The 137,500-nt window shown below is 42.5% G+C and overlaps 7 protein-coding genes and 1 pseudogene across 12 annotated transcripts in view; 6 read left to right on the top strand and 2 right to left on the bottom strand.

Annotated features, from left to right (window-relative positions):
* Nucleotides 1–22,913: 22,913 nt before the first annotated feature.
* On the bottom strand, nucleotides 22,914–23,855 carry LOC130404027 (forkhead box protein B1-like). Its single transcript, XM_056608620.1, has one exon. It carries the CDS (start codon nucleotides 23,853–23,855, stop codon nucleotides 22,914–22,916), a length of 942 nt encoding a protein of 313 aa, XP_056464595.1.
* Nucleotides 23,856–56,426: 32,571 nt separating this feature from the next.
* On the top strand, nucleotides 56,427–58,894 carry LOC130403184 (tripartite motif-containing protein 16-like). Its single transcript, XM_056607392.1, has 3 exons — nucleotides 56,427–56,693; nucleotides 57,070–58,140; nucleotides 58,270–58,894. Exons 2-3 carry the CDS (start codon nucleotides 57,072–57,074, stop codon nucleotides 58,821–58,823), a joined length of 1,623 nt encoding a protein of 540 aa, XP_056463367.1. The 5' UTR covers nucleotides 56,427–56,693; nucleotides 57,070–57,071; the 3' UTR covers nucleotides 58,824–58,894.
* Nucleotides 58,895–60,366: 1,472 nt separating this feature from the next.
* Nucleotides 60,367–64,180, top strand: LOC130403185 (E3 ubiquitin-protein ligase TRIM47-like; annotated as a pseudogene).
* Nucleotides 64,181–69,681: 5,501 nt separating this feature from the next.
* gtf2a2 (general transcription factor IIA, 2) lies at nucleotides 69,682–72,909 on the top strand. Of its 3 annotated transcripts, none has more exons than XM_056607395.1 (5): nucleotides 69,683–69,901; nucleotides 70,412–70,516; nucleotides 70,790–70,916; nucleotides 71,443–71,492; nucleotides 72,609–72,909. In XM_056607395.1, the coding sequence occupies exons 1-4, from the start codon at nucleotides 69,830–69,832 to the stop codon at nucleotides 71,460–71,462; spliced, it is 324 nt and encodes a 107-aa protein (XP_056463370.1). In that variant the 5' UTR covers nucleotides 69,683–69,829; the 3' UTR covers nucleotides 71,463–71,492; nucleotides 72,609–72,909. The 3 variants fall into 3 exon arrangements, with proteins under 3 accessions (XP_056463368.1, XP_056463370.1, XP_056463369.1); XM_056607394.1 differs by having other exon boundaries at nucleotides 69,684–69,901; nucleotides 71,443–71,505; XM_056607393.1 differs by lacking the exon at nucleotides 71,443–71,492 and having other exon boundaries at nucleotides 69,682–69,901.
* Nucleotides 72,910–73,079: 170 nt separating this feature from the next.
* Nucleotides 73,080–102,269, top strand: LOC130403183 (transient receptor potential cation channel subfamily M member 1-like). Of its 4 annotated transcripts, none has more exons than XM_056607391.1 (27): nucleotides 73,080–74,705; nucleotides 80,132–80,208; nucleotides 80,473–80,671; nucleotides 81,080–81,293; nucleotides 82,199–82,323; nucleotides 82,829–83,000; nucleotides 83,871–84,045; nucleotides 84,529–84,652; nucleotides 87,037–87,109; nucleotides 87,383–87,483; nucleotides 87,584–87,760; nucleotides 88,146–88,280; nucleotides 91,684–91,734; nucleotides 91,868–92,008; nucleotides 92,115–92,144; nucleotides 92,297–92,586; nucleotides 93,075–93,303; nucleotides 94,266–94,397; nucleotides 95,057–95,194; nucleotides 95,424–95,552; nucleotides 95,792–96,043; nucleotides 96,621–96,795; nucleotides 97,517–97,537; nucleotides 97,763–97,907; nucleotides 98,290–98,495; nucleotides 98,643–98,775; nucleotides 99,438–102,269. In XM_056607391.1, exons 1-27 carry the CDS (start codon nucleotides 74,616–74,618, stop codon nucleotides 100,639–100,641), a joined length of 4,938 nt encoding a protein of 1,645 aa, XP_056463366.1. In that variant the 5' UTR covers nucleotides 73,080–74,615; the 3' UTR covers nucleotides 100,642–102,269. The 4 variants fall into 4 exon arrangements, with proteins under 4 accessions (XP_056463366.1, XP_056463364.1, XP_056463365.1 ...); XM_056607389.1 differs by having other exon boundaries at nucleotides 96,621–96,813; XM_056607390.1 differs by having other exon boundaries at nucleotides 87,383–87,495.
* A 14,089-nt stretch (nucleotides 102,270–116,358) lies between these two features.
* On the top strand, nucleotides 116,359–122,784 carry hsd11b2 (hydroxysteroid (11-beta) dehydrogenase 2). The gene is made up of 5 exons (XM_056608305.1): nucleotides 116,359–116,697; nucleotides 119,634–119,846; nucleotides 120,606–120,791; nucleotides 121,078–121,215; nucleotides 121,645–122,784. The coding sequence occupies exons 1-5, from the start codon at nucleotides 116,421–116,423 to the stop codon at nucleotides 122,046–122,048; spliced, it is 1,218 nt and encodes a 405-aa protein (XP_056464280.1). The 5' UTR covers nucleotides 116,359–116,420; the 3' UTR covers nucleotides 122,049–122,784.
* A 244-nt stretch (nucleotides 122,785–123,028) lies between these two features.
* On the top strand, nucleotides 123,029–130,728 carry zdhhc1 (zinc finger DHHC-type containing 1). The gene is made up of 10 exons (XM_056607077.1): nucleotides 123,029–123,800; nucleotides 124,605–124,780; nucleotides 125,632–125,733; nucleotides 126,047–126,171; nucleotides 127,193–127,348; nucleotides 127,732–127,844; nucleotides 128,595–128,677; nucleotides 129,295–129,367; nucleotides 129,972–130,032; nucleotides 130,319–130,728. The coding sequence occupies exons 1-10, from the start codon at nucleotides 123,585–123,587 to the stop codon at nucleotides 130,726–130,728; spliced, it is 1,515 nt and encodes a 504-aa protein (XP_056463052.1). The 5' UTR covers nucleotides 123,029–123,584.
* A 5,298-nt stretch (nucleotides 130,729–136,026) lies between these two features.
* LOC130404043 (NT-3 growth factor receptor-like) overlaps nucleotides 136,027–137,500 on the bottom strand; it is a 15,467-nt gene continuing 13,993 nt past the window's right edge. The window contains exon 16 of the mRNA XM_056608632.1: nucleotides 136,027–137,291. Coding sequence (XP_056464607.1) covers nucleotides 137,106–137,291 — 186 coding nt within the window. The 3' untranslated portion in view covers nucleotides 136,027–137,105. The remainder of the gene's footprint in view (nucleotides 137,292–137,500) is intronic.

The following is a 137,500-nucleotide window of genomic DNA, read 5'->3' as shown; positions in this document are numbered from 1 at the left end:
GCAATCATACAAAAATGGTCTGGCATTTACGCCATAAATACTTTCACAGTTATAATACAACATGTTTTAATAGGTTGTTAAGCAGTTCACTGATAGTCGGGGGGGGGGTGCACAGGTTATTATCAAATATTATATTTACAAAAGAACAAAAACATTTTTGTTTGCTGACGTACAAAGAAGTACCAGGCATTACAAAACATGATAACCAACAACTTTAGTGTGTGAGTGTGAGTGTGAGTGTGAGTGTGAGTGTGAGTGTGAGTGTGAGTGTGTGTGTGTGTGTGTGTGTGTGTATGTGTGCGTCTGCGTGCATGTGTGTGTGCACACTAGGGACTTTTGACAATGAAGATGAATAGGATTTAAAGAGCCGGTGTGCTCTCTGTTTGTCCTTCCAGTGTATGGCTCCCGTGGGGCCGTGTTAAGAAACATTATGACAACTAAAACAATAGATCCACCTCATCCCCACCGGGACCCCAAACAAACACAGACAACTTTCCTGTCACCCCCCGCCCAGATCCACCCCTCCCAACCACGCCCCAAACCCATTCACCTCCTCACCATCCCGTCCTTGACCCCCACCTCTCAAACTCATCACTGAGGTGTTTTGAAATCACAACAAGATCTTCCAGACGTCACGTGTCCAGACAGTGTACTGTATGTGCACACGCACAATGATGCTGGCTTTTGAAAACAACACAGGCTTGTGCTTTTTTCTGTAAACATCATCACTGCTCGGCAGTTGCGCCCCATTAAAAGGTAAAGTGCTGTTTGAGCGTTGCTTAACAGAGAGTGGATGCAACTCCTCAAGTTTTCCCTCAATAAACAACAAGCCCAATGAAACAAACTGCTTGAGTAGGGGCTTAGTGTTATTTATGTCTCCCCACCGTGGGTATTTAATGTAGCATGTTATGGTACTTGGGCTTTTATCACTTGACTTAATTGTCTTTTTGTCCTTTGTTTTCTTTGCGAAGCAGCCAGCTGACATTAAACAGGGCTGCTGATGAGGGCGGCCCTCACAACACTACAAACACCATCGAGCTAACCGCTAGTCTGGCACAAATGTCTTTATTGTCTACTCGATGTTGGCTTTGGTCTGATGTGATCAGAACATATTTACAGTATTTACATTTTGTGTTTGTATTTGTATGTTTTTTGAAAGTTTGATAGTTGGATAACTTGAAGATCAATGTAAATATGTTTTGATTGCAATTACCAGACCACACTATAGTTAGTTCATTCAGATACATTAAACACAACACACCATATGTAGTAGATTCAATGTTTTCCTTAGAAAATTGTGTGTGTGTGTGTGTGTGCGTGTATTCATGTGTGTGTGCTTTTTTTTGTGTGTTTTTCAATGTGTGCGCATGTGTGTGTGTGTGTGTGTGTGCATAATGAGGTGTGTGTGTGTATACAGGGTTGTCTATGTGTGTGTGTGTGTGTGTGTGTGTGTGTGTGTGTGTGTGTGTGTGTGTGTGTGTGTGTGTGTGTGTGTGTGTGTGTGTGTGCGTGTGCATAAATGGGCCTAAGCATGTGTCTCAACAGGGGGTGTAATTAGTGACGGAGGATTGTGACAGTTGGAGGCGCAAGAGACGAGAAAGTTGTTGTCTTTGTTTTTATCCCCCCCCCCCCCACAGCAGCCCCCCCCTCTCCATATAAGCCTCCGCACCAGATTTGCTAAGACTGTGTACTCTATTAATCAGCCACAGGAAGATAAATATGGCATGTTGAATAAATGAGATGGTACTTAGCCCGAGGTGACGACAGGCCATTGAAGTGGGTAGGTCCTACGGGGAGAGTGGGCACAAGGCCACCTGTCACCCCCCCTGGGCGAGTTGGTCTCTTCACAGTGGGCCAGCATACTCCTCCTCCAGGACCCGCTAACCCCCGCTCAACAGACACAGAGACGGGCGGCTTAGAAAATAATTACATCGGAGAAAGAATAACGATGGCAGAAAACGAGGCCACTGTTTTTGCTTCATTGTCTTTGTCCAAATTAAATTTGTTGCCAACAAGCGCCAGCATAATTCTATTGAATAATTGCGTACATTTCTTAGAATCCGATATTTGCATCATTTAGGTATGCCTATTTTCTATTTTCTATTTTCTATCTATTATCATTGCTATTATCCTTATTATTGTTATTATTATTATTGTTGTAATTATTATTATTATCTAAGTCATATTTCATTAGACACACAGTACTATGGATATTTGCAAAAAAAATTACAGAAAAAGTACAGATTTAAAACCATTATTTAAATGAAATGCTTGTCAAGTGACATGACCGGCAGTGAACACCAAATCATTTTTTTGCAGATTTAATATGTTGTACTCAATCTGTAATCATGTTTTATTTTATTGCATTTTTAACCTGTGTGTGGCATCAGTTTAATCCCACCCGGAATCGTTTTTTCCTCCTGTCTCCCTGCGCTCCCTGTTGTAACTCTAAACGGAGAACAAAGAGAGAGAGAGAGAGAGAGAGGGCGCATGAGGGGAGAGGAGGAGAGAGGGATGGGAGGGGGAGGTCCGGAGGAATACGTGGGAGGGGGTGTGGGGGGGGGGGGGGCGTGTCTCAGAGAGAGACTTGCCATCTCTGTCTCTGTGTCTCTGCGGTATTGTCACACGAAACCTAATTATGATTAATCACACACCTGCAAAGACTCCTCTGGCAGTGTTTAACGCAGACAGCGCATGCTAAACACTATCACTGTGGCATCTGACAGCAGGGAGGGTGGGGGGGGCAAAAAAAAAAGTCGAATCAATAACTGCTTTGAAAGTATAGCATTTTGAGGTAAATTGTGTTTACACTATCTCTAATTAGAGACAGTAATTAGAGATAGTATAACAGAGAGAGTATCTAGTGATATGATAATAGAGACAATAGCTAGTGATAGTATAATAGAGACAGTATCTAGATATAGTTTAATAGAGACAGTATGTACTGATAGTATAATAAAGACAGTATGATATTAGAATAGAGACAGTATGATGGTAGAATAGAGACTCTATCTATTGATAGTAAAATAGAGACAGAATGATAGTAGAATAGTAGTGATAATATAATAGATGCAGCATGTACTGATAGTCTAATAGAGAAAAGACAGTATCTAGTGATACAATAAAAGAGACAGTATCTTGTGATCATATAATAGAGACCGTATGTACTGATAGTAGAATAGAGACAGTATGTACTGATAATATAAGAGACAGTATCTAGTGATAATATAATAGAGACAGTATGTACTGATAGTATAACAGAGATGTTGGAACGGTGTATACGTTTGTAAACATGTAGAGAAGACAAGGACCGCTCGTCCAGGATGCCCGTGGTTACCGTAGTTACCGCGGAGGGTGGATCTGAGGCAAAACGCCGTCGCCTGGTTTACCGTTGGTCTGTCACGGATGGAGTAAGGGCCTAAGCAGACCTATCCAATCTTAATCTTTTCTGCATGCTAAGCAGAGCATTGCACCCACCCCTCTGTCTGCCCCCTCCTCCCCCCCATCCCTCCCCCCCTCCTCCCAGCTAGATTGTTATAAATGCTGTTTATGGTCTTGCTATGACAACTGTGAAGGGCATTGCAAAGAATTTATCACAGGATTATTCTCTCAATGTGTGAATACGTTATGGGATTGTAAATGACCCTGGGTAATAAAAGGGGATCGCCCGGCAAGAGAATAAGGCATTATTAATACGACAGCGCCCGGGTGCCTCTCAGACAGGAGCCCCCCTCTCTTGGAGTCATCGTGCACGCATGTTTGTTTAGTCTTTCCATCCCAGTGGCCTCCATGGACGGCCGCTGGTGCTCGTGTCCTGAGGAGAGCCGCTGTCTTGTCGACACTTGACTTCCCCCAGCAGTAAAAAAAACATTTATCATCAGGATGATAATAGCTATTTTTCCCCTGAACATGATGTGTTAAACACGAATACCTTCTGGTTGTACTAAAGGGTTTGTGTACTGTAGAGGCAAAATCCCAATGACAAATGTACTCCGAGTCGTTCGTCTTTTCAATGCAAGGCAGCCTACTAGTTTCACTGTATTTGTACAGTTCTCTTCAAAGGAGTTCTTCTAGATGCTGACTACGAACCGGGAGCAGACGTGCTCTGTGATAGGGTGAAAATAGGTCAGCAAAGCCCTGAAATGGGTCTTGCCAAGTTTGTAGCATTTGTAAAGAAGCTGCGGTGCCAGGAGAACAAAGCCTATGTTTGACTTGGTGTCTCCAGCATATGGCAAGAGAAAGGCCTAGCCCACTGGCCTGGGGGGGGCACTTCATAACTTCTCTCTTTACCAGCTCCAAGACCACCGCGTCTGTGAGCAGTGAACTTTAGATCTAATTTAGCTAGATTTTTGAATATGCTGATATTTTTCTGTGTTTCCCATCTTACTGACTGTATTTGTATTTTTATCCTTAGCAGAGAGAGAGAGAGAGAGAGAGAGAGAGAGAGAGAGAGAGAGAGAGAGAGAGAGAGAGAGCATGAGAGAGCATATAAATAAATACGACGTGATGAGGAAAGGTTGCTATCCATCCCTAAACCCATTATGTGCGTCTGTACTGGCCACGTGATTCTGTTGATGTAAAAACCATGTGTATTGACAGAGAGAACACAACATTATCAATGTTAAATGCCAAACATGTTCATTATGAATGGCTCAAGCCACCAACTCTTTTGAAAGTGTACGCTGAAAGCTAGAACTTAAAGCACGACCTCTGGAGATTTTCCTCACTCAATCCAGTCCAATGCTACAAATGCTCAAAGCTCATCATCAATATTTCATGGCGTGAGGAGAACAGACAGCAGGCCTTCCGGCGCACAGACACAACTACGAGACGCTGCCTCGCTTTTCTGGAAAACCATAAACAAATCATAATGAAAAGATATAGAAGACATAATGATTAGGACACATCTATATCCCCCTCCTCCCTCCTCCCGCCCTCCTTCTGCTTGATAAATAATAATTCAATAAATCGTTGCTGTAAATCAAAATGGGCTGCGTTGAGCAGAAGTGGCGCTTGCCATGGCTTGATAAGTTCTGATGCACCAGCGCACTGCCACTTATTTCTTTTGGAGGAAACGACGTATCCTGGAAGTGAATGGAGGACGCTTTCAATTGTCTTTACGTGTATGTGACAAGCGTGGGTCCATCTTACTTTCACTGTTCAGGCGTGCAGGGAGACAGAGCCCCCCCCCCCCCCCTTTTCTCTCACGCGCCTGGTTTACAGCCACACTAAAACATTTTAGTGCCTCTGAAATTGGGGCTGTTATTGAAATACCGGTCCCATATATGTCAGCGAAGACGTAGCGTTATCTTTTCCAATGCTGAGATATATTTTATCATAATCAGCGGAGGCCGAGCGGGCTTGTACACATCATTGGCTTTTCCTGCTCAGTTAGATTGTGAAGGTCAGAGTTCCTCAGCCTGTTTAACTTAGAAGAATTATTACATGCCACGAGCTGACCCCATTTATTCAGTCTGTCTGTCGCCCTGTCAGTGATGGCACGACAGAATATGTCGTTTTCTCTTGCTTTCACACTTCACAGGACAAGACGTTGTATGAAGAGGAGATGGACATTTCAGTCTTAATGGAATACAGAAGTAATAGAGCCGCAATAACAAAAGGATGAGCAAAATGCAGCTTTGCAAAATTTCTTGGAGGACGCTGTTATGCTAACATATGCTGTCAACGTTATGTTTTACAGTCAATTAAGGCTTAGTGCAGTTTGCTGATCCAAAGTTCATTGCTTTTATATAAAATAAATATAGCTGTCTTCCACTCTATACATATTCACTATTTTTGTATTAACAAAACGGAGGGCAGACGGGGATATATTTCTAGACTTAATATATGTGTCTCAACCCTATATTCAGGAGAAGTGAGTATAGGTTGATCCTATCTGCTTCTACTTGCAACCTAGTTAAGTCTAATGTGCTGCAATCTCTCTGGAATATTTCAAAGCTTGATTAGTTCAAATTAGCAAAGCAAAAAAGCTGACTCTGTCAGCACAGTTTAACAACTAAACAAATTATCTTTTGTCACTAGAATCCACATTTGCTGAATAATGATTTATTTTGCGCTAACCACTCTGAAATACAATGTAAAGAAGTTTGTTTTTTAATGTTTGTGCCCATTAGCTAAGAACTAATGAATCTCCTTTGCCAGCCCAATTAGACGAGTTATATCACATTAAAAGTAGCTAACAACAAATTAAAGTAAGCGCTTGGGTGAGAAGTGGCCTTACTGTAACTGTAACAGAAACCGGCTCCAAATCATGACGAGGGCCGCCCAATGTATGGGATGTGTTGTGTTGAGGCTCCCAGTGGACATTACGTCTACCGGTCTAGAAAAGCTTGCCGTCCAGCCTCGCCACTAGAGGGAGAGAGGTTCCACAATCCACGACCCTCCAAGCCTTTTCAAAGTGATTAGACACATGTAACAGGGCCTTCAACTCCCACTGTTGGATTAATAACACAAATAATTGTAATTTGGTTATTGTTGATATTGTTATTAACAATATTATAAATCGAAAGAAGCTGTAGTTAAATAACAATTGAACAAGATGTAATACCTGAGGTATAGGCATACCGTTACATTCCAATTATATTCTGCCAAGTGAAAAATAAGAAATATGTTTCTGATGTCAAGAATTGGTCATTTAATTTATTCCTGAATTGATTATATTAGTATAGATTTCATTTTATTTGTATGACTTTAACATGAATTACATTAAATGAATTAAGTTCACACTTCTTTGCAAAGTGAAAATTCAACATGGACGAAAAAACTAAAAAAACAACATTCAAATCCCACCATTGTGGGGGCAGGACAGTAGACTGCATTTGTATCACCAATGCTGTTACTTTCAATTATTACAATATTACATTTCTTGAACTATTACCAATAAAACGGCTATCACTATTTCTATAAGTATAAGTATGTCAATTAAAATTACTGTAAAATGATTGTACTAGTGTTACTAGTACTGTTACATTACCAGCCTCATTTTACAATTACTACTTACTACTATTACTTTTACTATTGCTATTACTATTAATGTCCCATTACTCTATCTGTACTATTGCTTTTACTATTTCTATCCCCATTATGTTACTATTGCTATTAATTGACCCTTGACATGGGTCTCCATGGGTACTGTAACACAAAACTTTACATGGGTATCCATGGGAGTGGTAACACACACCTTTACACAGGTCTCCATGGGAATGGTAACACACACCTTTACACAGGTCTCCATGGGAATGGTAACACACACCTTTACACAGACAGGTCTCCATGGGAATGGTAACACACACCTTAACACGGGTCTCCATGGGACTGGTAACACACACCTTTACACAGGTCGCCATGGGAATGGCAACACACACCTTTACACGGGTCGCCATGGGAATGGCAACACACAACTTCACATGGGTCGCCATGGTAACAGTTACACAGGCCTTTCCACCTGTTATGAGTCGAGTCAACACAAAAGGGGACATTTCCATTGTCGGGCAACACTTGATGACTCTCCATCCACCGTTTAAATTGTTTTGAAGTCTTTAAGGAGGGCCGTCTGACAGAGCTGGCTACCCAAGAAAAGATTTGTGACCACAAACGTGGTTCCCCCCCCTTTCCCCAACTCCTCCCTCCCTCCTTCCCCCCCCCCCCCCCCCCCCCGCTCCTCCAACTGCTTTCAAAACACACACACAAAAGCCAAGAAGAATTGTCCAGGATATGGGGAGGCACAGACCCCCCTCCGACCTCTCACAGCCTACCCCCCCACACACACACACACACACCTCTCCACCCATGTGTGTGTGTGGTCCCTTCCTTTAGGAGGGCAGTGCTGTGGCAGGGCACGGTGGGGGGAGACGTCAGCCAAACGATCTGCGCTCCAAGGCAGGACATTGAGTATAAAACCACACAGGGCACAGACCAAGAGACGCATTCACTCAGACACTCGTATTCAAGCGCAGGGCATCCATCAACTCAAACCGCCCTGCGTGGCTGAATGAGGCCTGGCAGCCTGGTGTTTATTTTGTCAAAACAAAGCTGTGCTCCCACTCGTGCAATAAATGACTTCACGGACAATCATCACTAACTCTCCCTCTCTCTCTCTCTTTCTTCAGTTTCCGTTTTTTGTATCTTTCTTTTATTGGGTGGATTTTGTGTTGAACATATGCTTTTTACTAGAGTTTGACACTGCATTTGGGATTTATTTTACTTTCTAACGTTTTTTTTCCGAGTGCCTCATTTTACAAATGATCTAATGCAAATGTAATGATCTCCTTTCTACTAATATCTTTGGCCAGACGTCCCCTCTCAGAGTAGGAATGCTTTTGTGTAGCCCCCGTGTTGAAGTGGTCCTTGCTTCACTTACCCTCTGAATGGAACCCTATCATTAAATAACACAAGTTGTGTTTAAACAATGTTGACAATTAAAAGGGTCTCACAAGTACAATATATTCTGAATTAATAGCACGCATAAAACAATGCGCTTCCTTTTCTCAATCCAACTCAACCCTTACCCTTTCACTCTTCAGGAACTGAAATAACAAGAGGGATCCCCCCAACCCACCCCCACCCCCCCTTCTCTCTTTCAGGGTGAGGAAAAGGGAGATTGAATCAGATCTAATCTTCTCCTTGTACATTTCAATGTCCGTTGGCTCGCCGGAGGGGAGATGATCCTTGTTGCTTAATAATGGTTCCAGGTGCAGAGACAGTGGCCATGTCTAACTGGTTCACGGTGGGCTCGTAAACCAATGAAAGGGGCCCACCCTTTGAAAGCCCATTGCCTATACCAGGCCGGTGACTTGTGGTCACTGGGCCAAACAGTTTTCCAGCCCACCACGTAAATCCAGACCTATACGCCTTCCCGTCGCAGCAGTCTCTCAGAGCAAGGTGTGGGAAGCGCACTGGAGCGCGTCGAGGCCCCCGGGACAATCATTTAGTGCATACAATCTAAGCCTTGCAGTGGGTGTGTGTGTGTGTGTGTGTGTGTGTGTGTGTGTGTGTGTGTGTGTGTGTGTGTGTGTGTGTGTGTGTGTGTGTGTGTATGTGCGTGTGTGTGTGTGTGTGTCTGCGTGTGATGGTAAGGTTTATCTTCTGCACCTGTCGTAAGTGTATGATGTGCAGGCCTGTGCATGTATCGATCAAGCGATGTGTGTGTGTGTGTGTGTGTGTGTGTGTGTTCTTGTGTGTGTGTGTGTGTGTGTGTGTGTGTGTGTGTGTGTGTGTGTGTGTGTGTGTGTGTGTGTGTGTGTGTGTGTGTGTGTGTGTGTGTGTGTGTGTGTGTGTGTGTGTGTGTGTTTGTGTGTGTGTGTGTGTCAACGTTCTCTCCTCAACCCCGTGAGAATCTTTCCGTTGGCGGCAAAGCTCTATGTCCCCCCTCTAGCCACTTTGTAGTCTCACAGATCTCATCAGACAAGCTCAAATCTGGGCTAACGGGATGTTTCATTTTCGTTAGGTTCCATTCCAGTTTCCGGCCCAGTTGAAAGTAGTGTTGTGTAGTTTCCCTCCAGAAGTTTGGCTTTAATTGTCAAACTCGTGGATCCGAGGTGAGCGACGGTGAAACAGAGGAACAAGCCGTAACACTGCACTCCTGAGGGCTGATTGAGACTTAATGGACAGTCCCCCCCCCCCCCCCCCCCCATCCCCCCCCCCCCACCAGTTCAGTGCTGTGGCCTCTCACCTATGGACGAACTCTGACCTCGTGACCTCCCCGACATTCTCCCAGGGGGTTAATAAGGCTGTCTAAGAAACCAGCATCAAAGAAGGTGTGAAGAGTCATTATTTCTCAAAGTCAACAAAAATGTGATTTCATCAGCATGTTGATTGCCTCTGTCCCCCGGCGTGACTGAATGATGGGACGCCGCGGCGTCGGTCTGGCTCAAAGCGATCCACGTCACCTCCAGCAAACATTTTCTCTCGCTCTTTACTTTTATCACCTTACCTATCACCTCAGCTTCTTATTTCAAACTCGGTTCGCTGTTCTACTCAAACAAAACTGCCCGCAGCCGTAGAGCAGCTGAAGCCGGATCAATCAACGCCAGCTCACGTCACTCCCATCCCAAAAAAAAGGCCTCTAGATTTCTTGTCGTTTTACTGGTGAGGCAGCCATTGCTCCAACAGGATGTGCTCTCACACCCTGGAGGGCTGATCTATGGAAGAATGGCGTGAATGTGACACGATGTGGCGTTCTATACGGACTGGTTAGGTTATTGTTTCATTTATTTGTTCAAACTATTAAGACAGAGGTCTTCTCTCGCCCCTGTCAGCTAAATGGATCACAAGCCCTGGCAAGCTCTCTGTCTGTCTGTGTCCCAGTAGCCGACCCAGCTCTGCAAAGAAGTGACACAATCTGTTGCCATGCGGTTTGAATAAATCATCTCATTCAGCTGGAGGTGAAGCTGTTTGATTTCACGTGTGACCCAAATAACATTCAACACACACAAACACTCTGTCATGAGTTTGTGCGTGTGTGTGTGTCTGTGTATCTATGTGTGTGTGTGTGTGTGTGTGTGTGTGTGTGTGTGTGTGTGTGTGTGTGTGTGTGTGTGTGTGTGTGTCTGTGTGTGTGTGTGTGTGTGTGTGTGTGTGTGTGTGTGTGTGTGTATATGCATGTGTATCTGTGTGTGTATATGCATGTGTATGTGTGTGTGTATATGCATGTGTATGTGTGTGTGTATGCATGTCTATGTGTGTGTGTGTGTGTGTGTGTGTGTGTGTGTGTGTGTGTGTGTGTGCGTGTGCGTGCATGTGCGCACGTGTGTTTGTGCAGGCCAGCAAATGCTCAGTGTATTTGTGTCAAGGAATCACGGAGAAGCAAAACAAAGAAACTAGCTGTTCATCTTGCAGACCCCCGACCACACAATCACCATCCATCATTGGCGTGTCACTGTGACTTTGTAATCTGCCGGCCCAGCCCCTCGAGCCAGTGTGAAGTTGACTTTGACGTGTAGACCTTGCCTTCTTTTGTTTGTTATTTGGATGCTTATTTGCACTTGTTGGAGGGGCTGGCTGCTAGCACAGCGGTAGCTTCCTCCCCGGCTTGTATGACAATTAGCTATGGGGAGCAGGGGTGGAGCAGCGCAGGAGCTCTGCTGTGTTTGGGAATTGAGGAAAGGAAGAAGAAGGGGGGTGGGGGGCAGGGGGGGATAGGGGGTGGGGGGTTTGAGGGGGGGGGGGGGGCACTTTTATTGCCAATGAATTAGTGTCGTTTTCTTTTCACACGCCCACTGCCCTCCTCATTCTGCCTCTCCTCTTCCACACTAAATAGTTTAGAAGCAGTCCGCCCCTCCCTTCAGTAGTGCACCTGTACGGCTGGGGGAGGGCTAGAGGACCAGCAGCTAAGTCATAAACTCAATCACAAGACTTGATGTGGACTGTGTGGTGGTACGTGTTCCTAGGTGGTACATAGGACAACGCATACAAATACAATTTGTAATCAATTATAATGGTTGGATCATTAATACATGGATAGAATAGAATTTAGGAGACTAAATAATTTTTTGGATTCATATCTGAAGTGACTTTCACTTTAGGATGTTTCAAAGTAAAGAATGTCCCGAAAATGTTTGAGACATCCAAAGCTGTTTAGCAGCTGTTGTTGACTTAGCATTATCACTATTCTTCCTAAGTGCGAAGCTGAAATATTGAAGGGGCTTTCACTGCTCTCCTATCTGCATGTCTTGAAACTGCAAAGGTTAACTTTGACATGTTGTTGATAGCCAAAGTGGTGCGATGCAACTTGCCTAACAACACTGCCAAGTGCCTCTTGTCCAACATGACAGTAATCAGTTGTCTATGTTAAACCAATGTCTATGTTAAACCAATCAATGTCTCCTAATGCATATTGTTGTTTTGTGCTCATATTGTGCTGTCATACTCCTGCAATGGGCGTGTTGAATTATTTGGTGCGACCGGTTTGCTTTTCATTCTTTCATTCTACCTTTCGACAGGTAACCTTACATGTTTATCCAAACCTCCCCGTGCCTCCATCCCCCCCACCCCACAGCCTCAAGTTGGATGGGTCTGTGTCTCCTTTCATGGATTATTGATGACTGTAAGGTTTATTTCCTTACATGTGGTTTCATCAGGCCCCCCAGTAGTCATTCATCAATGTAAATAACCCTGGTGTTGTGTGCTTGTAATGGTACGGCCTGTGCATTGGGTGTCATCATCTCTGAATGGCTGGTAGTGGGAGCACAGGGCCCAGTGATTGCTCATTAGCTGGCACCTCCAAACGACTGGCTGCATGTATGGTGAATGGGAGCCTTAATTAGCGGGTGTTTTGCATCGAAATCCAGGACACCTCAGTGTCAGGCCTCTCCCCGAAGTCTCTAATTAACAAACACTAACTGAATGGCTGAGAACATGATTAATTGCAGCCAAACAAAGGCGGGTTACCTGCGTTGAAGATGGCTGACGCCGGCAACTGCTCATTTTTTGCACACTGTCTCCCGAGAAGCCCCTTTGAGATGGTCTGTTCCCTTAAATGTTGTGTTCTTCCTTAATTGCGTGCGTCCGTGCTCGCTGGAGTGGAACTATAGTATGACATCACAACCTATTTGTTGCACCCTTTCGTCAAATAACTGTCCTCCAGGAACGGGAATTGCTGCTTTACCAACATAGTCTGTGAATACACTTTAGGACATAAAATAAACTTACTGTATATGGCAAGGATCAGCGTAATCTTCACAAGAGAACTATGTGGTGGTATAGGGTTTCAGGAGTTGCAAAGATATGGGCATTATTAAGGTAATATTTGAAATGATCCTATTATCCTCCTATTCAAGACAAATATTATTTCATTCTCGGATGCATTGGTTTTCTTGCTTAATAGCTTTTCTTTGACACTAAATATCACAATACAACATTAACCTTAATTGAATCACAAATACTGAGGGATTTTATAGGGGAAAATATTGTTTGCAAAATAGATGAACAGATGTTTCCTGCCATGCACTAAGCCGTGCAGTGACCGACGAGATAGAGCCAATGAGGAAACACTATCTATTCTCTTACAGAGGCAGGCGCAATCAACTCGAAACATAGATTCTCACAGCCATTTCTAACAAATTACACTCAGATAATAGTCGTTAAATGCAGCACCTTTAACCTACAGAAAACATTTTACATGTGGTTTATTGATGGAGGTTTCCTCAATCGACTTTCAAAATCAAAATCAAACAATGAACGAAGGCGTGATGAGATTTTAGAATCTTCATAGATTGGCTTAGATCAATCATAGTAATTATAAAACCAATAGAAGGCATTTAAAACCACGTAAATGTGATTTATTTTCAATACCACGTATTAAAGTTCCACGATAGGGAAAATGGGACATTTGTCAATATATTATTAGTACTTAATGATTCTCCTACAAATACCACATAGCTATTTTTCAACACTACCAAACACAAGAACTTATAATTGACTATTGCTTTATGACTAATTCAATTATCACTCAATAGATTAGATGATATAATAACCACCTATGACCACCATAATGTTTTGTATAGTAGTAGCTGTTTCCTCTGGTGCCCCACTGACCCAACAGATGGGAAGGTGTTTTTCCTCGTAAGACTTCCTTAACATGCCTGGGGTAAATGTCCTAGCCCAGCTGGAATGCTGCAAGGCGTATTCCTTAGTCCCCACTTGTTCTGAGCGCTAATCTACGACATCTCATCCATCTGTAGATGATTTTGGGACCTCTGGTTCTGTTAGCGCCTTTGAAGTGCAGTAGCAAGTGTTAGTTTATGGTTGTGTAGCAAAGATAAGATTCCAAGGCAGGTAATAAATACAGCTGTCACACAATAGCTGGAGGGTAAAACAAAGAGGAGTAGTAGTAGACAAAAATCAATTGAACGGTCTTACACATTCTGTTAACAACTGTTACTAATCCCATTGAGAGTAACTAGCTCAGTTAATGCCAAGTAACATATTCTCATCTTGTTTTTGTCTTTTTGAAACAATAAAGTTGTATTATTTGAGCAGGCCGACCAATTACACAAACAATGCATGCATTCAGAAGCTAGACTCCTGAGGACTTCAAAAAAGTCCCACCAGACAAGAGAAAACATGAATGCAGACAGATGATCCCCACATGTTTCAATAGTAATTAAACTAGGGTTCACACCCATAGGTTGACTGGGGTCAGAAGTTGAACTGGAAAAGTTGGATAATGTTCTACTTTACTTGTGTTGCAACTGTCATCTCTGGAGCCAAAGAAATTATAGATAGTTCAAGTTCTGCTTGGCTTTCAGCCGGCACTACTGCTGTGATGGAGACACAGTTACATTTGCTCCCTCAGTTGTTTGGGAGTTTAATGCTACAAGTGCTAAAGGGGCCCCTATTTTATTAATAATAATAATAATAATAATAGCTTGGATTTATATAGCGCCCTTCGTGGTCCCCAAGGTCGCTTAACAAAAAGGGAGGGGGAAATTCTACCCCCAGGGGTGGATGTGATTATCCATCAGTCTACCAGCCAAACCAGTGGACTGTACCAACTGGTAGGCTTATCTATCAATGATACATCTAGGTGGACACTCCCCCTTGATGACACAATGTCACAGGGCAGGTCTGGTATTTGAAATGGCTAACCACAGACACACCTGGCGTTAAAATAGGGCTCCTTTAATCAAAGTTAATCTGATTGTTTTCATAAGGTATAATCGGGATGTGTGCTTGTAGACTTCAAATAAACGTTCTCAATGGCATGTCAATGCAAAAAACTAAACATCCTCAAACTGTTTGTTATTCAAGAGTTATATTAAAATACAATCTATTATACAATTCTCACAATTAATATGGTGGAGTAATACAGTATGTTGGAGTATTATGTTTCAAACCATGATTAGGTTTATATACATAATAGTAATAATATATAGCAATAATATATACATAATATGATACATAATATATATAATATATGTAATAATAAATATTTTTACTATTAATATCAAGTACATTCATGACAGTTTCACTTTCTCAGTCCACTTTCTCAGTCCAAGTATACATGTTTTCCATGTGATCCAGAAAAGAGAATGATTATTCCTAACTAAGAAAAGAGCCATCAGATGGATAGGGTTAGGGTTGTGCTCTGTGTAATGTGTTAGACCAGGCCTATTCAACTAGCGGCCCGTGGGCCAAATGCGGCCCCTCTTAGTTTTTTTCTGGCCCGCAAGAGGTTGCATGCAAAAAATAAATAAAATAAAGGAGAAACATAGTTGCATGCAAATCAGGTTTCTGTGTGTAGCCGGTGATACTAGCCAGTATCAGTACCCCACAATCGGGAACTGGCATCACTTATTCTGACAAAGTTTGGCTCAACTGATATGTGTGAGTCTAGCTTTTCTCATATGAATGCCATCAGAACAAGGGCACGTTGCTCCATGACCTATGAGAAGCTGCATGAGTGTCTCAGGATGAGCCAAACTAGGCAAACAAGGCAGTGCAATCTTTCTCACTGACTCACTGGCTCAAAATGTCTCATATGTACAGTAGTTCTGTTTTGTGATGATTCAAACAACATTGTTGAATTCTAAACACGTGTCCAAAATATGTGAGAACAAAATCTTTTATAATGATACGATTAAAAGTGAAGAAGGAAGGAATGCGTCTGACAAGTTTATTCCATGTAGTAGCACTATATATATTAAGTTAACCCTACTTTAATTACGATTTATTTGTCGCAATTCATTCACGTAGTTTTACTCGGTGTGGCCCATGAACCCCCAGTGGTTTTCCTTTTCGGCCCACTTGTTAAGGAGGTTGAATAGCCCTGTGTTAGACCATGCTACAGCAGTATCACTTTGTGGGAGTGCTTACTATTGATAATGCCATGCTCTTCACAAAGCCCAGCCACTCAATTAGTTGGCCTTTGGTGAACGGATATGTGGCATTATCCATTAAAAAGATCCATAGACTAATGTGTGAATCCCACCAACACATAATGAGTTTGTCACAATTGTCTTTCTCTACCCTCTCCTCTCTCTGTGGGAGCTGGCACAAATCCTGGCCTCCTCCTCCTCCTCCTCCTCCTCCTCCTCCTCCTCCTCCTCCTCCTCCTCCTTCCCCTCCTCCTCCTCCACCACCTCCTCCTCCTCCTCCTCCTCTTCCACCTCCTCCTCCTCCTCTTCCACCTCCTCCTCCTCCTCTTCCTCCTCCTCCTCCTCCTCCTCTTCCACCTCTTCCTCCTCCTCCTCTTCCACCTCCTCCTCCTCCTCCTTTTCCACCTCCTCCTCTTCCACCTCCTCCTCCTCCTCCTCCTCCTCCTCCTCCTCCTCCTCATCCTCCTCTTCCACCTCATCCTCTTCCACCTCCTCCTCCTCCCCTCCTCCTCCTCCTCTTCCATCTCCTCCTCCTCCTCTTCCACCTACTCCTCCTCCTCCTCCTCCTCCTCTTCCACCTCTTCCTCCTCCTCCTCTTCCACCTCCTCCTCCTCCTCCTCTTCCACCTCCTCCTCTTCCACCTCCTCCTTCTCCTCCTCCTCCTCCTCCTCCTCCTCCTCCTCCTCCTCCTCCTCCTCCTCCTCCTCCTCCTCCTCTTCCACCTCCTCCTCCTCCTCCTCTTGCTGCACCTCTTAAGGCCACAGGGTGCTTCTTACCCAGAGAGCCTGGAGTTTATTGATGAAATCGTCAATGGATGACTGCTAGCCAGTGAACTTGTTACAACAACTGCTACATTCACACCAATTCTACCCTTATTTATAGGACTTCACACATTATCTTGAGGGAGTTTACCAACAAACTGGAAAGGGAATAAACTGTAAGCATAGCTTTCCAGGATTCTGTTACACTTTCAACAGAAGGAATCCAATCCATGTTTTTAAACGAAAAGCAAGCAAGACGTTTTTATTTGTAATCCAAATAATGTAATTAGTTTCATTGATTGTAGCAACACTGCAGGAAAACATTGGACAGAAACTTTCATTTTTATAGGAGCAGTCCCTGTAACTTGGCAACACACTGAAAGAAGTATACGCATTGATGGCGCACAATTGTCTTGGCAATGGGAAAGTGTTAACTGGCTAATCCCTTATGCTGGCCAGACACCGCCTGCTGGTAATTCACAGCTCTCAACAAACTCAGCAGTGTTTACATAGGAGACTTCCATGCCACCATAGAAAGGAAAGCCACTTCAGTGGCATTGATTTAAAATAAATGAATCTTCTGTTTCTATGTGTTCCCATTGGACAAAATCCCACAGCTCAATAATGACGTCAACAGATTTTCATACATGAACACAAACTAATTCAACATCTTATCCATGACATCAGATTAAATAAACTCATAGAAACGGCGAACTGCCAAAGTTGACCACATCCTTTTTAAGAAGGCCACATACAGAAGGGTAATATAGGTTGGAAACCCTGAATGAATAGATTACATTCCAGAACAATCGGTATACAGTATGTTCTCTGTGACAAAGTCGTCGACATAATTCGTGTCTACCTTTCCTGGGCAGTATGTATTTTCTCGAAGGCAGCCAAAATCATGCACATTTACCTGCGTTTCTATTATTTGTCTGGAGACAACCCAACATGGGCAGCTTGGCTCCGACCAAAACTCAAACAGTGAATTTCTTAATTAATTTAATTATATTTACGCTGCTTTGGATTTCATTTTGTGACGGCAGAACTTTTACATTCTATGTGACTGGCTGAAGATAATCCAAACGGCTGTAAAGTAAGCATGACTGATGATGCTGCTCAACAAACTCTGCCGATGGAAGACTTTCCAGGCCTAACATGTGCAACGAATAGGATCTGGCTGAGCGAGGCTACTTTAACAATGGATCCACCCAAAACTAAACATGATGCTGAACATGGGACCAAGCATGACACTAAGCTTTCCTCCTTCAGTACTATATTGAAAGTACCTACTCACTCCCCCAGGCCACATGGGTTTCACACCGCTAGCAACATGCACTTGGGGTTGACATTGGGATTTCATGAATACATGGCTGTTGGACTCTCCAGGCCTGTCTGTAGAAAGCAACCATCCAACTTTCTCATCCTTCCATCCACACCCTCAGAGGCAACAGGATGGAACAATAAATGTCGCAGAAGGAGGTCCTGAATTTCGGAGTAAGGACAAGCAGCTTATAGCTAGGAGCTACAGTTGTGGCTAGCAGTTGTGCATTCTACATGAAATGTTCACGGAAAAAAAGGGAAATGTGAACGCTTCAAGGGCAAAATGCACAAAGATAAGAGAAAATAGTTTTTTAAAGGCTTTCTCCATCTATATTGCCAACATAGCAATTTAGATTCATAAAATGGTTCTAATTCTTTTGAGCAATTCAGTATTTTGATGAACTGCACAACTGCCCTTTTGAGCCAACTTTAAGATAGCAAGCCTTAGCTATGAGCTGATAAACACTGATAATCCAATCAATCAAGCGATAAATTCGACACGGGCGAATATTGTCTAAGACGTGGAAGGAAAAATTGAAGGAATGCGAGAACTTCCTTTTCCTAACAATCGTAGCGATCTATTTCCTACAAATAGGCTATTCAGTCATTTGAATGGGTTACTGCATGCTGTAGCCAGAGGTCACAACAGGTTTATCAAGCCTCCATCAGGTTCAGGAGTAGACCCCTCAAACCCCTCAAATGCCCTCCAGCACATCACTAATGACCAGATATCCCGACACCCTATGCAGCGGTTTCCAGCAATCGGGCTGATCGAGAAAGTCTGTGGAATTTGGGAAGTTCCAATAACGACCTAACATCACATAATGTCTGATAGTGAAAGGCAGTATTGAGTAAAGGAAAAAAAACTGATTTGTACTGCACCAACATTTTAACCAGTTTAATCTTCCCGGTGTCGGCAAGGTCAGAATGAAGGTCCATCTCAGAAAATCTCCTCTTGAGAGACAAAACAACATTCATGAAATATAGCAGTGAAGACCTGTTCCCTTTTCAGAGTGAATTACGGCCTTTGTTTGCATAGGAGAAAGCCTTTCCACATCCAAAGTAAATATATTATGTGGCAAAACAAAACACCCTCAATAAACACTGCAAGTAATTGGTTGATGTAGGGAATTGACACGTTGGCTTCTGCGACTGCATGATAAAAGATTTAAATGATAGCTGTAAATAATGTCCAATACTCCATCATCTACCCATGGTGAGCCACGGTAAGGTGTAAATCAAGAGGTAATTCATTAGGAGCCGTAACACAGTGCTGCCACAAAGTTGAGGAACATATTTGATATACAACGGGGGGAACTTTTGACAGTGGCGTTATAAAGGTGCAGTATATTTATTGAAATAGCAATAGCAATAATTATGTCCGGTAATAATGCAAGCCTTCTAGGAAATGAAGGCACTTTGGGCATGCCCAGGATGGGAAGCCACCAATATCGAGGTGCATGTATTATCAACCAGGGATGCCTTGCTCGCTATAGGAAGAGTACGAGAAAACACCACCTTGTGTATATCAGACTCTGATGTTCTCTGATTTGGGCTTAATACGTGTAGAAGATTGTCGGGGCTGACTTCCATTGCTAGTGACAACAAAAATTAAGGATCATTGACTATGCCTGGAAAAAGGTTTTTGCACAGATATTCAGTGCTCCATTACAAATGGTGCAACACATGAAGTTGTGTAGTGGTCTTGTGCAGTGCATTTATCTGCACAACTCAGGGTAACAAGACAAGTGTTGGCATGTCAAACTTCACGTGCACACAGTCAACCACACACACACACACACGCATGCACGCACACGCACGCACGCACACACACACACACACACACACACACACACACACACACACACACACACACACACACACACACACACACACACACACACACACAGAAACACTTGTGCAACAGAAATACCTACACAATTATGAACGCATTTCAGATTATGGATGACACACAGGTTATGTGGCCCTTTGCCTTAAACCTGTCGGGTCGGAAAACCAATTTAGTCAACACTATTATAGATTAATCAATGCTTATATTTGCATTATCTATCTATCTCTCTATATATGTATTATCTACCCATCTATGCATCTCTCTGTTTGTTAATCTATGTACTGCCTATCTCTATCTGTACCAATCCATCTAGAAAGAAAGAAAGGAATGTGTCAGGCCTTTAAGTTCTCCTTCCGTAGACTAAAGTTATAAATATGAGTGTTGAGCCTTCTTGTTTTTTTGCATTTTTCTAATGATTTTGAGCCACATATGACAAACGCCCAACTCTAAAAAGATGATAAATAACCTCTGTGTTGCTCTCCTACTTAAGGTTAACTCCACTTCATTATTCAGGCCAATACCCTCGTGCATTAAGCGACGCATAAATTACCCATACTAATTACCTAGGATGGCCCTCTTTAACGAATCCTTTTAATTAAAGCACAACGTCGTGCGTTTCCACGGGATTGACTATATTTCAAGACCTGCCGCATTTCACCTTCATTTTGGAGTCAATGGATCATTTAAGTAGCCCAAGCAACAAGGACGCCCGTTTTAATCCACTTGAGTACACGACGCCGTTTACAATGCAAATAGGTATGTGCGTGGTGAGGGAGTGGATGAAACACGGTGTGAGGAAATTCCATGTTCCAAATCAGGAAAATAAATGGAAAAAATAAAAAAGAATTAATGGCCCAGCTATTTGGGACGGACATGTTCACTTGGGATGAACTAATTTAGCTTAATTTTCTGCTTTTGTGTAAACACAAATGTTGCCTATTTATAGGATAACGTTAGCCTATAGTTTCTTCTTAATAATAAGGTATTCAATATCTTGGAGTTGACCTTCGGTATTTAAAATAAACACATCATGTCATTATGTCATATTAAATGTGGCCTGTTGAGTTCAACTTGTAAACAGCTTTGTGAAGGCCACCTACTATCCTGTAATAGCCTACATTTAATAAACACAAATAACTAACTCAATCCTTAACCCATAGCCGACACCCAAACATATGACACTTGCAATAAACGACGGAGCACCGCATTCCGGTCCAATAAAGCGCCCGTCTCCCCTAACTTGTGTGTGTTGCTCTAAACGCTATTTAACCATGGAGCTAGGCGGGGGGGGGGGGGGGACCACGACATTAAAATTCCAAAGAGGTTTCAGATTTCGTTTCCATGTCCCCCAGTCAGCAATGTGTTTGTGGAAATCAGTCTCTTTGTCTCTTTGGAAAAGAGAGGACTATAACTACACCGGTGGCCCGGTCCAAACGCACCATTCTTTAGCCATCTTTATTCAAGTGAATGTGTGTGAATGAAGTGGCTGGGCCCGTTTATTTGGTCTGCTCAATAGCAGCCTGAGATGGAATCCTAATATGTTTGTTTATACTAAAGCACGACGTTTCACACGAATAAAACAAGCACACAATATTGTGAGTGAGGGAGAATATACACATAGGCCTTAGTCGAGTTAGTGGAGCGGGAGTTCAAACACCACTTTGAGTGTCATTGAGTCTCTGCTCAAAGTGTTGCAGCTCTTCCATTCAATTTGATCGATACATTTAATTAACTACAGGCCTGTAATTGCACATTAAACACAATGTACTCATCCGTTAATATATATTTTTCTAAACAATTGTTGTCTGATAAAATAATTGCTTTCTTAAACTTTCCATGCAACCTTTTCATCGTTGCTAAAAAAAACACGAAAAAAAAGCATTCGCTGTTTTACTTTTTGGAACATTCAGGTCTGTTTTAATACACTTTAATACACTACCAATCGAATCGCCTGTTGATTTGATAAATACAAATGCATTAGGCCTATACAAATATAAATAATGTCGCTGAATGTAATGTGAACTTATTTAAATAATGATATAATAATGATAAGTATTTTAGGAACGCTGCCTTACTCCCGGGTTTGCCTCGGCCTTACTTTAGTCAAGCACCGTTCACGAATATATATGACAATGTGATGAATCAGTAAGGGATAAAAGCAATGGTAAAATATTTGGATGACAGACAATTTATTGCAGTCACAGTGTACAGTTAAAAAGCACGCATGCTTGCAGCAAAATACATCACATGATTTGGAAATAGTAGCATGCTGGTTCCTAGAGGCCTAGACATGGTAGAAATATACAGCGTTTTAATGTTGGTCTCCTCGGTCTTTAAATAAAACGCTCCACAGAGCCACACCTGTCACTCCTCAAGGACATCTATCTAAAAAGTGCATTTGATACATTTCGATATTATCCTTACAATAATTAAAATATGTGTCTTTTTTTGTATGCAGAGTCTCTAATATAAATACATTTTCAAGTTTCCTTTTCATGAGACGTCCCTTTTTGCGATTGTTCATTCTGATCGATAAAACCGAATCAAATAATTCAACCTCTTGATTATTTGGTATGCCAAAAGCAAATGCATTTTGATAAGACCGATTGCGGATCTTTTTATGAATACTGTAAAGTTGTATTTTGTTTTTACACACTATGCCCTCCTAATTTAATCTACTAGTGGATGTATTCACAGACATGATCCCGTGCTGAATTGCGCTTGTCAAACACTTAACATAAATGGCATTTTACGCAGGAGTCACTTTTATATGAGGCCTTACAGTCCGCCAGAAATTACACAAGATGCAACCGAAATGGGCGATTGGAGTCAGCAGATTACAGGGTACAAAATAATGTGATATTTAGACTTGTGTTGATAATGGGGCCGGTTGACCCTTCATTCAGTCTGTAATGTCACCTATCCGCATTGGGGCTACGGTGACAGAGATTGACACCTGTCAACAGTCGATACACTCAGGTAAACACAGGTAAACATTTTTGTAACACTCAGCACAAACACACTTTGCCTTAAATGTGAAACTATGGGCTCTCGGTATAGGCCTATTCAAAAACTGTGTAAATACCATTCTGCTTTGGAGTTGATGTCTTTTACCGCGACTTTCTACAAAGTTTCAGTTCGTCAGTGAACGGCCACCGCGGACTGCAGCCCCGCGGGGGGGCTCGTGAGGGTCTCGCCCGGCGCCGCGGGGCTCTGGCTGGTCGCTGTCTGGGGGGACGTGGGGCTCAGCGACTGGGGCGAATGGGCGAGAAACGCGGGGATGTGAGTCGGCATCGCGGAGAGGCCCGGCAGGGAGGCCGGCATGGGTTTAATCGGCACCGGGATTGCGGGTAAAGTTTGGCCTACGTGGCAAAGAGACTTGAGTGGCATTCCGTATGGCGAGTAATCACCGGCCATTGTAATCGGCGCTATGGTGTCCATCACGCTGGAGCTGTACATGTGGGGCCAGGCGGTGGTCAGCTGGTTGTGGAGCGGGTAGCCGGCCGACATGGACTGCATGGTCGAGAAGGCCAGCCCCCCTGGCATCTTGTACTCTCTGGCGATGATGTTCTCGATGGCGAACGGGTGCTTGAAGGTGGACGGCTGGGACACGCCGATGTTGTACCCGGACATCGGCGGGAGGTGCGTCCCCGAGGCGGCCAGTGCGCTCAGGCGGAGTTTGGCCTGCTGCTGCAGGTAGTGCGCCGCGTCCGACGGCTTGCTGGGCGCCAGGTGGTCCGCCGCCAGCATCAGCTTGAAGCGCTTGCGTCGCCTCAGGAAACTCCCGTTCTCGAACATATCTCCGCAGCTCGGATGAAGCGCCCAGAAACTCCCCTTGCCCGGCTGGTCCGGTCGCCGGGGTATCTTGATGAAGCAGTCGTTGAAGGAAAGGTTGTGTCTCAGGGAGTTCTGCCACCGCTGCGTGTTCTCCCTGTAGTAGGGGAAACGGTCCATGATGAACTTGTAGATTTCGCTGAGAGGGAGCATCTTCTCGGGACATCCCTGGATGGCCATGGCGGTGAGGGAGATGTAGGAGTAAGGGGGCTTCTGATCACTGTAGGTGTTTCTTCCAGGTCGCGGCATTATTCTTTTGATCTATATTATTTTATTTATTTTTAAATATTATTATTACGGGGTCCGAAAAACAGATGAATGTTGCTGCTCAGTGCCCCTAAAAAAACGATTGTTCTTTTAATAGCCAGAGTTGTTGCCTGTGGTCCAATTCCTTGGAAGCGCGTCTTATGCCTGAAAACGCCTCTTTTGGAAAGCGTCGTCTTTTGGCGCAGAGGCCATCGCCATAACGGGAGGGAAGAGTTGGGAAAAGTTGAACGCCTATAACTCACTTGTTTCCTTCTTGCTTGGACGCAGAGCTGTGACTGCCGCTGATCGTTAAGTATACTGGAGAAATACGCCCCCCTCCTCCTCTTCCTCCTCCTCCGTGCTGGACGATCCCGAGGTGGTGTTCCAGACGGGATGAACTCAGTAGTTGCTCCCGTGTCTGGTCGCCGAGCGCAGTGACAGGAGCAGAAAGAGACCCCTGTAGAGGCGGTTCATTAACGTGCCACTTCTTTCCAATCACACGACAATCGCCGAGAGCAGGAGGAGGAGGAGATCGAGGAGGAGGAGGAGGAGGAGGAGGAGGAGGAGGAGGGGGAGGAGGAGGAGGATGAGGAGGAGGGGGCGGAGGAAGGGTGCTGTGGGTACTCGCAGGGGGAAAAGGGGCATAATACGGTTTCATTTACACCTATTTACATGGACTCCTCGAACCAATAGAAGGCATTTCCATTTGAAGAAGAAGCGGTTAAAGAGCGCACGGCGGACATCCAGCGCGGAGGATACGCTGGAAGTGTGAAGGTATTCCGTGGACCTCTGCACGGGGTGCCCATCACCATGTTTGGGATACATAGAGCCGCTGAGTGATATGATGTTCTTCGGGTGAATCCTCGCAGAGCCTCATATTTGTTTGTGTATTGTGGTCAATTTTTGTTGCACCCCGAGGCGCAATTAGCGGTGAGTGACGTCTTTATGTTTTCAATATCAGATTTACATTTTGGACCACAGCTCCACAGCTATGCACTTGCATTTGGCGACTCAGAGAGTATTCATTTATATAGTAGGCTATTCTATTTTGTTTCTACCATTAGTGAGTATGCTTTGCTTATGTTTTGGTGTGTGTGACTGCATGCTTTCTATAGCGTGCGAACTTTAGGAATAGAATCGCCCTTATTTCGGTTGGTTCACGTTTGAAAAAGAGGGAAGGTTACATTTTGAATGGTAAATGCGACTGGCGACAATGCCATGGAAACTGCATAAAATACCAATAAGTCAATTATGTGCGTGTGAAGCCCTAACATACTCTGGCTTAATCCTATCAATGGCCATCATTCAGCATGTGAGCCTTCGCACACACACACACACACACACGCACACGCACACGCACACGCACACACACACACACACACACACACACACACACACACAAACACTCTCTCTCTCTCTCTCTCTCTCTCTCTCTCTCTCTCTCTCTCTCTCTCTCTCTCTCTCTCTCTCTCTCTCTCTCTCTCTCTCTCTCTCTCTCTCTCTCTCTCTCTCTCTCTCTCTCTCTCTCTTTCTGTCGTTATATATGCTAATATGTCCTATGTGCGTTTCCAGAGGAAGGAGAGATCAGGGTCTAGAGGGTAATCTCTCCCAAAGTTGTGAGGGGCAATTTACACACTTCATTAAGTAAACCAATAGACTATAAGAACATTAAGTATATTATTAACAACCATGTTGTTCATGTTATAATTAATATGAATACTGTTACAATTATTAGGGCTACAAAAAATAGCCCTAATAATTAGCTCCAATGCTCCAATGATAGGCAAAGTCACCTTTTATGTTATATTACATATAGGCCTACTTACAAATTACATTTATATATACATATATTACATGATTATTATAATTGCATATTACCAGGAACTCAGTTTCCTATAAGAACAGCTGAGCTAACCAATACGCCAATATTTTGTAAGGGCTTACAAACCAGGCTCCACTTCTGTTGTCTAATTCTGTCTTTCTCGAGTTTCAGTAACAGCTGATTTGATATAAATCCTACAACAGAAACAATACGCCCTGCTTATATTCACCAGATGAAGTCGCGGCTCCCGGCGACCCGCTCGGGTCGCACTAAATTGACTGTGGGATTGCATGTGATTAATGGTAGTATCATGTGACCACTGTTTGGTCATCTGTAAAGTGGACAAAAGGCCTTCCATATTGCACTTGTGACCAGCTCTGCCTCTGAAATAGCTTTTTTCCTTGCAGCGGACTGAACAGGGGACTTTCTGTGCGTGTCTCTAAAGAGCGCAAAACAAAAGAGCACTCGGCCAGGTCTTCAGTAGAGTATCGAGGCGTGCTCATTCCCAGGGCGACGCGGACAAAGACTCAGGTCAGCGGATGAAGAGAGGAAGCAAGGAGCCACTTTCACACGTCTGACCTCGACTCAGCTCCGCCCGACAAAGAAAAACAAATGTTGCGTTGCCTTTCAAATTATTTGCAGGCCTATTCTGAACGCAATACACGATGGCCGAGGAGCCTATCGCTGGTCAATAGATGATGAGTTAGTGAAATGCAAATAGTTGCAGCTTTATGCGTTAACACGGCCCACTACAAAAGAGGAGTCTATGCTTAGAATGTGGAGCTTGTTGAATGTAGCTCCCGTGTTAAGTATGAGTAAGCCTACTGTATGAGTGAGGCTTGTAAACGGGACGTATGTGAGGAAAAACATGTTCTGAAGGGTGAATGCCAATGATTATTTAGGCCCTGACGTGATTCCTATTTCTTTTCTGGCTGATTTCTTCCAAACCTGTGAATTAGCAAAACACGATGCCGAGGGCGCACACATTTTACAGCATCCAGATATTTATAACTGAAACCAAACAAAAAAATAATAATTATAGGATTACTTACAAACAAATATAAATTGCCACATTGTTCTGCTAATCTGCTCATACTAATAATACTAATAATAGCCTACAACATTAATGATACAATAATGATCATACAAAATAGTACACAGTAGCCTAAAGACAATTAAGAAAAAATATCACTAGAATTGTAAGAATAATAAGAATGACCACTATTATTTTATTACAATTACAAACATTATTGTTATAAATACATCGATAAAATATAACATTATTATTATTATTATTATTAATAATAATAATAATAATAATGATTATCATTCTGTCGTTTTAAATTATTATTATTATTAAATCACTTTTAACTTGAAATAAATTATTTATCTGACGTTTAGTGGACTCTTCAGAGAAGTACAATTAGGTATAGTGGCGTGCGACCGCTTATTAATATTCAGCATGTCAATCAATTAGCAGGACGGGAAAAGGAGGGGCTTCTCATTATGCCACTCAAAGCCCCTTTAGTGTTAAGTAGTATGTTAGGGGGGCCGTCTTGCAGCAAGATCTAACATTATCCACTTCATTCATTTCCTTATCATCACTCAACGTTTTCTATTAATTAAAAAGAAAGCGTTGAGTCATCGAACAAGATGTCAATCTGCAGAATAAGGCTTAGGCCTAAGACTGAGACGTTTTGAGAAAGACCGCAAAAATGAACAAGAATTAATGAAAAGTCGTATATTTTCCTAAAAAAATCGAAGGTTGTGTAGGCTAATTGCACGTTGACGTAAAACGACTTATATAATATGATATAATATAATAAAATATAATATAATATGATACAATGAATATCGTCAACGGCGGAGTGCACTTGCAGGATTGGGGAATAGGCTACATAGATGGGCAAATTAACATGCATGCAAAATTAATTAGCTGCTCGGCTATGACATCAAAATAACTACCGCGAAAGAAGACCCCACGGGCATTTTGAACATATGTTGGAATAATGGTTAATTGAGTGATTACATAAATTAGATGGTCTTATTCATTTGGCCGCTCTGCGCGTGCGGATATATTTCAATGATTGAATGATGCATGATCACAGGCAGCAGGTATATCGCAAGGCTTCCCCTGGATGTAACACTGTAACATAGCCCATCTAAGCTATCCCTATAGGCGCGTCTTTAGATCCAACTTGACCGCTCTCTCCGCTTTGCAAAATGAGTGATGGATTCCTGCGGGATGACTGGGAATCTCAATGTTCCCACGGGCGATAATGAGAGACCCCCATTTCGAAATGAAACCAGTTCACCCTATAACTGGCTATAGCCTTGGGTAGTAGAGTAGCAGTCTCTGACTCTGTTCTATAAGGCTCAAAGGAAAATGTTTATATTTAATTATTCGAATAAACTTGTACAAAAACGATTAAGTAGGCCTATACTGGTTAAAATGTTAAGTCAGAATCACCGAAAAAACAAATGCAGTTAATCTAAAAAGGCAAATATTAACATATATTTAAAACAAGCTACAACAAGCAAAAACAAAACATATTTAAATAATAATAGAAACATCAGAGGAATAGGTCTACAAATGACTGAAATATAAATAATGTAATTACTAATGTTGTTAACTAATCAGTAACAACACCAAAAAGTGTAGGTATAGGTAAATCGTCTCTTTGTGCGTTGTTTGCCAACAGAACTTATCAGTTTTCATATTTAAAAAAAAAAAGAAATACGAAAATCAAATTAAAAATGATAAATGTTAGTCAAGCCATGCCCGGATAATCAAGTGGAAATGGCTAAGGAAAGCATGAAGAAAAACGTTTGAATCAGACACTTGTCAAACAATAGACAAGCAAAGTGCACCGAGGAGGTGGCGATGCTCCTCCCGCTGTAGGTCACATGTGTTTCCCCCCCACCCTCGGGTGTCTAGCCAGCTGTGTTTGGCTCTAACATCTGGAAGACTGCTGGCCCCAGATTCCCTCACAGCTGGAGAGCATTTGCTGGAAGAGATGGATGGCTCCCAGACTACCATCCAACCACCCTGAGTTAGCCACGAATGCACGCACGCACACAGACACACACGCACGCACGCACGCACGCACGCACGCACGCACGCACGCACGCACGCACACACACACACACACACACACACACACACACACACACACACACACACACACACACACACACACACACACACACACACACACACACACACACACACACACACACACACACACACACACACAGATGAAGGCGGGTCTCCATGGATGTCAGGGGAGACACGATACCTGCCATCTCATCGCTGACAGGAGGAGGAAGTGAAAGCGGTTCTTTCGCTCGATGCTAATAACACGCAACCAGGAAGTGTACTGTCACTGATGGGGAGCGATGCTGTCTGCTCCTCTCCTCTCTTCTCCTCTATTTTCCCCTCTCCTCTCCTCCTCACCCCCTCTCCTCCCCTCTCCTCTCCTCTTCACCCCCTCTCCTCCCCTCCCCTCCCCTCTCCTCTCCTCTTCACCCCCCTCCCCTCCCCTCTCCTCTCCTCCTCACCCCCTCTCCTCCCCTCCCCTCCCCTCTCCTCTCCTCTCCCCTCCCCTCTCCTCTCCTCTTCACCCCCCTCCCCTCCCCTCTCCTCTCCTCCTCACCCCCTCTCCTCCCCTCTCCTCTCCTCTTCACCCCCTCTCCTCCCCTCCCCTCCCCTCCCCTCCTCTTCTCTCTCCCCTCCCCTCCCCTCCCCTCTCCTCTCCCCTCCCCTCCCCTCCCCTCCCCTCCCCTCCCCTCCCCTCCCCTCCCCTCCCCTCCACTCCCCTCCCCTCCTCTTCTCTCTCTCCTCCCCTCTTCTCTCTCTCCTGTCCTCTCTCCTCTCCATTCCCCTCCCATTCTCTCTCCTCTCCTATACACTCATATTCTCTCCTCTTCTCCCCTCTCATTTCTCCTCGTTCTCCTCTCCTCTCCTCCCCTCCCCTCGTTCTCCTCTCCTCTCCTCCCCTCCCCTCGTTCTCCTCTCCTCTCCTCCCCTCCCCTCTTCTCCTATTCTCTCCTCCCCCCACATCCCCTATCCTTTAATATTATCTCCACTCATCTCTCCTCTCCTGCACTCTTCTCCTCTCATCCCCTCCTTTCCCCTCTCCTCTCCTATCCCCTCTCCTATCCTCTCCTATTCTCTTCTCTCCCCTCTCCTCCCCTCTCATCTCTCTTCTCCTCTCCTCTTCCCTCCTCTCCTATTCTCTCCTCCCCTCCATCTCCCTTCTCCTCTCCTTCCTTCCCCCCCTCATCCATTCTCTCCTCTCCTCTCCCCTCTCCTCCTCTGTGATTAATTACCCAATAAAGTTTGTGATGAACTACCAAGGAGTATTTTTTTGGTATAAAATTGGTCCTATGGTATAGCATAACAAATAGTCAGCATCAAAGGTCATATTATATTTAGATGAAAAAGCCTGTCTGACAAAAATAAGTGGCTATTGAATGTACTTTTTTCCCCTTTGCTGTAAAATATGTCAATGGGCTATTGAACAAAGTAAGCAACACCAAAGCAGATTTTTGCCTACATGATCTAATGGGGATAATAATGACATCTGCTTTATACATGCCTTACTATTCATCACAGCCAAGAGCTGAGAATTGCATATTAAAAGGAATTAGTGAGTCCTCTTATTAAAATCTGGAATTAATATCTTATCGTATGTTCTGTCTATTGAGTCTGATTCGATAACCACTGATGTATTACCTTTGTTAATTTTTGAAGGTAGCTAAATGTAAATTTTTTTCCAATTCCCTTGAAGACCACTTTTGATTTGTTGACATATTTGAGGACCCTTGTTCTCTGTTTTTTATCTTTATTATTTTCTTATTCTTCCGAGTTACTAGATAAAGGAAAGAGATATTGGAATTCCCGTCCCTTCCCAGTGTCGCTCTTAAAACACCAGTCCCTCTTCTATTGCTAATATGATCCGTTGAGCTTCTGGCAGGGACCTACGGGTTAAGTATCATTGTGCTCTGGAGTGAAGCTTTGGTTTGAGACTCGGACTCAGTTAGTCCATCAGCATTGGGGAGCACAGAGCGAACAACAGAGGAGTTGTGTGTGTGCGCATATGTGTGCGTGACTCCAGCACTCTGAACTAATGGTCTCCATGAGTGTTATTTAATGTCCCTGTGAGTGAGAGGAGCGATCGAAAGGTCCTGACAGCAGGAAAAGGGGTCACACACACACACACGCACGCACGCACGCACGCACGCACGCACGCACGCACGCACGCACGCACGCACGCACGCACGCACGCACGCACGCACACACACACACACACACACACACACACACACACACACACACACACACACACACACACACACACACACACACACACACACACACACACACACACACACACACACACAGAAATGAACCCACACACACACACACAAACAATGTTTTGGTCACTCAGGGTGGGCTGAGAGCGTGCAGGTCAAGGGTGTGTGCTTAACCTTTGACCTTTAGCCTAAGTGTTTATGTGTCCTGTTTTCAGGCCGAATCGGAGTGCAATGAGCAGTGAGAATATAGACAATGCTCAATTGGCTGCTTTCAAAAAAAGTAAAATGCATGCACTCCCTCCTCAGATAGCATTTCCCTCCTTAAAGAGCCCATGCCATTAAAATCACATTTTTCCTGTTGTTTGTTAAATAACAGGTCTGAATAAGTTTGTGAGCTGTGGTAAGTTTGAAATCTATGCAGTTTGTCTGCTGAATGCAATAGGCAATGAAAGGAAAAAGGCAGAAGAAATGAGCCAATCTGGATAAGGTGACACTGTGACGTAGCGTTGTCAAACTATTATTCATGGCCCTGCCCACTTGGTTGGTTCGTAACCACCCACAAGAATTCTGAAGGAGTCGTGATTGAGCTAGTGCTAAATGCTAATACGTGTATGGTAGTTGCTTAGTTCGTAGTAACAGGCTAGTTACAGAATTTTGAATGCAATGGCAGAACGACATCGAAGTACATGAACTGCGGCGCGAGGCACCACTGCCGCGAAGCACCACTGCCCGGCAGCGGGCAGCCGGGCGGTGGTGCCTTGCGCCGGCAGCAGGCAGCAGGCAGCGCGCGGTTCTGTCTACTACAGATTGATGTGGAAGTGGAAGAACCAGAGACGTCGGAGAACCCGACGAAGTCCTTTGTGATTCATTATATCGTCTGGACGTGCACACAGCTTTTGGCCGTGATAATATGTATTATTTGATATAAATATCTATGTATTATATGATATTATTTAGATATAGAGCTCCAGGACTGTAACGCAAGTGTTGTACACTTCCTTGTTATTTGGATAACCGTTCTGCTGTTGGTGCTATGGCATAACACGTCGGACTCTCGTCTATGGTATTTCTACAACTAGACCCGTAGTGGGGGTTATCTCAGCCATGGTTGAGAATGAATTGGGGGAAAGGAACTTTGGCTTTGACTCCCTGAAGTCATGAACCACGACATGGAGGAGAAAGGGATTGTTGACCGCGGTCGTCTCCCGCCGGAGCCTCGCTGCCGATGGACCACCGCCTCGGCTTCAGGATGCGGTGATTAGCGCTGACCGCTGCCGAGGCGGCGGGAAGCAGGGCTCAAGCGGGATACATTCGCGGCCAACAATCCCTTTCTCCTCCATGTCGTGGTTCATGTAGCCTACTTCAGGGAGTCAAAGCCAAAGTTCCTTTCCCCCAATTCATTCTCAACCATGGCTGAGATAACCCCCACTACGAGTCTCGTTGTAGAAATACCAGAGACGAGAGTCCGACGAGTTATGCCATAACACCAACAGCAGAACGGTTATCCAAATAACAAGGAAGTGTACAACACTTGCGTTACAGACCTGGAGCTCTGCTCTATATCTAAATAATATCATATAATACATAGATATCTATATCAAATAATACATCACGGCCAAAAGCTGTGTGCGCGTCCAGACGATATAATGAATCACAAAGGACTTCGTCGGGTTCTCCGACGTCTCTGGTTCTTCCACTTCCACATCAATCTGAAGTAGACGCGGTCGTTTGAGATTCATAATAACCTATCGTCTGGAGGCTCACACAGCTTTTGGCCGTGATAATATAGATTATATATTATATGATATAGATATCTATGTATAATATGGTTTTCTAAGAGCCATTGCGATACATCCACCGTAAACAGAGCGCATGGTACCGTGGCTACAAGCTGCTCAGGGCCAGGTGATAATATTATATATTATATGATATAGATATCTATGTATAATATGGGTTTCTACGAGCCATTGCGATACATCCACCGTAAACAGAGCGCATGGTACTGTCAGTGGCTACAAGCTGCTCAGGGCCACACCCCCACCCCCCTCCTTGACCTGCCTTGACACGCCCACCGTATACAGAGCGCATGGTAGTGGCTACAAGCTGTTCAGGGCCACACCCCCACCCCCCTCCTTGACGTGCCTTGACACGCCCACCGAAACAGCGCGTTTGGGGGAAGCTCAATGTGCGACTGTTTCGGAGTGACTGTAACTCTGCACCACAGCTGAATTTCGGGGACGTCTTTGAATACTGTGTTTGTGGCCCACTAATACCTATATTAAAGCATCATAAAATAGAATGGCATGGGATCTTTAATGTCTCAAAATGCAGGTGGAAATTATTCAATACAGTGTATACAACCACATATGTAAACAGTAATAGTAAGGAGCCTTTAGATTATCTATCTAAGTGTATTATTCAAAGCCTGTATACATATTCTATATATTACGTCATACAAATAAATAACGTTTTTGTTGGACAATTAAGCAAGGATAGAACAGAGAATGATGTTACGCATGTGTGTGATTGTGTGAGCACGAATGTGGGTTTGTGTGTGTGCTAGACTACAGGTGACTAGGAGTGTGTGTGTGTGTGTGTGTGTGTGTGTGTGTGTGTGTGTGTGTGTGTGTGTGTGTGTGTGTGTGTGTGTGTGTGTGTGTGTGTGTGTGTGTGTGTGTGTGTGTGTGTGTGTGTGTGTGTGTGTGTGTGTGTATGGGTGTGTGTGTGTGTGTGTGTGTGTGTGTGTGTGTGTGTGTGTGTGTGTGTGTGTGTGTGTGTGTGTGTGTGTGTGTGTTTGCTCTGGTGACCGAGAGTGAGTGAGTGTGTGTGTGTGCGTATGTGTGTGTGTGTGTGTGTGTGTGTGTGTGTGTGTGTGTGTGTGTGTGTGTGTGTGTGTGTGTGTGTGTGTGTGTGTGTGTGTGGTTGTTGTGTGTGCGTGTGTGTGTGTGTGTGTGTGTGTGTGTGTGTGTGTGTGTGTGTGTGTGTGTGTGTGTGTCTGTCTGTGTGTTGGTGTGTGTGGGCTTCGGCTGACTGGGAGAGCAGACAGCCCACTGGGAGGTAACCAGCAAGGACCATTCGGTGGCACTAATGCCTTCATCTCTTACTGAGGCTTTCGCGGAACACCGGACAGTGTAATGCAGTTATACATGTGTGGTAAATGGGAGCATCATGCACATGCTGTTCAGCATGGTAAATCCATTAGGACAGGAGTATATCATATCTACCAATGTGTCCAGGATGTGGATAGTTGGAAACACCTGCAGGGTAATTAGGGATGTTGGGCCATCCTGTACTCCCTGGAAAGAGGAACCCCCAGAGATAATAATATCATATTAAACAAAGGAGATTATCATATTTTTCAAATTCGACTTAGAACAGTTAATAACATATAAAAACACAAACATATACATTGCTATATAAATATATGGAACTGGGGTGTAATATATTTTGCTCTCACTTGTACTAGTGAGATATAACTATTCCATACTCAACTTTTGAGTTGAAAAGTATAGACTAAGCCTACCCGTCAAAGTCAGATTGGGTGTGGACAATCAGGTGACCAGCTACTCCTTTATCATTGACCTTTTTTGCACACTTGCTGTTGCACTTTTATGTATTTTCTGTCGTGTTTCAAATAGTCAATTAAAAGTGTTGTTTCCCGTGAAGATTACGTTACATTTTGGCGGGGGGGGGTGGAAGATCTCGCCTAGGGTGCCAGAATGGCCAGAAGCGCCGCTGGCTGGCGCAGATGTGTCACATGTTCTATTTGTCTGATTGGTTGAAGGTCTGTCCGATTGCGTCCAGAGTGATTTTTGGACTGCGCCCGTTGATAATGCCCCATGGAAATCTAAATGAACTGACAGGTTCCAGACTATACACGCATCACAATAGAGCACAACAATTTACAGGTATGTCGCACGTTCACAGCAGTGAAACGTCACTTACCATGGCCACTAGGGAGAGCTGTGAGAAGCAACACAAAGTCAAACAGATGTGGAAACCGAATTGGTTCGGCAATATTCTGGTACAAACGATTGCACCCTCGCTTTTTTATGGCATACAATCAACCATAAAATACATTTTCTTTTGTCGAAAGTGAAAATTGCTGTCTAATTGAACCATGCTTCTGTGCTAGGCTAGAGTTTAACTGCCCCATGGAAATATAAGTTATTGTACGCTTGGTGCGATAAGGTGCACCCTTTCCATTTCTCTTGTTTTTCCCAAATGGCCCCAAATATCAGACCAGCTGAATAAGAAGAGCCACACCAAGCCTCCTTGGATCCTCCTTCATTGTTAATTACAGGGCCAAAATACATCCGTACAATAGATGGTCTCGGAGTCACTCTGTGACTTCCTAGCGCCATTCATTTGGTACAGAATGTAGCTTTGTCAGCTAGTAAATATAGAGCTTCAATCTTAATGAACCATTACACCACAATGGCCATCAGATGGGAGCTTGTTGACTATTCCAAGTGTGACCTAGGTAAGATGTAGTTGTTTGTAACTTCACTTCACATCTGTGTGTGTGTGCGTGTGTGTGTGTGTGCGTGTGCGTGTGTGTTTCTGTGTCTGTGTGTGTGTGTGTGTGCTTTCCAGATTTACATTCCAGGCTCTGATTCTAATGCTTACTGAGTGGATCTCAAGTGTGTTCATGTGCACACTTCAAAATAATGAAATCCCAGTGACATGAGAGTCTTTCATCAGTCCCTGTTGAAACAGGGACTGCGTAACCATGGAGATTGTAGGCAGCGTAACCATGGATATAGTAGCGATAGATTAGCAATAGCATAAATAACAATTCATGTGCTTTGAAGAAAGAAACATGTAGTATTACATATAGAGGGAACATAAAGATATATTACTGGTACTTAATAAAGGGAAAATAGTGCAACCCACAAACAGTATTAAATAGAGGGAACATAATAACACCGACAGTATTAAATAGTGGAACCAAGGTATCACCAACGTATAGTATTGAATAGAGGGAAGACAGTTTAATCCACATACAATGTTTTTAGGCTGAAAACGAAAATCCTGGCAGTGAAGGCGAAATGGTTTGATTGCCGATAGCATATTCATTTGCAAGATCACATCCATAATTATGAGTGGTATGATTCTAATGTGAGAGAACCACACACCTGATCTCCATGCTCACAGATCATCCCACACTTGGATAGGTTTTTTGATGAGAGCAATTAGATCAACTGCTGGTTAATTCTAAGAGGGCCGGCCTGTCATTAGTCTGCTGATGATTTAACATGTGCCTCAATGGGTTTTGAACTCTCTCTTGTACTCTCTCATTAGGGCCACATTTGGTCTGAGAAAGATCAAACCACCAAGCATTACCTCAATGCAGTGTTTTGTTTTACCAATAATTACAAAAAAAGTGAAAAATTAATACGATAGAATTCTAAATGTTTTAAATGTCGGCCACTCTTTCCCACTCACAGCACACTCTAGGAACTAAGGTGAAACGCTAAGGGCTACGCTAAATGTCCCCCTCTGCTGTCAGAGATGGTCTATTATTCACCGCGAGGCGGTAAAGCAGGGCTTCTCATCTCATTTTCTTCATAAATGCGCCAATTGAGTGAAAACTGTGGCCTGCCGTCACATGGGACATGTCTAATGATTCCGTTGCGGACCTGAATGCCATTTACATGCAAGCTAATTTGGCATTGTAACTCAATTTAATTTCTTCTGACTGGGATGTATGAAACATCAATAGCTCCTCAGTGAGACCAATGGGAACGCTCCTTATTCAAAGGCCCACTGATATTGCATTTCTGCAGCTCAATTAGATATAGTGGCAATAAGAATGTTTCACAAGTCTGTAATGAGGAAAGACAGAGCCCCCCCCCCCCCCGGCTCCTCAACCTGGCTGCAGATTCAGTGCTGGCTCAATTAGCAGGGGTTCCACAGCCATTAGCTCGGAAATTAACTTGTAAAGATGGCAGAGGTGATCCCCTCTGACTGGAGCGCAGTGCACATGCTCGTCTCTCGCTCTCTCTCTCACACACACACACACACACACACACACACACACACACACACACACACACACACACACACACACACACACACGCACACGCACACGCACACGCACACACACGTACACACACATGCACGCACGCACGCACACACACACACACACACACACACACACACACACACACACACACACACACACACGCACACGCACACGCACACGCACACGCACACACACGTACACACACATACACACACGCACGCACGCACGCACACACACACACACACACACACACACACACACACACACACACACACACACACACACACACACACAAACACGGAAGCATCCTGTTTCATTCCATTCCGCTGCACTTGTCCAGTTACAGTGAAGGCCTTAAGTCAATTAAAAGATAGACTATGCATAGTTGATGTTGCAAGGTCGTTAGTCGATTCTGTATCCTGTTTAAATCCATGGCAACATGCACAACATTAAGCTGAATTGTTATTTCTTTGTTGTTTATGTTCACTTTTACACAAACATTGTTCAAGTTGCACAAGTTTGTTCATATTTTTAGACCAAACAATTACTTGGTTCTCACAAGATCTGAACCATTCGTAGATAACTAACATTTCATGAAAACCTTACAATAAGATTTTGAGTGTCTGAATAAGGACAATGGAAATAATGTAAGCATACTTATTTTGTTACAAATAGATAAATCTATAATTTAAAGTCATTCTCCTCAAAGAGGAAATAAATGTTCACAACATAGGGGTACACCAGACATAACCAGATAAAAGTTTATAAAAAATATTTTTTTAATAATGTGAATTTTTCATACACATTAAAAGAGAGTTCCGGGCTGACTTGGTATGACTGATTGGACTGCAGAAGCTGGTGCTGAAACGGGTCTATCTGCATCTGAGGGTTCTGAAGAGAGGAGAAGAGTGCTGGTGGTGTGGGGGCTCTGGGTCAGGTCAGATGAGGTGTGCCCTGCGGGCCAGAATGGAGGTGATGAAGTCTGGTCAGTTCAAAATGGTGAGTCCAATTATTTTCCCAGCAGAGTGAATGAATTTTTGAAACACTAATTATATTCATCACTGGCAGCATATTGTAAAAGCAGATGGATCCATAGAGAAGTACCGAAACAGAAATACTGTGATATCCTGAAGTGATATCTGAAAGGTTAGTTAAGTTATACACAAATGTTGCGCAGATACTTTAACTAAATACAAAACTTCAGAGGACATCCTTTTAATTAATTTCAGGTGGACCTCTGTGGTGAACACGTAGCAGGTTATTTAGAAGATACGGAGTCGAGGTTGTGTCTCATGTTGTAAAAATGTCGCTGTGCTAATATCCTAAAAGCTTGTCAGACAGCAGATTGTGAATAAAGTTATGGATCAGGGGAAACTATATCCCCAACCCTTTACACTGGGAAATAGAAATTCACTCGAATCCATAAAACGTTGAGAATTAATTGATTGATCCGTCCACATGTCGTGACCTCGGATTCACATCCTCCTGTGATAAAAGGAATTTACTCTGAGAATGCTAATATTATGGCAACATAGTCGTAGGCCTAAATGCTGCAGTATCCTTGCCAGATGTATCACTCTTGGGTAAAGAAAAAAAGCCCACTGTAATTGGCAACTGGGGAAATGGCAAGAACGACGGTCTTTAAACAAGGACGTGAAATGTGGAGGACTGATGTTGGTTTCTTGGATGTAGTTTTTATATTGTGTTGATTTGCGGTGTGTATATCATGCTTGTTACGCTACTTTTACAGTGTTTATTGAGCCTATGTTGTGTTGATTGATGTTGTGGACCATTTTCCTGCAAACACAATTTCCCCTCAGAGAAAATAAAGTTCACCCGTGAATTGAAAGTGAAGATAGGGAAAACTGCACATCCCATTTAAAAAGGCAGTCAGACACAATGTTTGCTATGGGGTCCCACGGCAACACATATTTTATAAATTTAGGTCAATATCGTGAGGGTTTCTATGGGTCAAGAGCACACCAAATACAGGAAAATGATCTCCACTAAGTCCCAATAAACTGGAAAAATAATATCCTTGAGCGGAACATAGGTAAACAAGCTATTTTACTAGCTCTAATATAATGCTTACTGTTGTGGAAGATTCTTTTAAATCGTCAATAACAAATATATACAAAAAACTGATCAACAAATTGCTGCCCAAAGAAATTCAACAACATTGATACAATGTCTGAACAGATGACAAAATATATCTTCCTTGGTTTTACTTTTTTCTGCTTTGACATTTAGCATTTTTAAGTCCAAAACAATCCAATAAAAACTGAAAATGAAATAATTTACGAGCTACTTATCTGTAATCAATCAAGTGCCCTGGTGTGCTTCTTTGAAACCTGATGACAGGTCAGTGTCAGGAAAAGACATAAGAAACAATTTAGCGTATATTTAGTTTTAATGGGCACTGTGATTTATGAGCTTCTTGAGCAGTGTGTCCCCAATCAAGTTCATCACACAGTAACTGGAGGCCTATTGGGCATCTGGCCTGCATAAGCAGCAGGACAGCCAGTTAAAATAAGCCCTTGGTACAATAGTATGAATATTTAATTAATTATTAGTCGTGTAATTTCTCCTCAGGAATTATTATCCCTCAAACTGGATTGTGAATTTAATTATTAGCCGCCTTTTTGTTTTCATGTCCCGCTCATTACTGTCAGGATTGATGTAACATAAACTTCATTAAAAATTAAAGTGGGATTCTTAATTACAAGGCTATCCTCGCTGAAGCCAGAATTAGCCAACTCAGTGATGTGCAAATGAGAGCATTACTTAAGAAACATGCTGGAAGTAGTTATGCTAATTCAACGGGGTTCACAGTGGTAGACCTTTTCACTTGTGGTTGCATATTCATTAAATGCACTATGCAAATTTAATGTAGCAGCCTTAGTAATGCCTTGTTAATTTATTCAGATTTATCGAGTAAGACTTGTAAAAAGTAGCAATTTAATTAGCCTATCTCAGATGGTGGGTGGCAATCGCTGAGCATTTTCGAAAAAACACGTTGAGCTCTATGAAAGGAAAAACAACGATATGGGAACATGCTTTACAATTCATAGGCTTTAAAGGGGTTATTTGCCACGCTTATGGGGCATTCAAAGAGAAATCCCTTAAACTGTGCACTTTTTTCCCCCTAACAGTCGGCGATCTAAGAGGAGATAACCCCCTCCTCTGAGTTAAGGCCAGGGCAGAAGGAGATGCTGAGTCCACAGTCTAATGGCTGAAATGATGCCCCTCAGGCACTTAATCCGTCATCGCACTGATGGGTAAAACCAAGAGGCTGTTCCTCTTATTTACACGAGCTCCTGGGTCCCGGGCAACATGCCCCAGTGGGCCCATCAGCCAAGGAGGTTACAGTGGTGTCCTCCTCCGATACACAGTGGAGCTGCTGGATTCACATTTTAATTAAATAACCCCAAAAAATTCAGATCTTTATTTTTTTGGTCAGATTGAATATAAAAAGCAGGATATTTATACTGCAACTAAAAACGATGGAAGACGGGAGGTAACCTAATCCCTTTGTCAAGTTATTTTACCAGAAAAGTCAGGAAATAAGGGGATTACCATGGGTTTTTAATTGTAAATGGATTGAGGAAGCGTTGAGTTTGTATTAAAAGACTAATGCAGAAAAAAAAAAATCCACAAAGCAAACATGAGCAGCTCAGACAGCAGTGAGGCTTCGTACTAAAATATGAGCAAATATACTTAGCAAGCAGAGGGATCTGCTCTCTAATATAAGCCTGCTTCCAACAAAGGCCTGGCCTCTGTTGTTGAGGACACTGTTTGAGGAATAACAGTATAAAACATAGGTACGGTAATGAACCTGAAGTTTATCCCCATCTTCCATAAGGAACAAATATCATATTATCATATATCACATTACAACAGAAATAATGCATATTAAAAAAGCAAGGGTGGAAATCGCCCTGCTTGTAAAAAGCAAATAAATATAAATACAAAGTCGTGTAACTTTGTCTTCAGCCCATCTGCTATGCTTATAGACTCATCGCCCATTGGGACATCCAGATGCCTCATAAGTCTTTGAGTTGATTTTCAAGAAAAAGAGCTGAACCTAACAAGAGCAGCAAAAGAAAAAAAATTCTTTCATGGGGCCCTAAATTCCTAGCATCGCCGATGGACGTTTGTTAGCATCCCTAACTCAGTTTACCTTCTAAAAGTGAAAATCCATCCTGTTAATAATACAATCCGAAAGAATACATTTCCAAACTGAGAAAGAGATGTAAATAGGAGGGATTATCTCATTGTCTTTCCAAAGACAGCTCCTTCATGGTGAATGAGAACTTTGACCTCCTTGTGCTGTCTGCAGCCTCAGGCAACGGCACTTGTGTGTGTGTGGCAGATCCACAGCAGAAGGGATTGGTTGGCTGAGAAGCACTGGGTTCATTTGAGCTGCCCACATCCCAGCAAAAAGTACAATCCTACATCGTTATTTCCTCCCCTGAGGAAATGACAGGTTCGCCGCATCTCCAGTGCTGCAACGGACGGTAATGTGTCATTAAAAGAGGCCCACATACGCCCTCTTTATCCGTTTTATTGCTTCTGCATGTACACAGTGTATTCAGAGTATTGTCTTCTAATGTTTTTATTGATTTTTATGTTGAAAAACTGATTTTAACGCCCATGAGTTCATTCTGGAGATTATATCAAACATGATCGGCACATACAGATTCTATGTGGGACTCATTTCAACCCCAGCACATTATGTTGATAAAGAGAGCATAGTGATAAACTTACTTACTTATTTACTCTTATCTTCAAAATGCTTTGAAACTGTCAGTCCTATACCCTGCATTGCAAAGGAAAACAAGAAACGGCAACAACTGTTTTAATTTGTGGAACCATAGGGAATGTTTACTCCTATTTGGCTTGTTTATAAGCTTGTTATTAGCATAAGAAACATAAAATGTTCTGAAAGCAACACGCTCATGTTTGGAACTCTGCTTGTGTGTAATTTGATTAGCTTCTGGCTAAATATGTAAATACATATTGCGTGTAAACACAAACATTTGTAGAGGTTTGTAAACAATATCAGCATTCGCTGAGATGTTGGGCCCTCCCGGATTGTTTTTCGGATTCATACGAGTTGACTGAAAGACAAGAGCTGGGGATGTGCTGGTGGCCAGGCGAGGATCACTGGTGTAGCCCACTACAAATACAAAGAGTGGATTTAGGCCAATAACAACATCGATTGCGGTAATGATCCCAACAGTACTTTTCCATTGCTTCATAGAGAAAAGCAAAGATGTGTTGTTGCCAAAGTAATTTGATATATATTGGATAGATATAAAATGTATCCAACTTAAGTAGCTCATTTTCTTTGTTTCTTTGTCTTTATCGTACTCCGCCTAAATCCGCCTAGCTTTTGACTTTGGGGTGAGTCGCAATTTTCCCGCTTGGGCGTATAGGCTGGCAAGCAGCAAAGATGGTGACACATTAACCTGCCCTGAAACCGTGTGTGTGCTGTTTTACTGACGTCAAACACAGCCCCATTTACCTGCTTCTTCACAGTCATTGAACAACAGCCAGATTTTAATAACAGTGTACCTATTTATACCTATTTAGATGTGCTACGGGAAATGTGATTGAACACGCATTGATAGTAGGGTGACAGAAAGTGTGCCCGGCCTCCTCCCTTTGAAGGCCTGCAGTTGTGCCTGCAGGAGTGGCTTGGCCCCTCCTCAGTCAGCCCTCGTAGACCCCTATGGACAGAGAGTTGGAAGAGTTTTGGCTTGCCTTCTTCCCCTTCCTTTCCTTCTGCTTGTTTCTCTTCTTCTCTTTCTTCTGATATGCATTACATTACACTAGTTGAAATAGGTAACAATCTATTTATTTTATGTTTTCGTTCTGCACACCACAGTAGTTATGGATTCATGTTGTGAAAAAGGCATAACAACACAGTGAATACATGATTGCAAACGTGCAACATGACAAAGGTAGTAAGTGTAGTCTGTTATAGAATCTGAATCTGTAATCTGTTATAGAAGTTGATTAATTGACAGGGGTTTCCCTTCCCCGTTCCTTTGTCGCTCTTCTGAGGGCCAAGGCTGTTCATGTATAGCCTTCATCTGGCTAGAAAATATCAAAATCAATAGTTTGTTAAGCTGAGGCCTGAAACAAACACTGTTTAAATAATTCAAACACTGAAACACTGAAAAAGGAAAAGGCAGGGTGTCCACCCACTCCAGTCGCCCCCAGTCAAAGAACCGTTTGTAGAGGTGTCCATGTGCTTCAAGGATTACCAGGAGCTGGGCAGCTTCAGGCTTTTGCCTGTCTGCTGCAGCACGCAATGTGACCTAATACTGAACCAAAATATGGACCATAAAATGTTCCTGTATAATGTGATTATTATGATCTTGAGGTATTCGTAAAAAAACATGTATTTACAGAATGTATGTTAGCTTTTAGAAATATGCAAGCAAACGTAGGAAAAGTTATTCGCAGACAAAGGAAAAATCAGTTACTGGAGCATCCCGACCCCCCCTACCCTCGTCATTGATCACAAACCAAATGCTCCGTGGCGCTTCATCATTCGCAGAAGTAATTACACCTTTTTTCTGCTGCAAGTGATTGAGATCCGTTTGCGGCGGTCGGAGATGAGTTTAGTGGAAGTCATCAGTTGGGCTGAACTCCCCAGCAGCTAACGGGGGTCCCCTGCCGCCCCCCAACGCCTCTCCATAGCTCCTGCCTGCCCGCCCTAGCCGAAGCAATTTACAGCATTGTTAAGTATTAGCCTCCCCTTATAGGAACGAGGAACTTCTTTCTTTCCATTTCCCACTCCGGAGTCTTTGCTTAACCTTTAAGGCTCTCGTTCTTGGAACACCTTCAGGTTATGAAAGCGAGTGCCAGATAAGGGAAGGCATATGTGAAGAGATATAAAAATGGGAGCAGTGAAACTACGCAAATCGTTAACGGTTCCGAGACCAACGCTTTCCTGATGACACCGTCAGCACCTTGGACTGAGTGAATCCCCAAAGCTCGCCCTCCTCAGATAACTCCACAGTCCCTTCCGAATCGCCAGACCGAAAGCAATCGATATGGATCAGGCCATTATCATTTAAACTGTATGGCAATGTTTGAATTGTAGCCATTCTTGGCTGAGGAATTCCTAAACTAACCCAAAGATTCACAGTGTAAACAGAGGCTTTCCATGAATCCATTGAACGTGTGTTGATATTGTCCTGTTAAAGATTACACTTTTCCCCAAACCTCAGATTGCGGATAACGCGGCACTAGTATTTCTATTTCCATCCACCATGCTTCGTCTGGTTTTTTAAAGCCTTACCCCGAGGGTGAGCTCATTATATCAAGGGATTTTAGCACCAAAACGGAATTAGTTTCCAGAATAAGCTCACTGTTATCTACAGCATCTGTCGTAGATCGGATACAACTAAACCACAGACTGCAAGTTAATGTATCAAAAAAATGTGCAGGTCAATATTATGAACATAAAGTCTATAGCCTACCTTTTCTTCCTTATGTGCGAAGGAGAAGAACTTATTTTGTTAACTCAAAGTTTCAGTAAGAACTGCATTTATCTTGCATATTCCACACATTCCTTTTGCAATATGTTTATATGCAATGTGCAAATATCGATATATATATATATATATTTTGTTTGTACATATTGATTGAAGCCAAAAACGTATCAATCTTTTAAATGTACCAGGATAGCAACCTTGCATGAGATGGTACCGTGAACATATTGAATAGTGTATATTGGCCCGACTAGCCATCAAACAGCATCAACTTTAACTTCTAACTCGTCTTCTGCGCCACAGTCAAACTATAGTTTTGAAAAAAAAAAAAAAAAAAAGGGTTTCTCCTGGGTTTTCTCATCTCAGCGGAAAATAGAAAAATGATTCCATTAATGTTGCAACTCTCGGGTCATTTGTCAACGCAGACACCTGATTAATTAAGCCTGGTGACTGGATTAGCCCCGCTTTCCCCTCCCAGAAATAGGGATCCACAGAGGTTGGAAGCAGTCATCTCAAACTAAGTGAGCTGTGCAGATTTTTATAGTAAGTCACAAGTAAGTCGTACTTTATTAATATAACCATACGCCTGTTTGCTTTGCCACTTTGGAGTAACTGCATTCTTTCGGCTTAATTACATATGAATAATTAAACAGAGCTCCTCCGCTATTGGCTGCTGTTCACAGACTAGATATCCACTGTGTTTATTTGATGGCTTATTTGTGAGCCTTAAGATTAATCATTTAGTTGATGAAAGGAATCTAAGATATATATGATATCTGGGAGCGCATCTGCTATAACACACTTTGTTTTTCAAGTTTCAATCTGTCATGGATTCAGAAAGAAATGTGCTCAGAGGTAAAATCAAACTGGATTAAATAAGTGTTAGAGTTAGAGTTAGATAATTAGAGTTATATTCAAAACCATGTTTACTAGGCTTGTTTTCCCCTAAAGAAGCATTAAACTAGAACCAATAGTAATTCCATCAACCCAACTATTTTAAAATCCCCTTTGACGAGTTCCAACAATAGAGGTCCCCAACCTTGTGCCATATAAGTCTGGGGAACACAGGAATGACCCCTGATATCTGTTGATTGGGCCATGGTGTCTCCCATAGCATCATTCTACATCTGACGTACCACTACCACTCAATATGTGTATGGTACTATCTCACTTTCAGTGACGTGAAACAATAATGCAGCTCTCTTAATGTACTGTAGCCAAAGAAAGAACCAGTAAGGTCTGTATACATCTTGATAAAGACATTATGCCATAACCCAAATAGGGCCAGTAAAGCTACATTATGACGTTGCAGTGAAACAATAACATAAACTAAACAGTATTCTGTGCTGTCAAACACACCACACAAGTTATATAAAGACCATTATTCCCTTTTATGTCAGACAAAAATCTAGTCGTAGAAGTACAAAACATTTATCCTTTCTAATGAGTTCCTCTGGTTTCTGTCTCCCACTTGGTGAAGGTGGTTGTGTGTGTGTGTATGTGTGTTGTGTCTGTGTGTGAGTCTGTGTGTGAGTCTGTGTATGTGTCTGTGTAGGTGTAGGTGTACGTGCACCGACCTCCGTGTGTGTTCCCGTGAGTGTGTCTCTCGAGGTGTACACGGTGCAGAAAACAAAAGATGTGCGGGGATCCCAGGAGATTTGCCAATGTGGCGTCCTGTGTATCAGGAACATTAAGGAACGTAATGTGCTATTATTCTCCATCAGCAGTAAGCTGTGGGATCCGTCCTCTGGGCCGGGCTGGTAATAGACCGGGGCTTTAGGAAGCGCCTGGGAAGGGAAGACAATTGACAAGGGCCATCGACGCACAGCAGACTTAATACCGTCCACGCTTGTCCCCCTCCTTCCCCGACCACAATTGACAGCGTCTGGAGAGAAAAGCAATCACAGCAGCCGGTATTACCGGGTATTTATGTTGGAGCTTGGCTGCCACACAGCAAATCTTGACCTTTTATGAAACCTGATGTTCCATTTTTTTTGGGTCGTTCTGGCGGACTCGCAGAAGGGCTCCTGTGGCGGGAGTTGCCGCGTGTTATCTGTAGGTTTACTTTTCAGCTGTCTGTACTGCCGGTTCACCGTGCCCACACGCCAGCCAGGGTTCAGCAGCAGGAGAACAGGGAGAGGAGGGATGTGATGAGGGACTTGTGTTGGCTGGGGGGGGCGGAGGGATTTGGCTTTGGGCTCAACATCCTCGACACATGTTGATCTTGTTTACATCACGGACATACTGGCTACTGGATATCTTTGTTTTTTTTTATGATTATATTATTTAGTTTGATTATTTGATTAGTTACGATTATTACAATACAAGATGTTCCTACTACTAAGATGTCTTCTGTTGGTGGTTGATGGGGTGTAATTTAAATGATGGTGGCAATGAGGACAGTGAGGTTGATTTCATGGGATGGAGTTGGTTGTTTGCAATGCTGAGAGTGAATGAGTAGATAATATTGTTGTTAGTGTTGTGCTACTGTTAGTGACCCATGGACAAATTGGCATTTTCATATAATGTTATAGTTCATATAATTATATTTTTTCTTTGCATTATTATTATTTATTTATTTGTGTATTATTATATATTTATACCTTATAATAGTATTTATTAATAAGTAACTACAATTAAAATAAACCCTGAGGTGCCGGACACTAAAATATATATAAGATTAAATAACAAATAAAAACAATTATTATATTCAAGTATTATTATTAATATACGTATATCATTTCATTATATTGGTGTTTGAAATTGAGAATATCTGTTATATTTGAATACTGTAGAAAGTCAAACTACAATGTGAGTCAACAGTCAGAAATATTTTGCTTTTTGATCCAAAAAGACTCAAGGAAGAAATGTATTGTAGTCATGGGGACAGTTTAAGGTTTAACAGAAAATGCTTTTGCATTGGTTTCAGTGGACTTGGAAACAATGTATTGTGTCTTTAATGTTTCTCTTTTGTAGTGCGGTTAAACCTTGTATTTTATTTCAGCCTCTATTTGCACTGCATCCAGACACAGTCTCTCTCAAGTATAAAAACAAATCAAAAGCGGATCGACTGTAATTATCAAAAGATTAGGATGTGTGTAATTAACGCAATGTCATTTTGTTTTGATATTAACTACGCTTCCAAAGCACTGCTGCTGAGTACGATGGAGGCTCAATCAACTGTGGCGTAATTTAGTTAAAGATCCTTTACAAACACGTTGCTCAGCCATCAAAGACTATCAATAACTCCGCTGTTAGAACTGCAATACACATTGGTTCCAGGGCTTAGCCAATGGATTGTGTTTCAATTAAGTCAGTGTAAAGCGACTGCAGGAGAGGGGATAGAGGACAATCTAGGACTCTGCTCCATCATCAGAACGTCTGACCTCAAGGAGATAAAACGAGATAAGACTGGGTTTTATTGGTGAGTCTGCGGACAATCACACTAGAAAAGAGCAAATATCTTATGAGGCTTTTTATTTGGTCTTTGGGGACATCAGGGGGTTGTGTTAGTGCAGCTTTTGTTGCTGGCTAAAAAATCTTCAAATATATATATATATTTGCTGTTATTAGTACATATTTTAGGCTGCACACCTGTGGTGCATTGGGCAATCCATACACACAGGGTAAACCAGCCATCAACACACACTCAACGAGAATTCGTACATGTAAGCAATCACCACCTTTTTGGCTTTTAACATCTTGCCTAATCTTACTCAAACATGTGTCTTGGTGACTGAGGAGCCCAGTAAAGCCAACTACAGGTGGCGTAGCAAGACCAGTAAATTGCTCTGTGTTAGGGGAAACCTAACCTGCCTATGTTGCCTGTTTCCAATTCCCGAACAAACATGTAGATACTAGTATCGATATTTGCTGTAACTTCTAATGCAACAGGACAGGTGTACAGTACGCAATCCGAATGACTTTAATTTGACAAACAGCAAATTAAGTCAGAGCAGATATCAAGGTATATTTAGTATTTAAACACCAGCAACACAGGATTTTTTAATGGTGTAATACATCTTATAGTGGTCATCAGCAGAATATTATGAGATGTGTTTGATAGTAAAACAATGAAGCAGGAAGACGCTATGAAAATGAGGGGTTAAAGAACTGGTATATTAATCAAAGGATGGTGACTATACGCTCTCGCTCATTGGGAATAGCATCCGGCTAATCACTGTGAGCGTAATGAATAATTAGTGGTGTTAGTCACCGGGATTAAGATAAATACGCATACCATTGGCTACACCATAAAGAATAACAGCTGCCTCATATGCCTGTGAGGCAGCCAAATGAACTGTTGTATCTTATCCCCTCTCTCTCTATATGATGGCTGCTGGCTGGTTTCTCTGTTGTCACAATAGGCTGTGTTTAGGGTGTGTGTTTGTGTTTTAAGCAGACAATACAGTTTGTGTATCTTCACTTGCTTGAGAGACCCTGTGTTTGTCTTGAGAGGCGTATGGACTCTGGGCCTGGGGGGTAGGGGTGTGTGGGGTGTGGGTGGGAATAAATTGCAAAGAAAAATACTGGAAAAGAAAATTCCACAGTAAACCCTACTTCAAGAAGTCACTACAGACTGATTCAGTGTCGCTCACAATGAATTGAACAACCCGCTGCAGGTAGTGTTATTAGTGCTTGTCAACCAAGACAGAGTAGGGAAGTGAACCCCTGATTCAGGGATCTAATGCTTTTGACAAGGCAAAACGTATGATGTTATGAACCTTGATGCTTGCTGACTAAATAGAGAGCATCTCAGTGATCCAATGTTACTGCTGTCGCTACTGCTTGAACCTTCTGCCCCCTCAACTAGAATTCAAACAACTGTTGCCTCTGAATGGATGAGGAGGCAGCTTAGTAGGAACTGAATGATAGATATGGTTGACTATAAACACTTAATGAGACACTCTGATACTATGCTTTTCATTGGCAAGCAAAGCCTGCATTTAAAATATGAATCATAATTATGAATATTTACTACATTCAGTTCCTGCACCTTAAGCTATCGTTTGTTTGGATTTACATAGGGATTCAATATTTAACTTTCAGTCATATTATTGTGTAGAACTTCTACATCAGCTTAACACGCATAATTAAGCTTCTTTGACACATGCAGTCTCACCCTGCAAAGTTCCCCAAGATTTCCTGTATTGTGTGCTGTGTGAATGCGAACAGGGTTCGATATTCCTTGAAATCTGCTGCGGCAATTTGCCTGCTCAAGACGTAACACCTCTGGATCAGCTTATACGGCTGTGTTGTGACTGAAGCAGTCAAAACACAGTATATATGCCAGTGAAAAAACATGTGTCCCACTTACCCACATTTGTAAGCAGGAAGGGGAGGGGCCTCAGCTATATAAACAAGTTCCCTTCATTCGAGGCCGTGCCAGACTGAGACAAACCTTTGGATAGCGAAAAAAAGACAAACTACTGTATCTTTTTATATATTGTAAATAGTTTGGTGGCATTCATTTTAATAAATTCTGCATTTCTGTTTGCTGTTATAATTGAACATTGGTTCGAAAATGTTTCTGTTTCTGTTCGTTTTGGAATTTTGACCCTCACTCAATGCAGTTTGACAAAGATGTAACATAACCACATCTTGTCCATTTACTGCAGGGAGAGTTTACAAAACAGGTCAACCAAGTACTGCAGATATGAGACTTTATTCATAATTCCTCATAACCGGAAGAGCTGATAGAGTGTATGAGGCGAATCTCTTATAAATCTATGTGGCAGAATGGCATTCACATGCCCAGCATGCTGATTCATTTCTGAGAGTCCAAAGCAAAATAAGCGCGTCTCCATACAGAATGAAGATGAATGTGGAGCGAAAAAAGACGGAACTTGATGAAGGATGCGGGAGGTCGACTCTGTCTTGCATGCTTGTCCTCAGTCCTATGATATCTTATCATTAGCTTCCCTGACAATGATGTAGCGGCCGCACCTTCTCAATACCCGGACCCATGTATAGAAGTAACCTTCTTTTCATAATAACAGCAATTTGTCACTTCTTTAGCTGTCAGAGGACAAAGGGGGGCTGCAAATAAAGTGGCTCCCGCGCCAGGCGAGGTGTGGGTTCCCCAGAGCCGGAGAGAGAGGCAATATGCAGAGAGAGGAGAGGCAGGGGCAGGCCACATGGGCAGAGGGGGTTAGGCAGGGCAATTATGAGGTTAGAGGGTGAGGAGCAGATAGAGTAGAGGTGTTGGCCGGAGTTTGATGGATCAAACCGTTCAGATGCCTGGATAAGGTTAGATCAGGAGACGACCCACCATGACTTCCAGTCGTAATGGGTCTGGGAGCCCAGGGACAAACATGTATTTGTGTTTTAAACGTCATGAGGTAATTCAACTTTTAAGACATATTCATAACTGTCTGACTACATAAGTGGATTAAAAAAAAAAATGTTTTGCAAGATAAAGAATATTAGAAAATTCTGCCCCAACACAAAACATGTTTTTGTTCTACCAAAATCAGAATGACTTAAAATTCAAAAATCCTTTGTGTACAAATAACCCTAATAGTGGGGGCTGACACCTTGTGTCCATTTATATGCAGGTACACCATCTCCTCCTAGGCAGATTAAACCTATTCGCCTCTGGACATTGGAGCTAACAATCTTTTCCCCTGGAACTTGGGACTTAAAGTAGGTTTGCTGCAGACCACTTCGGTAACACAAGACCAGACAAAGAAAACACACCCTACACATATATTGGAATGACTCTAAGTGAAGGACAGAGTATTGCTCTCTCAAACACCAATGGATAGGGGAGCTGGACCAGCTGAATGGTCAAGCTCCATTGGACCATTGAACCATTTTGGATGGTTTTGACCAATTGCCTTCACTGTTGAGGCTGAGCCAACTGATGTTAAATCAATAAAATATTGGCATTCCGGTTAAGATTGAAAAGTAACCGATTATTCTATAGTCACAAGTTAGCAAACTGACTGTTTGCCGTAGTAGTCTACATTAATCAATGTGACGAGCAAACATACACCCACGGGATGTCTGGTCGGGTAATCCCCCCAGAAAACCCTTGCAGTACACAAATTAATCTTGCCGAATTTCTTGCCTCACTTGCCATTTACACCATTGTCCAACAAGAGAAATAGCATTGGCACTACAAGAGACATCCATTTCCATTAACCCCCATTCACTGTAAATACCCCCAATGATGAATACTGCTTAAAATCTCCATATATTATTCAAGATTAATTAAAAGCAAATACATTTGCATAAATGAACACGTAGCCTATCCATCTGTTTCTAATCCACTGGGTTATACCTATATTGACAACGGTAGACAATTTTGGTTCACTTGCCAAAACATAAATCTAGGCTAGCTCAACCTCATGTATCTCCATGGGAGACTCAGTGCTCCGGCGGATGAAAGGCTTCACGTGAGTCTCCAAAGACTTCTCACATTGATGTCCTGATAAACAAGGCCACTCGATTCAAATGTGTTGTATCAAGACAGATTGGCTGTCATGTCGATGTTTATAAAAATGTTACTAGCACATTTTGGGGGTTAAAATTATGTTCTTAATGTTTTCATAGGATACAATCTTGCAGTAAACTAAAGAAATCAAAGAAATAGTGTAATCAAAAAGCGAGACGGAAGGATGAAGTAGCTAAGTCGAATTAAAAACGAACTTATATTGACTAAAAATTTAATTTTTTAAGAACATTGTGTCAGGAAAGCTGGCGGTTTCCATGCTCTCATTTAATTACCATATAGGGCATCAAGCCCATCTAATAAAGTGTTAATAAAAGTTTTTTCAAGGTCGACTTTAAATGCTTCCAAGAATGACTTTTCACATGTTCACTTCGGCTACAATTTAAACAAACCTGGCTTAAGGATTCTACTGGTAAATTCATTAAGACTCTTTGGGGATTCACCAGGTCCCCCTGCCAGTCCATGGATGCATAAAACTGCCTTTTGTGCTAACTTGTATCGGCAGGCCACCGCACCGGAATATAAACTGCCTTTTCTTTTGATGGAATATTGCGTATTGACAGATATTGTTCTCCGGCCCCGGAGAAGCCCTCTGTAGCCCTACAAGCTAGGGTTTTGTAAACTGAAATCCTTCCACTTGGACCCGATCATACAAACAATCACCGCAAATATATTTCACCTTCAGCCGAGTGCTCAACCATCCGGACGTTATTGATGGCCTATCATCACCGAGGCAAGATGGAGAGGCCAAATGAAAGCGGCCATATTATTTTAGAGGCAGAGTCATGGACCCACTGATGCAACTTGAAAGGATGTGTCCGCTGAGCTGGTCAAGGAGCTCAGCTGCATGGAGGAAATAAAAGTGTTAAGTCACAGCCGCTCTCCCATCAGTCAACAGGGTAATGGTCTTTGACTGTGCCGGGTTATATGTCAGCAAATATTCGTCTGTCAGGCAGCCACAGCGGAGAGTCCTGAACTGGATCGCTCGCTATAAGAGAGGGGCGGAGTTGATGGATAGAGGCCGCCAGGTGGGCCAATAGGATCACTGCATTTTAATAGTGAATAACTTTTTACGAGGTTCCGACAGGACCGCCGTGTCATCTCCGAGTCAAGCTGCTTCCATTGTTGGCCGATAGCACAGGCGGAACAGAGTGAGGAAGAAGAATGGCCCTGCTATTTTACGCTCCACAAACAGTTTATGCCTCTGCTGTAACCCAGATCAGAGGTCCAGAAGCCTTAGCAGAGCCTTCCTGAATGTTTCATTAGCAGTTTTATTAGAGGTATTATTATATCTAAAATGATATATGAATATTCCCATTTTATCCTGAAAAATAAAAAGCTCATTCAACAAGCAGATCTAGTTCTCATGGGCATTGTCAAATGAATTGTTCTCATTGACCCAAGTAATTACTTATTACTAAAAGATAATTTGAAAGTGTGACAGTTGCCCACGCCAAATTACCTGTATTGGAGTCAGAGTTCCACAAGCCGACGCGTCAACATGCCATGAGCTAAGTGATCGTAAATCAGGGGAACTAATTAGAAATTAGAGGAATGCACGAATATCTGTCAAGAGGCTTTTTTCATATTTCTATATATAGTTCTTTTTTTTTTGTGCACAATAATTATTTATAAAATGACACAATTTTAAAGGGGACCTATATTACCACTAGGTGTGAGTGTGCCCTTACATGCCGTTCAAATACTACCATGCCCTGTGCCTTATGCCGCGTTTCCACTGCAGGGTGCGGAACGGATCAGATCGCAAAGGTGCGGTCTCCACCTCCTTGTTCGCCCAAGCAAGCGTTTTACGCGACATGTTAATTGTAAAGAATAATACCTCGAGGCTACTGTTTGTTTGTTTTTATCCCCGCGTCACCCGGAAGTGATGATTCTGTCGACCAATCAACGGAGGGGGTGTGTAGCTAGAATTTCCCGGGACCCTTTCAGGCGTCTCGTCTCGTTTTCGGTACCCCAACGGAGGAGTCCCGAGAACGAGGCCGGAACGGGTACGGCAAAGTCCGGGTCACGCCCACTTTTGGCGGTGGAAACGCGACCTGATCCGCACCTTTGCGATCCGATCCGTTCCGCACCCTGCAGTGGAAACGCGCCATAAGTGACATCACCATTGGGAGTGTGCACCTATATGTATGACGGATGGATGAGCCTATCAGTTGCCTATCAGTTGCCTATCAGCCTATCATCTATTTTTTTTCACTCAAACATTTCACCATGACCAAACAAGAGTCTCGCCGAAAGAAATAAAGTTAAAATGCGGGAATTATGGCTCCAGACAATAATGAGCATTCAAATATCACTTTTTTGCTCATTCATTTGTAGTTGGCGGTTGGTTAAATATTAAATAGCTGGCCTGGACTAACATACTACATAGAACACTAGTTGTAGCCTATGGTTCTTTTGAATGTGGTGGTTCGGTGCAATATTTTACAGGAGCTGAATTGGACAGCATACCATTTTTTTGTGTGTGTGTTTGTGTGTGTGTGTGTGTGTGTGTGTGTGTGTGTGTGTGTGTGTGTGTGTGTGTGTGTGTGTGTGTGTGTGTGTGTGTGTGTGTGTGTGTGTGTGTGTGTGTGTGTGTGTGCGTGTTTGTGTGCGTGTGCGTGTGCGCGTGCGCGTGTATGTGTGTGTGTGTGTGTGTGTGGAGGATTGTGCGTGCATGCGTGCGAACATGCGTGCGTGCTTGCATGCTTGTGTGTGGCGGGTTGTGTGTGTGTGTGTGTGTGTGTGTGTGTGCGTGCATACCTTTCTGAATACATGCATCTAGAGGGCATAACAAGATGAAGAAGGAAAAAAAGCCACAAAAATATAGCAGCATAGATTGCTATGCCAAAGATTTATGCTTTATCGATTTAAGGCAAAAATCAAATCAACAATAAATCGACAATCAAAGAACGTAAACAATGTGGAGCTAGACTGCTCTCAGGGAGTTAGTAGGAGATCAAATATGTTGGAAAATTATGATTAGAACCACACACACTAATTACAACCAAATTAAATTGTTCTACAGCACTCAAATGTACCTACTAATGGCGAGCTAAGGTGACTCAAACCTTATGCTTAAACACACATACAAGATGGCTATTCTACCAGCCCCCCCCTGAGTCTATATTTATAACCAAATCAAACACCAAACCAGCCACCAGCCTCTCTCAGGTGTGTCTCAGTACAGGAAGATATACTATACAAGTCCATGCTTACTTGCACTGCGGTACGTGGCTATCGGTCGCTTTTGACAACATAAAGGTGTGCAGCTGTATCCAGTGGCGTAACTAGAGTTTTACATGTGGCAGGGAAGGTTATGGGGAGTCAAGCACTAGGACCCAGCCAAGGGGCAGAACGTATAACAAGGGGCGGGAACCTCACCAGGGCCTTTTCTTCCTGTACTGAGACACACCTGAGAAAGCAATTGGGTAATACTTTTTTCGATGATCAACATAGATAATCGTCACCAGCATGTGTTCCAGTCTAGCATGTTTTTAAACAAAGACATTAAAAGACGAGCTCACCACTGATTTTCACAGACATCATCTCAATAGAAGTGTGCTTTCAATGAATCAAATGAAGTGGCCATTTTCCATGTCATTTTGGGGGTCTTTCTGCTGTATCAGAGGGGGGCTTGTAGAGTGGCCATCTTGTATGTGTGAGCATACGATTTGAGTCACCTTAGCCTGCCATACATTTGAGGGCTGTAGAACAGTTTAATTTGGTTGGAGTTAGTGTGTGTGTGTGTGTGTGTGTGTGTGTGTGTGTGTGTGTGTGTGTGTGTGTGTGTGTGTGTGTGTGTGTGTGTGTGTGTGTGTGTGTGTGTGTGTGTGTGTGTGTGTGTGTGTGTGTGTGTGTGTGTGTGTGTGTGTGTGTGTGTGTGTGTGTGTGTGTGTGTGTGTGCATGACAGTATATAATTCCCATGTTTGAGTGCAGTGACGCACAACCAACAGTAATCCCAACAAACCATTATCATCCTAAATTAAGCATTGATTATTTTAAGGACCTCAACAGACAGCAATTTCTCAGCACCTGCTCTGTGGCCTGGCTCGATCCGCTCCGTTTCTGACAGCATGGATACACATTTTAAAAAGCTGACACTTCTATGTATGTATGATTCATCGTTTTGGTCATTATTGTCTTTTTCTCTTTCCTTACTCTGAAAAGTCTTTAGTAGTTTTCTTCTTAGGAGTAGGAATAGTTTTTCCTTTGCCTTTCTTCCAGTTGTATTATGATACTTTGGGGATCACTTCACCATCACAATGTAAAGTAGGCCACAGCAGTACCATATGCCCTTGAGGTAACACTTCAATTTCACTCTTTAAACACAGAATAAATGTCATCCCTGTGACCTGGTGGCTTTATAGCTTTAAATGGGCTTCATCAAACTCTTATCTCATCACTTGATAAACATAGGGTTGTGTGTTCTGGTGGGAGCCAAGCCCTGACAAATACCTGCTGTCGTTCAAAGTCTGCTTCCTCATTTGAACTGTCTTCCACGCTGAGAAGCCCAGCAGCTCGATCTTTACCTTTACCACCTTAGAGACCCTTTTTAACGTTCTGTCTCTTTTCTAAAGACTAACGTTGTGTTTTTGGTGAACACCAGAATTTCTTTAATCAGCAGATCTTTATTTCCTTGTGTTTTTACTTTAATATTTTCATACGACACGGGACAGCACACATTGTCATCCTGGAGAAGATTAGGTACGGTTTGCTTAAGGTCATATTCTTTTTAGAATATTCTCATTGTCTAACTATGTAAAATTTAATTAGTAAATTAAACAGATTCCACAACATGTTAAGATATGTATTTAAGTTACTACACATTGAAGTTGATTAATATCATTATAATCGGTGTACTTTATACTATCCCTAATTGATCGTATCTAATTCTGTTCTGAAGGCTTTAAAAATGTAAAGTAAGTATGTCTCACCACCAACGTGATACACATAATATGTATGATTCTTCTAATACTTGTTAATATTATTATGTATGTTTTATAAAGTAGTATTTATAAAGTATTTATAAAAAACACAAAAATTGTGTAATTGTTTTTTAACTAAAACAAATGTTTTCTAGGAATGGCCTTTTCCAACACATCCTGGTGTGAGGAGAACTTTTCATGTTCCATGTGTCTGGATGTGTTCAACAGCACAGTCTCCACACCATGTGGACACAACTTCTGCAGAACCTGTATTACAAAGTTCTGGGATGACAAAGACCAGCACAAATGTCCTGTTTGCAATCAGAATTTTCCCACAAGACCTGATTTACAGGTCAATACTTTCACATCAGAGATGGTTGATCAGTATAGAAAGTCTGTACTGGCAAAAGAGCAGCCTTGTGTTGGACCAGGAGAAGTTCCCTGTGACGTCTGTACTGGAACCCAGCTGAAGGCTTTGAAGTCCTGCCTAATGTGTCTTATCTCCTACTGCCAAACCCACCTGGAGCCCCATCAGAGAGTTTCCGTTCTGAAGAAACATCAGCTGGTCGAGCCTATGGACCGTCTGGAAGACCGGATGTGTAAGAAACATCAACAGCTTCTGGAGCTCTATTGCCATACTGAACAGGTGTGTGTGTGTCTGTCCTGCACAGAGATGGACCACAAGTCCCATCCTGTTGTACCCCTAAAGGAGGAATATGAAGTAAAGAGAGCCAAGCTGGGGAAGATAGATTCTGAAGTTCAGCAGATGATCCAGGAGCGACAACGAAAGATTCAGGAGATCGAAGACACATTCAAATGCAGCAGAGCTGACGCAGACCGAGCAATAGCCGATGGTGTGCAGGTTCTCACTGCTCTGATGCGCTGCATTGAAAAGTGCCGTGATAATCTCAACCAAACTATTAACGAGGAACTGAAATCCGCAGAGAAACAAGCTGAAGGCCTCATCAAGGAGCTGGAGCAGGAAATAAAAGATCTGACCAATAGAAGCTCAGAGGTGAAGCAGCTCTCACACACTGAAGACCACCTCCACTTCCTTCAGACCTTTAGAACCCCGAGGAATCCTCCACCCCCCAGGGACTGGACAACGGTGGAGTTCCATCCTCCGTCATTCTTAGAGACCTTGAGGAGATCCCTGGATAAGCTGGAGGAAACACTGAACATGGATATGAAGAAGCTGCCTGTCTTGAAATCAACTCTAACTAAGTGTAAGTGTCATCCCAACACAATGATGAAAATGATGCTTGACATCATGTTTCTTATGAAAATGTGTATTGTCCAAGAGCCAAATCAAGTCTGTCAAAATGAACGCTCTTACTCTACTCTTCTCCCATCAGATGCCTGTAAACTCACACTGGACCCAAACACAGCCCACATACAACTTTCGCTGTCTGAGGACCACAGAAAGGTGATGATGGTTGGAGGGGACCAGTCGTATCCGGATCACCCAGAGAGATTTGATTCCCGGTCCCAGGTGTTGTGTAGAGAGGGTCTGACTGGCCGCTGTTACTGGGAGGTAGAGAGGGAAGGACGTGTTTCTATAGGAATGACATACAGAGAAATCACAAGGAAAGGAAAGGGTAATGGCTGTAGGCTTGGAGGGAACAACAAGTCCTGGAGGCTTCAATGTTCTGATGATGGTGTTTACATTTCACGGTACAACAATAGTGTAACAGAGATACGTCTCCCCCCCTCTGACTCTAACAGAGTAGGAGTGTATCTGGACCGGCCTGCTGGCACTCTGTCCTTCTACAGAGTGTCCCCAGATGTGGAAGGGTCCTCAGACACACTGACACACATCCACACCTTCCAGTCCACCTTCACCCAGGACCTCTACCCTGGGTTTGTGTTAGTGCCTGGTTCCTCAGTTTGTCTGTGTCGGTTTTATTAACACACACACACACACACACACACACACACACACACACACACACACACACACACACACACACACACACACACACACACACACACACACACACACACACACACACACACACACACACACACACACACACACACACACACACACACACACACACACACACACACACCTACACACTTTATCAAGTAAAGCACCCAGGGCCCCAGGGTAACTAACAAAATGAGAATGGCTCAGCTAAAACAGCAAGTGTGTTGAGTTCTGACTCCCAGAAGTGAACTACAAAACATTTAGTTAGCCTCATAACATAATTTCCATAGTCATATAGGTTTATCTTGTATTTAGCGTCAAAAACATAAAAAGTAAAATACAAAACTTAAGCAGATAGTGATTATGGAATGTTAAAAGGTGTTTGTAAACTCTAATTGGCTTAGGATACAGCCAATGAGGCACAGTGAATCGGCAGCGTTAGTAGAGAAGAGTTAGGTTAGATCACAATTTGGCCAAAATATGACTAAGGCAATTTTGCTTTGAATGATATGCAAAAGGAGTACAAGGTGCAGTTGCAACTTGCTACACACGTCAGCCACCAACTTCTAACTGACTCCGGATGCACAGGCTCTTCACCCTCTCAGTCACACCGGATCATTAGCACCCCGGTTCACTAAGCAGCTTTGACAAAGATTTAATAAAAAATGTTCCAAACAAGTAATTTTATCTGACCAGAGTGAGTTCTGTTATCGAGTATTACAGCATTGGGACTTTTAACTGAACATGTTTCACTCTGCTATAGGTGTTTCTATGATAGGTGTTTCTAATAACCATTAATTACATTACTGATTGTTAGCTGTTAACTCATCGGAAGCAAACATGCCACAAAAACAGACTCTTATTTCAACCGGTTACCAAAGTAATGTTTGTTAATGAAGCATAATCGGGATAAACAACTCAAGTTGATCCAACTAAATGTTCTTGTGTGTTCAGCGTATGATTCTTCCTGCTTGATTTGAAATGCTACATGTTTAGCAGATGTTTCCCCAGAGCTCAGCTCTCTGTTGGTTATCCTAGCAGCACACTTCTATATGTCGCTATTATACCACTATAATAGTATACTACAATATTTTGCATATTATTTATACTTTCCTTATATTCTTCATTTACCTTTTAAACACTGTTTAGAGCTGGTCCAATAAGCTAATGTTAGCTATCGTCTCTTGCACCAATTCATCTTTTCACAATTGGCAGCTCATTTCATCTACAGCTCAATAAAATGTTCTCAATCTTTCCACAAATCTTTGTTGTTGTCAGCATTAACTTGGTAGCTAGACATGTAGTTTTCTGCTATATATATACATATATAAATTTCACAACTTTTGACCAAGGCGTTCTATGGGCTGCCATAGACTTCCAATTACAGTATTAAACACACCTCAAACTGTGTGTGTCTGCGTATGTGGGTGGGCGGGGAACTGGTCCAACTGGTTTGTTCACAACATCGTTTCCTTGCAATGAGTCGGACGGTTTGGTGTAGCTCACTTTATCACATCAGGAAGAAAACAAAGGTACGGTAGTCAACTCTGATCCCTCATATGTCATAAATATGTATTGCCTGAATATCATCTCAATAGGTTGATTTATATGTGTTGATTGCGGTAAAAAAACTTTGTTGAATATGTTTATTAACAACAAAGCTAAACTGTAGCCTACTGGAATCTTATCATTGTTTTTAATGAAGTTAGTTGGGCGCACTGCTATTTGTCAAAAATAAACTACTATTGACTTAATTAATATATATAAGCAGCTTCTTTATCCAAAGTGGTCCTTAAGAACAGGTAGGGCTTAGGGAGCATGTTGCTCTATGAGGCCGTCAGGTTAGGCTGCTGTCATTGGGGATCGGAACCAGAACCGTTCAGCTGGGATTAAACCGTATTACCATTAATAAGAATATTAGGTCCTAAAATAAGGTTGTCAAGTACAAGGGCAGTAGGACTTCCTATCTCCAAAACTGCCTTTTACACCGCATCTGATATACTAGCTATTGCGGGCCAAAGTTATATTTTTGTAAGCACTAGGACTCTAAATCTCGGAGATGTAATTCGGGGGACAACGGCGAATGTGCATATTGGTCTCTCTAGCCCGAAAGGAGGGGAAAAGGGGCGTGACCTTCAAGAGTAGAATAAAGTAGAAATTCGTGCCTGAAGGCATGTAAACACAACTGGCCTGTGGACAAGTCTATGTCAAAAGGTGTATGGAGCCTGCGCCACCCCTGGTCTATAGCTCACTTGTTGGTGTCCTTGACCCCTAAGTCCCCTACTCATTGCACCACTTTTATGACAGTAACAGGCACATTGCTTACTAGAACCCTTATCAAAACGCAATTTAATGGCGAAAAAAATTTCAGCGATATCAGCGTCAACCACCATAGCAACGATAGAAAATGTAATATTCCAACAATTTTCTTTTCTGAAATAATTTTTTGTAAGAACTAACGTCATATTCAATGAATGAATTTTATGAAAATATATATTTTTTAAGCTAAATGTATATCATAATATTGCATTACCACTAATATGACAACCTAGTTGTTTGTTTTTGCAGACAGAAACATAACAGTCACGTGCCGTGGACGCAGGCCTACAGAAAATAATAGGCCAAGAAAACATAGGCATCTCACATTTTTTAGAGCCTTTATTGTAAAACTACTGTTTTCTGCTGTGGATGTAGTTGGTACACATTTTGTTGTGGGCCTGGGTTGATCATCAACATTGTAGATGATGCTCCACACAGTTCCTACATCCGAACTCTGATAGTGTAAGGTTGTAATACTCAGCTGTTTTACATGTGGGAGTTGAGGCTGTGTACCAAAACCAAATGTTTTTTGACACATTAGTACCATTATTTAACACATAACTGATAATTAGTGACCAAGGTAAAATATCGTTGAACGAAGATCTGACAGCCCGAAAACATTTACACATGGACCCAAAATCATGATAAAGCTGACGTGTCTGGGGTTCCATGTTGTACCTGCCTGTTCTGTTTGAAACAAAAATATGTATTATGCATAGATTCAAACATTATGACTTTTTTTTTATTTAACTTTTGAAAACCTTATGAAAAAACAAAGGCACTCTTTTTAACCTAATAATTCAAATGTTTTCTAGGAATGGCCACTTCTAACAGTTCCTGGTCTGAGGAGAACTTTTCATGTTCCATCTGTCTGGATGTGTTCAACAGCCCAGTCTCCACACCATGTGGACACAACTTCTGCAGAACCTGTATTACAACGTTCTGGGATGAAAAAGACCAGTACAAATGTCCTGTTTGCAACGAGATTTTCCAAATAAGACCTGATTTACGGGTCAATACCCTCTTTTCAGAAATGGTTGATCAGTTTAGAACGTTCATACGAGTTAAAGAGCAGCCTTGTGTTGAACCAGGAGAAGTTCCCTGTGACGTCTGTACTGGGTCCCAGCTGAAGGCTGTGAAGTCCTGCCTAGTGTGTTTTATCTCTTACTGTCAGACCCACCTGGAGCCTCATCAGAGAGTTGCAGTTCTGAAGAGACATCAGCTGGTCGAGCCTATGAACCATCTGGGAGACAGGATGTGTAAGAAACACAACCAACTTCTGGCGCAATTCTGCCAGACTGAACAGGTGTGTGTGTCTGTACTGCACAGAGATGGACCACAAGTCCCATCCTGTTGTACCGTTAAAGGAGGAATATGAAGTTAAGATGGCCCAGCTGGGGAAGATCGAGTCTGAAGTTCAGCAGATGATCCAGGAGAGACAACAAAAGATTCAGGAGATCAAAGACACAGTAAGACTCATCAAAGCAGATGCAGACAGAGAGATTGCCGATGGTGCGGAGGTCCTCACTGCAATGATACGCTGTATTGAAAAGTGTCGTGATGATCTCAACGAAATGGTGGAAGATAAGCTGAAATCAACAGAGGAACAAGCTGACGGCCTCATCAAAGAACTTGAGCAGGAAATAGAAAAGCTGAGCAATAGAAGCTCAGAGGTGAAGCAGTTCTCACAAAGTGAAGACCACCTCCACTTCCTCCAGAACTTCATGTCCCTGAAGAATCCTCCACCCACCAGGGACTGGACGACGGTGGAGGTCCGTCCTCCGTCATACGTAGGGACCTTGAGGAGTTCTCTGGATCAGCTGAAGGAGAAACTGGACATGGAGATGAAGCCTTCGCTGAAAAAAGCTCTAAAGAAGTGTAAGTGTCTGGGTATTTTGATTAATCACAAAACTATTTAAATGGAATATCCATCCACACAACAAAAGTGGAGGTCTGTTTATTCAAATCCTACTGGAAATGAAGACGATGCTTTACTTTTTGTGTTAATTTGGGGAGTGCTGCTAGGCAGTCCCAACTTAAGTTCTTCTTAGATTTATTATTTCTTTATTATTCTCCACAATATTTGGCTTGAATGTTCGAATGTAAATATAATGCATCAGTTGTTACATAGACACAAAGGCTTATCAACACCATGGGTCAAGAACACCCTGGAGATCAGAAGCTCAGTAACAGTAATGTGATATCTTGCCTGGAAGTATGCAGGCAAGAATACATAGTGAGCTCCACAGGATTTCACTCACAGCAACAAAACTGTTCACATTGAGAACAGCAAGCAGATATCCAGAAGTGGCCTCATCTCAGTGAAGCACGCTTGTCAGAGTTGGATGCAGAGGTTGACAAACTTTCTGGTGAAAACAGTTCAAGAGCAAACCATCTGTAGCACATCAACAGTCATTTAAGTCTTTATGTGTTGAACATTGCTATTGGCTGTATAAATAAGTTAGGAAGAAGTGGACTCCATGTTGGACAGTATAATAGATGGAACTAGAGATGCTACTTGTTAAACAGTTTAACAATGATCTCCATTTTCTTTGGTGACCCAACGGCAAGTTGAACGGACCCATTGAATTAAGAATGACAGAACATGTCATTGGGTCCACTTCATTGCCAAGTGTTGCCTCATATCTCCTGAGATAACCGTTGAGGAACACCCAGAAGCTGTCCAAACAGTCCTTTATAACTACTATGTAGATGACTGATTTCAGAATCAGAATCAGAATCAAAAATGATTTATTGCCAAATACATTTACACACATTAGGAATTTGTCTTGGTATTCGTATTCGATGCGCACGATCTTAACAAACAATAAAAAGTAAACAATAAACAATAATGCAAGTATTGAATAATAAGTACTGAAAAAGATAAGAGTAAATAAAAAATTCAAATAAATAAATATAAATACTCTATATACATATACATATGCACCGTAATAAGATAAGAAGATAAGATAAGAAAAGAAAAGAATATATGTACATTTGTGCGTGATGATGCAAGTAGTGCAAAACTTGTTGTCATCATAGGCAGATGACTGTGGGTGTTGATGGGGGAAGGGGGGGTAGTGTGCGTGTCAGTGTTGGTGGGGGTCCGGGGCCGTTGTTGAGGAGGCCAGTTGCAGACGGGAAGAAACTGTTTTTGTGGCGGGAGGTTTTGGTCTTGACAGACCTCAACCTCTTACCGGAGGGGAGTGTTTCAAAGAGTATATGTCCGGGGTGGGAGGGGTCCAACATGATCTTCTTTGCACGCCTCAGTGTCCTGGAGGCATGCAGGTCCTGGAGGGACGGCAGGTTGCAGCCGATCACCTTTTCAGCATAAAGAGCATTAAGAGCATAGCTACATAAGATGATGCAGTGACCTTGGCTAGTGATCATTACACTTTGTGTACAATTCGAGGTTTCACATTGACAAAATAGATGAGCCACAGCAGGAAGGTGTTAATGTCCATCCCCAAAGTACACAGAGCTAGTGAAGTGAGAGCCATGGATCTAAGCCAGACCTGGGCATCGTGTGGCCCAGGATGGAGCGAGTACTGTAGGTGCATGCGTTTGTTACGCAACTGCTTGAATGAATGCAGAATCAAAACTAAATCCGTTGGTGCAGGTAGACAGCTAAAATGCACTGTAACAATTGGACGGGTGTTCAGTAAAATATTGATTTCAAAGTATTATTTCTACAGAAATCACCGGTAAAGCTGTGTGTTTACTTTGCAACGAACATATAGTGAAGGAGAATGAAACTGAGTGAATCTGAATATTAATCATCAGCATCATCAACAACATAACGGTTTATCAGCCTAATCCGGTCTTGTTCTCCCATCAGATGCCTGTGACCTCACACTGGACCCAAACACAGCCTACAGAAAACTCTCTCTGTCTGAGGACAACAGAAAGGTGACGATGGTTGGAAAGGAGCAGTCGTATCCCGATCACCCAATGAGATTTGAGTCCTATAGCCAGGTGTTGTGTAGAGAGGGTCTGACTGGCCGCTGTTACTGGGAGGTAGAGTGGGAAGGATGTGTTTCTATAGGACTGACATACAGAGGAATCAAAAGGAGAGGAAGGGGTAACGACAGCTTGCTTGGAGGAAACAACAATTCCTGGAGACTTTATTGTTCTGATGATCATTATAATGCCTTCTACAACAATAGTGTAACAGATATATTTCTCCCTCCCCCTGGCTCAAACAGAGTAGGAGTGTATCTGGACCAGCCTGCTGGCACTCTGTCCTTCTACAGAGTGTCCCCAGGTGGAGGAGGGTCCTCAGACACACTGACACACATCCACACCTTCCAGTCCACCTTCACCCAGGACCTCTACCCTGGGTGTAGGTTAGGGCCTGGTTCCTCAGTTCGTCTGTGTCGGTTGTAGTAACACACAAACACTCAGACACATATTTTTAGAAATGTTATATTTCACATATTTACAAAATAATTACACTAATCACAAGACTCCAACTCATCAACTATCCCCCAGTTGCAATGGCCCTTAATTCTCTGTTTGCTTGTAGAACTGTATAAAAACTATATCACTCTTATTTTGATAATTCTAACATGGAACATGATTTAAAGCAGATTTTATATTTTATTCTAAAATACAAGCGATCTATGGGAAAAGCTTAATATAGATTAATTGTGTTATTTTGGGAACAACATATCAGCATAACATGTTCAGTTTTTAAAGATATGTGCAATGCTTCTATTACATTAGATGTTCTGTTTATTGTGTAAGTGACAAATTATTAATTATTAATTATCATTAATAAAGCATCATTTTAAACAACTCAAGTTGATCCTACTGAATGTTCTTGTGTGTTCAGCCGATGATTTCGTAGTAGCCGATTGGTTTCTTCAGTTGAAATCCTGCATGTTTAGCAGATGTTTCTCCAGAGCTCAACTCTCTTGTTACCCTGGCAGCAAACCTTTCTATTTCTTTATATTTTAACATTATACAATTATACTATACCCGTTTGGTAAAACTGCCATTATAATTGAATCCTCCAAATGCAAAGGGTATTTTAGCGATAGGATGAAGGATGCACACATTTTCACTGGCTGTATGAGGTTAAGGGTCAAAAGGATGCAGCATAAACACATCTTAACTGGCTGTATGCGGTCAAGGGATGGATGGATGAAACATGAACACTTCCTCAGTGGCTGTATGAGGTTAAGGGGTGAAAGGTCTTTTTCACCAGTGCGATGCCCATTTACGTCACAACTGACTAAAGTAGTGGACACGATTTTGTTTGTTACATGTTGATCGTCGTGAAGAATTGGGCCTGTTTCGTGCCCAAGCTCAATGCCACTGTGTAGTTTTTATCAATATATTTATTTATTTTCTATTTTGTACAGAGACTACGTTTAATAAATGGAGCCAATGAGTTGTTATGACGTGCCTGCCCTGTGAGGGGCAAAAAAGGTTCTGAAAAAAGATAGACGAGGCACGTCTACGACGATAAGCGATTGATCGATTATACTCGTACCCACTCGTAGTAAATACATGCTTGCATTCTTCTGTTGTATTACATGCTTCTCTGAAGGCATCATCAGTTGAAATGCGTAAATGCAAAACACATTGTCAACCTTTTTTCTTGTTTCTTATATTCCACATTACGTTATTATGTGAATAGTATCATGTGATGATGTAGAAGAACGCTCAATTCCTATGCACAGAAACAAAATGTTTCTAGTGTATGGAGCTCTTTTTATACAAATGCATTGCGCGTTTCAAGCAGACATGTTTTTTCGACTCATTTGCTAATTAGAACTTATTTTAGGATTTAGGATACGGATTACCATTTGGAACTTCAAAAGATGAGCAGTTCTTATATTTAAGATTGCTTTGTAATTACAGTAAATGACAAATATACTCAGGGAACTTAATTTGGGGAGATTATTTCTTGCTTAATAAAGCCTTTAGATCTCAATGAACAAATGTCTGCAGTGCACTATAATTAATCTTGTTAATGTCAGCTGGTGATAATCTAAACTAAATACATCAAATTAGTTTCCCACAGTGAGCTTCAGCCGAGAGAATTGTTGCTGAACAGAATCCCTGTATCCACACAAGGTCCACTGATACGTGACTTGAATCATACAGAATCTGTTAGTAGGAAGTTTTACAATCCAAGTTCCTTCTTCGGGTTCATATATTATGTTTTTTTTATTAATTAATAATCATGAGAAGTTTACTCTTCAGGTTTTTAGTGTCATGTTATGATCTCACACGTATGTGAGATCATAACATGACAAGATAACATAACAAGACAGTATTTATTATGCTGTCTGATAAGACATATTATTGTCTAAGTTATTTAGTCTTTTCAGAGATACCGTTGAGTGTCTGGGAGTCACAATAATTAAAGAAGTACGCAGTTCAGCCAGTACATTCTCGTGGAAGATATTGAAGAGTCAGAAAATATGTTTGATATAGTTCTAAACCCTTTATTGCTTTATATACTGTATGTCTAGTTGCCTGCATCAGTCAGTATATGCCCAATCTTTGAAGCCAAAGGGTCATTATACAAAAACTTTGAGTTGTTTAAGTCTGGGTACATCTGGGTACATAATGTACATAATGACAATGAAGAAATTAAGTAATCCTTTATTAACCAATTCCAGATCTTTCAAACTAATCCTGCATTAGTGAAGCTCTTATGTCGGGTGGCCTCAGGAGACATGCCTTTTAGCAGACGCTATTGTCCAAGCCACTCACTGAGTTCAGATACATATCATTAAGTAGCAGTTAGTGGCTTCTTGCTCAAGGATGCCTTCGGGTCCTTTAATATGTCCATGCTTCAGGTAGACCGCTGACATGGTGAATCTAACCCTAGCCCCTACACTATTCCGCCCTCTGAACAGGCTGAAAAGGCTTCATCCCAAACATCCGTTGATGTATATTTATCAAAAAGATTGAACTTCCTTATAAAAGCTTTGACAGCGCTGCTCTAAATGACAGAACTTTATGTGTGTGTGTGTGTGTGTGTGTGTGTGCGTGTGTGTTTCAAGATTTACTGTGTGTTTTAAGATTTAGTCTTTCAGCCATGCATTCAAAACAGAAAGGGTTATAGGGTGAAAATGTGAAACAAATTATTCAGGTGAGATTAAAAAGGGTTATTATTTTTTGGATTATTAAAACATGACACCCGAAAGTGTTAATGATACCGATGTGTGAATTGCTGCATGTGGTGAATGGTACGTTTAGCTCTAGTCATTCAGTTTGACAGTAATTAAATAAAGGAAGCTGTTACCGTTTCCTGCTTGTTGTCTTTATTTATCATCATTACTTACACCGCAGTCTCCAACACTCACAGAGAGCCACAACCATAAGAGATTTAAATAAGTTAAGTGAACGCCATTACTTTTTATTTGAGAACCCAAATTCATAGATCATGTTAATGGTTTTTCCTTTATGTTGCGCCAACACTTCACTACGGTGTCCAAATAACTGCATTATACTCTTTTTCACATTCAGATAAATAGATACAATATTTCAGCTTTAAGACTCACCCAAATAACCATTAATAATCCTGAAGTAGCCACATAGACTGATCTAATCATGATGTATCACGTCTTTTCTTGTTGTGTTTGCCTCCCTTAATGAAGAACTGCATTCTGTAAATACACACTCAAATTTGCCTAATGTCAATGTTGCTTCATTATTTGAACCATCCTGGTAATGATAGAGATGTGAAATGAATTGCAGTCAGCATTTAATATAAATTCTTCTTATTCTTGACCACAAAGCCATTATTCCTAACAGACATGAATTGTACAGCCTTATTAATTGTTTAACACTTTCAATATATATATTTTGCTTAAAATTTTCCCTTGAGCAAATGTGTAATGCTGAATTATAACTGAGACCATGAACATTGGTGACCATGAACATTGGTGACATTGTATAGAAGTGCTTTAAAACGTCCAAAATTATTGACAGGATGTGCAAAATGATAAGCCATAAACCCATGTGTCCATGTGCAATATCAAGCCATGGCAGCCATTATATTTTTAATATGTTGTAAACTGTAATTATGTTGTTATGTATAGTTGTTGTCTGATGTATATATTAGACAACGCTCCAGCATGAGCCAGGGTAAAAACAAATGTTCTCATGGGACAATAATGAATATAGAATTTAATATAATCATTGTATGTCACCATAAGAATTGGTTTTAGAAGGCATCGGTCTGCTGCTACTAGTCGTAACCCTAAATAACACACATTTGTTGACGTTGACATTTGTGGATGTAACACACAAGAAGTAGCCTATGCTGCATTTTCCCCCTTAGATTTATACTTTGAATGTTGCTACCACCTAGTGGTATAATCCTGAAACACGATATTTGCACTTATTAGTCAAATCGAGGTTGCATCGCGCTTTAAACTATTTATAACCACTTTATGCCTTGTAAATTGGATGTAAAATTATTACAACACATTGTCGACATTCACATGCATACTGCATACGGTCACGGTCCATCCAAATGTCTTCGACCGTTTTGGTCCTTCGTGCGACCCGTACACAGATCACGTGATTAGAACCACCAGGGCTACAACAGCTCGCTTGCTAGTTCTGGGGAATTGATTGTTGTTCGGGAAGATTCTGCGACATAATTGTGACTTTATTAGCAACTATATCCGTTTATAGCAATGGCGTATCAGCTCTACAGAAACACGACGCTGGGCAACAGTCTCCAGGAGAGCCTGGACGAGCTCATCCAGGTAACGGGGGACGGTTAGCTGTTAGCGCGCTTTTCTAGTGGACCACTATGTTAGTATGACCGAAATGTTATTCATGTTGATTTGCAACTGTATTTTCTTGCTGCTGAATATGTTTTTGTGCATCGTTTTGCTCGGTCAATCGTAAGCGTTATACGTTTTCCCTCCTTTGTTGCCCGTAGGGATGCTAACACCAATACATGAGGATAATTCTGTGATGACAGCTAACCTTCTGTCGTGTATCTTTTTATTTATTTTAAACCAGCTCGATAATTATTATTGAGTTAGGGTTAGATGACTACAGCCCTTTATAGCCTTTCACAATATTAGGGTTATGAATTAAACGTACCCCACCAGCCAGCCACGTCAGCAATTAATTGTTGTGTTGATTTCTCTCCTCCTTTCTTTGTAGACACAGCAAATAACCGCCCAACTAGCAATACAGTACCCCACCAGCCAGCCACGTCAGCAATTAATTGTTGTTGTTGTGTTGATTTCCTCCTTTTTTTGTAGACACAGCAAATAACCCCCCAACTAGCACTACAGGTGCTGCTCCAGTTCGATAAAGCCATCAATACAGCACTGGCCAACCGGGTACGGAACAGGGTCAACTTCCGGGTAAGTTGCTTATTGATCAACTGTGTTTGTGTGTGGATCCATAGTAAACCTTTTGGTTTACAGGCTTCGAAAATATGTTACTGATTCTCATACATGTCATTCTCTTGGGCAAATAACATGATGTGCATGCGGATCCATACCATATCTTCAAAAGCCTGTATTGCAAAATGTTTAGCTTACTTTCTACTTCTATTGGTTAAAGAAAGACCATATATTACAGAAACGAAGATAACCTCTTTCATATGCTAAATACATGTTTTGTTTTACCTCCAGGGCTCACTAAACACCTACAGATTCTGCGACAACGTGTGGACATTTGTTTTGAACGACGTGGAGTTCAGGGAAGTCACTGACCTGGTCAAGGTGGATAAAGTCAAAATTGTCGCTTGCGATGGAAAGAGTAAGTTGACTCTTCACAAATACTTCTACAAAAATATTTATGTGTCAGGTTTGGATTACTTGTTATTATACAAGTTAAATTCCCAATGTGTGACACTTCAAGTCGCTTGAGCTTACTACTATATCTGAAGTAGTTATTAATACAATCACATCCATTGACTGATATATTCTACAATAAACAATGCTAGCCAGCCTCTACCTCTTTGTTTACAATACTCTTACTATTGAATCCCTTCCACTCACCAAGCCAGCTTAATAGCTGCGGTTGTTCGTGTAAAACAGTGGCAAAACCAGAGTGTACATAATACTGTTATTGAGTTGTTTTGCCTACCTGGGATTGGCTCAATCTTGCACATTGTGACTTTATTCTTGAATACAGTGAAACATTGCCCTGGAATTCCAGAGTTCTTGCGAGAGCACAATTTGAATTTGCTCAGCGAGTCACTCTGGGAATGAGTCATATATATCATTCCTCCGACTCCCCTTGATCAGAACATTAACCAATCACATCGGTGTATCTGATATAGGCGGCCCAGAAGCGAGCTAAGCAGATGACGACAGCGCTGCTACGGAATAAGTCAGTAAACATTGTAAGATGGCTACGGAAGAACACCAATTGTTTGAAACTGCTTTGGCCGCTACAATAAAATAGTTACTTGTCTTTTCCTCTAAAAGAGGAACAGAAGATGGTGATAAAAGCTTTCATTTGAAAGAAGGACATTTTTGGCTGTTTTAGCGACCGGATACGGCAAGAGTCTAATCTATCGGTTAGCTCCGCTGGTAGTTTAGCGTATGGGGTTCCGGATACGGCACCCCTTGTATTCTTCTGATTGGTGGTAATGTTGTGTGAAAATGCATGCTTGGTGCTGTCACACCAAAATTGTACTGGGGGCGAAAATTGTACCGCCTACGTAATCCGCGTCGAAACATTACGTCATCAATCGACCCGATTGTCCGTTGCCAGGCAGGTTTCATAAAATATTCGCGCTCATCAAGACGAAATAACATAATACAGATAACACTTGTTTTTACTTTATATTTGTATTGAATTTAGCTAGTAAACTGAGTGTTTAAAGTGTATCGTAGTTTATATTTGTATTGTATTTAATTGTTTAATCGAATTTAGCTAGTAAACTGAGTGTTTAAAGTGTATCGTAGTTTATATTTGTATTGTATTTAATTGTTTAATCGAATTTAGCTAGTAAACTGAGTGTTTAAAGTGTATGAGGTCTAGCTAGCTTGTGTTAATTAAATTTAGATAATAGACGTCATCGTTCAACACGATCGTCCGTTGCCAGGCAACGTTCGACGCGATCATCAGTTCCCAGGCAGGTTTGGAATTTTCGAACGCGGATTACGTAGGCGGTACAATTTTGGTGTGACACCGCCCTTCATGTGGGCTATTTTCATTACTCGTTGCCAGACCCTACAGCTTTCTAGTTGTAGGTCTTGATTTTCAGGCTAGTGAAACCATCTAATAAAAAAATACATTTTATTTCATTCATCGTAAGCATTAATTTCAGTACTGTACAGCCTTTTTATTAATGGATATATATATAAATACATTTGTATGTTGCTCTTGCCTATAAGGACAGATTTCCAAAACTTCTATACTTGGGTTAGTGTCTTCTTTATACTGCTTCCGTCACTTGTTCCACCACATCTGAACCTTCTCTTTGCCCTCTTCCCTCAGACACTGGGTCAAATGCAGCAGAGTGAAGAACATCTGTTGACAAGATGGAAAATGGGGGCACAGAACAAAGCCTTAACCACAGTCAAGACTGTATATATAATTTATCACAGACGTTTTCTGTAAAGAAGAGTTGAAACAAACCTTGTACATATATGACCTTGAATCTGTAGGACCAGTGAGTGAACGGACCAGTCTAGCCATAGTAGTTGCATGATTCTTACTTTTTGTTTTTTTTATCAGCCAATCGCCACATTTTGAGTGGTATTGTTGAGCCGAGTCATCTTTAATAAACCTATATTTGAAATGAAGTGTGTACAATATGTTTATGTAGGCTGGTATGTTGAATTTGCCTACCGATTCTAACCTGATGAAGTGGGCATATAATTAGACCAATAGCTGCTGCCCCCCCCCCCCCCCCCTCCTTTAATGCAGCATGCATCTTGCCAGTCATTCAGTTATGAGCAAATATTTAACCATTACTGACATGCTATAGATGGAATACGTTATTGTGTGCAATTTTCCAAAAGACTATGGTGCAACCTTTAGGCCTAGGGAAAACAAAGGTTCACTTCCCTATTAGGGTGAATATGGTCAATGAACATTAAACTTCTATTCAAACACATCCTACTTAAAAACATTGTCTCTACTTAAAATTGTCAGCCCAGAATCATGTTTCTAAAAATCGAATCGAGAGCTATAAAATTGCGAGTGCTTGAAATTGCATAGGCCACCACACCTTTTTGTTATCTATTATGCCTGGTTCTATGCATAGGAATTAAACGTAGATTTGACCTTGGATAAACAAACCTGTCGCCCGAGATAAGGACAAAAATGGGGATCATCAGCATATCTTCAAAAGCCCATTGTGACCCCAGGAAGAAAGTAAAATCATATAGTCAGAAGTTTTACAGAAGATACAGAACACAATGCATCCTCTGTCTGGCAAAAGATGTTGCCCTGCTCAAAGCCATTCCCTATTTTCTTTTGACCTTATATTCATATTGACTTGTAGTCTTTATATTGTGTTTTGTCTTCACCCCTTCGATGAATATATTTTTCTGGCATTTTAATATTGGTGCCCTTGGACATGAATGGATATCCTGCAGACAATGCATGGACATAAAGACGGTAAATGTTTGTGTCCCAGTTCCAGTGTTTATTTATGATTGATACGTTAATAAAATCATTTACAGTGCAATTCTGTGTTTTAGTTATTGCATTATATGGCAATGTTTTGTATGATGTTGCGCTGTATGATGCAGTAATGCAAAGCACTTTATTGCAATGTATGCCACCTAAACAGAATTATGACGGTTGCCTGTTTTGAGTACTCGATTTGACAATATTTTATGACCGATGGTCACTCACTAAAAATCAACAGAACTTCTAGTGCCACACTCGTAAGACAGATGTAGTGGGTTGATCCATTGTTGCACGTTTTAGTAATCCCCACGATCCTTTGATAAAAGCATTTGCATGATGTCCCTTAGCACTCTCATAGCTCTTCATAGAAACATACCCTAAACATTTCGTATGCCTCCTGCACACTTTGTCAAAAGCCGTTTCAGAGCGCGAGTTGTTCTAAAGAAGATTTACCTTCAATAACCATTTGTTAAACCTCCATCCATTTAAGTGCAGTGCCCCACTGCCCAGTAGTGTCTGTTAATCCTGATTACGGACAAGAGGAGGAGAGTGGACAGGAGAACAGGGGTCTATAGATCAGGTTGCTGGTGAGCTGCCGAGCTAAACTTCCAGAGCATCATGTCTCCCTTTAAGGCCTGGTGCATAGAGGAGACAACGGGCATTGTGAATACTGGAGACTGGGTTTCCCACCAGGACTGCTGTTGGTAGCTGTGTGTGTTTGATTTTGTGAGTGTGCAGGCCAGATAAAGAATGTCCTGAAGTTGGTCAACTGGAAGAGGGATCTACTGCCGCATTGAGAGGAGTTATGACCGACGATGAGGACACAGTTTGAGACGGAGGAAGAACATCGCAGTACCCGGGGGAATGGAGGGCAGGGGTCTGGGTGGAATGAAGAAAAGTGGCTCCACCAAGCGCTCTTCCATTAAGCGCAGTGCCTCGTCCAGCTCACAGAAGGTAAGGTCCATCTGCAGAGCCATGATTGACATAGACTTTATTTTAACACTAAATATGTTTCTGAAATTAAATACTTTGCCTTTGGTATGCTTGCATTGGTATTCTCTAAACGTATCTATATACAGTGTGATGTCAAAAGATAATCAAAGGGAACACATTCTTTGTGAATGTCTTTGGAAATGTTGTAAAATTGAAATGTGCGACAGAAAGGTAAATACAATAGACGTTGCCAATGGAGTGGAGTAACCCCTTTAAAGGAGAACCCAAGAAAACGTATAAACCAGTTTGAATTAGAGTATTCCGTTTCTAGGTTAAACACGTGCAATTGCATACATAACCTGTGATTGGCTGACGTGGTGACCTTGTCCCCTGCTGATAAAACATTGATGCAACACACCTGTCCTCCACTTAGTGAAATTGATTTGAAGGGGCGTAAGGAGGTGATAAGGTACAAGCCAACCTGGTGCTGAATCAGGACAGAATGAGTACAGGTTGGGGGGGGGGGGGGATACAGCAGTGAGAGAGAGGTACTGAAGCCCATCTACATATCCCTGCAGGCATCCACACTCACTTTTTACAAGCTAAACGGTCTGAAATATATTCGTTTTTTTGTGAAAGCTTCCATATTTATATAGACCTAGCTTTCAGCTTGTCAGAAAAGTGTGACATACATGCAGTCAACCTACCATTTATTTTTACAAAATAGGGTGGCATACAGTACATGCAGTCAATTGACCATTTATATGACAAAATAGTGTGTTATGCATGCAGTCAATTAACAATTTATATGACAGATAGATAGATCGCAGACAGGAGATATAAGTACATTTTGATTTTGAAAGGATCTGTGGTTCAAGTTGAACCCCTCTTTGGAGAGACGGCTGTAGCCAATGAGCCAGATTACTTGGGATCTCTCTTTAGATAGCAGAGTATAGCATTATAGCAATTAGTGGAGGTCAGGGGTGAACACAACAGCTGGTCTGTGCAGGTCTTTCGCAAAGAGAGAGTGTGACCTGTGTGTTAAACTAGGAGAATGAAACGGTGAGGAGCATCTGGCCCAACCTAAGCTTCACATTGTGCTTTCATGTGATTAATGCACTGCCATCATGTACATTTCCAATCCAAGGAGAATGGTGGTGAGTGTCAAGGGCAAAAGCAAAGAGGTCAAGAGACGGGTCAGGTGAAGAAAGCACTGATTATCTACTGTATGTCTCTCTGTTCATCCATGCAAACGTTTATCTGCGCATCCTTTCTAGTATGGCTCGCCTCTACAGTGGGATTTAGTGGAGGTGTTAGTCTTCACATGGGAAAATGGTTTCTCCATCGTCACTGAGTGAGATTGATGCAAGACAAAGCATCAAGTAAACAAAAAGAATAAGAAATACACCAAATTGTGCTGCATCAAACCCTGCCTCCTCCCTGCTCTTATTCATCCCCCCTACCACCGTCTTCTGACCGAGACACTGCCTGCTAGGCCAAACCTCACTCCACCCGAATCATCATTTTCACCATTTACATCAACCTACCTACAGTTCCTACAGTCACAAATGTACTCCACAAATATATAATTAGAAAACATTTTTACTATTATAATCAACAACATAAAATGAACAATGGCTTCAAAGGGATACGCGGAAAATCCTTACAAATACACTAATACGATATCCAAAGAGCAGTAAACTGTGAAAACGGCTCTGTAAAGGTTTAAAATCAACACCATTTGGCCACTGTAGAAATACACCTATTAATATCCCCTTCTGATTCCCCTTCCAGTGGATACGTTTTCTTCAGTATAATATCTCTGTAATGAAACAGGAAATGAGGTGTAACTCCGCCCCTTGCAGTGGAGGTCTCCGGCCAAAGCTCTGCTCCGCCCTCCCTAAGATTGACTGTAACATAGTACATAGGACTGCCGGATCCCAGATAACATACCAAGCCATGTTTCATCCATAGTGCTAGTCTTACAAAGTTGTGATTGATCAGTAAAAAAAACTCTAGTCTGGTATCCATTATCAGTTCATTATCTACTTTATATAACATTTTATTATATAGTGGAAATACCTCTCCATTATCAAGAAGCAGTGCCATAGGCCCCATATTAATATCATTTAGAATCGGGGCAATAGATCGGGCCCATGGTAATATTAGTTTAGTATCAAGGCCATAGAAAGGCCCAGAAAGGCCCCCAGTTTAGATGATGGGCCATAGAAATACCCCATGTCAATATCAGTTTAGAAGCAGGGCCATAGATAGGCCCCATGTTAATATCAGTTTAAATGCAGGGCCATTAAAGGCCCCATGTTAATATCAGTTTAGAAGCAGGGCCATAGATAGGCCCCATGTTAATATCAGTTTAAATGCAGGGCCATTAAAGGCCCCATGTTAATATCAGTTTAGAAGCAGGTCCATGTTAATATCAGTTTAGAAGCAGGGCCATAGATAGGCCCCATGTTAATATCAGTTTAAATGCAGGGCCATTAAAGGCCCCATGTTAATATCAGTTTAGAAGCAGGTCCATGTTAATATCAGTTTAGAAGCAGGTCCATGTTAATATCAGTTTAGAAGCAGGTCCATGTTAATATCAGTTTAGAAACAGGTCCATGTTAATATCAGTTTAGAAGCAGGTCCATGTTAATATCAGTTTAGTAGCAGGTCCATGTTAATATCAGTTTAGAAGCAGGGCCGTAGATAGGCTCCTGGAATGCATGTTATACACTGCATACCTTGTGGCCACATCTTTTTAAGAGGGTGGCTGACCCTGCGGGCTAATTGCCAGCTTGTCGGTCCCGTGTTTGTCAGCCCCATTGATGTTGGCTATGTGAAGACTATTGTATTATTGGTTGGTTACAATTGGTGCAAAAAGTGGCTGAAAACTTAGATACCAGCACTCGGAAAATAATAAGTATACAATAAATGTAGTATAATATATACTGATAATGTTATTTTGTCCAAGCAAAAATATTGTATGGTTGCAAGATAGTATAAATTTACCAAACTATACAAACAGTAGGATAAGATGAAATCTAGATGTCGAGTCAAAGAGCTGCCTTTTTCAAAATCCCTTTATCTTTGCTATTTCATTATCATCTTCATCATCATCATCTAAACCAGTGATGTAACTACTTGTTATGGGATAACATTTTGTTTTGTTCCTTGTAAACCACTGATAATCTCATAATGAAGCCTAAATCCTCCCGCTGCATTCCTTGTTTATTGTTTTTGTCCTAATGAACACAGCACCGAAGCCGAGTTAAGCAGGGGAATAGTGTTGGCGTGTACCAGTCAGTTTGGGTCCTCTTGACTTCCCCCGAGAAAGTGATCACCTGATGTCATTCATACGGCAGCTGCTGACAGACCGGCGGTGTTGGGAGGATTGGTGCATGGAAAGGGTGTGCGTTAAGCGTTTGAATAGGAGAACTGTTCCTCGTGAGGCTGGAGTCGCCAAAGTGCACGTGGATTTGGTTAAGAACCCTTATTCATTTTAACGCTCTACTTCTCTCCTGTATGTGGTTATTATGCTTTTTTCGAATTAACCAGCACATGCAAAAGTCGTTTTGGTCAAAATGATAATCATGGACTAAAAATTGGATACGTTCTGAAACAAACCACCACCTAATTCACCCAATTATGCAAATTGTCTTCAACACAAGCAGCAGGGGATCAGACATAATGAAATTAAATGGCCACATTACAGCTGGCCTACATCCTCTTTCCTTTGTCTTCCTACAATACTTTCTGTTTACTCTCCATTGTTGAAACTTTCTTTAATCTGCACAAATAGATGAAATAGAGCTTTAGAAGAAGAATGAGAATGCGTGTGTGTGTGTGTGTGTGTGTGTGTGTGTGTGTGTGTGTGTGTGTGTGTGTGTGTGTGTGTGTGTGTGTGTGTGTGTGTGTGTGTGTGTGTGTGTGTGCGTGTGCGTGCGTGTGAGAGTGTGAGAAAGCAAAGTGGGGGAATGAACATACCCAGGGTTCAAATGGTGCAATCATGGGACTGGCAAAAGGATTACCTTGGACTGGAGTCATGGGACTGGGCTGAACAAAGGCCCTTCTTGCTCACATGCTGGTCATATGAACCCCTGATGCATAAAGTGAACTAGTTTCATACGGAGTTCACTGGGCTCCAGTGCTCCAGCAGGGAGCATCTTGAAGATGAGAGGGCCGGTGAAGAAAGAGAGAACAGGCTGGTTTTCTGCTAGAGGTTGCTGCTTGCCAACCCAATGCGCGCTCAGGGATGGGTGTAAAACCATAAGGTAAGATCTGCCAAGGCGGGGGGGAAATGCAACCGTGCTGATGGGTTACATCTGATCCATGCCGTGTAACAGTATTTTACTGGCCAAAGCTATTTGGTTGACCTCTACCTATTCCCTTTGAGCATTGACAAAACGTGATATATGTATTATCAGGTATGTGTCATCCAACTTTTAAATAATCGAATCTCCAGCCTCCAGTAAGACATTTTTCTTTATATATTTATTGGATTTTTTACTTGATGAATCATTTAATTAGCCCTGTATGACATTTTGGACAAATAAATATGTGTCTTGATTTATTTGTCAGTTGTGATAGTTACAAAATTCCTGAAAAATCTAATCTGAGAGGCATTGTGTCATGGTTCATGATGAATGTGAAATGAACAGTGTTTGATTCCACAGAGGGCATTGTAGCTTTTGGATTTAACCATGTGAATTTAATCCTGACCATTATCCAGAGTGAATGTATTTGACAAAGTGCAGTCCGAAGTCCCTGGGCAAATACTGTGGCCTAACAATACACTAGGATGTATAATAATACAGTCATTAGAGATATGGATATGGATTTTCTCTCTCTCTCTCTCTCTCTCTCTCTCTCTCTCTCTCTCTCTCTCTCTCTCTCTCTCTCTCTCTCTCTCTCTCTCTCTCTCTCTCTCTCTCTCTCTCTCTCTCTCTCTCTCTCTCTCTCTTTTCTGGTTCTGTCTCTCTCCAACATGTCATTGTTGAGCGGTCCGGGGGGTTGTGAGTGTGTTCCCGTTCTTTGTGTCACCGTTTGGATCGGATTAGGAGCAGACTCTCTGTAAGAGGCTTAACTGTGCGGCACTTTGTGATGAAAGGGCTTTGTCCCAATTAGAAGGACACATTCACATGATTGTCATGATAACAGCTCCGAGACGCGTTTCTTGTAGTAAGTTGCGGGTGGGGGGCTTTTAATGCTCTGAATGCAACAGGCGATCACATGCAGAATGTTATGTTAAAATGTCTCTAAAATATATACTATGTTTCGGGGATATCACACTCTTGTCATCATCAAGGCAGTTTTAGGTTCATGCTATTCTGTTAGTATAGAATGTGTTTTCCACATTTGTGTATTAAAGAGCCGAATTGTGTCCACTCATTAGTGTCTACTTAAAAGTTTAAACCATTCTACCTCTTCTATGCTTGACCCCCCAGATACAGAGAGCATGGATAGAGAGAACATTTCAGAAAAGAGAATGCATCCAAATCATCCCCAGTAAAGATGCGACCAGGTAATGTGTTCTGTTTAATAAACCTTTACAATCCAACTGATGTTGACTTTCACAAGATATCTGTGTGGAATGCTACAGCGCACAATCTGAAATAAAACAACAATTGGGCAACTTAATTTAGAGTGTCGCAAATGTTTCACAAAGTGATGGCTGTTTTTGATGGGTTGACCTTAAAAAAAAAATGAAATAAACATAAAACAAAAATAATAATAAGAAAAATTAAAAAAAACAAATCTCATCTATTTGCCTCCTCTGCGCCATCAGGTGCAGCTGTGGTCAGCTGGTGACCCAGCATGTGGCCCTTCCCCCCGGGGCCCCGGCCAAAGAGGAGGCCAACCCTCTGGTCCAGGTGGTGGAGCTGCCGCCCGAGCGCTGGTCTGTGGCCAAACACACGAAGGTCTCCCCCACAGACTCCTACGGCAGCCTCGAGTTCAAGGGCGGCGGTCACACAAACAAGGCCATGGTACACAGCAAGGGCCTTTCATTATTCTCCTTTCACATACAGACACACACAGAGATACACACGCACACACACACCCACACACACAGACAGACTGACACACAGACAGACACACAGACAGACAGACAGACAGACAGACAGACAGACAGACAGACTGACTGACTGACTGACAACCCCCCTCCCCACACACACACACACACACACACAACGCACGCATCCACACACACACACAAACACACACACACACAGACATTTTGTGATTAAGTTGAGTTGACGTTTTTGAATCAAAAACGGATTGCTCAATCATATACCAGGATACATATACAGTACATATAAGAAAAATGGCCCTGTATTATAGGAAAACACTGTGTTTCTGGTCTTGGGAAGCTCACTCTGTATATTTGTCCTCAGTACATCCGGGTGTCGCACGACTCCAAGCCTGACTCCCTGCTCCACCTGATGGTGAAAGACTGGCAGCTGGAGCTGCCCACCCTCCTCATCTCGGTCCACGGAGGTCTGCAGAACTTTGAGCTACAGCCCAAGCTCAAGCAGGTGTTTGGGAAGGGGCTGATCAAAGCTGCTGTCACCACCGGAGCCTGGATCTTCACGGGGGGAGTCAGTACCGGTACAGAACTTCATTCACTTCAAAGATTTGAAATAAGGTTTCCCAAGACACAAGTTCATATAGAAGACAACGTGATATGTAATAATCGTCCAACATTGGGTTTTCTTTCGGAATGGACGTTTGAAAGGAAAAAATAAAAAGGTCCATTCTCTAACACCCTCCACATACCGGCCACCATTGTCTGCTTCAAATAACACCAGACCTCTACATTTCTTTGCCCTCACCAGATGCGCGGATAGATACGGAGGAGGTTTAGGGCCAAATTAGTTTTTGTTTTTTTTCTGATTTTAACTTCAGAATTTGAGCATGAAGTCAGAATTCAGTCTTTCATCTCAGAATTCTGAAACGTGGCACCACTAATACACATTCTTTTTGCTATCAGTTTACCAGTAGAATCGTCATGAGTGGGGTTATTTTGAACAGGTTTCAGCACCCTTTGATTAATTTTCCAAAATATGTCTTGTTTACACGCCTATATGCCATAAACTTGGTCCCTGCTGTAGCTGCAAGGCCACAGTTCAACTTTTCTCCAGCAGGCGCTGTGCAGATTTACTACTTGACTCCTGCAAAACACTGATGATTGTGGACAGTATGAGGAGATTTGAGCCTCACTACAGATCTTAACAGCGACAACAAAATAAATTCAGGGTATAAGAGTAAACAATGGCTTTAGGACAATGGAATCATGGCTCCTTGGAGCTGAATTCCCTCTTAAGCACTCAAGACACGTTGATTGCCATTGTTGATTATTGTTGATTAATGTTGATCAGCCGATGTGGGTTAAAATGTCACCTTAATTTAGCTTTTTCCTGTTGCTTATCTCGTTGAGTACCTCCTAAATATTGTCCATTCAGATGATTTAGAATAAACACTTCTGTGTATTCCTGTGCCGTTGTCTTGTGTAGGGGTGATCCGGCATGTTGGGGATGCACTGAAAGACCACTCCTCCAAGTCTAGAGGGAAGGTGTGTGCCATCGGCTTTGCTCCATGGGGGATCGTGGAGAATAAGGAAGACCTCATTGGCAAAGATGTAAGAATAATAATCTCACCAAAACTGGTTATAAAACAGGTTATAAACTAATAGGCTTATTGAAGTGAAGTAAATAGGCTCAAAATGCATACATGTACTCGATATGCCAAATAAAAAATACAAAAAAAAGTTACAACAGAAAGCCTGAAGATTAAACTGTCTTCTAAAATGTATTAAAGGTGACATATTATAAGGTGACATAGTGTGAGTGTGATTAACCGTCACAAGCCGTTTTGAAAATCTGCCTCTTCTGACATCACAAGTGGCCGTGTCCACCTAGATGTGTGACGGATAGATGAGCAGCGTCTGCTACAGTCCACTGGGTAGGCTGGTAGACTGATCTATCCAGCACACATCTAGGTGGACACGCCCACTTGTGATGTCAGAAGAGGCCGATTGTAACGGCTAATCGCACTCACACCTGGTGGTATAATCTGTCACCTTTTAAGCTTTGAGTATCCAGTGACTTTTGGTGAAGACCCGTGTCATTTGTCCTCTCTGAAAGGTGACCAGGCCGTACCAGACCATGTCCAACCCGCTCAGCAAGCTGTCGCCGCTGAACAGCAGCCACTCCCACTTCATACTGGCCGACAACGGCACCTGCGGCAAGTACGGCGCCGAGGTCCGCCTGCGCCGACAGCTGGAGAAGCACATCTCCCTGCAGAAGATCAACACACGTGAGTCCTCACACATGGACACACACACACACAAATGGACACACACAGACACACACACATGGACACAGACACACACATGGACATAGCGACAGACACACACACATGGACACAGACACACACACATGGACACAGACACACACACATGGACACAGACACACACACATGGACACAGACACACACACATGGACACAGACACACACAAATGGACACAGACACACACACATGGACTGGACACAGACACACCCTCATGGACACAGACACACACACACGGACACAGACACACACACAAAAATAGACACAGACACACACACACATGGACACAGACAGCGTTGACCTTGCTTTGACCTATGAACCCTCGCACATGTTGTGTTTCCCTGATTTGACCTGTGGGGTTCCCTGGTGTGGGTTTCCTGGTGTGGGGTTCCCTGGTGTGGGTTTCCTGGTGTGGGTGTCCCTGGTGTGGGTGTCCCTGGTGTGGGTTCCCCTGATGTGACCTGTGGGTTTCCCTTTGTCATCCTATGCCTGGAGCTTTCAGCAAGGCAGGGACAGCAAAGGGAAGCTCAGCTGTCACCACTTGCTTCAAGCTCTCACCCCTCACAGGAGAGGAGGAATATATTGTGCGTTTGCTTGTGTTTGTTGTAATATTTTGTTTCATCGTAAATTGTTGTATATAAATACTCAAAATCTTCACATCCATCGCTTTAAGAAATGTGTGTGTGTTGCCTGTGGTGTATTTGTTTGTGTGTGTGTCTGCGGGGTATTAATGTGTGTGTGTGTGTGTGTGTGTGTGTGTGTGTGTGTGTGTGTGTGTGTGTGTGTGTGTGTGTGTGTGTGTGTGTGTGTGTGTGTGTGTGTGTGTGTGTGTTGTAGGTTTGGGTCAGGGCGTGCCTCTGGTCTGTCTGATTCTGGAGGGCGGGCCCAACGTGATCTCTATCGTTCTGGAGAGCCTGAGGGAGGAGCCCCCGGTGCCTGTGGTGGTCTGTGACGGCAGTGGGCGGGCCTCTGACATCATTTCCTTTGCACATAAATACAGCGAAGAGGATGGGTGAGTGAGAGAGAATGTGAGGCCACTGTATGCATTGTGCTCGCAAAACATTCTGTGACATGACAGCGCTAAAATACAGCCTTACACAAACACACACACAGACACACACACAATAATCGATACAACTTGCACAGTCTTTTAACTGTTACATTGTCCTCTAAGCTGTGCGTTGTGTATTTATGTAAAACTGCCAAATATATATAATAACGTTTGACTATATATTTACAATTAACTTGTTACTAGGCATGATATTTTAGAAATACCTTGTCCTACCAGGTTGTTGAGTGATAATGAAACAACAGTAACCTAGTTGATAAGGTAACTATAGCAACCTAGTTGATAACGTAACTATAGAAACCTAGTTGATAACGTTACTATAGTAACCTAGTTGATCACGTAACTATTGCAACCTAGTGGATATCGTAACTATAGTAACCTCTTTGATAAGATTACTATAGTAACCAAGTTGAATTGTCCTACCAGGATGGTGAGTGATAACGTCAAAGACCAGCTACTGGTCACCATCCAGAAGACCTTCAGCTACAACCGTGCTCAGGCTCAGCAGATTTTCCTCATGGTCATGGAGTGCATGAAGAAGAGATCCCTGGTACGTACCACTGAGTCTCCATTGGGGATAGTTGGCCTATGCATCTATAAAGAGTCTCCACGGGATTTCCAGTCACTCCTCATCCGATCGTTATCTTCCCCCATGGTAGCTGGGTCCCAGATTCTGAAGACTATCAGCAATTTCTTCATTCCATTACTCTCCCCTTGCCTGTCCGACTACCTGCCTACTGCGGAACCATTGTCTGTTGATTGTCTGCCTATCCCCTCCTCATGTCCCTATTATCTTTTCTCTGTGTCTTCAGTAAATCCTTTATTTTTTAACATTCTGTGTCCCTGTTCTCTTCGTCGTGTGTTTGTGCCCATTTGTCCCCAGAATAGTAGTACTAGAAATCATCCTTTAGGTTCAAAGCATCTTTCATCTGTCAATAAAACAAATGTTTCATTATTTTTGCCCATTCATTTGTGTCTTGTGGTTCATGTCTCACACCAGAACTTCTAATAAACCTCTCCATTCAATTATCAAGCCACCTCTTCCTCATATTCTTCTATGTATTTATTTTATATTCGTAGCTATCTTGCGTAATATTAGTAAGAATTTGCTTAAGAATGAACAATTCACTAAATCAAGCCTCATCCCGTAAGTTGTTAGTTGTATATTGTATTCTTTCATTGCTTTATAAATCTGGAAATATCTGATAAATGAAAGATTGTATTGATCTTCCTCAGCAGATTTGAAATCTACTGGTAAGACAAACACCATAAAGTGGCTGTATTCTTGACATAAACCATCAAAATAAACGTAGCTACTATATGAATATGAATTTCAAATTGTCTAAGCATTTCCTCACTCATTTTAAACCCTTACATATGAAAATGATTTCAAGGTCTGATTTCAAGCAGCATTTGGTTGGCGATTCAAGACAGTAGGATGTGTAAACAGTCTTCGGCTGGCTAGCATAGAGGAAGAGAATACTGACTATTGGACTGCTCTTATTTATGTGCTGAAGGAGTTTTGAGTATAATGGTCAACTGAAGGCCAACTACCTAATTTTGAAATGGGTCTACCACAAGATGGGGAGATTTGAACAAAAAACATTCTAGATATAGATAATGTCAACAATTTATGATCTGGACAGGAGCCTTTACGTAATTAACCACCAAAAAACTTTCAGATTTATTTTTTATTATGATTATCTACTATTTGTATGCTTTTCAAAGGTCCTTTGATTTTTGAACACTACACTCTAACCCACTAGGTCGTTTCACAAATCATTATTGAGTTGTATAAATAGGTAGAGCGATACAAATAACACAATTTTAAGTGGCTCTTACTAAAATGTGCCACAAACATCCACTGGTCCCTAATTGGACAGTTTAGTTTGTTAGTTGTTAATATCACCTTCTCAAACCTTCAGCCACTCACGCAAATGATTCTCTTAGGTCGATTATCTCCCCAACAATATTTGAAACAACGCTTATCTCCGCTGCTTGTAGTTTCTGAAATCAAGCCCTGGCCCTGGGCCATCTCCCCCCAGATGTTCAGCTATCACACATCAGGACTGCTGGAGTTTTGGTGCTACATTTGCTGCCACTAAAGCCCAATTCTGACCCAGGAAAGACACTGCTATCATGACTATAATGATGGATTAAGTTTTCCATGTAAGATTAATGACAAGTAAAGCTTTGGTTGAATAATGCCAGCTGGCCACTCCACTGCCTAATGGAGATTGTCCATTGCTCTCTGACTGGCGTCTTCCTGTTCTTCATGTAATCCTGCAATTCGCTGTGGCTTTATGAGCAGCTGCTACATGCACTGTGCCGTACGAGAGCTACATTAGTTGACAATGACACAAATGAACATGGACTTCATTCATTCAGATAACTGTACTTATATCATCATTTCAGAGTTGAATTCATCACAGAATGGCCTTTATGTCTGCAGAAATCTCACGTATCCATAATACTCAATGGTTCTTTTGTGTACTCCTGTAATGTTGTGCTACTACCTTAATAAATTTTACTGCTTTCCTCACTGAACGCACTGCTTTGCACTTCATGCATAGCTGCATTCGGTTGCCATAGTTCTTGTGCAACGATAATTAAGTTGAATCTAATCTAATGTAGTATTCTTAAAATGTTGGTTCTTGTAAATTATAAATTTTAACTTGACAAACTCACCAAAGCTCAAGCATAAAGTGCGTAGAACTTTTTTATTTTTGTTTGAAAGGCCTAAATTAGTCTCTGTATGATTGAATGTACCTCGGGTGGGAAGACAGGGACACAAGAAGGTTCAGCTTCTCTGTGAGCTCTACGCCAGAGTTTTTTAGTGTTTCTGCTTTTACCTCCAACAGGAACCTTATAACAAGAACAACAAAACCTACATGCAATCACTGACAAAGTAACAAAGTCATTTGTGCTTTTCAGATAACTGTGTTTCGCATGGGTTCGGAAGGGCAACATGATGTTGAAATGGCCATATTGACTGCTCTACTGAAAGGTAGCTGGAGCATCACTTCACCTTGTTAGCTCAATAACTTTAAATCATCCGTCTCACCTTTAACAAATGAGATGTTTAACATGATGGCATTCACATGAAACTCACTGTATTGTGTTCATATGTGATATTAGGTACAAATGAGATGTTTAACATGATGGCATTCACATGACACTCACTGTATTGTATTCATATGTGATATTAGGTACAAATGAGATGTTTAACATGATGGCATTCACATGACACTCACTGTATTGTATTCATATGTGATATTAGGTACCAATGCATCGGCCCCTGACCAGCTCAGTCTGGCCTTGGCCTGGAACAGAGTGGACATCGCACGCAGCCAGATCTTTGTGTACGGAACCCATTGGCCGGTGAGTCTGTCTGTCCGTCCATCCATCCTAATTTAGGATTGCAACATTACAGATATCGTTGTATTTAAATATATTCATATTCATTCTTGGTCTTCCTCAGCCTGCGAGTGCCCTGCCGGGCGAGCGGCCCAAGAGCCCGTCCTCTGCGCCACGAGGGGGGGGTGGTGGAGGAGGGGGGGGCAAGGGGAAGGCCAGGGGCAAGAAGGGGAAGGGAGGCAAGACCAAGCCGGAGCCCCCTGAGGAGACGGACCCCAGGAAGTTGGAGCTGCTTAACTGGGTACTTAACAAGAAGCATGTTGCAAGAAAAAGAACAATCTTTTTATTTATTCTCTCCTTTCTGTGTTGCTTTGCTCTGTCTTCCATTATTTCTTTCTCATCTATTTATCCATTCCTTTTGGCCATATCTTTATTGAACAAAACGCACTACGTCAAACCAACTTGTATAAACGATCAGGCTATTCAGTATTGTTTGGATCAATATTATGTGAACATGATTTAACTGACACCCCCTACAGTGAAATATCTGCAGGCCTGTGTTGTGTGTTCCATACTGTGTTGTTTACCTTGTGTACTCCACAGGTGAGCTTTCTGAAGCTGGCTTGTGTTGTGGGTTCCATTCTGTGTTGTTGTTGTTGACCTATTTGACATTGTTTACCACACAGGTGAACTCTCTGGAGCAGGCCATGATGGATGCCCTGGTGTTGGACAGAGTGGACTTTGTCAAGCTGCTGATTGAAAATGGAGTCAATATCCACCACTTCCTCACCATCCCACGACTAGAGGAGCTGTACAACACAGTGAGTGAACAGTCAGGCCGCTTTGAAAAGGTTTGGTTACCTTTTTCTACTGAAGCTTGAGATCCTGTTCAAGCCCACTCTTTATGAACAGATCTTCATACTGTTCAACATTTGCCAAAGCAATGAGCTTAGCCTGAACTCTGAAACCTTCCTGATATCCCTATTGGTATGAATCGCACATCTCTGATTGAATCCTAATTATGCAAGGCCCTTTTAATTCCCGTGGTATATCCGTTGTGAAGAGGCTGTGAATGTAAACTAATTGCTAAAATACTATAAACATAAAGAATACATGAGTATTCGTGTTTTACACGAGTAATGTAGGCAATATTACTAGCATGTAATGTATGCACTGCTACAGATAAATCAAGACGCTTTGTTGTTGATAAATTGTTGAATGAGTGTGATATTCTGTGTCTCCAAGAGACCTGGCTTGCCAAACAGGATTTAGACAAGTTAAATACAATACACAAGGATTTTCATGGTGCTGGGGAATCCACTACTGATCTAAGCATGAAAATAGTTAAAGGTAGAATAGCAGGTGGAGTGGCCATCCTTTGGAACCGTAGATATGACCCAATGGTGAAAGTGATTAGATTAAATGTTGATTGGGCCATAGGGTTAGAAGTATGCTTTAATGGCAAGAGGATTACCATTTTAAATATATATACACCATGTGAATCATATGAGGCTGAGGATGAATTTTTGAACAGACTAGCTTTTATCCACTCCTTCATTGAGGACAATGATTCTACTTGTGTGTATGTCTATGGGGATTTTAATGCTGACTTATCAGATAGCAATTCTCTTTTTGCAAAACATCTGGTACATTTTTGTAATGACAATAAACTTATCTTATCTAGTAAAGTATTCTTACCGGGTAATAGTTTTACCTATGTAAGTGAGGCATGGCACACAACCTCCTGGCTTGACCACTGTCTGTGCACAGCAGATGCTCATGCCTCTCTAGAAAATATGGAGATTTGCTATGGTCTGGCTACCTCTGACCACATACCTATAGCTATGTTGTTAAATGTTGACACTGTGCCCCTCCTGGTGGATACTGGGAATCCAGGCAACTCAGTGAAATTAAACTGGGCTAATCTATCTAAAGAGGACATTGATAGATATACTGGCTTAACTGACAGCCTACTAAATCATGTTGTATTGCCGAGGGATGCCATTATGTGTCTTAACATGAACTGTGCTGACACACAGCATGCTGCTGACATTTGTGATTTCTATGATAACATTACAAAAGTTTTAAATGCCTCTGCTAGGTCTTTCTGCAGTCATAAGAAGGTGGTTAATATCAAACCTGGGTGGAAGGAGTATGTGTCTGAACACCATGCTGCAGCAAGGGAAGCCTTTCAACTTTGGATTGATGCAGGAAGGCCTAGACAGGGTGATGTGTTTGAGTGTAAAAAACAAACTAATGCCAGATATAAATATGCTCTTCGTCATATTAAGACAAAAGAGAATACTATTAGAGCGGACTTGCTTGCTAGGAATCTACAAAAGAACAACTATGTTGGCTTTTGGAAAGCAATCAAAGTGATGAATAACCATAAAACGTCTTTACCATACGACATTGAAGGTATCTCTGGGTCAGATAATATTGCAAAATTATGGCGTGAGCATTATATCAAGCTGTTCAACTGTGTCAAGAGTAATGTTGTTGCTGTTAATAATGTTGATTTGGACACTAGTGTTACAGTAAGGCCAGCGGAGGTGGCACATGCTATTGAGATGCTTGATAACAACAAAACATGTGGTACAGATGGTATTGCTGCAGAGCATCTTAAGCATGCCAGCTATAGGCTCTCTCCACTGTTAGCCATGTGTTTCTCTGGTATCATGGTGCATGGTGTTCTCCCTGATTCCATCTTGTCTGTTTTGCTGGTTCCTGTGCTTAAGGAGAAGGCTGGCAAATTAAACAGCATGGACAACTATAGGTCAATTGCCCTTGCCAGTACCCTGTCTAAGGTGCTGGAAAAAAATATTTTAAATAGGATCGAAATGTATGTATTAACGACAGACAATCAATTTGGGTTCAAGACAAAACATAGTACTGACTTATGCATTTATGCTTTAAAGGAGATTGTTGCTAAATATCAACGCCAAAACACCTCTATGTTTCTCTGTTTTATTGATGCCTCTAAGGCATTCGATAGAATCAACCATGCAAAACTATTTGAAAATGAGACTCATGAGAGATGTTCCTAAATATATTGTCAGAATTCTAATGTATTGGTATGCTCAGCAAACATTCCAGGTCAAATGGGATAATACTGTTTCTGATCCTTTTCATGTGGCGAATGGGGTCCGTCAAGGAGGAATATTATCCCCTATTATTTTTAATGTATATATTGATGACCTTTCAAGACAGCTAAATGAATGTACAACAGGATGTATTGTGGGAGATCAAGTTGTGAATCATCTCATGTATGCTGATGACCTGGTTTTACTTTGTCCATATTCTGCTGGGTCACAAGAGCTGTTGAGGATATGCACACAATATGGAAGAGAATTTGACATCAACTATAACTTCAAAAAGAGTAAGGTTGTTGTTGTGAGATCTAGAGAGGACAAAAAATCCTCTTTTCCTGCTTTCCACCTCGCAGATGGCCCCTTAGAAATATGCAGAGAATTAAAATATCTAGGACATATCTTCTCAGATGATCTCATGGATGACGGTGACATTCGTCGTCAAAGGTGTAAAATATATGCACAGGCCAACGTGATGTTGAGGAAATTTTCCATGTGTTCCACTGATGTTAAGTGTGCTTTGTTTAGGGCTTATGTCACGCCGCTGTATACAGCTCATCTCTGGTCCTCTTACAGAGTGAGAAGTATGCAGAGGCTTAGAGTGGCATATAATGATGCCATGAGGTTGTTGCTCCGTGTTCCTAGGTGGCACAGTGCTAGCCAGCTATTTGTGTCCTCTAATGTACCAACATGTCAGGCACTGTTACGAAAGTTAATGTTTAATTTCATGTGTCGAATGGATTCATCAGAAAATAGCATCATTATAGCCTTAACCAACCCTATGATGGGCTATCGGTTCACATCCCGGCTTCGAAAGCATTGGCATGATAGCTTGCACCTATTTTAGTACAGTATTTTTTTTTTTTTTGAGTATGTATTTTAATGTGTCATATGTGTGTGTGTATGTTGGATGTGAGTGGACCATCTGAGTCCTTAATAAAGATTTATTATTTATTATGCAATCCAAAAAAATAAAAAAACTGCATTTGCATTGTTGACAACACATTTTGAATATGCAAAAAATATCTAAGCATATAACAGTGACTTACTATCTCAAACCTTCCTGGAAATTATATTTTGGCTGGCGATATGAATGATCTGTTGTATGATTTGTTCCTGTTTTTCTCCTGTACAGAGACTGGGACCAGCTCACAACCTGCACATTGTGGTCAGGGATGTGAAAAAGGTACAATAATCCTTTATCTTGTGCCTTATTTTAACTGTTACCGCAGGCTAACACAATATTTCAACTTGAAGAATAGCATGTAAAACGTACAGTATATATGCTGCGGTTCAATAATAACAATGGTATTTTTCAGGGAAACCTCCCACCAGATTACCAGATCACCTTGATTGATATCGGATTGGTTGTAGAGTTTCTGATGGGAGGAGCTTTTCGCTGCAAGTACACCAGGAAGTGCTTCCGGACGCTGTACACCAACCTGTACGGTCTTAAAAGAGTAAGTCTAAAAACATAATCTTGCATGATAAAACGTTCATGAATCAACATGCTTAATTTATTCTATCTCATGTATCTGTATTTATTGTCTATTTTTCTGTTCACAGCCAAAAGCTCTAAAACTCCTAGGAATGGAGGTATGTTTCCCCTTCAATTAAATGTTATTCACAATAATTCTGATGATATTATTATCCATTCAACAGTCAATCCTTTTCAATGTTCCATTTGTTTTAAACTCTTTAAACTTAACACACATTGAAGTGAAAGCTTTGCTTGCATTGTCCCAAAGGATGACGAGCCACGAAAGGGCAAAGGTAAGAAGAACAAGAAGAAAGAGGTAGAGGAGGACATTGATTTAGATGACCCCGAGTTGTGCCGGTTTCAATTCCCCTTCCACGAGCTCATGGTGTGGGCCGTGCTGATGCACCGCCAGAAGATGGCGCTCTTCCTGTGGCAGCGGGGCGAGGAGGCCATGGCCAAAGCCCTGGTGGCCTGCAAGCTCTACAAGGCCATGGCCCACGAGTCCTCCAAGAGTGAGATGGTGGACGACATCTTCCAGGACCTAGAGAACAACTCCAGGTGACTTACGCTCACTCCTACTTAGAGAAGTTTCTTAAGACAAAGTACACAGGCATGCTGTGTAGTCTGTCAGTTTTGCAAAGTTCTATGTAAGTATTAAATTTGCTCTTACAAAGTTGGGCTGTCAAGCTCAGCAATTTTTTTCAAAGCATTGACATTATTCGTCGAATTTGGGGAACACAAATTCAAATTTTCTCGGAAAGGAAAATAATGCAGACCCCAGTTTGTGTATGAAGCTACCTACAGGCCTATTCCATTACTTTAGAAAGAAGTTCAGCCTTCCTGTCCACCTTTAAGACAAGCAATTTAAAAGAGAATTCAGAATCCTGTATATGATGTTAATGTAATTCACAGAAATACTACAATATTAATACGACAGCAACTTAGTTACATTTACTTGCTTCTGTCAGAATGGGGTTTGCACATTTGCAGCTACCAATGTGTTTGAAACATGCTTTGTCTTACTCCTCCGCCCATCCACTCCCCAGGGAGTTTGGCCAGCTGGCCTACGAGCTCCTGGACCAGTCCTACAAGCACGACGAGCAGGTGGCTATGAAGCTGCTGACCTATGAGCTGAAGAACTGGAGTAACTCCACCTGCCTGAAGCTGGCCGTGGCCGCCAAGCACAGGGACTTCATCGCTCACACCTGCAGCCAGATGCTGCTCACCGACATGTGGATGGGCTGCCTGCGGATGGGGAAGAGCAACGGCCTCAAGGTGCCGCGGTGGAGTCCTAGACTAGATTGCCTGCTAGATTAGCAGCATGGGAGTGGACGTGGAGAGGTAGTAGGGTGGAGGTGTGGAGCAGCTTGTCTTGTCTCTCTCTACCGCCGGAGGAGGCGGTAGAGAGAGGCTGCCTACCAGATTAAAGGAACCAGGGTGGAGGCGGTAGAGAGAGGCTGCCTGCCAGATTGAAGGCACGGGGCGGAGGTTGTAGTAAATGGTGGCCAGCCAGATTAAAGGCAGACTTGCAGGGTAGCATACTAGCAACCTAAGATAATTAATGTAGAGAAAGTTTGTAGAAGAATCAAGAAAAAAATGCTAAGTATTTTAGACTTTTTAGACTCCTTTTTGTAACTAAACCTTGGTGCGCTGAACAAAAATGAACTTGTATGAGCTGTAACTGGAGGTAAGACATAGAGAGCAAGATTTTGAATATACCCAAAAAATCACCGCCTCACCTCCTCCCCCCTCGATTGCTGTTTCTCGGACAGTGTGTTTGCATCTGTGATTGACAGGCAAGACGGATTACCCAGAGCAATATCAGAAGAGATTTTGCGATCTTAAATCTAAGTTTGATTGTGCGGAGGAAGGCGCAGTCAAATAAAGATATTCATAGCACATCACTCACTGATAATTGTCACCTGTGCCATTTTGAAAAAGTGCATTCAAATAATAACAGCAACCCCCTAATTTAATTTACATGGCACACTTGATTGTCAGTAGTTTGCGACCCCTTGAACAAACAATATTACTGTTGGGTTTTCCCCACCTCATCAGTATCAAGGCTCAACACTTTCAATTAAAAATCATTCCAAAATCATGATTCCGAAATAATCTGTGTTGATACATTACACCTTCATGTTGCACACTAATTCTTATGTATATCATGTGAAACACAGCGATAGAAGGATCCATATTGCATTCCTTCGCAAATGTCTAGCTATTGTTTCTTGCAGGTCATATTAGGCATTGTTTTCCCACCTTCCATTCTCCTCATGGACTTCAGGCTTGGAGAGGAGGCCACATATAACTCTTCCAAGGAGAAAGAAGAGGGAAAAGATAGAGATGATGATAACAAGTCCAACAAGGTACGCAACAACAACTACTACTCTATGAAATCATTTTAATAACAAGTCAAGGCAAGGCAAGCAACTTTGTCTTTAGGTTTTATTTGAACCCCTTACCTATCTTCACATAATGGCTAGGCACTCTTTATAAACAGGTTGTCTTTTCATGTCATAGGTTTAAAAAAAAAAATTCTAATGAGTCAAAAATTGATTCCTTTTTGTCTCAATAGTTTCATTGCACCTGTTTTCCTCTTCATGATTGACAGCTCTAGAATGGCAGTCTGACCTGCAACTGTACACTCAGGAAGCTGCCTCTAATGTGTTACTGTATCCTCAGACCTTTAATGTGTTACTGTATCCTCAGGCCTTTAATGTGTTACTGTATCCTCAGGCCTCTAATGTGTTACTGTATCCTCAGGCCTCTAATGTGTTACTGTATCCTCAGGCCTCTAATGTGTTACTGTTTCCTCAGGCCTCTAATGTGTTACTGTATACTCAGGCCTCTAATGTGTTACTGTATCCTCAGGCCTATAATGTGTTACTGGATCCTCAGGACACTGCCTCTAATGTGTTACTGTATCCTCAGGCCTCTAATGTGTTACTGGATCCTCAGGCCTCTAATGTGTTACTGTATCCTCAGGACGGTGCCTCTAATTTGTGAACCCAACCTCTTTTCTCAGGATGGAGCCTCTAATTCAGACGGGATGTCTAAGAAGGGCGATGAAGAGGACCATCAGAGGAAACAGAGAAGAATCCCAACCATCAAAAAAATCTTTGAGTTCTATAGCACCCCTTTCACCAAGTTCTGGTTCACCACGGCAAGTCGAGAACAGATGTTGAAACTCTAAACGTAATCTCCTTCCTGACCCTTTAAATTGACCCTGAAGAAAAAGAAGAGGGAAAACGTTGTAGAAATTGGTAGTGTTAAAGCGATATTAAATGAAGATTATCTTTTTAAGAATTCTCTAATTCCTGTTTGAGCTCAAGGAGGCTAGTTCCTGTAATAGTGTGGAACATTATAATCACTTCCAAACTTTCTCTTGACAGATTGCCTATCTCGTGTACCTCATGCTGTACAACTACATTATTCTGGTGAAGATGGAACGCTGGCCTTCACTACAGGAGTGGATTGTCATCTCTTACATCATCACTTTGGGGCTAGAGAAAATCAGACAGGTACTCACAGAACAGGAAATTAATTGTAACTTATCATAGCATAGCTTTCTTAACGTTGGACTTTATATTTAATTCAATAGCTAAAAGTTATGGATCGTTTATGGCCTCAATTCCGATGACTTTTATAAATCTTAAGATCCGTTGATAATCAGTTGATCAAGTTTAACACTAGATTATTTGGACGACGTTTGATTCGTAGTTGTGTTTTCTTTCGGTCAAAACACACAACTCCCCATTAGATCCTGATGTCCGAACCAGAGAAGCTGAAGCAGAAGATCAACGTGTGGTTGGAGGAGTACTGGAACATCACCGACCTGGTGGCCATCTCGGTCTTCCTCATCGGCCTGCTGCTCCGGCTGCAGAGCGAGCCCTACATGGGCTACGGCCGGGTCATCTACTGCGTGGACATCATCTTCTGGTACATCCGGGTCCTCGACATCTTTGGGGTCAACAAGTACCTGGGGCCTTACGTCATGATGATCGGCAAGATGGTAGGTAGTACTTAAAAACTAGGATGGCAGGTGGAGATGGCTGGAATAGATGGACAGAGAGACAGTACAGATGGACAGATGGATGGAAGAGGCAGATGGATAGAGGGATATATGGTAGATGGATGGAAGGAGAGATGGGTTCCCCCCCCTCCAACACACACACACATACTCACAATGTAAATTGCTTTGGGTACCTTAAGTACCCAAAGCGCTATATAAATGCAGTTATTATTATTATTTATTAATCATTATGTATCAGAGATAGATGGCAGATAGACAGACATGCAGATCAGTTTGGTACAACACCGTGTGTGCTACGACAGTGTGTTGGAACAGTGTGTTACAACAGTGTGTTAGAACAGTGTTTTACAACAGTGTGGTACAACAGTGTGGTAAAACAGTGTGCTACGACAGTGTGGCTCAACAGTGTGGTTCAACACTGTGGTTCAACAGTGTGGTTCAACAGTGTGGTTCAACAGTGTGACTCAACAGTGTGGTTCAACACTGTGGTTCAACAGTGTGGTTCAATAGTGTGGCTCAACACTGCGGTTCAACATACATGTTGCTTGTGTTGCAGATGATCGACATGCTGTACTTCGTGGTGATCATGCTGGTGGTGCTGATGAGCTTCGGCGTGGCGCGGCAGGCCATCCTCCACCCCGACGAGGAGCCCACCTGGAGGCTGGCCAGGAACGTCTTCTACATGCCCTACTGGATGATCTACGGGGAGGTGTTTGCGGACTCGATAGACCGTAAGACTAGAGTTCATAGTAAGATTCTCCTTCCTGTTAAATAGGGCAGATTTTTCTGATTTGATTCATGTCGTGTGTGTGTGTGTCGTCAATGTTTGAATATAACAAAGTAACGTTAAAATTGCACTACAGTAGGCTAAGAGATTGCAGACATTTCGGAAATTTTTTCAAAGGACTACTTATGTGACACTAGAACTGCCAAGAGGTGGGTCATTGGACAGCTAGTTAATGTAAAACATTCAGTACAATTCTCAACCAGGTTTCAGCGTCTTCCATTCATTTTCATAAATGTCTGTATTTGATGATCATCTGCCTGCTAGATACAAACATTGTATTCTGAGGACTGCATGCCTTTCCAATCATTAGTGCACTGCACACACACACACACACACACAAACACACACACACACACACACGCACACGCACACGCACACGCACACGCACACGCACACGCACACACAAAAAAAAAAAAAAAAAAAAAAAACTAAGCCCTAACCACTGACATCTTTTACAATCGTATGTATAAATCATGGGAAAATTGATTGGGAAGGATGCTGGGAAGAAGCTGTTTGCCTATAACAAAGACTGTGTTTATCTGTTGCGTGAGCTGTATTGATGGACTGCTATCTTAATTTTCCCAGTAGATAAAAGTGATGGTGGTTGTACTTTGACGTTGTTCTCTTACTTCCCTCATTTTCTTTACCTTGACTCTGGGGTGCAGTGTACGCTATGGAAATCAACCGTAAGTATATCTGTGTGTTCTTATCTCATTAGTAATTTACTAAATGGGCCTTCGCATTTATAATTGTTTATATAGGTTATTTACGGTATGTGGTATAGAACTGGCCTAATGCATAATAACTGGTGAAGTGTTACGACAATGAATAGGTGTTCATGTGTATATTTTACGTAATGAAGAACGGTTTGCACAAACCTTTGCATGTTTCTGCTTGTTGATAATCAACAGCTCCATGTGGTGACAACCTGTACGACGAGGACGGAAAGAAGCTTCCTCCCTGTATACCTGGTGCCTCGCTCACCCCCGCCCTCATGGCCTGCTACCTCCTGGTGGCCAACATCCTGCTGGTCAACCTGCTCATCGCCGTCTTTAAGTGAGCTTGACTTTCAGTTTGATTGGAAAATAATCACTGGCAATTTAAAGGTGCGACTCTTGACCTGTGAAACGTAGGTCAATAGGCTGCTGTTCTTCGACCTTGAAGAAACAGTTGGCCTCAGTTTAAATCACAGGGGAACACACTGATGCACCAACATAATAATTAACCAACTGAAGTCGATATGTTTGAAAGAGAAATTACAGAAAGGCCATTTTTCTTTATTACTTTTCCTATTTATAAAACTAATTTGTAGTATCTTAATTAGCTTCTTCTAGCATGTCAGGGCATATATCTATGTAATAGTTACTTCAAACCACTGTTTGAAGACACTGCACCACTGTATATCTCTAAGTGCATGTCCCCCTGTTCACCCTCACAGCAACACCTTCTTCGAGGTGAAGTCCATCTCCAACCAGGTGTGGAAGTTCCAGCGGTACCAGTTGATCATGACCTTCCACGACCGGCCCATCCTGCCGCCCCCGCTCATCATCTTCCCCCACATCTACATCCTGCTGCAGAGGCTCTGCTGTCGCTGCAGCCGGCGCAAACAGGAAGGGGAGCAGGAAGAGCGGGAACGGGGTCTCCGTAAGCGGCAATACTCCCGTTCCCTAGACGCTTTTGATCCATAGTGGCGTAAACCGGATTTACGGTTCTACGTGCCAGCTTTCTCGGGTGAAGATATTGTTCTGCATATGGTATCCCATTCTTAAAACAGTGTTTGTTCCCCAACAGAACTTGTGCTGAACGTCGAAGAGTTGAAGAGCCTGTATGAGTTCGAAGAGCAGTGTGTGGAAGAATATTTTCACGAGAAGGAGGACGAAAAGCAGTCGTCCAACAACGAGCGCATCAGGGTCACATCCGAGAGGTAGGATTCATTCGTACTCACCGTGACACACACAGCATGACATACTCACACAGCATGACACACACACAGCATGACATACACACACAGCATGACATACACACCGTGACATACACACTGTGACATAAACACACACACCGTGACACACACAGCATGACATACACACACAGCATGACATACACACACAGCATGACATACACACCGTGACATACACACTGTGACATAAACATACACAACGTGACATACACACACACACTGTGAAATGCACACTGCAATACACACACACAGTGACATGCACACTGCAATAGACACACACAGTGAAATGCACGGCGTGGTGCAACCACACTGTGACACGCACACCGTGACACAGACCATGACATACACACACATTGTGAACTACACACACCATGAAATACACACACACCGGGACATACACAGTCAACGTTGTCTTGTTTTATGTTAACTAAGGTATATCTAAAGGTTAATACTAAACTGGTACTTGGTTGCCAAATCTGAATGAAATTGGCACTCATTTTATAGTATAATGTGAAAAGAAAAACAGCATAACTTGAGCAAACGTAAGTGCAAATACAAACGGGTTGCTGTCTGTCCATCGGGGAACAACTGACACATGTTTGTAAGCCCTGTGCGTGGGTTCCTCTCAGGGTGGAGAACATGTTCATGCGGCTGGAGGAGGTGAACGAGAGGGAGCACTCCATGAAGGCCTCCCTGCAAACGGTGGACCTCCGGCTGGGCCAGCTGGAGGAGTTCTCCAGCCGCATGATGAACGCCCTGGAGAAGCTGGCGGGCATCGACCGGGCGGAGCTGACACGCACCCGATCCAGAGGCTCCTCCATCTGCGACCCCTCCACCCTGCTGCGTCAGGGCAGCATCGGCAGCGCCGACGGCTACAGCGTCTATCGCTTCCCCATGGAGACGGAGTCGACCGCGGACACGGCTAAAGACCGGACGGCCCAGCTCGGCCCTGAGAGGAAGGGGAGTTTCAAGGAGGTTCCTCCGGCGTCGGTAGACGGAGGCGTCCCCGCTAAAGAGTACGGCACTACACTGGAGGTGATGCCCTTAAGGGATAGAAGGTGCTCTGTTTCAAACGTTGACATCACGATTACCTCTTGTGACCCGGAGCAGAAGCCTGAGAAGTCATTAGCGAGTGCTGTTGATGAGCTGCTGCCAAAGGGAATCCCCAGCAAGGAGGCGTTGACCAATTCATCGGATAAACCTGGAGTTGCTTTTGCAAAGGCAAAAGTGGATGCAACCCTTTCTTACCCCCTAGTGAAGTCAAAAGAGACGCAATATTTGCCACCGCAAACTCTCAGCAGCTCACCATCTTCCAGCCGGAAGACAATGAGTGGGATTGTGTACAACCCCATGAACAGAGGAGAAGAGAATAACTGGGCTAAATACTTTCCATCGGCTCCCGATGTGCCAGGTTTGGACACTACATCACCAAGCATGGCTCAATGGGGAGCCCACTTTGAGTACAAAGGTCAGCCCTCCTTTGGTTTCATGCCCACGGTTTCATTGGCAAGTCCTCCTGATGGTGAATCCAACTCAGAGACCAAGCAGGAAAATGACGGAAGTACATCAAGCCAAACAGCTGGGGAACAAGAAGCCATGGCGCAAGAGAACAATCAGAATAGTCGGACAGGGATGGAGGATGATGATTCAGGGCATTTACTCGTGGCTCATGATAGGATGTATCCAACGCTCAGGTCCAAGAGCCTGAATAGCAATCCTTGCAAAACTAAGAGTAAGAGTGGCCAGGAAAAGCCCCTTGCAGCGAGCAGTGTCAAAGACCTGGTGGCTGCTTTTGGAAGCCAAGAGCCACCCACATCACACCATGGCAAATGATAGCCATTAATGGTGGGACTAGCAACTACCAAGGAAACCTATACTTGTTTAATTTACTTCATATTTTTTTACTTGATTCTACTTAAGCCTTTATAACATATATATATCTTACATTTTAGGACTTCTAACTAATTATTGATATTGTTACTTGATGAAATATGCTCTGAAAAGCCGATTTTTTTTTCTTACAATTGTTTCATTCCAGTCAGTTACTCAGGACCAGTGGACCTGGAAGGAAGTGTTTCCAGGGAAACATTGGCTACTGTAAAAATCCTGTTAATCCTACAAATTTTATTAGGACTCATTTTGACCCAAATCCAGATGTTATTTTGGTATGTTTTTGTGGGTTGGAGACTGTTCTCTGGTTAGGGTTTTGAAATGGCCATCTCAAAGATATTCTTTTCTTTCTCTTCAATGGCGGAAATAAAGCAGTTGCCCCTGCCCACCCAAGGGAGTGGAGGGGTGAGTCTGTTGCAGTAAGGCCCAATCCTATTTCTACACCTAACACCTTCCCCTTACCTCTGTCCCTTACCCCTTCAAAACAAGGGGGAGGGGTAAGGGGAAGGGGTAAGGGATAGAAATGGGATTTGGCCTAACTCTGCCATACCCTCTCAGGTGGATCAACCATTGCTGGGTGATAGAAAACTTGTCACTGGATAACTGTGCCCTTTGAGGTTTGAATGCATGCCGGGAAAGTCCCCACCCACACCCAGTTAGTAACTTTAATAATATTACAAATGCAAGGGCTTTAATCAGTGGGCCATATGCTCAATCCCTTTCATGTTATCTCATTTGGCTATGTGACTTCACTGACATTTGTCACAATGGAAATCGTCATCCTCGAGATTGCGACTTTGTCGTTGTGGCTATGGGCTATGTGTTAGAAATGCAATGTTTCATGTCAGGTACGATTGCTTTCAGTCAGATGCTAAATCTCGTACTCCTGATTACACAGTGTCACAATGGTCACTCCAGCTTATCTCTGAATATCACATTATGGTGTGAAATGGGATGTGGTCTTCAACTGATATGTGGTGTTTTATAATTCAGATACATAAAGATGTTTTTGAGATTGTGTGTGCGATTTTTTGGTACGTACAGTATATCCAACCTGTAATACACCTTCTATTTATACGCCCTTTGCTAACAGTCCCCCCCATAGAGCACGGCCAAAAGACATGAGCATCTTTCCTTTGCTTGTATGAATGTACACATCAACATCCTGAAGTCTAAAATATGTAGATGTTTTTTGAGTTTCTCAAATGTATATTAACGGGAATTGCAACTCCCACTGTGTTGACTTATAATGTCCTTAAATAACATACTGCCACTGTTTAAATCACTAAGCAATGCCATGTTTTATAAAAAATCCACTAGGTGGAGGCTTCAGCCCAGGAATTACACTCAAGAGGCATTAGGCATTAGTTTGACCAGTACATTCAAACTAGCAATACCTACAGGTCTTGTAAAATGTATAAACAAGCATAGTGTATTGTATCTTTAGCATGAAGTACGATACATCCATAAATGCTGAATAAAATAGATTGCAGGCAAATTTCCCTTCATAGATTATGTGAATAAAGTCCTCTGATTAAAGAGGAATATGATTATAAATCCCTGTGCTGAACTTACCCACCATGTATTTCAATTGTCTTTTTACTCCTTCTCCTGTTCAATATAACCTTTGACGTTGATATTGTCAGCCTATTAAATGCATAAGGTTACATGGAATACAAACAAATAAGTAACTTATGAACTACTTAATGCAATGCTGCCATCAACGTCAATTCCACTTAGTTACATTACACTTCACAGAGAGAGACAAAGATTAAGAAAAATAAAAAATGAGAGACAGATTGCATGGGATTCACATGGCCATAAACAAACATACTCACTCATTTACTCACTCACTCACACGCGTACGCATCCACGCACGCACACACCCTCAGTAATTCCGTAATCCCTTAACCCTCACACATATTTATTTCATAAATTACCCATAAATGACCCAAACTGATACGACATTCAGTTCTGGAGATTCAGAATTTGATAGGGGTGTCCAACAGAGCGTTTTTCCATGTACCCTAACCCTAAGCCATGTTCCACTCAGAACTTTTCTAGTCCCGCTGGAGGGCGAAACCCAGCTATCATTATCTGATTGGAAGGCCCCACCAGTCTGACTGTAGGTCTATCCAATCCTAATCTTTGGAAAGGGAGTCTAGACAACTTTATCAACGAAGGACGCTCAGGGTGCCAAAACATATCCAACGATAACATCTCGGTGGGATCTGGTGAATTACAGGAATAGACCTGGCCCGCTTCGGCCAACCCCTTAAACCAACTGTCTACTCAGATTCCTTGTGGGTGGGGTCAAGGGATGGACTTCACACCACCGCATCCCAATTTGTTTTGGGAAGGCTGGCAGTTTCAAACCCCAATTTGTTAGCATTTATCTTGGCCCAGGTGGGTCCTTGCCTGATTGGAGGCATCTTTTCCTTGACTTAACCCTTTACATTCCTTTAACTTCAGCCTATAGTCCAGCCATCCCAGGATCCAGATAATGCTTAAAAGGACTGGAGGATGGACAGCATTCCCCTATCCCCATTCAGTAGGGGTTGGGCTGCGACCTATACTTCCCGGCCCCTCAGAGGAGAAGCAGGCCGCGGTCGATTAGTCAAAACAATTACGCCCTATGTCCTTTCCCTAACCTCTTTGCTTGAACTCGTTGAAAAACAATGAATGAGGTCAAGGAAAGATTTCGAAGGAGAATTCATGAGGACTTGCTAAGAGGATCAGACTGCACATATAGGCTACGTAATGAATCAATCCATTTATGTGAGATATATTTCCCCTCCAACTGTTTGGAGGATCCAGTATATATTCTTATTATAAAACAAAAAAAATCAAAAAATGTTGAAGCCCTGTTCTGCCAGCCATGTTGTGCAATACAGTTCCTACTAGCAATTTTCCTTTAAGCCATGTTCTTCATGCCATGTTCTGCTAGCCATGTTCTATTTGCCATGTTCTGCTAGCCATATTCTAGGGGGGGAAGGGTATTTCCTGATGAACTACTGAAAACCGAGAAAGATTACAGATTACGATTTAAGACAGACATGTTTTCAACCACTCTTTTATGATGAGCTTAATACATCTAGTTTTCTGTATCCTATGAAGTCGAGCCCTTACCAGGACAGCAGTTAACCCGTATCCGTTTATTTGATCCAGGCAACATCCTTAAGGAACACACAGGGGTATGACATTACAACCCTGACCTTAACCCTGAACCGTAATCTTTATTCTCTAGTAGACAGTCTTTGCGGCCTTATGTGGCCCATGAACAAATGATCCAGTACAAAGGAGGTTTGACAAAATGTTGGAACAATGTCCTGGCACCCGATCATCATCAAGCATCCGATTGCCTCAGAAGGAGCGGGGTCTTAAATGTACCGAGTTAGTGTTAACCCTTACCCTTCCTGCTTTGCTGGCCTTGTCATCATAGTTGTCATCCGACAGCAGCTCTATGCTACTCAAACTTTCTCGACCTCAACCAACCCAGATGCACGCAGCAGTCTGTGGATTACAAGGAAAACAAAGGTAGGGACAAACAGGAGATCAGGTGACTATATGAGATTGTAAACAAGCTTAGTCTTAGAATCATGCAAGAGTTCAGCAGTCCAATTAAACCTAAAGAAGAAAACAATCTAATGCTATGCCTATGATGGATAATGCTCGGATCTGACATGACTATTTATGGTCAAGCCAACCTCAATGTAAATGCATGCTCAATGTCTAGCAGTCAATGTCTAGCAGTGATAACAAGTACATTTAGTTACTAAGCCTAGCTTGTTATTTATCTTACTTGTCAGTAACTAAAAGCCTGGTTGTATGGTTAGAAATCCCCCTAACCCTTGTTACTCCATGTGGAGTTGTGTGTTGTGTGTAGCAGTGTGTAAGGCCTGTGCGTATCAGAGTGTGTTGGTGAGGTGTGTAATATGGATTCATAGTTTTTTCCTTACAGAAGCACACTATCCCGGGAATCTTGGGACCTTCTGCTTGTATTTAAGGGTGTTGGCATACCTTGGAAACACCCTAAAATGTACCAAACAATATGGTCCGTTTAATCCCTGATTGATTTGACAGATAGCAGCCTATGTTTTGTTTGAGGTGGTGTGAACGCTCATTAGATTCTGTTGCGGACCAAATAATCAAACTTTGGTCTTCTTGAAAGCGGTGATCCTGGTCTGCCTCTCGCTTTAGGTTGGAACATGAGCCGGCCGAACCTAAGGAATCAAACATAAAAACCGTGCATTGTGGGTTAAATGTCCACTTTTGTGAAGAAATGGAAATATGAGGCTAATCACATTACGTCAGGTTTACATTAACTCTTCCTAGATTAAAATGGGTCGCATTCAGACATGTTGCAATCAGGTGGCACAATCACACACTCAACAACACGTTTTCCCGTCAGGTCCTTTGATACCCGCTTCTTAAATTGTTCATTTGTAGGAACACCAAGGCAAAATGAAATAACCGCATAGTAGTCGGATTTAGACACTCAAAATGCCTTGGTCATGTTTAGTACGACACTTAATGCCACAAGGGCAACTTTTCATTCACCCCTCCAGACTGCTTTGGTGTATTATTTGGTTGGATTAATAATAATTAAGGCAAAATAACCCCATTTATGCTAATCAACATTAAAATGAACATAATACAAACTTGCATGCAGCTTGAACTTTGCAATAGCTGTGAGGGATATGAAATGGCATGTGTATTGAATGTGATCTGTGTGCTGAGAACAGCATCATGGAAGTGATATTTGACAATTCTTCATTGTTTGAACTTAATGAGTCAAAGGAAGTGGTCAGAGTTTTTTAAAGTCATTATATTAAGCAGAGACAGATTCAATTATTATCATAGCAATGTTTCTGGTGTGGGCTCTTTTTCATAGCCAAGCTTAAGATATAGTTATAAAAGCCACAATCTCTCAGAGTGAACAGAACATTTCAAAATGATTACTTCAGCTTTTCAAACAACTGCCAATCCATATATATAGGCCAATCCCAGCAGCTTTCTAGCGCCTTGAGGGTATTAATACAATAAGCATTCAGTGTGTTCCACAGGCACACCAAACAGCTGTTGCATATGTTTTAGGAAAGTCAACTGTAGGCCTTTCAAATTTGCTGAATATTGGCCAATTCCAATACGTTCATAATGTTTCACTCATTTTTTTTTCCCTTTTCCGGTTATTAAATTTCTCGGGAAACGGGAAATGGTTTGGATGGGTATTCCTGGGATTCCCTATTCCAGGGATGAACTGTAACTGTGTTGTATAGTCATGTTCAGCAGCGTGTTGGTGTAAGTAGTGTTTTAATGTTGTGTAGATCAGAGTGATATTGTTGTTTATAAGTGTTGCGTTTTAATGTTGTGTATAGCAGTGTGTTAGTGTTGTTTAGCAGTGTGTTGATACTGTGTGCAGCAGTGTGTTAGTGTTGTTTCAATCAGTGTGTTTTTGTTGTGTGAAGCAGTGTGTTTAAGTTGTGTGTAGCAGTGTGTTAGGGTTGTGTGTAGCAGAGATAGATTGTTGTTTGTAGCACTGCGTTAGTGTAGTGTGTAGCAGTGTGTTCACACTGTGTGTAGCAGTGTGTTCCTTTTGTGTTTGGATTAGGAGGAGCAGGAGAAGGAGGAAGGGGAGGAGGAGAAGGAAGAAGGGGAGGGGGAGGAGGAGAAGGAGGAGCAGCAGGAGGAGGAGCAGGAGGAGTAGGAAGGGGGTGGAGGAGGAGGAGGAGGAGGAGGAGGAGGGGAGCAGGGGCTGGAGGAGGAGAAGGAGGAGGAGGAGGAGGTGGAGGAGGTGGAGGAGGTGGAGGAGGAGGAGGAGTAGGGGAGCAGGGGATGAGGCGGGGAAGGGGGTGGAGGAAGATCAGGAGGAGGAGGAGGAGAGCAGGGGGTGGTGGTGGAGGCGGAGGAAGAGGAGAAGGAGGAGGGAAGGGGTAGCTGGAGGAGAGGAGGAGGAAGAAGAGGAGAGCAGGGGGTGGAGGAGGGGAAGGGGGTTGAGCAGAGATGTGTTTGCTGCAGCTGGCTCCAGTGTTTCCAGGGTTATGAGCTGAAGCAAGGCCGTGTGAGGACAGTCAACCCGGGAGGCCTAATGGCCTGCGTCTCGGCTGACGAAGAAGATCATTAGAAACCAAAGGCCTGTTTTACTGAGACTGTCACTTCCTTCTAAAAGCTTCCAATGTTATGCTTAGGCCATGCTTTGATCCTGGAAAGATTTGGCTTGTTGATAACGATTGCTAAGGGAAGTGGGGAGAAAGGTTACTGGCCATGTGTTTGTCGAACATATGGCCTTAACATTACATGTGATCAGCACATAGGTTTTATTTAGAAGGGTTGTTTTTTAATCGAAGTCTGCTCGATATCTTGGGGTCATGATTTACATCCCAACTAATGTCTGAGCATGTTAGTTCTGCTCTGGTTATCTTGACAGCCGGATCACATGCAATACTCAACTAGGCTGGGCTAGCAAACTGCTAACCCTAACCATTTGCTGTGTTCCGATATCCATACTTCCATGAGTGTACTTAAACGTAGTACACCATTTGCACTCACTAATGGTATGATCCAGATGCCTCAGCATTTCACGGAGGCACGCCCCCTTTTGGTCTGGCCCCCTCGGAATTCTGAGAGTATACCGAGTTCAGTGATGACGCTCCCAACAAAATTGGCTGCGTCCATAAAGAGATTTATTTTCTTTGTATTTGAACCACGTTGGTCCCTTTAATGTCGATTTCAAAGGCCCTTACACACTTGATTACATTGCTACTTTATTCTCGTATTCTCAATTTATGCATTGCGCGGTCTTGCCGTGCCTGCATTACCCTGCGTTCACACCAAAAGATGCAAAAAGTTGACGCGCGTCGTGATCCCATTCAAAGTGAATGTAGAGACGCGTGATGAACGTCTCCACCTCCTTGTTCGCGCAAGCAAGCGTTTTACGCGACATGTTAATTGTAAAGAATAATACCTCGAGGCTACTGTTTGTTTATTTTTATCCCCGCGTCACCCGGAAGTGATTCTGAAGTGATTCTGTCAACCAATCAACGGAGGGGGTGTGTAGCTAGAATTTCCCGGGACCCTTTCAGGCGTCTGGTCTCGTTTTCAGTACCCCAACGGACGAGTCCTGAAAACGAGGCCAAAACTGGCCAAAACGGGTACGGCTAAGTCCCGGTCACGCCCACTTTTGGCGGTGGAAACGCGACCCGATCGTCACCTTTGCGATCTGATCCGTTCCGCACCCTGCAGTGGAAACGCGGCAATAGACTCAATAAGTCCTCCGAGACCAGAAATGGCGTCACAAGTGCAACTCGGAACGGAAGGCTGGAGGAGGAGGAGGAGGAGAAGCAGGAGGGGTACTTTATTCCGTGTTAAGATGGGCGTTTTCGGGAGGAAATCTGCGTGCATACGGTGATGCAAAAGTGTGTGAATTTCGATTGAGTATGCATGTCAGGCGGCTAGGTGGTGCTGTGATACACCATCACACAAAACCACCATGTCTGAGCGCATGCGTAGAATCTTCCTTCTTCTCTTACATGCGCCGCGAAAACCAAACATAATTACAGATCCTTCTCTGTTCAGTAATACTATCTGTGCATATCCTGTACATTTCGTGGAAAGACTCCTGTAAGTTTATTAGAGCTGCCAGAGCAGCTTGACGGTCAGACACATGGAACTAATACAACATGTTTGTTTATTTCCCTGTACCGGCTCTGTATGGGACGTAAACGCATTTGCGTCTTGGCAATGTAGACGGAAATGCTACGGCGGAGTGAATTCAGGTTTTCCACTCTGGAGGGTGGTTTCAGATTTTTGCGTTTTGAAGCCCCAAAAACGCCGTCACCATCTAAACGAAAGGCACTTCCGATAAAATATTTGTTCGTTTTTTAACCGCAAGCGTCCTCGTCTAAACGGGGCCTCAGTGGTTTGACCGTTTTAAGTACACCATCCAGGTCCTTTCAGTACACTTATTTTGGAACGCCCAACGTACTCGTACTAAGTTTAGAAAGTATGGATAGTATGGATATTGGAACACAGCAATGGACTACTGCCACACTACACTGGATGGGCTAGCATACTGCTAACCCTGGACTTCTACAACATTCTACTGCCTGGTTTAGCATATTGCTAAAGCCTAACCATAGACTACAGCAAGACTCTGGATTGGCTACCAGCGTGCGCTGAAAGCTTTGCAAAGTTTACAGAATGTAGCCACATGCCTGCTGTTCAAACAGCCCAAAATAGCACATGTCACAAACACTATTCATCTCGTACCTCTGTTGAGTGTAGTCTCTGAATCCACACTGAAACAATTCCGATTCGTCATTTATCTTGTCATTGATCTGCTTGTCCTCCATTAATGAGCAGAGGCTTGCTCCATACTGAGGATAGACCCCCCCTATACAGAACCCTGGGGACCATTCTGAGAACAGCTCATAAACGGGCTAGTTGTTTTTAGCTCTCATGTTGAACTAGGAATTATTTGTTTAGATGTATCGTCTCCATCTCACTGAGATGTTACCATTATTATTACTTGAGCAACTCTACCCTCGGGTCCGTTTAGAAGCTTGGTTGTACAGGGCTTCTTAACGCATATAGAAAGTCATAATTGGCTTTTAATGGTCTGGTTGGTGCATGAAAGAAATGATTGGGGCAAAGGTTGGGGCAAAATCGAATTCATGAGAGTATCGGCTTTCTTTCCGTCTGCAATACTTTATTACCTTGCACACTTTATTTTTTAGCATCAATGTAATCACATGAACAGGACAGTCCCACAGATGGCGCCATATTATATTGGCTTATAGTTGGCAACTATGTCCGGTTTCATATAGGCCTACGGCAAAAGAAAATGGCGGGCAAAGACAGACCTGTAAAACCCAAACCGCAACATTTCACCCACAGGTAAAACAAACAAAATAATAGTTAAATCGTATTGCACATTTTTTTTGAAAAGTTTTGGAGATGTAGGTGGTTTAAAGGTTAGTGTTAGCTGTAGGGTAAGGATAGGTTGTTGGTTTTAATGTGTGTAATGTGTTTCGAATGTGGCCCTAATCCTGTTGTGGCCCTAATCCTCATCCTCCTTCCAACAAAAAAAATGTTTACATTGAAAAGCACACTTCCGCCTTCACTTTATGAGGTGTTCTAACATTAATATGAGTTCCCCTAGCCTGCCTATGGTCCCCCAGTAGCTAGAAATGGCGTTAGCCAGTACCACTAGCTATCCTGCTCTGCCTTTGAAAAAATAAAGCTCTGACTGCCGATTTGTCCCCGTATGTCGTCATACGGGGACATGTTCCTTTCTCTGCTTTGCCCAATGAGCTACGACCGTGCGAGCGCAACATGTGTGTGTGTGATGATTACACACTGTAACGCAAATGCTATACACTTCTTTGTTATTTGGATAATTGTTCTGCCTTTGGTGTTATGGTGCATAACACGTCGGGTTCTCTGACGTCTCTGGTAATCCCACAACATTGCTCGTAGTGGGGGTTATCTCAGCCATGTTGGAGAAGGAATTGGGAACTTTGGCTTTGATTCCCTGAAGTACATGAACCACGACATGGAGGATAAAGGGATTGTTCCCCGCTATTGTCCCCTGTCGGGACCCTGCTGCCCGCTGCTGCGAGAACACCGCCGCGAGACATCACCGCTGCGGGGCGGTGGTGCCTAGGCGTTGCCCCCCCCAGTGGGGCTCCGGCGGGCAACAATCCCTTTCTCCTCCATGTCGCAGTTCAGTCTACTTCAGATTGAACCAGAGACGTCGGAGAACCCAACAAAGTCATTTCAGACTCATAATATCGTCTGGAGGCGCACACAGCTTTTGGCCGTGATAATATTTATTATATGATATAGATATCTAAGTATAATATGATGTTATTTAGATATAGAGCTCCAGTACTCCCGCCGGAGCACCCGGAGGGTTCTAGAATATTTACAGAACACAGCCAAAAGCTGTGTGCGCCTCGCCATTGCGATACATCCATTGTAAACACGAGCGCATGGTACTGTGGCCTCAAGCTGCTCAGGGCCACACCTCCACCCTGCACCTAGACCCGCCTCTAAAAAACGGCACGTTTGTGGAAAGCTAATTGTGGGACTGGCTCGTAATGGCTGTAATTCTGCACCAAGGCTGAATTTCTTGAACGTCTTCAAATACTGTATTAGGGGCCCAATAACAGCTATATAAAAGCATTCATAAAGTAGCATGCCATGGGACCTTTAAGGGTAGAACTCTGACTTATTTCTCAGAATTCAGAAATTATTCTCAGCATTCCATTATATGCCATATGCTTTTTTAGAAATAATAAATGATTTTTGTTTTCTGAGTTTGGTTGATCCATTCCGTTAATGTTTGTTCTGTTGCCTATCACTCTCTGTAGAAAGCAAGCAATCTGGTGTCCATTAACTGTGTATGGATACAGTCACCATGGTTCCACAAACAACCATCTGCTGCACTGGAACCCTTTGAGGACACGTTAACCTGACCAGACAAGACAATAAGCTTGTACCCTCACCCCTTAGCTCAGTGTTTCCCCAAGTGGGGGAGCGGCACTGCAGGAGGGCTACAGGGAGTACGCTGGAAGGGATAATTGAAAGTATTTAGCGAGGGCAACACTCAAACGCACACTTTATAGAAGCAATGCCCAGGCGGAACAAACAATTGTGTTTTGCAAACAACAGCTGTAAATAAATGGCTGCGTGTGCACCGAAGTACTACCATGTATTGTCGCCTTGCATGAACTGCACCAGCCGGTGTGAACCAAAAGGTATGTAGGCCTAATCATGGCCCTTGCGGACATTAATACCGCAGTTTGACGGATGTGTCAGTCAACACCTGACATGTTGACGTTCTGCGAGAAACGTGCTCTCTTCCAAGATGTTACGGAAAATCAGGCTGATGCCTTGGCAGTGCATTGACGCGATTGCACACTTCATTCCATATAAATGATATGGGTAAAAATAGAAAAGAAAAAGAATAATTCCTTCTCTACAAGTAGACAAGGAAAGTTCTTACGTCTTGAATGAGAGGAAATTTGGGTTTAGCCAGGCATTTTCATTTTGCTGAGATAGGTTGTAATTTAATGAGGGGATAGGGATGCTTGTTGAGGTTTTTTTGGGGGGGGGGACCAAACCCCTTACCATAATCACACAAGAGCTGCTTCAACTCTTCTCTACAGCATCTAGCTTAGTTCAAGAGAAAAGCCACAAGAAACATCACAGTCTGCATAATTGTCTGCATCCCATTGCATTCCTTCATCATTACCATGCAGATGTTTTAGTAGCAAGGAAGAAGTATGTCCTCATCTTGCAGCTTGTTTGTCACAGCTGAGATGAGGATAGGAAGTAGAAACATTGGGGCAGTTGCAAAGCAGAGTTTGGCTCCTTGTATCTAAAGGAAAATGTGGCAACCAAAACTAATCTTTCCATTTCTGGGCCCAGGCAGACTCTGTCCTCTCCATTGTCCTTCCTGTTTGGATTCACGACGGACCTTAAAAATAACCACCATGTACTGAATAATAACCACCATGTTCCTTTCTAATGAACATTATGTACCTTTAACAACAACGTATACCTTTAAAATATCCACTAACTTTACAATAATCATTGTGTTACTTTAAAATAACCACCATGCACCTAGACAACCCTAACCCATGGACACCTTTCCTCACAGTCCTACTAATACAGTTCATTAAGACACTGTTGGTGGTCCTAATGGTTAACCATAGAGATGGGTTACAGTCATTTATTACAGTCATGTAACCCGCTATGCTGTCGTGCACTGTCTGGCCCGTTGTGTGCAAGTTAATCTGATGGGACCATGTGTTGTATTGGGAGGAAGCAGTGGGAGCGTGCACGTACGTGTGCACGGAGAGACAGGTGGAATCCTTACTGGGTTAGTGTGCTTGGAACAGAGTGTCCCCCAGTGAGGGATTAAGAGAAAGGGGTTAGCACACTGGTGTCCACACACATAATCACATTACCACCGGGTTTCTTAGAAGCACGCTACTGGACTTAACTCTGATCAGCGTTGCATAGCCTGGAGCCCAACTCTGCGAGCATTGTAGACCATGCAGCCTCTCTCTCTCTCTCTTAGTTGTACGTCTCTCTCTCTCTCTCTCTCTCTCTTAGTTGTACGTCTCTCTCTCTCTCTCTCTCTCTCTCTCTCTCTCTCTCTCTCCCTCTCTCTCTCTCTCTCTCTCTCTCTCTCTCTCTCTCTCATAGTTTTAACAGAAGTCATTCTTAGAGAGGCTATTGATAATTGTTTACATAGGGAAGGGATTATAATGATTATTGTTTACATGGAGAAGGAATTATAATGATTATTGTTTACAAAGAGAAGGAAACTATAAGAATATTACAAAAAAGAAGGCAGTACTGCCAGGTAAAACTGATACTAATAATATATAATGCATATATTGATATATTACTTGAGGTTTGAAGGGGTGTAGCCTGGCGTGGGATACAGTTGAGACTGGGCAGCTCAGTTGCAGGGACCGAGGCAGCTGTGTGTTGTGAGCTTCATGAGCAGAGGTTGGAAGTAAACAAGTAGGTCTACAAATACTTTGTGACTGTACTTAAGTACAGTTTTACAGTTTTCCTTTGTTTTACTTATCACACATAACAGACAATTTTTTCCTTTCCTTTGTTAGAAATTGCATCATCTCTGCGGAACTATCACGCGATAACGACAACTTTAAACAGTCCTCTTGCATAAGGTCATGGATGGGGAATGTCTTGTCTTGATGGTTCAGTTTCATCCATCCTCACTCGCTATTGATTCTCAGATAGACGCCATTTCTCTGCGGGGAAGTCTCCCTCCCGTCCCCGTCTTCTACATAATTTCCTTCTTGTTACATCTGTCATGCGTGATATGCACCGATTGATGCCATCCATTTATGTTGAGATCGGTCTTGAAGCGGGGGAGAAATCGATGAAAAATATAAATATATATAGATCATTCCCCTCAAATGCATTCAAATAAAAGTTAGGATGTGGGGAATAAAAGTACAAAGTTGTAATAAAGAATAAATACTCAAGTAATGCATCGATACCTGAAAGCTGTACTGTAAGTTCAGTATCGAAAGTATCAGTATCAAAGTATTTGCCAACACTGACCGATGGATACGTAAAGTGATTGTCTTTTCTATATTTTGCCCCTGTCAGGCCCATTTAGGTTGAAATCTGTCTTGATATTGGGAAGGCGTGCAATGATGCAAAATATAATAAAATAATAAAAAATAATACCCCTCAGGTGGATTTAAAAGTAAAGAAACAAGCTTGTTTGGAAAATGTTGCTTTACCACAAGTTACTTCCCACTTCTGCTATTGATGCATATCACGCATGGCAGACGTAACAAAATGAAAATGTCATAAAAGACGGAGACGAGAGGGAGATTTCCATGGAGACTTCGCCGCCGAAAATGGCGGCCATGGCAGGAGGACCATATCGTAGCAAGTGAGTTTTGATGAAAGTTAAACAGCAAACATTGCATACGAGGCAGAGCAATGACAAGACATTCCCCATCCATAGCCATATTTTAAAATGAATCAAAATAAAATCAATCACAGTGAAGTTGTCAGCTCTAAGAACGATTCTTGGCAAATGTGTTGAGTCTTGTGCAAACCTAAACGGATTTTGGGAGTCCTGAAGAGATGAGGGAATTTCTAACAAAAAAGAGTTTAAGGCTTAATCAGACCAGAAGTGGGTTCTGGTTTTGATCATAATGTTTTGAATTCTGTTGCTGACATTGAATATGTATTGCACATTGGAGCGAAGTTAATGTTCCTTTATATCAGTTTATTGTTTATTTTATTTGAAGTTTGAATGGTTTAACTTTGAAGTCACTTTTACTTAATAAAGAAGTTGAATCAGTACTTTTATACAAGTATCTGTAATTCTACTTGGGTAAAGAATATGTGTACTTCTGCCACTACTGTTAATGAGTAACTGTATTTATATACTCCGGTCTGTTGCCCCCTCCCCCCCCCACAGTGAGAGTGTGGGTGAGGCGCTTAATGAGTAACTTACTATTCTGTATATACTCCTGTCTGTTGTCTCCCACACAGTAAGACTGTTGGTGATGAGCTTAATGAGTAACTAACTATATATACTCCTGTCTGTTGTCTCCCCCACAGGGAGACTGTTGGTGAGGATCTTAATGAGTAACTAACGATATATACTCATGACAGACAAAGACATTATGTAACTCTGTCCGGATTTGAGTTAAAAAAGGCATTGTAAGGGGGATTCAGGCACTCTGTGTCTTACCTCCAAGGGAATAAAGACTGTTTTCCTGGATATGTTTCTTTTGTTTGTTCCTTCCCGGATCCTTAGTAGCATACCTGGTTTACAACATATTGTAACCTCATGAGAGAGGTTACAATCTATCGAAATGAACAAGATAATTTTTTTAATAACAATACATTTGGAGATTAGACACCATCAAATCTTAACTCATGGAAGGTGGATACATGAAGTCTGCCAGGAGATTAGATTCCCCGTTGATGGAGTCTAGATGCTGGTAGTGGCGGTGACTATAGATGGGGACCCTGTCCCATGAGAACACCATCTAATTTCTTTAAAACAGAGACGATGAGAATGACGTATCACACACACACACACACACACACACACACACACACACACACACACACACACACACACACACACACACACACACACACACAGACACACGCACACACACACACGCACACGCACACACACACACACACACACACACACACACACACACACACACACACACACACACACACACACACACACACACACACACACACACACACACACTGTTTGAGGATGGGTTCTCCACTTAGGGTTAATTTTGTACTGTATTTTATTAGTTGTATTGTCAAATGGGCAGGGGTATAACTATTAAAAGATAAATCACAAACTGGTTATTGTAATCTATGAAGCCAGGACCAAAAGTGGATGTATTCCTGTAAAGCTCGGTAAAAAGTATAGGTTGGCAGTATTCCTGTTTTAAATAACCCCCAAATCAATCTGTAGAAAATAGACAATATACCATTAGGGATATAAACTTAATACCAAAAGAACCATAGACAATGTGTACGTGTTCGTCATTAAGTTGTCGAAGGCTAATTCACGGGTCATGATCTTGTCCTTTTAAAGGAAGTAGTGGTGCAAAATTGTGGTGCAAAATGTATTTCACATGAACATTCGATATTTCCTAAGTTCCTTAAAAATGATGGGAAAAAATTCATACAGATTTGTGTGTGTGTGCCTTAGTGTTTGTGTGTGTGAGAATCTGTTGGTTGCAGTGGTTGTGCGAGTGTGTTTGTGAGTGTACGTGTGTGTGCACGTGTCTGGGTGTGTGTGTGTGTGGGTGTGTGAGGTCATTGTGTGTGTGAAGTGATGTGCGTGTGTGTGTGTGTGTGTGTGTGTGTGTGTGTGTGTGTGTGTGTGTGTGTGTGTGTGTGTGTGTGTGTGTGTGTGTGTGTGTGTGTTGTGCGTCTGCGTGTGCATGTCTTTGTGTTGAAAGTGCTTTGCAAGTATTAGTAGTAGTGATGTGGGCGGGTCCTGGGGGGTGTAATCGTTTCCATTGGCTGGAGACAGAGGCCTTAGCCCTGCCCCCCCGGGCTCTATATAAACATAGACAGCAGCTCCCCCTTGCTTTCTGTCTCAACAATGTTGCAGTGGTGAGAAACCGGCACTTCCCCGACCGCCACCTGGACTGATCTAGAGGAAGATGGAGGAGCGCGGGCTGTCACTGTGGATCTACGTAGGAGTGCTGGCCCTGATGCTGATGGGGGCTTTGCAGAGGGTTCTGCCCCTGCACCTCAGCAGCTGGCCTGCCCTGGTGGCCAGGCTCTGGGCCTCTGTGCTGATGGAGTGGCTGGGGGCCTTCTGGACGGCAGCCCTGCTGATCTTCTCTCTGGCCCTGGGGCTGGCCTGGTGGCTCCGCTCAGCCCGGGTCTCAGGGGTCGCCCTCCTGGCCCCCGAGGGCAGGGCCGTCTGCATCACAGGTCAGTCTAACCCCAGACAACAAGCCCTACCGCTAGGCCTAACCCCTAGCCCTAGCCTAGGCCCCCAGACCAACCCTGACCCCTACCTCTGGACCAATCCTGACCCCTACCCTGACCCCTACCTCCAGACCAACCCTGACCCCTACTCCCAGACCAACCCTGACCCCTACCCCCAGACCAACCCTGACCCCTACCCTGAACCCTACCTCCAGACCAACCCTGACCCCTACCCTGACCCCTACCTCCAGACCAACCCTGACCCCTACCTCTGGACCAACCCTGACCCCTACCCTGACCCCTACCCTGACCCCTATCCTGACCCCTACCTCCAGACCAACCCTGACCCCTACCCTGACCCCTACCTCCAGACCAACCCTGACCCCTACCCCCAGACCAACCCTGACCCCTACCTAGTCTAGACCAAACCTGACCCCTACCCCCAGACCAACCCTGACCCCTACCTAGTCTAGACCAAACCTGACCCCTACCCCCAGACCAACCCTGACCCCTACCTCATGCCCTAACCTCTACCTCTAGCCCTAACCCTGACCCCTACCTAGTTTAGACCAACCCTAACCCTAACCCTCTTACCCTAACTTAAACCTAGCCCACCAACTCAACCTCTTGGGTTAATGCTGTGTCTGAATGCTTTGCTCTTTTACTATGTGTGTGTGTGTGTGTGTGTGTGTGTGTGTGTGTGTGTGTGTGTGTGTGTGTGTGTGTGTGTGTGTGTGTGTGTGTGTGTGTGTGTGTGTGTGTGTGTGTGTGTGTGTGTGTGTGTGTGTGTGTGCGCGAGTTTGTGAGTGCTCTGTTAGAATGCTAGAATGCTTTGCTAGAGCAAGTTCAGTAATTGATATTGTGGTTGTAGGTTAACAGTCCCAACTTGAGATTCATTGAAAAGCACATGACCCCAACAAAACATTCACTGTTAGGATACACAGACTAGTCCCTGGTCCAAAAAGGTTGTCATGCTCGTGTTCAAACTAGTGTTGTCATGCTATGTATAGCATGTTCAAAGTTCAGTAATCTTGGCTTCCACCTTGTTTGAGTGAACAGGATTGTATTGGTCCATGTGTTGTGAGAAGGTCTCTTCTGAGAACTCACTGTGTTTGAGTCCAAAACGTCTCTATATATGGCCTTAATGTATCTGTGTATTCATAACTTTATATCTAGCTCAAATATGTTGTGAGTGTCTTTAAAATTAAATCTGCTTTCAATATATTTGATGTGAATTTTATTATTAGACACATTCTTCTTTGGATCGGATATCTAATAATAATAACATTATCATTATTAATAATAAAAGTAGTAATAATAATAACAACATGAATATATGGTTATATGGTGAAAGTATCACTTTATATTGAAGGACATAGAAAGCAGTTGTTCTGTTTCAGGGTCAGTTCGAGGGTCTGGTAATGTATGTCTGAACTATACTCTATTTGTGTAAATATGAGAAAATTCATCTATAAGTGAAATATTAAATTTATTACAATTGTTATAGTAATTGTTGAGTAATTGTTGCATGAATAATAATTGTCATATGTATATGATAATTATAATTGTCATGGCTATTATTATTGCAATTATTCTTATAATTCATATCATCATAAAAGCTTGGGATGTTTGGGTTAATGTTACTTAGTTTGCATGATATAAGGGTGAGGGTTAAGTTTAAGGGATAAAGGTGACGGCGTGCGTGTTAGGGTGTTAGGGTTAAATGGTTCGGTTGAGGCCTAGAGGTGAGGTCTAGGGTAAGGTTCATTTAGAATAAGCTGTTTGCATGCAACCATGTGCAGGTCTATTATTCAAAAGATTACCTCGGCTTCTCCTTGTCCAATAAGAACTTCTGAATATGTTGTTACCATGCAAACATGTGCTGGTCTGTTACTCAGAATATTCTCTGGGCTTCTCTTAGGGCATTCTGTTAGTAACACGGTTCTATGTTCTATAATCTGTACTCTCTGGTACTATGTTCTATAGTCTGTTAGTAACATGTTACTATGGTATATAGTCTGTTAGTACAGTGGAACTGAACAGCATGTCAGTACTAAGTAGTTACATTACATCATGGTACTATGTTCTATAGTCTGTTAGTAATCTGGTACTATGTTATATAGTGTGTTAGTAACATGGTACTATGTACTGTGGAACTGAACAGCATGTCAGTACTACTATTCTCTTAAGTGGTCCTGAACATAGCAGCTTGTTAGTACCTTGACAGTTTCCTTGGACCTCCGCCCACTAGCAGATGTGCTGAACTGGGAACCCTCCATGCACTTTTTGACTGCATTCGGCCATGTTTGTTTTCTTGTTCGGAGGCCACGGTTGGAGGGCTTCACTATTGCATAAGACTTTTTCCAGTCCAACCTCACTTGTCTCACAGTTTCGCAGTGCCAAGTCCATCTCTCTCCCAATCCCCCAGTGCTCACTATTTCCTGCTTCACTGTAGTGTACTCTTCAGAGCTTCTAGGTATACTGTCCTACCCACGTACTTCTAGGTATACTGTCCTAACACAGTACTTCTGGGTATAGTGTCCTAACACAGTGCTCCTAGATATACTTTCCTCCATAAGTCCTCCTAGATATAATGTCCTGCAGTTCTCCTAAACAATATTTCTTCCTACTCCCCGATCTATTGTATTCCTACTTCTAGATCTACTTTTCTCATACAGGTCTCCTAGATATACTGTCCTCCCATAGTACTCCTAGATATACTATCCCCCTATTCCAAGATATTCTGTCCTGCTACATTACTCTTAAATATAATGTCCTCCTACATTACTCCTAGATATGTCTTCCTACAGTGCTCAAAGATATATTTACCCTGGTTGCTTAACCAGTCTTAAAACTAACCTCTGCAGCGTTTTGTTCTTCTTACCATAACTACGGCTAATGAGGTTATTAATGAGTGTGATGATGTGTGTATCCTCTAGGCTGCGACAGCGGCTTTGGGGAGGCTTCAGCCAAGCGTCTGGACGCGCTGGGGTTCAAGGTGTTTGCTACGGTGATGGACCTGTCAGGGGAAGGGGCCATGGAGCTGAGAAGTGCGTGTTCCTCCAGGCTGAGCCTGCTGCAGGTGGACATCACTCGCCCTGAACAGGTCCAACAGATGCTGCTGGCCATCAAGACAGAGCTGGGCCTGAAAGGTGAGGGGTTAAAGGGTTAGGGTCGGGTGGAAAGGGTAAGGGTTTAAGGGTTATGGTTACAGCGTTAGGGTCAGAGGGATAGAGGGTTAGTGTCAGAGAGGTGGGGTAACAGGGTTACAAGGTTATTAGGGGTTGAGATTCAGGGTGAGAGGGTTAGGGTGAAAGGGTTTGGGTTTGTTAATAAGAGTGAGAGGGTTAGGGTCAGAGGGTTGCAGGGTTAGGGACAGAGGGTAATGGTCAGAGGGTTACAGGGTTACAAGGTTATTAGGGTTTGAGGTTTAGGGTCAGAGGATTCGGGTTCAGTTTTAGAGTTAGAGGGTTGCTAGCCGAGCATGGTATTTAGCTGATGGGTGTCCTTAACACCTTTTACGTACTCTGAAATCCAACAGTTAGAAAATAGATGATGATGAGGTAAAAATAATAAAGATAAAAATGATAACAATAATTGTATTATAATCTAGCACTAACAGCATTTTGTTTATTGTTAAATGCACTTTTAAGAAGTGTCTTGGAAAAAGCTTCAGCTATATAAACGTGATGGCATGTAAGGCTTTAAAATGAAGAGGAGAGACTGCCCTCTGGTGGTCAGTGGAGGTGATGCAGCAGAGCTGTTTCATAACTGTTTTACCCAGTACCTAGTGCCACAGTAACTAACAACATAGTACCATGTACTAAACACAGTCATGTTGTGCTGTGTGTGTGTTTCTGTGTGATTGTGTGTCTGTCTGCATGCGTGTGTGCGTGTGTCTGTGTGTGTAGGTCTATGGGGTTTAGTAAACAATGCAGGAGTGTGTGTGAACTTTGGGGATGCAGAGCTTTCCCTGATGTCAACGTACCGCCGCTGCATGGAGGTCAACTTCTTCGGCAGTCTGAGCGTCACTAAGACCCTCCTCCCTCTCCTCCGCCGGAGCAGGGGCCGCATCGTGACCGTATCTAGCCCTGCAGGTATGGACGGACAGTTCTAGGGGCTGAGATGTGTGCATTATTATCAATCATATGATCGAATTGTTAAATATTCAGGTTACCAAGTTTAAGGCCCAAACTTGGATTTGGGGTCTTACCTATGGGGATTTGGGGAGCAACTAATTTGTGGGCTTTTGGGGTGTACCTAATTCATAGGTTTTGGGGTGTAATTAACGAGAAACTTTTTTTCGTAACTAGCCTATTGGTCTTCGGTGTGTAACTTATTCATGGGTTTTTGTGTAACTAACTTGACGGTTCTGTGGTTTAGGGGATCAGCCCTTCCCCTGTCTAGCAGCTTACGGTGCGTCTAAAGCAGCACTCAACCTCTTAACTAACACCCTCCGCCATGAGCTGGAGCCCTGGGGGGTCCAAGTGTCCACCATCCTGCCTTCCTCATATAGGACAGGTAAAACCCTCAGCAACCCAACGTCCACATTCACTAACCCAACTATCACACTAACCTACCCAACTATCACACTCACTAACCCAACCATCACACCATCAACGCTAACACAGGCGAAATTGGCTAACAGGCGATAGTTAGATAGATAGTTTAGCTAGTATAGCTAGTAAGTTACTGATAGTGATATCTGGGGATAGTTGCGGTGATAGTCAGTGATGGTTAGTTATAGCTAGTGATAGTTTGGGACAGTTAGCTAGTAATTTAAAGCTAGTTATTGTTAGACAGTGAATATGATAGTTACTGATAGCTTTTGATAGTTTGAGTAGTGATAGTTACTGACAGATTGCGATAGTAAGTGAATCGTGATAGTAAGTGCGAACTAGTAAGACTAACTAGGGTTAGTACAGAAGTAATCCCAGCTGTGTCTTGCAGGTCAGTCGGGTAACGAGCTCTACTGGGGGAGGCAGCAGGACCACCTTCTCCTCAACCTCGGTCCCGCTCTGCTGGAGGAATACGGGCAGGACTACTTGGCCGAGACAAGAGAGCTGTTCCAGGAACATGCGAGGAATGCTGCGGAGGACCTGAGCCCTGTGGTGAATGCCATCGTCCAGGCTCTGCTCTCCCCTCAGCCCCGCGTGCGCTACTACGCTGGGCCTGGAGTGGGCTTCATGTACTTCCTCTCTAGCTACCTTCCATACAGCGTCAGTGACACATTCCTCCAGAAACTGTTTGTTAAGAAGAAGTTGATGCCTCAGGCTCTTAGGAGGCACCCAGGGCTTGGTCTACAAGCCGGTGTCAACAACAACAACAACAATGAGGAGAAATCAGAACAGTAGCCTGTTTGCCAGTTTGGCATCATCCAGAAAGTGGAGGGAATTGATGGGTTGCTGAAAGGATCATGGAAATGTTTGTTTTGCTGTAGTGATACTGTCCCTATTACAACCATCTCTTGAATCACCGGGACATGTACAGACAGACTTATAATATTGTTAGCCCTAACCCACCCAGCATGAAAACACTGGCATGTGTAAATATATCTGACAATAAAGATATGTCGATGTGGGTATAATGTGCCTTGAAATATAGATCATATTCACATTTCCGCCCATTTATTTGATAACATAGATGATTCTTTTTTTTACTTATTCACACATTAAGCACTTTGCAGGCCTACGCTATTATTATTATTACTATTACTATTATTATATGTATTATTGTTTTTTCTTATTATTCTCCTTGTTATTTTTGTTGTTCATCGTCGTATTCATATTTGCAAGTGGTTAATGGCGACTGCAATTATTAAATCACAAAATCTGAATTTAGAACCCTGTTTTGCGACGATTGTATATACTTCTGTAGTCCGGTGTCCGGGTAGGTTGGGTTGGTTTTTGGGGGGGTAATCAATCAAACTAGACTATTTAAACCTCAGCTGTTGTAAAGCCGTGAGATTTCTCCCTCACTTAAACTGTGAATTTTTAAATATATATGATTTGACTAAATGTGATGTTCCCAAATATTCCCTTGTTCATGTCCCTACATTATTTGATTAAAGTGACTTTTGTTTGTACAATAGTGGCGCTGTGTGTGCTATCCAAAAATAAAGTGCTAATTTAAATTATTTTAGAGGAAAATTAGACTTAGAAAACACTTAAAAACCCTCAGAAACACTTGAAAAAAACACATATAGACATTTCATGGCAACATAGAATACGGTATATCAGATCTTCCGAGAAAATCGTAATCATTGCCAGTTTCAAGTCGAACTTGGTAGTTTCCCTAACTCCCATAGAGCCTGAACGCAACATAAATCGTTTAGCCAATCAGCAACCAGCCCCAGCCCGGTTCGTTGCCACGGAAACAGTACACAGACGCTAGAGACGCTAGCCTGTTAGCATTCTTGTTGGCGCTAGCTAACTATCATCACAAAATAACCATACTAGCTAACGCTAATAACTAAGGTTACTAATTTAGCTATATTTACACCTTCAAAATATTTATCTCACGCGTATCGATTAGAACGGGCTGGTCAGAATAGCATCGATCAGAGGGACATTCTGATTCCTCCAGCTAGCGGCAACGGATCAGGTTATTCTGAGTTTATCTATTATTATTACGGTGACGTTGCGATCATGACGGCGGCGAGGATACAGCTTCGCTATTTATGGATCTAAAGATATATCCCTATATATATTGATATTGATATAGAAATCGATGTATATAGAACCATAGAGATATATCTACCAATATATGCATACATATATATAGGCTGATGGATAGGGGCATATATCGTATAGGCATGATACAATAGGGTGGTGACGAAGGGCCATGCGGTGGTGGGTGGAAGAGGTCTTGGTTTGGCTAAAGGGAAGGAGATGGATGTGTGCAGTAGGAACCCCAACCGAACCTCCCCAGTAAGCGAAGCAGGTGGAGGTGACCAAGTGCCTCTGTGTTCCCGGACCAATGGGTGGAGCTGGCCACCCCACCCTCTCCAGCTGCTGGCCTGGCTGCTCTACCTCTTTTTTGCCATCACCAGCCTGGGAATTTTCATCCCTCTGCTACCTCCACACTGGCTGCCGGCTGGCTACATCGTATCCTTCAAGGAGCTAGGAGCTAGGACACATTAGGAGCTAGGATACATTGTATGCTCTAAGGTAAGGCGCAAGGACACCTTGTATCCTTAAAGGAGCTAGCACACATTGTATTCTTAAGGTAAGGAGCCAACAAGCTAGGACACATCATTTCCTTCAAGGAGATAGATGATGGGACACCATGGTATCCTTAAGGGTAAGGAGCTAGGATACATTGAATCCTTTGAGGAGCTAGGACACATTTTATTCTTAAATATAAGGACCTATAGGACACATTGTGTCCTTTTAGGAGCTAGGACACATTGTATTGTAAAGGTAAGGACCAAGAACGCATTGTGTACTTTTAGGAGCTAGGACACATTGTATTCTTAAAGGTAAGGACCTAGGACCCATTGTATCCTTTTAGGAGCTAGGACACATTGTAATGTAAAGGTAAGGACCCAGGACTGATTGTATCCTTTTAGGAGCTAGGGGCTAGGACACATTGTTGTGGTAAAGTTAAGGAGCAAGGACACATTGTATCCTTTCAGGAGCTAGGACACTTTGTAATGCTAAAGGTAAAGAGCTAGGACACACTGTTGAAGGAAGAGGTGGAGGGAGGAGATGGAGGGAGGTGATGGAGGGAGGTGATGTAGGGAGTTGATGGAGGGAGGAGGCGGAAGGAGGAGATGGCAGGAGGGTTGAGAGATGAAGAGGGAGGTAGGGTGGAGGGATCAATCCTGAGTTGCCTTCCGGTGTGCTGTGAGTGAAGGAGGATGGAGGTAGGGCTGCTTTGGTTCTGTTTCATCCTAAGCTGCCTTCCAGTGTACAGGCATCATGTTGGTCGGCCACCTGTGTGTTCACGTGATGGCGGTCTCGCTGGATCCAGCGGATCAGAACGTGAGGAGGAAGACCACCAGCGGTCCTGTGCCTGTCTTTGACCGGTCCAGACACGCCCACGTGATCGAGAACTGCCACTGCTACCTCTGTCAGGTGGACGTGTGAGTAGAGAATGGCCCTCACAATCTCATTTGCTCTAATTTGAAAATGTGTTACAATGCAAGGAAAGGATATTCACTTTAAAGAGTAAACAAACCCAGTTTATGAAACTATAGCCTATTAACTCTCAAGTAAGATGGACAAGATGTCATTTATTACTATAAATTAATGTCCAGCCATATTTGTCTAAATCTGACTCGCGCTATACTAGCCGCACTATATAGCTTAGCCTTGACAAATGTACGCAAGGTTCAAAGTCTTGATTGTTTGTCCTGTAGAAATCTTGTGATGCAATGCCCCAGATTAATTTGATTAGTTAACCGCCCTGGGATTTTTTAAAAGACTTTGGACTGTCGTTAAATCAGAGCTGCTCTCTTGGACCGGATTTTGTAAAGATTTTATATTCCTGAAGTGTGAGCTTGTCATAAGAGCCATAAATGTTCAATATGTATAACATCATCTTGTCAAGAAAAACACCCCCATACTAAAGTATCGATTGTGATCTTAACTCAACCCTATCGTGGATTTACAGCCTTTGGCTCATCATAATAATTACCCAATCCTAAATACTAACTCGATGTGATTCTTCTTGTAGCACTTGATGTGTTTCTGGTAATACTCGTGGCTGTTATGCTACTGCAGTGGCTCTGTTATCAGAACACAGTGGTTCTGTGGTGGTCATTTCTAAGGGCGGCATGTTGCTCAGGAGGACGAGCGGGTCGGCTGGAAACCGCAATATTGTAAAGCGCTTTGGTTGGCCTCTGGTTACAAGAATAGTGCTTTATAAATGCAGTCCATTTACAATCCACGTGCCATCCATTTCTGATGTTGTAACCATCGTTCTGTGTTGCAGCGGCCCCAAGTCGAAGCACTGCAGCTCGTGTAACAAATGTGTTGCGAGCTTCGACCATCACTGCAGGTGGCTCAACAACTGTGTGGGGAGAAGGAATTACAAGTGAGTAGCAGACTACTGTAATAACTACGATTATGTCTGTAATGACTTCAAACCACCGTAGTAAATACTGTTCTAGCTAACCAGCCTAACCAGAGCCTCCCTCTGTCCAGAGTCGAATTCTCCCTAACCATACTAACCAAAACCTACTTGCAGGCATTCTTGAGTGCATGTGATTTGTTTTCTAATATCGTTTCTTAATCGTGTGTGGTGAAATGTGTTGGAATGTAAATATTATGCAGTGTATCAATTGCATTTCGGACCATTTTGAACTGTTGAAATTTGAGCCCTCAAATAATTCCAACTCTCTGTCCAGGCTCTTCCTCAACAGTGTCATCTCAGCCCTGCTCGGGATCTGTCTGGTCCTGGTGAGCGCCACCTATGTCTTCATTCAGTTTTTACTGGATCCATCCCAGCTGCGAACAGACACACACTTCCAAGGTGGGTCGAGGTTCTGGCACGGTTTCAAGATACATCAACAAAATAAATGCCTAGGCTATTTTCATTTGCATTTCGATTTTTTTCCATGTATTATTATAACAATGAAGCTTGGCTTCCAACAGCACATGGAAAAAACATCACTGAAGTGCCTGCTTTATAACATAAATATAATTAATTATTATCCACAAATCATTAAGCACAACTTCAGCAAAGAATGCAGAGCTCAGCAAAAAATGGCAACATTTATAATTAGTCTATCAACATGAATTCAAAGCGTGACTAGGCCAATTGTTTTCCTATGCATAGTTCGTTCATTCGGCCGAGACCTGCCGAATTAACGGTGTATCCAAATCGTGCTGCAAATTCAAAAGTGAACATTCCATCAACCAAATCAAAAAATGCAAAAGCCACAACCCAAATGCAAAAAAACACACGTCAATGAAACGGGCGACTATGTTTTTTCAGTAAAACAGAGTTATACGTTTTATATGTTTGTGTAACAGATTACAATTGAGGCCTATTGTCCTTTTTGTGGAATCCGCCTGCAGGCTTTGCTACGATGTTGAAACTATATAAAAAAAAGCCAGAGTGCTTTGAGACATGATTGCTGAGTGTGTTTTAAACTAACCCCTTTTTAATTCATTTGTATACACCAATGATTAAATCATTTATTCGATCCTTGCACAGTGGACCCAATACGATACGGGTCATTAAAAATAAATATACCATCTCATTGATGCTAATTTCTAGTTACTAAATCTCTCTCTCTCTCTCTCTCTCTCTCTCTCTCTCTCTCTCTCTCTCTCTCTCTCTCTCTCTCTCTCTCTCTCTCTCTCACTCTCTCTCTCTCTCTCTCTCTCTCTCTCTCTCTCTCTCTCTCTCTCTCTCTCTCTCTCTCTCTCTCCCTCCCCCCCCGTCTCTCTCTCTCTCTCCCTCCCCCCCCGTCCCTCTCTCTCTCCCCCCCCGTCCCTCTCTCTCTCTCTCCCCGTCCCTCTCCCTCTCCCTCTCCCTCTCTCTCTAGTGACCAACGACACGGGGCTGTGGTTCGTCTTCCTGCCCCTGGCTCCCGTTGACTCGGCCGGGGCGGTGATCCCCGTCCTGGCGGCCGTCACCATCGGCCTGGGCCTGCTGTCCTGCACCCTCCTCAGCCACCTGCTGGGCTTCCACATGTACCTCAGTGAGTACCCCTGTCTGTCTGTCTGATAGTGTGCGTGCGTGCGTGCGTGCGTGCGTGCGTGCGTGCGTGCGTGCGTGCGTGCGTGTGACCAACTTTTCCAAGACTACAGCAGCCTGTACTATTTAAGGAGCCAATTGTCAGAATGGGAATGTACACAGAGGCCATTTCCATTATTATTATAATGACTTGTACTCAATGAATAATGTTTGTGACCAGGCTAGCCTGTTTCCACTCGAGAATTGTTAATGTGTGTGTGTGTGTGTGTGTGTGTGTGTGTGTGTGTGTGTGTGTGTGTGTGTGTGTGTGTGTGTGTGTGTGTGTGTGTGTGACTGTGTGTGTGTGTGTGTGACTGTGTGTGTGTGTGTGTGTGTGTGTGTGTGTAGTGTGGAACAGGTTAAGTACTTATGAGTACATAGTGAAACAGCGCCACCGACAGGGAACAAGAGGAGCCAGCGCTAAAACTCCAACGAGGAAGGCTTCAGCCAACATCATACAGGTACTAGTACTACCTAGTTCTACCTAGTTCTACCTAGTTCTACCTAGTTCTACCTCATACCGGTACTGAACATAAAACCTAAAACACAACTGCAAACGCCACGACACAAATGCAAAAGCCACGGATGTTGACAAGAAATGACTATTGCATTTGTCCACGTTGTTATTGTAATATCATACAGAATAGAGTGTGGTTAGCCTGCACCTCATTCAAAAATACATAATCTTTTAAAACGTTACCTTCCTATGTGCCAGGCTTCTTGGCATCGTTTGATGTTATTTCCACACAATCTGCAGAATGCTGTTGCAGAATGCGGGATTAATCTATAAAGGGACAACAGGCCTATATTGTAATCTGTTATGAAACTTCTCAAACAGGGTAGAACTTTCCACTTACACATGTTAAGGCAAAGCTAGGCTATGCACATTACTACTATACTCAATGAGTATATAATATATAAGTCTAAAGATATAAAAATATATATATCTTTAGAATATATATCTTTAGCCGGCAATACTAATTTTCCCATTTTGTAGTCAACATCCATTGATGCTCACTTCTGTTGTGTTGTGGCTTGTGGAGTTGTGTATTTGGCACTAGAACTACCTCATATAGACACCAGTACTACCTCATTCTAACGTACCTACCTAGTACTACCTAGCACTTATTCATTCTAGCTCAGCTTTCTCAAACCTCAGACTGACGCACCCAGTGGAGCTACTTCCTCATGTGGTTGAACTTGTGTTTCAGGAACTGAGCTACTCTGGGACCCTGGGATACACCAACCCTGAGGTGGACCACCCCAGAACCCTGGCTCCTCCCGATAGTTTACAGTAAGCCTCACCGTACCGCGTGCTGGTACATCATGATGATTGGTCGAGCCCCTGTGTCGTATATATCGTGCCGATGTCCACAATATACTGACGGGTATTTCACATGTGAAAGTATCACTCCAAAGTAAAGCTGTTTCAGAACTAAAATGAATAGCATCGATTTGACCATTTGGTAAAATGCCATGCGGGTTGCTTATTTAAAGAATTGCTTAGCCAGTACATTTGTTCACTCTCTCAAGTAAATGTTGATACAAACATGTCTGATATTCTCCATAATAATGATAGAATTCACTTGCTACGGCCCGTCCAACTAATCAATAACAAAGATTTTGAAAAGACATCTGAAATTAAATGCAGTAAATTGCAGTTTGTGTAACCTCGAGGTAAAGAATGGCCACTGCTAGGTTTAAAGGTAGAGTTTGACTTCGTGTACCTAGTGTTCTAAAGTGTGTGTGTGTGTGTGTGTGTGTGTGTGTGTGTGTGTGTGTGTGTGTGTGTGTGTGTGTGTGTGTGTGTGTGTGTGTGTGTGTGTGTGTGTGTGTGTGTGTGTGTGTGTGTGTGTGTGTGTGTGTGTGTGCGCGTGCATGCGCGTGCGTGTGTGTGTGTGTGTGTGTCAGGTTCCATATGAATGGTGAGATGAAAAGGATTTCCAGTGGAGGTGAAGAAGACAAAACCACTTCACACACACAGGTGATTCTCATTCTCTCTCTCTCTCTCTCTCTCTCTCTCTCTCTCTGTTTATTACAGCAGGTTAAAGACAGGTTCATTCAAGCAGGTTAAAGACGGGTTTATTCGAGATGGTTTTAGACAGGTTTATTTTAGTTGGTTGAAGACAGGGTTATTCCAGCAGGTTAAAGACAGAGGAGAAAGCTAACAGAAGGGTGTGTTGTGTATTCCTACATTTGTTAGTCTACATGGTGTTGATTTTAAAACTTTGCAGATACTTTGGTTTCCGGACAGAATGTTTTTAGAAAGTCTCCCCTCTGGAAAATGAGCTGTCTGAGTTTGCGTTTGCTTTTAGCCAATAATCGCTGCAGTTGATTGCTACCTCCAGCAGCATGATATTGTCAAAGCAAATATCGAGTGAAGACAGTAAAGCGCCCTTTTCAACCAGATTTGTGCTGGCCTGCTATCAGATTTGTGAGACTACTGTTAAGGGCTGAATAAATAAAGCTAGGGGTGTTAGGGTTAAGCTCGAGGGTTAAGGGCTGAATTAATTAGCTGTTGTTGTTAGGGTTAAGGGCTGGGGTTTAGGGCTGAATTAATAAAGCTGTGATGGTTTGTGCCTTGACAGAGAAAGAAGAAAAAGAAGAGGAAGGTTCACCGAGTGCCTTCAGAAACACACACACCACCTGGTAGTAGCACACAAACATTTATAATAAAGTAAAATCCTAAGAGTCCTAAAAGTTTATATATATTATATTATACCAATTTTCTTGATTATAATTTGAAAATATAGTCTAAATATAATAACGTTAATTCATTATAACAGTGTTAATGTATAATATATAATAATACAAGTAATAGATATATATAATATTGCATAATACTAATATATAATAATAATGTTAATCTATAATAATAAAATAGAATATTGTCATGTATGTCTATATATAATACGGCTCCTGGATGGTTTCACAGCGGAGCTCTGCGGGGGGCCGGAGCTACCCCACGCAGCCTTCCCTCTGAGGCCCGCTCCGGCCTCGCGGGCCCCCAGCCTGGGGCCCGGGCCGGGCCCTCGGGCCCCGCTGCAGGCCGCGGGGCCGCCCGCAGAGTACCACTCTGACTCGGCCGAGTCTCTGGAGGAGATCCCGGTGCCGCTGGCGCGCCTGGGCTCCTGCTCTTCCTCCGGGACCCGGGCCCTCCCAGCATGCACCTCTTACGGCCCCCCCTTGCCCCGCTTCACCAAGAGGAAGAGGAGGAGCCGGGACCCCCGGCGGGAGACGTTCCCCTCTGAGCCCCCCACTGTGTTTGTGAGCCAGGCCAGCGGGGAGCTGGGAGAACCCAAAGGGTGGCTGATCCAGAACTCTGGACGGAGCTCTCTGGCGTGACCCCTGACCCTAACCCCGTGACCTTTACCCTCATACTGATCCCTGACCTTCAGCCTAACCCTGACCTTCACCCTAACCCTGACCTTCACCCTAACCCCTGGCCTTCACCCTTACCCTGACCTTTACCCTAACCCCATGACCTTTACCCAAACACTGACCCCTGACCTTCACCCTAACATTAACCCTGACCCTAGTCAATTGGTGACTGAACCAGCACACAGATTATTCAGACCTACAACTTGGATGGTTTTATCTCTTTTCTCTCTCCCTCTATCGCCCTTCTCTCTCTCATCACTATAGACAAGCACAATGGATCACAATATACGTTTTTTTCACGTTTTTCTACGGTTTGCCAATAGTTCCTGAAGAAGTATCCTGTCGATTTTGCAAATGGAAGCCCAGAAACATGCTGACGAACCTTCTAACAACCTTGTGATGAACTTTGAGTGGAGCAGCCCTTCGTGGACAGATGTTCACCATAGACTGTATCGGATAGATGTTCACCGTAGACTTTATTGGATAGGTCTTCACCATAGACTGCATCAGATAGGTGGTAAGTTGTAACTATAGACTATAGGTGTTCACCGTTCTGATCAAAGATCCCTGGGACTTCACAGTTTTATTGAAGGCATTGGCATCTTTTTGAGTCTTTTCTTTATTATATTATAATATATATTATAATAATGAATTATATTATAATAATATATATTATTATATCATGTTTTATACCTATGTGTCTATTAATAAACACATGTTTTATACCTGTGCACGTTTTTTTTTTATGTTATATTTAAAAGGTTTCATTTAATGCCATAGTGTTATTTAAAACACACTAATCAGAGATTAGAAAGCTTTTCTTGGAACTTAATAACCGTTGTAACAGAAGATAATAAACTGTTATTATTGATGATTCAGATTAATTAAAACGTTTTTTACCCATTGTGTTAATTACTACTAATAACAGATGATTACCTTCCAGTGGATAATAATACCGGACCAATGACATCAATGATCAACCTTCATTGTGAACTTTTTTAAGTCAACAGAGTTGAGGCTGCAGACTGATGTTTTCACAACAATATGAACCTTATACCTTGTGAGACTATTTTGATCTCGCAAGTTCTGTTTCTCTGCAGATTATACATTTATTATATATTAATATAAAAATATATAACAAATGTTGTCCTCCATTGAACTGCATCGAGAAACAGAAGTTTCTGTTTTCTGAAACCGAAGTTTCTGTTTCCCTGTATAGGTCAATGGAGGACGAGGTTGTGCCACAGAAAGAGTCCATTATTAATGGCTTTTATTAACACTCACCTATTTTGTGCACGTTTAGTGCGTGAGATTTAAATTAAAGACATGTCTTTGTTAAATTAGCATGGGAAATGAACTGTAAACATTACTATTTAACTAATTTAACTAGTAATGATGGATTCATCTTTGAACCGATTTTAAAGTGGCTCTTTTAATAGCTGTTTAATAATAGTTTTGTAAACCCAACTACATATGCACTCTTTTAAGTGTATATTTTAAACTTTTTTTCCCTCATCTGTTTAATTATGACCTCCATACATTTTTTTGGGGGGATTATTGTTTGATGTGTTCTTTGTTAAAAGAATGCATCTTTAAATAGGTCAATGATTAGACTATCATTAATAATTTTGTGGCAATTCGTCCTCCGTACAAGATCGGCCTGTCCCGCCTAGAGCTGAGAAAGCCTCTTCTAAAATAAAACAATCATCAATCGGCCTTTGGGGAAGGGAGTTTCAGTTTAGGAAGTGTAGAAATAAAGTGTAGAAACAGTGTAATTCTGAGCGATCAGAACCGTTTTCCAAGATAGACTGGAAAACATTGTTGAAAGGTCAGCAGAAATGTGCACCAAAAGATTTTATCAGAGGATGATATGTTTTTAATGACTTCCATTTGGATTTGGCAAAAGCAAGGATAGAAACAACATCACTCTGATTGGAGTTTAATTTTTTATTTCTTTGCGAAACACAAATGTGAGTATTTCGGTGGTCTCACGAGGCTTGTAATAAGCAGCAGTATTCTCCTATAATATCTTACAATATATGTTTTATATATCACCATACTGCCGTCAGTATCTGGGCCGAATAAAAGGCTTAACTTAGTTAAAGTAGCATGGGAGTATGGGGGGTATTATGTAAAGAGTCGTATGTTCCAAGCAGGACAGAAGGAGTTAAATGTGTCTTTTAAAGGCTTCCATCTCTCTTCCTCCTCCCTCTCCTGCTCCCCTAATGTCCATGGGTTATTTGAGGCTCCATCGCTCATGATGAAATATTGAAACCTTTCAGTTGAAACACTCTATATCTACTTTTATACTAACCGCACATTCGGTCGCAGACACGCAACAGAGGTCCAAGCAAACACACACACCCCAAGCACGCACAAATGCATGCACACACACACACACTTCTCTTTTCATTTTAGAAGATAAAACATGTTTACTGCTCCTTAAGGTTAACACAGACATTTCATCAATGACAAATTAAACATGGGATGACCAAATTATCTTTTGTTAGTTTTCTATTTGGACATTAGACCAGAGTGTGAGAATCGAGAGGACTGACAGAGACAGACTTTAAACTTTCCTTTCATGGTAGTCCGTTGGCCTCAATAGCTCCTATGGGATTTATCTTATCTTTAATTTAGATTTACATTCAGGGCATTTAGCAGACGCTTTTATCCAAAGCGACTTACAACCATTCATACACACATTCACACAGCGACAGCAGAGTCAACCATGCAAGGCGACAGCCAGCTTGTCGGGAGCAGTTAGGGTGAGGTGTCTTGTTCAGGGAAACCTCAACACTCAAGCTAGGAGGAGGCTCTGAATATCAGGATGACGCGTGTCCTCTACAGTGTGGATATTATACCTAACGGTCAGCCAGATATTCTTAGAACCATAACTTACGTTCTATTTAATATCTTCCTGACGAACGATACCAGAGGTGTCACAAGAAATGTTCAATTACCCAAAAATCTGGTGGCAGGACCCCAATGGTGGCCCAGATGCAACATTGACCCTGTAGTACCTCGAGGTGCTGATGGTCAGTGTTTTAAATATAGCAACTAAGCGTATGCACAAGGCATTACATGTGTTCTATCTCTTCTGTCGATAGGACCTAAGGGGGGTAGGGAATAGCTAATTGGTCAACCTGATTGACAATATCTTATTGTAGAAAATCTGGGTTTGGCAATAGAGTCGTATATGAGTTTTCAGCTTTCCAGCGAAGGCTCAATGGGTTAGTGCCTGGAGCTTACTAACTAATTTAGCTGATGGAGAGGAGAAAAGCACTCAGTTCCCAGGGCCTGAAGAACAAAGGGAAGGTCCCATGATGGAATTCACACCCACCTACACCTACGTCTTGCCTTGGTACCAGGCAAGAACTCACTACAGTGAGGCACTTTATGGGCTCATGCTGTGTTGGCAGCATAATCACAACCTTCAAGACGGAGGCAAAGACCTTCCCAGGGGAGACTGAGGAACAGACCGATCGCCACTTGGGACTGGAGGAAATTCAAAATGGTTGCCAAGGGACCAGACACATTTCCCCGACCTGGACATGCACCACTGTGAGAATCTCCTCCTTCAGAGCAGTGTCCGGGGCGAGCACCAAGGATGCGACCCATTAAAAAAACGTATCCACTGATCGGCTGATCCACAGATTTACTGTGAGAGAGAGTGGAGAGAGTGTGAGAGAAGGAAAGAGAGATGGAAAGAGAGATGGAGAGGGATGTGGTTTTGAACCAGAAATGAGATCTGGGCTAAATGCTTGTTGGTTGAGTTTTTTTAAGAGAATCAGATTGAAACAAAGATTTAGGACGGATTGAATGTACTGCTTGTATTTCAATATACAGCATGTATTTAAATAAGCTTTGTATTTGAATACACTGCATCTATTTGCCAAAATCCAGTTTATCCATAAAATCACCTTTTAAATGTTGAACGAAAACAAACAATGAATTGCCTTTTAAAAGTTGAAATAAAATAAACATAAATAACATTTCAAATGTTGAAATAAACTAAACAATACATTTGTTTTGATATCTTGAAATAAAATCTAATAGAATTCAAAGTTGAAATGTTGAAATAAAATAAATAAGAAATTACACTTTGAATGTATAGTTTCTGTTTGTGTGTGTGCATGAACGTGTGTGTGTGTGTGTGTGTGTGTGCATGAACGTGTGTGTGTGTGTGTGTGTGTGTGTGTGTGTGTGTGTGTGTGTGTGTGTGTGTGTGTGTGTGTGTGTGTGTGTGTGTGTGTGTGTGTGTGTGTGTGAGTGTGTGTGTTTGTGTGTGTGTGTGTCTGTGGGTGTGTGTGTGTGTGTGTGTGAGTGTTTGTGCGTGCGTGCGTGCGTGCGTGTGTGTGTGTGTGTGTGTTTGTGTGTGAAAGACAGGGAAGGGTAATTGATAGAATAATTCATTATTTTAATAAAGGAAACAGATAGTGAAGAAGTAGCAGTTTAGTAAACATATTGTGATCATTAAGTACTAACATTTGAAAAACAGAGAAACAAAAACAAACTAAATGTCCTTTCAGTGAAGGTTAAAATCAGAGGTAGAGGCAGACATAGAGGAAGGAGACTAGACATTTCATTTACCCCTGTCTCTCCTCTACCTCTTCCCCTATCTCCTCCTCCTCCTCCTCATTCCCTACCTCCTCTTTCTCCTCATCCTTCTCCTCCTCTACCACCTTTTTTCGGATCCCTCTGCTACTCCCCTTCCCTCTTATTCCTCCTCCTCCTCCTCCTCCTACTCCTCCTCCTACTCCTCCTCCTAATCCTCCTCCTAATCCTCCTCCTAATCCTCCTCCTAATCCTCCTCTCACTCCTCCTCCTACTCCTCCTCCTCCTCCTCCTCCTCCTCCTACTCCTCCTCTCACTCCTCCTCCTACTCCTCCTCCTACTCCTCCTCTCACTCCTCCTCCTACTCCTCCTCTCACTCCTCCTCCTACTCCTCCTCCTACTCCTCCTCCTACTCCTCCTCCTCCTCCTCCTAATCCTCCTCTCACTCCTCCTCCTACTCCTCCTCCTACTCCTCCTCCTTTGCTTCCTCCTCTAGACATACAGCTGCTGGTAGAACTGGATTAAATTCAACTGAAAATGTATGAAATAACAAAATCACACACACACACACACACGCACACACACGCACACACACACACACACACACACACACACACAGACACACACACGCACACACACGCACACACACACACACACACACACACGCACACACACACACACACACACACACACACACACACACACACACACAAAGTTGCATTTCTGTGGTTATGTGACCTACAGGGGAGAACCACAAAAAAGTGACAGTGAACACAATGATGACAAGGAAAACAACTACAGGAATCGACCAGTACAGCACAGCCAATCAGATATCCTTGATGGCACTTCCACAAAACTAATAAATACATGTATATTTCTATATAAAATATATTTATTAGTACATATTTCTACATAGTGAAGCATAATGCATTCACTTGATAAAAACATTGCCCTGTTTTTCTGAATGAACAAGATAATTATCTCGAGTTCTGAGAAAAGTTGGAGTGAAAAGAAATGACTGCTCTGTATTTCTGAAATATCAAGATGCCTCAAAAAAGGCATCTTGATATTAACATATAAGGAGTTACATGTTACGTGCCAAATTATGTCAGCAAGGGCTTTGGGTCTGAACACCGGCAAAGTCCTGAGGTGCCGGCGCAAATCCGACAAACTCATAACAGTACCATCTTTATGACTTAAAGACATGATATCTCCCAATACAAACCCAAATACAACTGGATTCAATTTAACAGGCCGGACTTGTTGCTTCCAAAAATCATATTTTCAAGTGAATAAGAGTTTCCTTTGAAAATCTGAGATATTTCATTAATTCAGTGAAACAAGGCAGATTTTTCTATTTCATGAAATATTTTCTCAAAAATCGGAGAAAATTATCTCGTTCATTCCAAAAAAGAGGGCAACATTTTTTTTCTTAATCAAATGCATTACACTGCCTTACCCTTCGAGACCAGTTCTAAGAAAATAATACACTTCCACTTGTTTCTTCTATTAGAATCCAGAAAACGTGTTTTTACGATTCTTCATAATCCTGAGGTATCCAAATGTCTTACAGGCACTTAAGTTCCATCAGTGTCAGGTCTGAGTGACACCAGACAAGTTCAGACCAGGACTAGGACCATACCAGACCAGGAAAGACCAGGCCAGGACCAATCCAGACCCGACCATACCAGACCAGACAAGAACCAGACCATGCCAGGACGAGGATTAGACCAGACCAGACCAGGACAACCAGGACCGAGACCAGGACCAGGCCGGGGTTGGCTCTAGCCCAGGATGTCCAGGTAGTTGGGGGAGGTCTTCCCCAGGAGAAGCAGCAGCCTGTGAAGCTCCTGGATGGTGAGTCTGAGTTGAGGGTCGGTCTGCCAGCATCCCAGCATGATGTCATACACCTCCTTAGGACACGCCCTCGGCCTGTCGAGAACCGCCCCCTGCACTAAGTACTCCATTACCTGGAACGAGAAAGAGAGACATACGCACCCTAACTAGAGATATTCTATTCTAGAGAGAGAGACAGCTACGCCAGTACTGTAATGTGACAGGAGAAAGACATTGGCAGAGACAGTGTAGAATACATGGGGCTGAATAGAGCTAAATGCTGTCAAATGGGATCCTCTGTCTCTTTCATCTGGGTATGAGTTATTTTAAACCTAACCTTATC

This window comes from Gadus chalcogrammus, chromosome 14 (genome assembly GCF_026213295.1).
Source record: "Gadus chalcogrammus isolate NIFS_2021 chromosome 14, NIFS_Gcha_1.0, whole genome shotgun sequence".
Classification (NCBI taxonomy): domain Eukaryota; kingdom Metazoa; phylum Chordata; class Actinopteri; order Gadiformes; family Gadidae; genus Gadus; species Gadus chalcogrammus.
This window is presented reverse-complemented; position numbering and strand designations above follow the sequence as displayed.

Bases quoted from the DNA above. Each gene is read 5' to 3' on its own strand.
- LOC130404027 (XM_056608620.1), bottom strand. From the start codon at position 23,855: ATGCCGCGACCTGGAAGAAACACCTACAGTGATCAGAAGCCCCCTTAC.
- LOC130403184 (XM_056607392.1), top strand. From the start codon at position 57,072: ATGGCCTTTTCCAACACATCCTGGTGTGAGGAGAACTTTTCATGTTCC. The intron at 58,141-58,269 runs GTAAGTGTCATC...TTCTCCCATCAG, and splicing joins GAAATCAACTCTAACTAAGT to ATGCCTGTAAACTCACACTG.
- gtf2a2 (XM_056607393.1), top strand. From the start codon at position 69,830: ATGGCGTATCAGCTCTACAGAAACACGACGCTGGGCAACAGTCTCCAG. The intron at 69,902-70,411 runs GTAACGGGGGAC...CTTTTTTTGTAG, and splicing joins GCCTGGACGAGCTCATCCAG to ACACAGCAAATAACCCCCCA. The intron at 70,517-70,789 runs GTAAGTTGCTTA...TTTTACCTCCAG, and splicing joins GGAACAGGGTCAACTTCCGG to GGCTCACTAAACACCTACAG.
- LOC130403183 (XM_056607388.1), top strand. From the start codon at position 74,616: ATGGAGGGCAGGGGTCTGGGTGGAATGAAGAAAAGTGGCTCCACCAAG. The intron at 82,324-82,828 runs GTAAGAATAATA...CCTCTCTGAAAG, and splicing joins AAGACCTCATTGGCAAAGAT to GTGACCAGGCCGTACCAGAC. The intron at 87,761-88,145 runs GTACTTAACAAG...TTTACCACACAG, and splicing joins AGTTGGAGCTGCTTAACTGG to GTGAACTCTCTGGAGCAGGC.
- hsd11b2 (XM_056608305.1), top strand. From the start codon at position 116,421: ATGGAGGAGCGCGGGCTGTCACTGTGGATCTACGTAGGAGTGCTGGCC. The intron at 120,792-121,077 runs GTATGGACGGAC...TCTGTGGTTTAG, and splicing joins GACCGTATCTAGCCCTGCAG to GGGATCAGCCCTTCCCCTGT. The intron at 121,216-121,644 runs GTAAAACCCTCA...TGTGTCTTGCAG, and splicing joins GCCTTCCTCATATAGGACAG to GTCAGTCGGGTAACGAGCTC.
- zdhhc1 (XM_056607077.1), top strand. From the start codon at position 123,585: ATGGATGTGTGCAGTAGGAACCCCAACCGAACCTCCCCAGTAAGCGAA. The intron at 129,368-129,971 runs GTGATTCTCATT...GTGCCTTGACAG, and splicing joins AAACCACTTCACACACACAG to AGAAAGAAGAAAAAGAAGAG. The intron at 130,033-130,318 runs GTAGTAGCACAC...ATGGTTTCACAG, and splicing joins AGAAACACACACACCACCTG to CGGAGCTCTGCGGGGGGCCG.